The sequence below is a fragment of the Lissotriton vulgaris genome, chromosome 12, assembly GCF_964263255.1.
Source record: "Lissotriton vulgaris chromosome 12, aLisVul1.2, whole genome shotgun sequence".
NCBI lineage: Eukaryota > Metazoa > Chordata > Amphibia > Caudata > Salamandridae > Lissotriton > Lissotriton vulgaris.
Genome location: NC_141700.1, coordinates 65,409,435 through 65,553,613, shown reverse-complemented (window position 1 = coordinate 65,553,613; position 144,179 = coordinate 65,409,435). Strand labels below are relative to the sequence as shown.

Genomic DNA, 144,179 nt, shown 5'->3' with positions numbered 1-144,179 from the left:
CGAGGGTAAAAACTTGGCAGCTATCGCCTTCAACAGGTGCGTGTTGGATGGACAGTTCAATTTCGTTTTTTATATGTTTAGGGCAAAACAAAGTTTATTTGCCTGTGCCTTTCTATACAGTTTGTGATCTTTCAGAGTCCACCTGGCATCGACAACTACTCCCAGATATTTGTACGAGCAGGTCTGCTCTATTTTGTTGCCTGCGATGTGCCATTTGAAAGATTTCCTCCCTGGACGAGAAGCAAAACAGACGATCTTCGTCTTTTTATAATTAATTTGCCAGCCCTGCGCACTGATGTACTCATGGAGCTTCATGATGGAACGTTGTAAGCCCAACGGGGTCTGACTGCAGAGTACAATGTCGTCCGCATACTGAATGCTCCTGATTTTGTGATGGGCTAGCTTTGGCGGATCACTTTGTCTCCGCAATGTGCTTGTCCAGGTCCGCTGTGAAGATGTTGAAAAGAGTTGGCCAATACACAGCCCTGCTTGAGGCCCACATGGGTGTAAATTTTTCGTGTAGTTCGGTCGCCATTGCCTAATTTTATTCGAACCCAAGTGGATGAATAGAAGGTCATGATGGCCCGCAGCAACTTTGATGGTATTCCCCATGTGGACATTTTATTCCATAGAGCCTCCCTCGGGACTGTGTCGAACGCAGCTTTCAGGTCGACAAAGCACGTGTACAGCTTAGTTGACTTTTCCCTGGCTTTGTCCACCAGGAGGTTTAACACCAGCAGGTTACATGAGGTATTGGTTCCGGGCCTAAAGCCAGTCTGCGTGATCAGCAAGATCTTGTTCGCACAAACCCAGTCTTCCAAGGCCATCAAAAGATTCGAGGCGTATATTTTAGCCTCGACATCTATGAGTGCGATGAGGCGGTAATTAGCGGAATCAGTTCTTGAGCCTGCCTTAAAGATTGGATGAATAATACTGCCTCTCCATGACTGGGGAATGCTTCCAGTCTGGAGTGCACTGATAAATAGTGGGGAAAGATGTTCTGCCCAGAATTGTTGGTCTTGTTTGAACAGAAACCGTTTGGACCTGGGGCTCCCTTAGATCTCAAGTTTTTTAATACCTTTTCTACCTGGGATGGCGTTATCCTGTTTTCATCTGAAAGCTGGTCTGCTTCGTAATTGTTTTCTAATTGCAGGGTCTGCAACGCTGGGCTCCCCACTGGATAGTTGATGATTTGAGTTTGCTCTAAGTGCTGTATCCAGTCATCCTCCAGAATATTAGCGCTGAAGACCTGTGCAGGCCCGTTTGCAACTTTATTGATTTCAGCCCAAAATTTCCCGTTGTTATTTGATTGACTGGATGCTAATAGTGATTGCCAGATGTTAGTTTGGTATTTTGATTTTTCTAACCACACTTCTTTTTTTGTAATTTTGCCTTAAACTATAAATTTGAGTGGTTATATCATCACCCTTTGACCTGGCTGTTGCTTGCCGCTTCCTGATTTCTTGATTCAGGGTCCTTTTCTTGCGCACTATATTGCCCAAAGACGCTTGAGGGGTATTACTTGGTTTCTTTATGTTACAGTGGTTGCCGAACCTCTGTTAGAGATGCGGTCAGTCTTTCCCAGTTTTCCCGATGTGCGGATGGGTCTTCTCCGGTCACTTCAGTATCGATGTTTTTCACAAATATCATTATGTCTTTGATGTTATTGCCGTTCCATACCAGTCTCTTAAGGTTGTAGAGGCTTGGGGGTTCTGTCAGGTCTTTGGTCGGTGTGGCCCTTTTATGTTGGATGTTGATTTCAAAAGATTGCTAGCTGTGGTCGCTCTTCAATTTGTGGATGATTTTGTAACTAACGATTGTTTGCAGAACATCTAGATCCACAATGGTATAGTCCAGCACTGATTGGGCCTGTTTAGATATTCTAGTTGAAGATGCTGGTTGGTCTTGTGGAAAGCGGCCATTCAATGCGATCATCCCGACCTCAGCGAACATGAGTGCACACTGTTGACCGATCTGATCCCTTTTTTGATGATTTGTAATAATGCTTGGGATTGGTTCGCCAATCCGTTTATGTTGATTCATAAGTTGGGCGTGGTCTGTTTGAAGCAAGAACCTGTTCAGGTCGCCAGACACGACCAGCCCCGCCTGCAGGTACGTGGATTGTAGTGATTTTATAAAGGGTTTTAAGGTCAAGATTTTCTCCACTTTATTCTTAGGGTTTGGGTGAAGATAGGTGTTACAGATTATTATTGACAAGGTGTTATGGGCCCACTGCCTACCATTGCCGGGAACTGGCGTCAGCTCAATTTTGATACACTGGATCCATTTTTGTCCTGTGTCGATGTTATCATATGACCAAGTGATCCCATGTGTTCAGATAGATCGAAAGGCCTCCGGCAGCCCTTCCTGAAGGGCCTCTTTTGATCGCTTCTAATTGGATTTCCTTAAAGCCGTCAATATGCTGGGAAGCCGTTGACCAGGTTTCTTGAAATAGGATAATGTCAAAAAGATTTAAAAATGACATTAATTCTGCATCATTGGTTTTGCCACCCAGGCCATTGATATTCCACGAGCAGACTTTCAGAGTCGGTTTTCATGCTTCAACCATCCTTGCTGTGGATGTATTTTGAGTTGGTGGTAGAATTTTCCGACATTCTTTGTCTACCCCCCACAGGCCTTGGTGAATGATGGTACGTTGGCCCAACCCCCCTTGTAGATATCCATGCCCCCGACGGCGCCCCGAAGAATTCCGCCTCCTGGTTTTTGTCTTTCTTCCGCCAGCATGGATAGTGGGCCTGGGTATCTTTCTGGCGGCACTGGTCTTATTTTAATTCCCCAGTTGGCGAAATCTTCTCTGTATCGCCAAACTTCTTTGGCTATTTCTGGGTCCTTCCAGAGCAAGATACCTTATGTTATCTGGAGCACTTCAATACATCGCACTCACTAAAAGCTGCAGCACAAGTAACAGATTCCTTTACCACCAAAGTTTTCAAATGGAATCCTCCATGCGTTAAGCTAAGTTGAAGAAATATTGCAGACCCTCTTCCAAAAAGCACAGTGGACCCACCTGTCTAAATTCCACCCCTACTTTCTTGCCCCAGTGAATTATAAAAATTAAGTTTTTATTCTGAAGCTAATGATTATTGGAAATGTTGTTCTTGCAACTACAAAGCTCAGCACTACCCATCCTGGCCACCCAAAAGGTCTTGCTTATCCTTTGATCTAAAAACCTAACATTTGTATTCTTTCAAAAGTTCCATAATTCCTTCTCAAGAACTTAAGCAAAGCAAGCCAATTGATGAGAAGCACACTAGGGAGAACACATGAACTCTTGTGGAGTGCTTACAAGGAAAGAAAAAGGTATGCCTGTAAAATTGAGCAGTAGAATGACACCATTAAATTGGAAATGCTACATGCACAGGATAAGCTCTCGGAAAGAAGTCGGCAAATGAGTGTCAGTAAAGCCAGCTCATTGTAAGCAATTGGTGTGCTGTGAGCAACTCTACGTTCTTGAGAAGCCCACTTCGACTCTGGCAACCAGACAGCTGCAGTCTCATACTCTCAATCTAAAAAAAAAAGGGGGAGGAGGCTGCAGACATGGGTATGGAGGGATATCCACTGCAGCTAAGGGAGATGAGGCAGATGAAGGCTTCAACCCGGAAGCAGAAGTCTGGAGCGGATGACTGCCTGGGTTGGCATCTGCTTAGACTATGCAGGCAAGGCTTTGCATGGATTCTAGAGGTTGTAATGAACATTTTAAGCGCATCATTGGGTTGCAGCGTGATAATGAAAATAATCCTATGTTCTCGCTTCAGCAAGATAGCTTGTCAATGGGTGATAATACCTTAGCAGGAACTTCTGTCAATGGGTGATAATACCTTAGCAGGAACTTTAAATTTTTCCAAAGTGCCCATTACATCAGGGATATTCAGTGGTAATATGGTGTTCTTTACAGACCATCCCTGTGTTTAATCAAAATGTACCCTGAGAACCTCACTAGAACGACTGTGCTCTTAGACGGTTCTGATGCTTGCTTGCTGATGTCCGATTATTGCCAGCGCTTGAGTATCCTTTTTCTAAGCCGTACTTTGTTCATGTACATGAGCTTCATTCATAAACAAAACTACTCGGATGTCTCAGTCAAACAGTTTTTGGAGAGTCTATTTAGGTCTTATGTCTGATTATTTTGGGTGGTTAATTTGGGTGGAGGGATGGTGTAAGGGAGGTTAAACCCATAAAACCCCAACATTTTTGTTTATATGCATAGATATCCGTCATTTTAAGGGACCTCTAAACCTACTTTTTCATCATAGTGTTTATTGTTTAAAAGGCACTTAGAAAGCACTACAGTGATTCTAAATGTTGATTCCTTGAATCTGTGCTAAATTTGTGCCATTATTAGAATGTGGTGCTTGTGTTCATTTTAAGAAGCCCGGTCTTTTTTTTCATTAGACTTTGACCCAAGGCAAGGGTGGAAGGTGCAAAAGGGAGAAAGGATGAAGAGAAAGCAGGGGTGAAAAAGAGCCTGCAAGAGCGAGATACCCAGGAAGTGTTGGGTGATGGAATATAGAGCATTAGGTGTAATCACGACTAAGTCAGCATTGGTATTCGTCAACTGTAGTATTCAGCAGTAAGGCCTCAAAGAAAATTTTGAGACCATGTTTTATTATATTTATTTATTTACTTATATATTATTAAACCGTTTAATCACTACCTAAAATATTGTCGCTTAAACTGTGCTTAGATCGGGGAACCACAGAACATTATTCAGTCAGCCATGACTAAGTCTACAGATGGTGCCAAAATAGCTTCAAATTACTTGAAAAACCTTGTTATTCTTTGAATATAAATCCGCAATATGGATGATGTCTGGTATGGTGTTCAGAGTTAGGTTTACATTATGGTTTCTGAATGAGTAGAAGTCCAGGTAAAGAGCTGTGTAGTGGGGAACATTGTTGTAGCTGAAAAATTGAATTGATGTCCTTTGTTTTTTAGGGCTCCCATAGTAGGAACATGGAGTGCTGTTGGTGCAGTGGGTCTTGTGTGGTCCACAGACTGGAGGCTTATTTTGGATTATGTCCCTTACATCAATGGCAAATTTAAGACAGATGATTAGTTCGTGCTCACCTATTTTGGTAAGTTTACGATAAAATAACATGTATTTCTGTCCTCCATTTGTTCCTCTTGATTTGAGGCTTCAGTTGCTCAAGAACGAATTCAGATAATTTAGTCTTTGCGGAAGCAAGAAAGTTGTTTCAGGTGCCATTGACCACACTAAAGCTGATCAACTTCTCGTTCCAATCAGGCACGTCCTTATTGGGTCTGAGATGAGAGGTGCCTGCTGGTGATGGATAAAATAGTGAATCATTGAACTGTTCCAAACTTTTAACTCCTTTAGCACAAAAAAGAGGACAACCACTTCCCTATTCTTTCACTTATGTAAGTCCTGAAGTAGCAGCTGGGTGTACTTGAGCATCCCTAACTTTGGAATGTGGTCAGATAAAAACTTGTATACAATTTTAAATAAATATTTGGCACAGAAGGTACATTTTTATAGAAATAGTTTTTAAGGTGGTTCATCTGCTCTCCTGGAAGGTCTACTTATGTCGACCAATGATTATTTCATCCTTTTTATTTTTTAATGTTTGCATGTAACATTCTGACTTACTGAATTTATAGATCTGTGAAAGGGGCCCTTACTGAAAGTGGGTTTTGCTAACAAAAGAAGTGATTTCACACCAAAAATGTAAGTGACTGGTTTAGGGAGGATCAAGAACGGCCATAAATGTAAACTCGTTTTTAAATGAGACTTCAGGTTCCTATGTAAATATTTTTCTTGATTATGAAATATTTGGCTAATATTTGCTCAGCATGGCAGCAAACAACGTTTCTAAGAAGCAAGGTCCTTGTTTAAGTTGCTATGAACCAATAATTAAGGTGTACTAAAATTTGCGAATAGCCACAGATAAAGAACTGCATTGACCACTGGGAGCTTAGTAGCGCATGGGCATGCAAATCTGTGTAGAAAGCTGCAAAATAAACTAAAGTATGGTGGTGGACTTCTTTCGTTCTGCTTATCAGTTGACCTGCTTATTTTTTCGTCTTCATTTCAGATGACTCCTTATGCGTCAACTTTGTCATCCAGATTCACTGCACAGCAGAACAAGAAGGGCAGGCTCGACGATGCTAAGACCCGTTTGATTCCTTACTGCTTGGCATAAAACAATTATTTGTTTCCCCGTTAAATATTTTCATGGATAACTGTTGACTAATTTTATTTGAAGCTTTGTTTAAATAAATGCTGCTTTATTTTGTTGATTTTGTGAGCCATTGTGTTCTTTCATATTTCCACTCGCAATTTTTTCCCAGTGTAACATGCATTCTTGTATTTTGTGATGTCCACGTTCTTCAATTTGAGACAACATTTTGACCTAAAAGTGCCCATGTTGGCTTCAAAAATCCAGTGTTAATTTTTTACACACGTACTCATGGCAAATTTCAAATTTTATGTATTTTTTTAAAAACATATTTTTTATTAAACATCATGAATCGACATAGCAGTTCACAGATGAGAGGAATTCATTCAATAGTACAGTGGTAATCACATAAGCAACAGGAACAGGGCAATGGAGTGGTCTGGATTACATAATTTACGGTGAGGGCAAATCCTCTAGAAGGGAATTACATGGACGGCTAGAGATATTCCCCTGGTAGGCGTTCCAGGCACCTCAGATTAAGGACCAATTTTTGGGGGCAGCCCAGCGCTAGATGTAATGTCTCTTCTCGGAGCATACACCAGTCTATGTTTTTCATCCATTTTTCTATGGTGGGTGGACATGTTGCTCCCCACAACTGCACAATTTTTCTCTTTGCTATCATGAGGCCTAGGGTGACCCACATCTGGCCTTACTATTCAGGTCTGTGGGTTCCAATACATTCAAAAGGCATGTCTTCGCCTCAGGGCGGACGACCAATTCTAGCACTTCACTAAGGACATAATGTATTTTGTGCAAGTACACCTGAATGTGATCGCATTCCCACAATATGTGCATGGATGTGCCCTCTCGGCCACATTGACGTCTTTAATTCCCCCCCCCCCCCCCCCCTCCCTTCCACTCTCCCCATGCGGACCAGGCAGGGTCTAGTGATGTACACTCTGTGCAGTATTTTGAGCTGGACGAGCCTTAGTCTGGCTGAGATTGCCACTTCCCTTGGTGAGGCCACTGCCTCCTGCCGCTCTTCATCATCCAACTCTAGGCCATCCCTTTCCCACTTCATTCTTGTGTGCTGGAGAGGGTCCACCATGTTATTTATCAATTTCTTATAGGTCAGGGAGATGGCTTTCTCTGGTAAGTATACGTCAAGCAACCTATCTTCGAGGGGTGAAAATTCTGGAGGGGAGGAACCTTTTGGCAGGTGTGTCTGTAGTGTGTGGCGAACTTGGAGGTATCTAAAGTACTCTGGGTTAGCGATTTCGTCTTCCTGTTGCAGTGAGGCAAACGTCACAACCTCTCCCTTTACCCACATGTCCCTCACTTTTGAGATCCCAATGAGATCCCATTTGTCAAACCCTTTCGATGTCCACAGGTTTCCTAGTTTCTCGGAATCCCAGAAGGGTGTTGCTAGTATCAGTTTTCGTTCCCACCCCAGACCTCTATTTGCTGCGTTCCCGACCTGGAACAAATGTCTAGTTGGCCCAGTTGGGAGGTACCGCTTGGCTTTAGAATACAGGGCCCTGTTATAGTTCCCTCCCTGTAGGAACCACCTGTCCATGGCATATCCCGGGTCATCTGCACGGCGGTAGGTGCCATGATTAATGGCCGCGAGGTGGGCCGCCCAATATTATTTCTTGAGATCGGGAAGACTGATCCCTCCGTCATACCAGTTGAGGGTGAGTTTGGACAGTGCTATACGAGGTTTCCCATTCCACAGCAAATCCCTCTGCAGGCCCACCATTTCCCTGAAATAACGTGCATGTACAGGGTCGTTTTGTAATCCGTAGAGAAAGCGAAGCAGGGACATCATTTTAAAAGTGCCACCCTGCCCAGCAGTGAGAGAGGTAGCACATTTTAGCTTATTATATTCCGCATTAACCTTTGTAATGGTGGGAGCAGGTTACGGTCATATCGGAGTTTCTGGTCCAATGTGACAAATTCCCTCAAATGTTACATTTTGATAGCTATAAAAATATTGAATAGATATTTTCAGTTTAGTATGGAGTTAGAAAAGATGGTCATTGTTTTGTAGACTTTGTAGTCTACTGTTTACCTCACTCTGAATTGTTTCCCAATTTACAAATCAACCTAAAGTGTGCAGGATCGAACACGTGCTTGTTGGTAGAGTGAAGCTTTTGCAGTACAGTAGCCAAGATGGAATATGATTCATTTTGGGGAATTTTTTTCTGTAGTGATTTTTGGATGCATTTAGAATCTTAACTGCAATCTTTCTTTAGTATTTATTGGAGGAGTTGAAGATGTGTTGGTATGGTCCTGATAATCAGCATGAAAAATTCAAGGCATGATATTTTGTAAAACTTGCAACGTCATGGGACCATGGAGGGAGAGTGCAGTTGTCTGCTTGGGTAAAATCAAGCTTCCGAGTATTTCTTCAGGGTTAGGTTAAGAGAGGTTTTAGACTTGGAGTAAACAGTACAACACATTGAAATAATGTATTAATACTGTCCGAATGTAAATTTAGTTATTCTTTCAACCATTGTAAATGCTACAGCTTGACACATTAACAAGTTGCGCACCAACTAGTCCTATCTGTTACAAGGCAAACTGGGTAAACAAATTCAGTAATGAAGTAGGCAAGCTGCCTGCTGTTAGCGTCATGGGTGGGAGGAGGGCTGCACCATTCTTGTGCTTTGGGGCACAGAAAATGGCTCACCACTTGGCTGACGCCCCCCCTTGCCTTTCTTTTGGCTGTATTTTGCAGTTCTGTGTTTAGATCCGGGAACGTGGCCCTCTGCTGCTGCACAAAGGTTGGAATTTAATAAAATATCTTCTTGTCCATGGGGCAGGTTACTTGTCCTGTAACAAAATCCACTTGCCCCTTTTGTGCCATGTAATGGGCGACAAATTATGGCAACAATCTCATTATATAGATCTCTAATATAGCCGCTCTGATTATGCCAGGGCTTATACCATAGTTTGGTTTGAATACTAGCAATTCCCTTATTTTGCCACATTTCTGCAGATCTACATACTGGGGCTGAAGGTAGTGGTAAGAAATAGTTCCAGGATTGGAATCCTCTTTAGAGTCTGCGCAAACCTATTAACTTGCATGTTTTAAGGGTTTTCACCAACTCCTTTTATAATCTTTTCACCATACTGAGAAAGGTTGGAAATTTGCTCCTGACAATGACGATGTAAAACGTCTTCCATGGCTGGGGTAAAAGTGATTGAAGGGAAAGAGAACTTGCAAATACAACTGATTTTCACGAGCAAATCTACACGTGTGTACTTGCGCATGCTAAAAGTTGGTTCAGATATTTTCTAGAAGTACTATTACTTGGCCTACTTCCGTAAGTTCTTGTTAATTCATGAAAGCCGTAAATCTGCACATAATGAAAGGACATATACCATGGGTGCACTTTTGAAGACTTTCTTTAGTAATTGGGCCATAATTAGGTCTGGCATTAACCATGACCTTTGTATTTATTAAGATTCTGTCCCTCCATCTATTGGCTGGCTTCACTGTGAGTCATGGTATTCTGCTCTTTCACAAGGTGTAGCTCGGCACTCAAAGTAGTTTTGTTCAGTGCCAGGAACTGCTGTGGCTATGTGTTTTCTTTTCCTTTGCCAATGTTTGTTATAATGGTGAGGGCCAAGCAGCTTCCACACCAATAAAGTTTCACCAAAACCATGCCAAAACAAGAAACTCCTTGACCAAACCAAAAGGCTGACCACCAGTTTCAGACTTACTGGCTTTGTCAATGCTTGTTTATTTTTGTTTCCCATAATCTTATTGAAACTGGTCACATTGATTTTTCCATTATGAATATTTTTGAGAAATAGTATACATCAACACATTTTGCTAAATTATGCTGTATAGAAAAGCTACTGAAATATTTTAGGTACCATATCTAAATGTTTTCTTTTCCACTTGCCTTTTTTTGTGAACATTTTATTTCGAAAGCAAAGAATCAACAATCTTGTTTTCAAGCGTCTGCAAATATTTGCATCTAATCGGAGAGCGTTCTGGGAGCATTATACACAGCCTATTTCTAAACTTTGAAAACATATGTACACATTTTATACTGGACCCGCTGTCAGTAGTGCCGTCCGAGCTTACAACATTTACTTGGAGCACTCGCCCTAATAATAAAGGCTTTGCATTAATGAACTATAAATCTGAGTTCTAACAGCATAAAAACATGGGTCCAAAATATTACCGTAATCGCAGACAATGCCCTTCCCCAAACCATAATGTGGTACTGTACAATGACAGCCAAATGGTTTGTGCTGCAAGAGGTTTGGCCTACTTGTCCCAAAGACAAAATACATGTGAAAACTTGTTGCCCTTGACACCAAACAATATGTCCTGGGTGCCTGGCTATGTGGATTTCACTTTTCTGGCTTCTTATAGCTGTCTTAACGAGAAGAAACACTTGGAGTGGACCGGGCCATCTAGCCAGTTCTAGGACTTTTGTTGATGAATTTTAATGTGTGGTCAGTGTCTAGATTGCAGGCTTTAACATACTTAGCGGGATTGTAGGTGGGGCATCTTTAACCTGAGAACCTTGTTGCTTGCAGTATCTCTGATCAGAAGACCTGTATTTTCAGGAAAGCTGCAGACACTGGAAGTGTTGAAGACCGAGACAATTTCCTTGGTTGGTTGTAGCTCTCATTGACACTGGGGCTACTGGTAAGATGTCAAGCCATTTCAATCCACTCCTGGATAGTTTTGATATTTTGCCTTTATACGTTCTGCTTTACAGGAGGATTTGCGATGGTAAGCAGAGTGGAATGATGCACATGGAGCGTTTTACAAAGATCTTGCGATATTGATGACACAAAGTGGCTGCCCTTGCCCTCTCCCCATCTTGGGAGAAAATCTCAGATCACTCTTTGCAACAGTAGCAACACCTGTTTTTGCACCACTAAAAATCTCGACCTATGCTATAAAACATACAAACCAGGGTCCATATGTATTGATCAGAACAGGTGGAGGGGGCATATTAACGAATTCTATCAGTAGCTTTATAAAAGGATCAGTCGGGCCACTCTGAAAGTTTTGGCATTTTTACCATTATTGTATGCATACCATGTGAGATCGCATGGGTAATACGACTGGGGATGCACTCATTCCCTGTTGAATTCAGTCTTCTTGTTTGCGCTATGACTGATTAATATGGGGCGGCCAATAGATAATCCAAACCATTTGGCTTATTTCTATCTGTGTGTCTCGCAATATTTGTTTTCTACATTAATCTTTAGACTCTCGCTATAACAGGTTGTTTTACTTATTGATTTGTGTTGGAAGCTGAATTTTTATGTAGTGGACTAAAATGAGGTACACTATGTAGCAAGTCCAGATGACCTTTATTGGTTTACAGGGATTAAATTAATAATCCCAAATGCTCTCTTTGTGGTAGTGAGTAGTTTAGGCTTATCAGAGGGTGGTGTTAAGCATTTGTCGAACACGAGACGCACACTCAAGAAGACATTTGAAATACATTTAGAAAAGTAATATATCTTTTTATATAATTTCAAACACCAAGATTATGGGACTCTGGTAAGAACTTTTGACGTTTTAATTCTACATTAGAAATAGCTGTCAGATTTGAGGCATGAGCCTTGAATACAATGTAATCCTATGCGAGGAACATATACAGCATAGGTAGATTTACAGGACTGTTTTTCTGGACTTAAGGTAAGTAGGGGCCAAGGTCCAAGAAAGCAACCAAGAGATCAAGTTTACCTGCCCTCAGGTGTCCGGGTGCAGATGTGCTTTCAGTGGTGGTAGCCTTGAATACTACATGCTGAAGTCACTGGGAAAGAATTCCTGTAAGAAAAGGCTGCAAGGTGGTACTGGGTAACCTGTCCAGAAGACCCCAAGGAGGGCTATGCTATTGAGGGTCTCTGGACCACAGAGATTCATTTGGTTTATGTGATCTCAGGTGCAGAGATGTTTTGTCCAAAGGGTCAGTGAGTTAGCTTTCACGTTCGGTGTTCCTGTAGAAGAGGGAAAAGAAATACAGCTGGGCCACTCTTGGAGTGGAGCTGGCCTCTCCCAGAGTCCCTTGATGTGCAGGTAAGGTTTGGTGGCAGTGGTTTTCTGACTGAAAACAATTAAGCCTTACAACTGGCTTCGGTACCTAGGGTATTGGTGCAGGGCGGGTCCTGGCATTTCCAAACTTGGCAAGGGGACAGATCTGACCTTCTGCAGCAGAGAGACCTCTTGCTGGGGTGCTTGTTCCTCTGTGGTCCTGGAGGTTGACTGAACGGAGAATCCAGCAGCTGCAGTCTGTGCCTGCTGGTGCAGGGGAATGGCTCCTCCACTCAAAATGAGATGTTAATGGGTTGCGAAAGTGCTGGACAAACTTCCAAGGATTTGAGGAGGCTTTTTCCGCTTCTGTGTTTGTGGTCATTGGGAGAGCAGAAGTCAGGCAGAGTTCTGCGCCAAAGTTGATGCTGGTCCACAGTTCTCACATCTTTGTTGTTCTTTCAGGCAGACAAATCTGAGTTCTTGATGTCAGGGTCCAAATAAATACTACATTAAGGGGAGTGGTGGGTAGTAGCCAATAAGCTACATACCTCTGGGTGTCACTGCCCTCCCTATATAACTACTTACTGTTGGGAGTGGGCATAAGTAACCCTATCCCAGAGTTTCTAGATCCACCAAAAACAAGATGGTGGAACCCTTCTCTTGTCGAGCACATCAGGTAGCACATCTTAGGAGTGCGACTAGCCTGGTGGTACACCACACCTACTTGCGTAGGTAATTTCCTGCTTGTCCTGGTGCCAAATGGGCCTGGGGGCAGCGGGTGGCATCTCCGAGGTCGGGGGGAAAACTGGGTCACATATCAATGGTGGCAGAGGCTTCCAGGGGGCACCTCTAAGGTGCATGCCATAATACATCCAGTACTGGCAACAGTATAGACTCTTTAACACAAGGTGTTTGATACCAAACATATGTTTCAGGAAAACCATCATGTAGCTGGGTAACTCGTAATGACCAGTGCCCAATACATGTACTTAAGATGGCTTCCCTGCTCACTTGTACAATCTAGTAATTGAACTAGACCGCACAGGGGCATAGCTGCTCTTTTTTTTTAATTTAAACTCTTTATTCACAGTTGTGTTATCAAAGCAATGACAGTATAAAATCTTTACGGTACAGCAGCTGGTATTTTCTGTTTTACCCCTCTAACCACAACAACCCACTTCCTCTTATTGGGTCCTAAACGGAGAGCCGTCTACAATACAGGTGAGCCAATCATGGTGAGTAACATATCACATATACTCAGCTGTATTCATAGTCCGTAGTGTCGTGGGACTTCAACAATAGATTAACTCGTCTCCCCTTTCCCTCCCTCCCCTCCCCTCCCTCCCCGTCTCCTGGTGTCTTGTGTAACTCCTCTTCTGAGCTCAGGTTATACTGGCCGTCACGTATCATGATAAGTAGTGTGCCCTGTAACAGTCGTACGGGTTGCGGGGATCCTCAGGCCTCACCTCTGCAGTCCTTGACTCCCACCCTCTAACCTTGAGAACTAAGCCCTGGTGCCGGGGCTAGGTCCATATCTTTGAGCGCTATGAGCATGACCTCCCAATCCTGGGATATGGGATATTTCCTGTGACCCTGCATTTCCTCCTTCCTGAGGGCCACTCCCTCTGCTCTGCCCCATTTCAATACCTCTGATTGCCATGTGTGTATTCCCTGTGCTCTTGGAGATTTCTATCTCCTTGTCAATGCCCGTATTGCTAGTAACCTGGCAAAATCTAATAATTTCAGTCTGGCTTTCTGCGGTTTGGGCCTTCTCCGCAGCCCTAGAAGACAGGGCAGTGCTTCGACCAGAACTGGTAGGTCCGTGATCGTGTGGAGCACCCTGCATACTTCCGACCAGTATTCTCGAAGTCTCGTGCAACGGCAGCTCATATGAAGAAACCCAGCGTCCTCCTCCCCGCAACGCGGGCATCTATGTGGGGCGTCCAGGAACATGAGGTGTAGTCTTTTAGGGGTGAGGTATGCCCTGTGCAATATCATCACTTGTATGAATCTGAATCTAACGTTTTGTGAAACCCTCCTAGGATGTTCCAGTGCTGCCTGCCACTCCTTCTCTGTCAATATCTGATCCGTGTCCTGCTCCCAAGTATGTTTCAGTGTTGTGAGTGGAATTGCGGTGTGTGTCCTGATGCCAGTGTACAGCCAACGTACCAGGTGACCCCCTGTACCCATGTAATACAGTAGGTGTACTAGTTCATGTTGTGGAGGTCGGAGTCGCTGTGGTGCCCATCTGGTGCGTATGAAGTGTGTAACAGTAGCGTGAAGCAGATACAATTGTGGAGGGGCACCGGTAGCCTGCTGTAAGGCGGCATGGTCTATTAAATTGTCGTCTCCGAAAAAATCACCCACCTCAGTTACCCCAGCCTCCTGCCAGGTGCGCATTGTTCTACCAGTGAGTCTGCCTTGTGGCGTCGGGATTCCCAATAAGGGGATATTATCCGCGTACGCAATTGTTGGGGCTGTGTACGCCAGGGCCTTCCGCCAGCATGCCACACCTGTACGGAGGAGCGGGTGACCACCCGCAGGGATGCGGCTCCGCTGGAGTAATAATGTGTGTAGTTCACCTCGGTCCCGCCTGTCAGGTGTGTAGCCTATTTCGTGCAGGTTCCGCCCTGCCGTCCAATATGAGAGACATTGGAGCTGACTGGCCAGGTAATAACTTTTGAAATCCGGTGCCCCTAGCCCTCCGTCCCTAGACCCCAGCTGCAGTTTCCGGAGACCTATCCGGCGCCTCCCATTACCCCATATTAGAGTAACTAGTAGTGTATTAAGAGTGTCAAAAATGGACTGGGGCAGCTGACAATGAGATTGACAAAGAAGTATAGTACTCTGGGAAGCATCACCATTTAGGAAACTGCGATCCGGCCTACCACCGATAATGGCAACGTAGTCCAGAACCCCACCGAGCTGCGGAGCTGTGTGATGGCCTTCTTGATGTTTCCGTCTATCTGGTCTTCAGGTGTCCTGTTCACCTGGATCCCCAGGTATTTGAATGAGGGGCGTAGCTGCTCAATCAGATATTCCCTCACATGTAATATGTATCCTGCCTTACGGATACAAGGCCTGCTGTAGGAGTGATTTACATATATGTCATGCAGTGACTTTGGCATGGCACGTAGTAAGTACTCCATGCCGTGTTTTCATCATGACAATTGAAGAATTGAAAACCCATCTGTTCTCAAAAGCGCATTAATCTTTCCCTGCAGTCGCACACAGAATTCAGTCCCTAGCGCTGCGTGGCCTTCGGGTGGTTATGCGCTATATAAATGGAATTCAATTCAATTCAATTCAATGACACACAGTCTGCAATGGCAGGCTGCATGCAACAATTTGTATGGGGGTCTCTTCGGGTGGCATAATGCATGCTGCAGCCTTTACGGACCCTCTTTAGTACCCATGCCCTAGATACCAGGGTACCATTTACTTGGGACTTACAGGGATGCTTTTAAGGTGTGTGCCAATTGTAACACAATTAGACCATTAAAACCTTGTTTTTTAGGGAAAGAGCACTGGCACTGGGTCCTAATTAGCAGAGGCCCAGTGCACATCCGTGGCAAAAAGTGGAGGTGACCATGACAAAAAGGGGCACTTTCCTACGGTTTGTCGTTCTACTTTCATCCGTTTCAGAGATTTTCAGGTCTTTCCTACAGACAAACCGCTGTCTAAAATAGTCTGCAGAGCCCGCTTTGGGTCAACCCTGGCTCATCACTGGATGGCTTCCTTGTCTATCTCCGTTCCCTGGTCCTTACTTGATGCCTTTCATCCTCTTGGCCTTGATTGACTGACTTGTATCCACCTGTGCTGATTTGAGGGAGCTTTATTTGTTTCAGCACTCCATCGTAATGCTTCACTTTCCTCCCTCCACCCAGTCAGCACACTACCACAGAAAAACTCTGTTGCTCCCTTCTCCTCCATAACTCTTATTACTTTTAATTGTATATTATCTACCATGGAACAGTAAATTAACAAGCATTTACAATGCAATGGTTTCGGCAATATTAAAGGTAGAGCTATTGGCATTGCATTTTTAAATCATAAATAAATGGCACTGTCATTTACATTGCCAATAGCTTAATCACTTGCATATGCGAAACCTATTGCATTAGCACCCACACACAGAGTAAGTAGTAGAGTGAGTAGTTGACAGTGAGTAGGAGAGTTATTAGTAAAGAGTATTAGCGAGCGAGTAGTAAAAAGTGAAAGAGTGAGTATTATATAGTGAGCGAGTGAGTAGTAAAGCGTCCTAGAGCCACACACATTTACATGCACAGCCACACCTTTACATATACAAAGTGTATTTTTATTTTCAGTAGTAAAGAGTGAGTAGTATAGTGACTAATTATGAGTGAGTAATGTTGAGTAGTAGAGTGTAGCAGAGTGTGAAGTACAGTATTACAGTAAGTACTATACATTAGATGCTATTTAGTACAGTGAGTAGTAGTGAGTATTTGATAGAGTATTACAGTGAGTAGAGAGTGTTATGGAGTCGTATAGTAAGTATTCGAGTGACTATTGATAATATTTGATAGTGAGTATTATAGAGTGACTATTTGAGTGAGTATTTGTGAGTAGTAGAGAGTGTAGGAGGGTGTGTAATAGAGTTATAGTGAGTACTGTAGAGTATTTTATTGTGTACTAAAGTGAGTAGGGAGTATTAGAGAGTTGAGTAAGTACTTTAGTAGTGGAGTGAGTAGTTGATATTGAGTAGTACAGTGAGTATAGCGTATTAGATATGTCGTGTAACTAGTACAGTCGTAGTGAGAATGTTAGAGAGTGAGCAGTAAAGAGTGAGTAGTAGTGTGTAGTAGACAGTTTTTGTAGAGTATTAGAGTGAGTACCTTCCAGCGTTTTTTCTCATTAGTAAATCTATTAGGCAGTATTAGAGAGTTGTAGAGTAAGTAGTACAGTATTAGAGTAAGTAGTAGAGAGTGATTAGTAGAGAGTATTAGAGAGCGAGTAGTCTAGAGTGTAATATTTAGTATTAAGGAGTGAAAGAGTAGTTAAGAGTGTTAGTTACACACATTTACATGCACAGCCACACTTACATATACAAAGTGTGTTTTTTCTTTTATTAGTAAAGAGTGAGAGTGAGTAGTAAAGAGTCCTAGAGCCACACACATTTACATGTACAGTCACACCCACACATATACAAAGTGTGTTTTTTAAAGTTTGAATAGTAAAGAGTGAGTAGTATATAGTGAGTAGTATAGAGTGAGTAATGTTGAGTAGTAGAGTGTAGCAGATAGTGTGGAGTACAGTATTACAGAAAGTACTATCCATTAGATGCTATTTAGTAGAGTGAGTAGTAGATATTGAGTATTACAGTTATTAGAGAGTAGTAGAGTAAGTAGTTGAGTGAGTAGTGATATTTGAGAGTGAGTAGTAAAGAGTGAGTATAGAAGTTAGTATTTGTGAGTAGAGAGTGTAGTAAAGGGTGTGTAGTAGTGTGTAGTAGTGTTATAGTGAGAACTTTAGAGTAGTTTTTTGTGTGTACTAAATTGGGTAGGGAGTATTAGAGAGTTGTAGAGTAAGTAGTAGAGGGAGTAGTAGCGAGTAGTTGATATTGAGTAGTGTAGAGAGTATTAGATATTTGTAGAGTAAGTAGTAGAGTAAGTAGTGAGAATATAAAATAAGCGATAAATACATTTAAAAAAATTACTTACCTTTAAGAAACGCTATCACGACGCCTGTGCAGTTACCTATAAAGTAAAATAACACAAAACATGCCAAACATACATCTAATAATATAGTAGGTTAAACTTGTACCTGTGTGCCGAAGTGTTGGAACCGATGGCTTCCTAGTGATCCATTCAAAATGAAGTCACTTCCGACTGAAAAGAAAAAAAAAAGCATTAAAAAATGTTGAACTGTCGAACATAGTGAATAATACATACAACATTAAAATATAGCACATAAACTAAGCGATAAATACGTTAGAAAAAAAATTAGACTTACCTTTAAGTACAATATAACAACGCTTGTGCAGTTACCAATAAAGTAAAAGAAAACAAAACTTGGCAAACGGATACAGCTACTATTATTAGAATTTTACAAACATTAAAAAAATATCAAACTTACCTTCATGTTGCTGCGTCACGTACCGATAATTTTGGAACTCTACCCAACATATCGATAACCGCCTATTAAAAGAAAAACGTGCCCCGCCCTAGTCAAATGAGAGACTTTCCCCAAACTCCGACAAACAGCACTTTCGTCCAAAAAGCATCAATTACGAAAACAATAAAACATTATCAATATATTTGAAAGAAACTACTAGCTATGATAAAAAAGTAGACACAATATAAATGAATATAAAACGAACACATTTTCCAACAAATAATTAAAAAAAATTAAAAACACATTTTTTTTAAAATTACACTTACCTTTAAGAAACGTTATCACAACATCTGTGCAGTTACCTATAAAGTAAAATAACACAAAACTTGCCAAACATACATCTAATAATATAGTAGTTTAAACTTGTACCTGTGTGCCGAAGTGTTCGAACCGATGGCTTCCTAGTGATCCATTCAAAACGAAGTCACTTCCGACTGAAAAAAAAAAGAAGAGCATTAAAAAAAGTAAAACTGTAAAATGAATAGATGTAAACATGAAAAACTGAATAGACTTACCATAAAGTTTCTGCAGCCCTATCCACAGTACAATCCCTCTCCATAGACGCTGCTGCAAGGAGACGACACGAGCCAGAAGGTACACCCGAAAAACAGAGCACAAAACACAAGGTGGCTTACCTGACTCACGAAACTGCAGCTGCTGCACAGGGATGACACGAGCCAGGGTAGACCTGAAAAACAAACAGAAAATGACATTACAAGAGCACAAAACAAAGAGGGCTTACCTGAGACCCATAAACAGCAGCATTAATACCGGGCAGAGCACTCCATGCACGGAGATGAGACGGACCGGGGTAGACCTGCAAAACAAAGAGAAAGAGGCATTAGAAGAGCAGGCAAAGCAAAGGGGGCTTACCTGAAACACGAAAACAGCAGCATTCATACCGGGCAGAGCACTCCGTGCACGGAGACGAGACGGGCCGGGCAGACCTGCAAAACAAAGAGAAAGGGGCATTAGAAGAGCAAGCAAAGCAAAGGGGGCTTACCTGAAACACGAAAACAGCAGCATTCATACCGGGCAGAGCACTCCGTGCACAACGGTGCGTGGAGAGGAGACGGGCCAAGGCAGACCTGCAAAACAAAGAGAAAGAGGCATTAGATGAGCAAGCAACGCAAAGGGGGCTTACCTGAAACACAAAAACAGCAGCATTCATACCGGGCAGAGCACTCCGTGCACGACGGTGCACGGAGACGAGACGGGCCGGGCAGACCTGCAAAACAAAGAGAAAGGGGCATTAGAAGAGCAAGTAAAGCAAAGGGGGCTTACCTGAAACACAAAAACAGCAGCATTCATACCGGGCAGAGCACTCCGTGCACAACGGTGCGTGGAGAGGAGACGGGCCAAGGCAGACCTGCAAAACAAAGAGAAAGAGGCATTAGATGAGCAAGCAACGCAAAGGGGGCTTACCTGAAACACAAAAACAGCAGCATTCATACCGGGCAGAGCACTCCGTGCACAACGGTTGCACGGAGACGAGACAGGGGTAGACCTGCAAAACAAAGAGAAAGAGGCATTAGATGTGCAAGCAAAGCATAGGGGGCTTACCTGAAACACGAAAACAGCAGCATTCATACCGGGCAGAGCACTCCATGCACGATGGTGCACGGAGACTAGACGGGCTGGGGGTAGACCTGCAAAACAAAGAGAAAGAGGCATTAGATGAGCAAGCAAAGCAAAGGGGGCTTACCTGAAACACGAAAACAGCAGCATTCATACCGGGCAGAGCACTCCGTGCACGGAGACGAGGCGGGCAGACCTGCAAAACAAAGAGAAAGAGGCATTAGATGAGCAAGCAAAGCAAAGGGGGCTTACCTGAAACACGAAAACAGCAGCATTCATACCGGGCAGAGCACTCCGTGCACGGAGACGGTACCGGCCGGGGCAGACCTGCAAAAAAAGAGAAAGAGGCATTAGATGAGCCAGCAAAGCAAAGGGGGCTTACCTGAAACACGAAAACAGCAGCATTCAAACCGGGCAGAGCACCCCGTGCACGAAGGTGCACGGAGACGAGACGGGCGGGGGGTAGACCTGCAAAACAAAGAGAAAGAGGCATAAGCTGAGCAAGCAAAGCAAAGGGGGCTTACCTGAAACACGAAAACAGCAGCATTCATACCGGGCAGAGCACCCCGTGCACGAAGGTGCACGGAGACGAGACGGGCGGGGGGTAGACCTGCAAAACAAAGAGAAAGAGGCATAAGCTGAGCAAGCAAAGCAAAGGGGGCTTACCTGAAACACGAAAACAGCAGCATTCATACCGGGCAGAGCACTCCGTGCACGGCGGTGCATGGAGACGAGACGGGCCGGGGCAGACCTACAAAACAAAGAGAAAGAGGCATTAGATGAGCAAGCAAAGCAAAGGTGGCTTACCTGAAACACGAAAGCAGCAGCATTCATACCGGCAGAGCACTCCGTGCACGGAGACGAGACGGGGCAGACCAGCAAAACAAAGAGAAAGAGGCATTAGCTTACCTGAAATACGTTTCACTGTAGCACATTATTTTTTAGCACTGCATTACTAATTAAAGAAGAGGTGGGAAGAGACGGGGAAGGAGGAGGAAACCAGGGGAGGGATCGTGATAGAGCCCCGTCCTTTTCAGACTGGGGGGGCGTGTTTTTTTGGTTTGAGTGACTGAAGACGTCACAGATAGAAAGAACCTAAAAAACACGCCCCCGAATCCAAAAAGATGGGGCTTAAAGAGAGTGACGCCCCTCTCCTCCAATGGCTGGCCAGCATTTACGAGGCCAGCCAGTGGAGAAGAGGGGGGGTTCAAGCCCCCTAACTAAATATCATTAAATCTTCGTACCGAACTGCGCAAGTGCAGCCTGCGGTCCTCGACCTAAAAATGGCCTCCAATGCGGGGTGATGCAAGTGTATGTGTATGCAGTGGCCATCTTAGAATGGACAAAACATGTTTTCACTATTCCAAGATGGCTATTGCGTGGCTGTGTTGTGATGCACTGGCAGCCATTTTTAATTTACCTTTCCTATATGGCCAGCTATTTTAATATTGTAAATTAAACCAGCATTTAGCAAAGCCTGGTTTTACCTGATATTGGCTGTTGACCAATTGGCTGTCAGCCCCTCCCACCAACAAAAGGCCGTTGTGGATGCTGTTATCTGATATCTGAAAAGGAGGGGGAGGGGGGGGGGGGGGAGACAATTGGCAAAACCAAAAGTTGGCACCTGGTAGCAAAGCTGAGACCTATTGGGTTTACCAGTGCTTGTTGAATATAAGCTATCACTCTAGAATAGTCTATCTTGATATTCTTTTGTGGGACATTATAGTGGTAGTAGAAGCAGTCTCGATAGGCCTGATTTTTTGGGTTACTCATGCAAACATTATCGATATTCTAGTCAGACAGACCATAAAAACCCAAATTGTTATTGGATTGTCGGGTAGCATTTAAGAACTTTTCTGCATTCATTCACCTGATAAATGTACACACATTTTGATGAACTATGTGCTTTAGCGCTGCAAGTATCCAATATTTTATTTTAATACTTCCGAATAAAAATGTCTGCAGATGTTTACGACTCATTAGAAAACCCCGCGAAAATCGCATTGCAGAAAATGTGTTTTCTGTTGTAATCTATAGTTCCAAATAACCACAGGTGGGCAAGTGGATGGTTTTCGTCATTTTTTTCTGTATGAATCTGTAAAAGCAGAAAACTGAGAGCTTAAACTTTGTGCATTTACGCCTCTCAAATTGGGCCCGGGTATTATGCCCATGGAGGGAGTCCACATCTGGTTGTCTACACCTTGGACTCACATCTTGCCTGATACTTTCACAAAGTGGTTCGGCTTGTGAAACTTGAAACACCTGTTCACTTTTTCGTTGCATTTGTTGGAATTGTGTCACACAGCTGCAGGCATTGCTCTGGATGTGGCACACTTTGCGGAGTCCTGAGTTTTGCTTTTCCCGTCTGATTTGCTTCCCTGTGCCAGACCTTCTTTCATGATTGATACTGCAGCGAATGCACTCCTGCGGGTAGGCATTAAGCCCATCTAGTGATTACCCCAGCGCTTGGCAGTTCACACAGATGAGAAAAGCCTTACCAATGCAGGAAAGTATTTGCCCCTTTACCAGGGTGGTAAGGGTAGTTTTCGTTTTTGAATGGGTAGTGGTAAAGGTAATTGTAGAATGTATTGGTGGGTAGTGGTAAAGGGGGGTCACTAATTTTAGGGGTTAGCGGTAAGGGTAAGTCTATGGGTGGGTAGTGGTAAAAGGAGAAAAGGGTAATTTTAGGGTTTATGGGTCAGCAGTGCTAAGGGTATTTTGGGGGGTTTAGGGCTAAGTAGTGGTAAAGGCTGATAATGAATACATTAGAAAGGGGAGGTTTGGAGAAGTCCATCCCAACCCCCGGGAGAAGAAAAAAAAAGGGCATTTATAACATATAAGGGTTTCACTTACCATAATGTACTTTTCATGCTTGTAAAGGAATGCCTTGTAACATTATACAACCCACACAGAGTAGGAATATACCATAGTCTGGGCTCACTTGTGCTGCAGAATAAGTGTCAGGCTTCGACTTTCCAGAAAATGTGTGATCCCCGCGTTCATTAGTTCAAGAATGGTTTTAACACCTCTTCACTTACAAAGTGCAGAAGCACTCTACCACCTTTATCTGTTTCCGTAGTGGTGGTTGATGTGTTGTGCAGCGGACCGAAGTCTATAGGTGACCCGTCCAAAAACACAGCAGACACAAAAGGATCACACAATATACTTCTAAATGAACATGCTACTTTGCACTGGCTGCCCATCCGGGAGCGCGCCCTTTTTAAAATGGCCTATATCACCTTTCAGGGACGGCCCCGTCCTTTATCATCTCTGCAATCACGCTCTACTTCCCCAGTAGAGAGCTGCGCTCCTCCTCGCACTCACTCTTGGTTGTCCCCCGCTTCAGGAAAAATAAGTCGGGAGGCGTGAAATTTTCCACTCTGGCTCCTGTCTTTTGGAACACTCTTCCCCTTTCCCTCAGGTCCGCCTCTCATTACCTGGAGTTTCGAAAAGCACTAAAAACGCTTCTCTTTACCCAAGCTTTCCCACACTAACAGCCTACTTTGTCACCTGCCCTCTGATCCGCATCCTCAGCGCCAAGAAACCGCTTGGTAGTCGTGCGCTTAAAAATATTTTAAATTCAAATTCAAATTCTGCTGTAAGGGTGGTCTGTCATTATTTTAGTTGTATGAACTCGTGGGCGAACAATGGCCCATACTTAGGAGAGGGGTCTTTATTTTAACTTATTTACACGTGCAATTCGACATAGGCTTTGGATGGTCTACTTTGACATAAAGTACAAAGAGCGTTACGTGCTAGTACAGAATTTAAGTGCAAATGTTGCATGCATCGGCTATGAGATGGCGTCACATTTGACTGCAGATCATAGTGAGATTTAGACTAACCATGTTGTAATGACTCTGGGCAGGCAGTCTTGGCACTTGTAAAAGCTCAGATCCCTCTATGCAGGGAGTCGGATATGGTTGGATCACTGGTGTAGAATAAGTGTGCGTGTCACAGCTTTATGGACTCAAGGGTCTGACCACAAGTCTCCACTTACTAGGGTTTCTAGTATGTGGCATAGTTTTTTTAAGGAGATTACCTACTTGTGATTTTGTTACATCACTGTTATTTGTCCAAAGTCATCCATTATCCAGTTCAAATGGTAAGCAGAATTTACTGTCATGATGATGGTCTTTCATAAGGACGTTCTTCTACACGCTGATTGGACTGACATCAATGTCATCTCCTCTGGTCCTTTTCTGTGGGCTAAAACTTCAGTGCCATAAATAGATGTGGTCTGACAAGACTGATTAGGAATAATGCTACACACCATCTACCCCATGTTCGTCAAAATGGACACCCTGCTGGTTCTTACATGAGGTGTGTTGTGGTATTCCTTCAAGAATACTTGCCACTCCTGAGAAATTCCAACATCTTTCCTCTATACATGGTTGATGCGCCGCTACACCAGTAGAACTCCATGCAGGACCAGGCCTCGGAAAAGCCAGTTGCTATGTCGAGTGAGATTTTATCAGGTAAACCTATTTTTAGCATTTACTCGTCCGTGCTGGCAAGTTAACTTAAACCAGAACACAGGTGCTCTGTTCATTCAGAAAGTGAATGAGCAATAAAGACTCCTTTAAATCTTGTTTTTGTCTGTATTCATTTGCTGGCTGTTCAAGGTCAGAGGTCTAATGTCAGTTTGTCTTTTTACTAAGTGTTGCGTATTTCGGAAATGTTTTTACTTTTATTTCTCTTATTATAGTTAGTGCTTTTTGTAAAGTGAGTTATCTGAAAATAATTGTGAAACTAAAGGCGGTAAAATTGCCTTTTTTTGTTTCTAACACAATATTGATTGATTTAAACAGCTTGTAAATTAATAGTACAATTATTTTAAGATATTTCAAGAATCATGAAAGAACCTTTTTTTGTAATTCAGAAGTGTGAGGCAAACAAAGATTAGTGTAGGTGTGAAACAAATCAGAACACTTTACTTGGTAATGTGCAAATGATAAATATTTGCAGAAACTCAATTTCCAGACATTGTTCACTATATAGTTTTGTAAGTGGGAAATTGTGTGGGCATTTTAATGTAAACTCTGCTGACTATAAATGACAGTGTGCTGCTACTTTATGCTTTAGTTATGTATTTATTAAAAATGACAGTTTTTACACATGAGTTGAGAATCATTCCTGCCTCCACAATGATGACAATACGGTTAATGGGTCAAGTCAGCGGTCATGTGTATCCTATATGTGGCTAGCTTTGTATTATGTATGGAGCAAAAGTTTAGTCTATTAAACCAAACAAGAGTATTCTATACAGCACACAACCTGAACTCACGTATTCAAAGGTGCTCTCATTTGTGATAAAGAAGAAAATGGCGTCTCAGTGAAATAAAATACGTGCCCAAGATCACATAATTTGAAACCAGTTTATGGGTCAAGGGCATTATAATTAGGTAGAGTTGGTTATTTGAGTCACTAGACCTGCAGATCTATTAATATTTGTATGATTTTTCAAGGCCTGAGGACGTAACCAATCTTGCAGAGACCTTCAGCCCTGGATGGTGTGCCATCTCAAATGGAACCTGCAAAAATCAAAGTTCTCTCTGCTTTCAGTGTACGGCTAGCTGAACACCTAAATTCTGCTTGAATGCAAGCCCTGTATTGCGGAAAGTGACAAATCTTGAGGATTTACTTTGGACAAAACCTAAATCTACTTGCCCACATTTACACTGTTGTGCAGAGAGCTCAACACCAAATTGGTAATCTGATCACTATTCCTCAGGTCTCTAGTATGGCAACTCCCTCTGGCCTAGCATTTTAGGATTCACCTGGATCCACTGGTGGCAGCCCTTTTTTCAATGCCTGACTAGTGTCTTTCTCCACTAGACCAGATCACATCACTCTATTCCTGGACACTCTTCAATGGCTTCCCAGAGGCAGAGAGTGTTTTCAACATGACCTGCATAGTTCACAGTCCGTGGATGGGATGCTACTCATGTGAAACGCAAACTATCCCAGACTAGGAACTCCTTGGTTCAAGAACCCAAAAACTCAGAAAACAGCTTTCTCTGGATATGCTCCCAGAATCTGGAACTCCATGAGAAGTTTGAGAGCTTAAAATCCTTCTCTTTCAGCAACCGGTCCAGTTGTGACTGGAACAAATAAAAACCTTTCATCCAAATGTATTTAAAGAATTTCCAAACTAAGGTTGAAATTTTGAGTATATGTAAATGTAGTAGTATTTGTATAGCGCACCGAATCGACCCCCAAAGGGGTATCTCAGGCGCTTGTACACATACCGGTGTTGTTGGGGCCGTTGTGGAGATTAAGCAAGCTATTGCCCAGAGTTGGACCCATGATTAGAATAGGCACCGAGGCGAGAATTATCAGGTCCTCGGAAATTGAGCCCAAGACCCGCCGAGGCGGGAATTGAACCCTGGTCCCAGGCCAGACCTCTGCATCAGGGTCTGCCGCGCTAACCATTGAGCCACACTTCTCTATATAAACATGATATCACAGGCAACGCAGTATTATATTGATAGTTCTACTATGATTCTATTGTACCGTGCATTTTCGTGTAAAGTCCAGGTGGGCATGTTTTGTGCTACATTAAGCTGCATAATAAGTAATAAACGCTATGCTCATGCTAGTGGTGCATGCAATCCCAATCGTCTGATTCCTGTGAAGGGGTTGCGTGGCGTGGAAGATGGGACATTGTTTGATTAAGTAAGCATCAGATAATACACGTTTGGCACAAACTGAAAGAGTTGTATCCTCGGACAGGCCAAACACAGACTATCTGTACCACTGAACAAAACCCATTCAACTCCATAAGTTCCACTGCACACGGCCTTCAACCGCGTGCGCACTCACCATTCCAACCCGCAGCCATCTCTCGAAGCCACACGCCACAGGCTGTGGATGGTAGCCAGCAGCGGGGGGGAGCTCTTCTTGGGTCTCTATTATGCGCCAGTTGTCCAGTGAGTGGATGGGACTGTCAATGCTGCTTTGAGAGTCAGATGAGGCTGTAGGATTGGGTGTGTATCACGAGGAAGGTGGCCAATGCGATGTGTCACGCGGCTGACACAAGTTGGACAGTTGACCACGCGGGGATGGCGCACAGAAAGGAACACACATGCCACGCTATTCAGGCAGAACATGCTGGACTTCCTCTGGGATGGTCCAGAAACTCTTATTTAATGTTACTAAATCATGGGTGAACCGTGCCAAACGCTCACAAAAGAGACCTTCGTTTTAACTAGTATGTTCACGTGTGACACTACAGTGGCCAGCATTATGCAGTTTGTTATAAGCATTATGCGTTGATAGATGAGTTTGCATGAGGCTTGCATAGGAAGCTTCTGTGCTTTCATCTAGAGCTCTGCCGCCCTCATCAGCACCATGTACCATCTAACTGGATGATCTTGAAAGCCAGGGTGTAGCCGATACGACTATTCCTTTCCCATTACTTAACTCGTGGGCACCTGTTATAAGCACTTAACGTGTTTGACAAGGTTAGGTTATACCACCAGTTGGGGGTTGGGGGGGCGCAAGCACGCTCGGCCTTCACACAAATCCAACTTTTGGCCTATTGAGGTATCTTTCAGAAGACCTGGTCACGGGAAGGGAAACCATTTTAATTCTTTTCAGAAATTGTACCTGACATCCCAGGTGGTTGGTGCATGTAGAGTGGCCCCCAAATCCTGCCAGATGCCAGTACTTCACTAGCCTAGCTGGTATTTTCATGTCAAGTCTCAGCAAAAAATAAAAGTGAAAAAAAGCAAATCTCTGTGTTTTTCTCCTTTGAAACATAGAGAGAAGACAGAAACTACTAGGAGAAATAACTTGAAAATAATTCACATTGATTAAACTCTTAAATGATTAATGAAGAAAACAGACGGAGACTTGCAGTGTTAAACAAGCACTGACAAAGCCAATAGTTCAGGGAATAATGTGCTAAAGCATGCAGCTTCGCCGAGTGAAGTTCAAAGAAGGGAGCAAGCAGGAGCAAACTGAAAGAACCTGCAGTTGTAAAGTAGTCGCTAATGCAATTCAATGCAAGCATTTGAGTGAAGGCAGAAGGATAAGCCCAACCGGTCAATAGCAATGGGAGGCAGATGAATACACCACCTTCATGTAAACATATAATTCACCGTCGAACATTAACAGCTGAAAGAGGGTGGTTGAAAGAAAGCCAATGGCTGCAACAGGCTGACTGAAACAGCACTTTGTGTATATTATTAGCACTAGGCAGCTTTGTTGTCAAAAACCCATCCAAATTGTTAAAAGGGTTAGACCCAAAGCTTGGTCAATGTACATTGTTAGCAATAGGTCTGTATGCAAGCTGCACTGTCAAAAGCCAGACCTAAAATAATAGATGATTTTACTCAAAATCTTATTAAAAAAACAGCTTGGACCCTTCCAGAATCTCAAAACATGAACAAAAGGTTGGTATTTTATGGCAAGACTAGATGTTACGATTGAAAAGGCAGAACATTTCTCAGGGCACAGGAGTGGGACCAGTGATAAATTATTAGAATTGAAATTGATGGCTGGTGTATCGTCACTTGAAAATGAATGACACCTCTGCTGACGAGGATCATTTAACCCAATGACTCCACCTTTGCATGATTTCCTTTTGCCTAGTTATGCAACATTTCAAAAAAGTATGCAAAAGTATGCAAAATGCAGTATTGACATTTGGCTCTACATTTTAGCGTTCAACGCATCCTTATTGTGTGCAAAAAACAAGTGTTGCTAACATTCTGTCCATTCACAATCTTACAATGCACCTGCTAAAGTATATTGCGCTACCCACAGTTACACCAAAGTGACGTTAATTTGAAGACTTTTGCCCCAAAAAAAAAAACAAGAGCACGAAATGCCTGAAAGTATGTGAATCCCACCAGCGTATCTCACCTATGGGTAGATATGACACGAAATGTGGAGTGGAGGTGTTACTCTGACATGTTAGAGCAGGATGCATAATACTGAGATTTCTTGCTATACCTGTGGCGGAAATACGGCGAAGTCTGAACATGAGTGAGAAAAGGCTCACCGGCTGGTGGCTGTAACCTTTCTTTGTTTGAACGCCCAACAGCAATGCTGTGGTGAGCCATCCAGGACCTCCCCTGCGGTAGCACGCTGCCCCGGATATGCACCTTGTACATCCTCTGGCCAAAGGCTAAATAATAAAGGGGTCTTAGACCGCACATGGTTTTTTCTCTGCACCAAGCAACCTGTGTGGCTGTGTATTTGTGTTGGTAGCTGTGGGGCCTAATAACGTGCAGGGTGCCCGAGCAATAAGGCGCCACACTGCAGCACTGGCAATAAAGGTGCCCTCCTACATACCCTGCCTTCATATCCTGATCACGCCTGTGGGTCCGTGCCGCCAAGAGGGAGAGTCGGCTGCATGGTGGACCCACCTCTGCCTCTACACAACCGCTGAGCTCTGCGGTCTGTCGCAGGGCCCGACCTCAGCAAGTGAGCATGTCTTATATTGCTCACTGTGCTCCAGGCTCTCTGCCCCCTACGAGGCTTGTCTGCCTCTGGTGCTCCCTGAGCTGTCGGCTTTGTCTCCTGGTTGTGGCCGGTGTGCTGCACTGCTCCAAGCCCCACGCCGAACTCCACTTGCGCCTGCGGCTTCCAGGCCTCCCCATGGCATGAGGACACGCCTCACCTACTCCGACTACCAACTGAGGTGAGCCTCTTCGCACGCCCGGCTCCCATGTGCACCAGCAGCTCTACTGGCTGCCATCCTCCCAGTGGGAGCGTGTGAGGGCAAGCAGCTAGCAGGCCCAAGTGGGGTATTTGTGCTCCAGGCCCCTAACACCACATGTCCCAGGTGCTGCATACTATGAACTTTGGCTACTGTGCACACCATAGCACCATTTAAATAAGAATAACAACATCAAGTGGAAGAAATATAGATAGAAGACATAACAATAGAAAAGACACGGGGTCCACTATCACCTTGAATCGGGACTGTGGGTTTGAAACCCAACACTATCCCACAGTAGACACAACGCACCACTAGAGTTTAGCCTAATAGTTCCCCACAACCCCGTTGGATAAGGGAGCCTCTCACACTGGGCCATAGCCATGGCTGATGAGCAAAATGCAGCACCAGCTCCGGCTCAGCGGCAAAGACAATTCCCTCCAAACACACGTACTTGTTGGGGTGCTCCACCCATTCTGTGAATTGTCGATCCTGCAACAGCATTGCCACTCTGGAAGACGTGGATTGGAAGGCTAGAGAACTATTTTATTGCCACCCCGGAAATCGATGGATCAGTGAAGTGCTCGCTCCTACTTCATTACGCCAGAGATTAAATCTATAAACTGTTTAAGCACCTCCCCAACACTGGTGCGGCTAATGACCACAACGCAGCTGTAGCAAGGCTCAACACACACTTCGACCCACAATTAAACCAGGACTTTAAGCATTTCAAACTCCACAAAGCCCAGCAACAGGAAGGTGAATCCACAGACTTTCTACGCACACCTCCGAGAACTAGCCAGTATGTGCACCGCAAATGACCAAACTAAAGAAATAAGAGCCCAAATAATTCAGGGGTGCCACAATAAGACATTCAGAGACCTTATCCTGAGACAACCAAGCGTCAGCCTGCATGACATTCTTATCATGGCAAGGCCACAAGGGCCACCGAAACGGACACTGCCATAACCCAACACCCCGAAAAAGCCCCACTCATCAAAACGGAACGAGTTGACGCAGTGCACACAAGGGAAAAGATTAACAGGCCCAAAGAACCCGCCTCCTCACAAACAAGATCTCACTGTGGCCATGAAGAATGCGCACTAAACGACTGCCCGGCACAAGGGTGCGCATGTTCCAACTCCAATAGGATGAACCACTTCACAATTGTGTGCCGAGGGATCCCAGAGACAGAAGGGCCAGGGGTAGACAAATCTTCACCAGAGCCGTAAGACACCTACCCCTGGACGAATCTAAATTGCTAGGAGCCACCAAGTACACTCACAGACACAGTTAGGATGACTTGTCGCCGGATGATGAAGAAGCTGTTCCTATCTCGTTCACCAACGACTTTCAATGGCATAGACTGCTGCAGCCCACATGCCTGGGAGAGATCACTGGGTCAGAGGTCCAGATGCCAGTGCATCTGCATAATTGATGGTCATCCAGCAATACTGACGGCTCCAGCCAAAATCAACACTGGTGTCATCCAACACCAAGATATTCACCGATGGGAATCAACCCCGCTACCTCTGAAAGGGTGCATGACTGTTAGCGTGCGCTTGAATAACCATGAGATTCTCACAACGTTTCACGTAGTAGACAGAGAAGCTGACACTCCTTGGAAGCCATTCTGCAAAAGATCTAGGACTGGTGTGATTTGCAAGAAACATGAAAACGTACCAGATTACTGAACTACTGAGCCAATTCCCAGTGCTATTTAATGGCCTAGGGTGCATGAAGGCCCCTTCAATCAAACTACACATTAACAAATGAGTGAAACCTATTGCTCAATGCCATTGATGTGTGCCCTTCCATCTGCACCCACTGGTGGAACAAGAACTCAACAAGCTTGAAAGCCAAGGAGTGGCAGAAAAGGTATCCGGACCAATGCTCTGGGAGTCACCCATGGTGATCGCCCAGAAGTCAAAACAGCTAGGCAAGATACGACTATGCATCGACATGCGCCTCCCGAATCAAGCGATAAAATGGGAAAGGCACATCATGCCCACAATGGATGATATAATTGCTGATCGAATGGGTTGCAATGGTTCTCCATATTAGACCTAAATGCTGGATACCATCAGCTAGTCTTGGAAGAGACCTGATACATAACAACTTATTCCATGCACCTGGAGCTGCGTTGATACAAAAGACTGAATTTCAAGAATCTCTTCAGCTGCAGAGGTATTCCGGGATGCCATATGGGAGACGCGGTCAGGGCTCCAGGGCATCATGAATGTGAGCTACCACATCCTGATCTACTCAGCAACTGCTGAAGACCACCCCCAACATCTCAAAGCTACCCTCAAACACCTTTAGGAACATGGTGTCACTCTCCACAAGGAAAAGTGTTAATTCTTCCAGACATCAACAGAATTCATCTGATACATTTTTAACCAAGAGGGTGAGTAGGTTGACCCCCCGCAAATCACAGGTAATCAAACAGGCCAGTGCACTGACCACTGAATCTGAGGAATGCAGTTTCCCCGGAATGGCCACGTCTTGTTCATACCTAACCTGGCAACAATTGCTGAGCCTTTGCGGGCTCTCTCCGAAGTCGATGCTCCTTGGTCATGGAGCAAAAAGGAAGAAGCTTCCCAAAAATATAAATACGGCCCTCCTGAGCAAGGCAACGATTGCCTACTTTGACCCGAAAAAAAACAGACAAAATTACTAGTTGATGCAAGGCCGGTAGGCCTTGGAGCTGTACTCACCCAGGGAATAGAACCAGAAAGGTGGGCACCATTGGCCCTTGCCAGCAAAGGACTCACACACACAAAAACGCAGTATGCCCAGATCGAAAGAGAGGCCCTCACCATCAAGTGGGCGTGTGGGCATTTCCACTTATATCTCTGTGGGAGACCCTTCGGCATAGTCACCGATCAACAATCACTCATCTCGCTGTTTCGGGGTCCTGCCCCTCACCCTCCACCACAGATCGAATAATGAGCCATCCAACTCCAACACTACAGCATGGAGGTAATCCATCAGCCAGGTTCCAAGAATCCAGCTGACTTCCTCTCCCGCCATCCGTCCCAATCCCTCAGAGAAGACAGTGACACCTTGTAACACATGGTGACACAAGGAACCTGCCCGAAAGTGCTCAGTTTGCTCAAAATCGTAGACGCCACTTACACTTGCTGTTAAAAGGTATTAGAGGCCCTGCAACAAGGCTCATGGCAAGGCTTTCTACGAAACTTAACGATTGACAAAAGAAGGCTCACAAAACTCTGGAGAGTACGGGACAAACTCAGTACCACACAAGATGGCTTCATATTGCGAGGTCACTGACTGGTAATCCCTGAAAGCCTTCACACGTGAGAAACAACGTTGACCCATGGAGGACACCAAGGCACTGATGAGATGAAGACGTAGATATGGGACAAGGTGTGGTTCTCCCTCCTGGAGGCCAATGTGGACGAAATAGTGCAACAATGCCCGGCATGCCAACTCACTATCTCTCAAGAGGTCCCGTCACCCATCATAATCGAAAAACTTTGCACCATTGCCGGGTCCAAAGTGAGCCTAAACTTCTTGAGTTTCCCAGATGGAAGAGTCACCACTGTCTTGGTAGATGGGTATTCAATATATCCAATCGTATAAGTTATTGATTCCACAGCATTCACCAATGTGGCACCGGTGCCTAAAAAATATCTTTTTACTGTTCGGTCTCCCAGAAGAAATCAAGACAGATAGCAGGCTTAATTTTCAAGGAGCTGAGTTTAAAGAACTCCACAAGTTGACCCTGCACACCAAAAACAATTAATGAACACAATATTAGTGCTTAGTCTCCATTTGTTCATAAGAGAAAAGATATTCAAATGTTCTCCCAAGAAAGTTCCAAGTCAATTTTCTTCTTTCCTTTTTATTCAAAATTTGTAGATAAAAACAATAGCCAACGCGTTTCGTCCGAAACCGGACTTCTTCAGGCCTTGACTCAAATATATCTTTATACACAGCTTCCCGTCCGTCTTGAGAGTTGTATATTCAATAAGGTTTTCAAGTGTGGTAGTGGCGGATTATGCGTTCAAGATATACCCTCAGTTCGTTATTTCCAATCAGAAAAAGAAGAATGAAGTGTATGCCATATATCTGGTATCGGCGTCTTGTAAGAATGCTGTCGTCTGGTCGTCTAGTGTAGACGACCAGACGACCGCATTCTTACGAGACGCTGATACCAGATATATGGCATACACTTCATTCTTCTTTTTCTGATTGAAAATAACGAACTGAGGGTATATCTTGAACGCATAATCCGCCACTACCACCCTTGAAAACCTTATTGAATATACAACTCTCAAGACGGACGGGAAGCTGTGTATAAAGATATACTTGAGTCAAGCCCTGAAGAAGTCCGGTTTCGGACGAAACGCGTTGGCTATTGTTTTTATCTACAAATTTTGAATAAAAAGGAAAGAATAAAGAAGAAAATTGACTTGGAACTTTCTTGGGAGAACATTTGAATATCTTTTCTCTTATGAACAAATGGAGACTAAGCACTATATGTGTTCATTAATTGTTTTTGGTGTGCAGGGTCAACTTGTGGAATTTGATGTATAAAACAAATAGTTTTTTGTTTTATGTTTTTGGGATCTAGGGGACTGTATCCCAGACCACTTGCACCCACACTACATAAACACTAGGAACTTGGCTATCGGTGCGGCCCTAGTAGCCTCAATCCCCGTTTCTGCTTGAATCCTGAGTTTAAAGAACTGCTTGATTATTTGGGAATATGACACCTCTGCATCACACCCCAGTAGCTGTAAGCGAACGGAGAGGCTGAGCACTTCATGCTCTCCTTGAACAAAGCCCTTTGAATGGCCACAATGGATAAGACCAAACCCAAATTCAGTCTCCAGCAACTCCTAATGGGGCACTGATGGACGTCACATTGCACCACACAATGCCCTCCCTGGTCACTAATACTCAAGGGGCACAAAAGAGAAATTATCCCGGTCCATCCAGGATGGTCACCACCACCCTGCGATCCTGTAAGGGCCCATGCCCAATGCACGAAGGACAATGTGCGTGTTAGCCTGAAGCAACAGGTGAAGCACGACACAGCAAACCAGGAGATACACTGATCATCAAGGACCGAAGGCCTGGGGGGAAGTTTTGAACGCCCTTTGAGCAAGGAGCATGGACAGTAACGAACATAACTGGCACCATTATCACTGCACGGAAAGGGAATGAACAAGTGACCAGGAACGTCTTATGGTTCTGCAGTCCGGCCAAGTATCAGGCATCAGGAGTGAGACTAACGCATTTCAGTGTGGTACTCTGCATTACCGCACTGAAATGCATTGTCACGCATATACATCGTCACCCTCTCTGCGCTGTCACAGAAGCTCTGCTGCCTAAAAGTGTGCAGCTGGCAGCGCACAGTCATGGCATGTGCATGCAGGCTTGGGGCGCTCGCCTCAAGGCTCACACTCACTGCTACAATGTATGTAGCATGAATCATAATCCAATTGTGTGCAGGCGCCGCTGGGGGACGTCACATCCTGCTACCAGCGGAGAGTTCTATTTGTTGCAAGGGGCTGGCTATGCAGGGCTGCGCCAAATTCAATCACGGCACTCTCAGACTCGCGCTGCTTGCTACAGGTCGCAGCGGCCCGGGCAACGGCCCATGTTCTGTCAGCCCCCACCCAAGTACTGGCACAAACCTTGTAAGCCTGCGGTGAATTCAATTAATTACCAAGTTCACATCACAGAGCTTGTGACTAGCGGTTGCAGAGGCCGCCCAAGACAGTGTCTGTCACTGGACAACAGCAGACTCTGAGGACAGCCCTGGACTAAGGAGCTGGGTGGTAAACGACTCGAAGTACGTACCAGCCCACCCGAGTTTTGATTAACATCATGGGCTGCAGTGCTAAAACAATCTTTTAAAGCATTTCAGTTGCAGTTGTTCCCGGTATTATATGCACTCTATGGAATACGGAGCAGTTAACAGTTTCCGTGTTTTAAGATCACTTTTCTCTGATATTCTATGTTGTCTATTTTTGAACTTTAATACAGTGCGAGCCTGAACTGAAGAAATGCTTTAAAGTAGCACCAGTTTTAGGCCCGGGCAGATTAGAGTAACTGAATGTTTTGCAGGTCCAATTAACTCGGGGCCGGCCGGGCGTGCATTCTACCACATATTATGTTATGCTAAGGTCTGAAGATTTGGCAAGCATATCAGTTTAAGGTGCTTTGCTCTAGGCTGATTAGTAGAGTCGCTGCGCAGCTACAGGTAAACAAAAAGATGAAATATGTAAATAAGATGGTTTTAGAGGAGCATAAATTAAACTTCTTCAAGGTTGAACTGAAGTGTTTTAACTAATGTGCTTGTTGTCATGTTACACACAACATCTAAAGTCTGTAATTTTCATGCACTGTGAGGCCTCAATCAGCCTAAGTTACTGTTGCATATACCTTATATATACCAACAGACCCTACTCAGGCCAGATACTACCGATTTCGATTTTTTAAGCCAAAAATGACTGCATTGTAGCTGTCCCCACCCTAAAAATCCTCTGCTTCAATATGGAGTGCTGGCTCGCAGGTATGTGTGTACACACTTTGAGAGAATTCTGTGTGTGTGTTTTTGGAAACGGGATGTCAATATGCAGATGCACACTCATAACATACAGAGAAGGTGCAGGGTTCGTGGTAATCTCACATGTGCGGCGATGGCAGGAGTATGAGTGCACATTTGTCGATAATCTCAGGTGTGTGGATGTCGATGTACTGATTTTTGTCTGAGTACATATAAATTTGAGAATGTAAATTAAATTTAGTGAGTTGCAGGTAAATGAGTGCAGATTATGAGTGCAGACTATGAGTGCAGACAGTGAATCTGCCGCTGCGAGTTCCTCTTTGACTGACAGTGGCTCCTCCGCGAGTACACTTTAGTTTTCACCATATAAAACGCTGCCTGTCCTCACGGGGACCAGTGGGAGAGCAGACAAGCTTTTACAGTTATCTCTGCTGAAGCAGGATTTCAAAAGATCTGACTGCAGTGCCTCTGATGCCGTGCTGAAAGACAGCAAACTGTTCAGTGTTTAAAAGTAGTCCCTCATGAATTATAAAGGAGGAGAGATGGGTGTAATTTCTGATATTTATCTGTTTCCCTCATCGTTGTTGCTTGATTTTGCTCACGAGCAAGTGTCACTCATAGTCGTTGAAATGGCACTCATAATTACAATGAAATTATGAAAATGTCACACATAGCAATTTGAAACCTTGGCAGCTCTGGTTCTGGAAAGTCGATGTTCCAAGGTCAAAGGAGGATGATGCGGAGGGAGAAAACACCACGATGGACACATCAAATGACAGCGAGGGACCCAGCGGTGTTCCCCCAGACAACTATAAACTAAAGCGGACTAATGGAGAAGAAAGGAACCACACCAGCCAAGATACCCAAGAAGCAGAATACCACCCATGTCACCAGCGATACAATCTCAGACCAAACTGAGTCAACCACTCAGACTTAATATGTCAGATCGAACAATGAACTTTGATGCTGAGTTGGGAAGGGATGTAGGCTCCTTAACAAATACTTTCCTGACCAACGTCAACTAACCTAGACTTCAATATTGGAGTTGACTCCTCTCTCTCTTGACATTCAAGGATAGTTGGTGACCGGCTGTGTTAACCACCTTTGTTTGTTTTCTCTCCCTCCCCTGCACCGTTTACCTATTTTTCGTGTTGTCGTTTTTAGGTCTCGCCTGTCGATGCGCATGCGCATCGAGCTTGCGAGACTATGGGGGCTTATCCACTCTTGAACCAACTTGCAAGGAATCGTGGCGATTCCTTGCAGTGCCCGTGACTTTTAAGCTCAATGCGCATGCGCATTGAGCTTAAAAGCGCGTGCACATCAGTTCCCTCATCCGCACGTCGCATTTTTCCTCCCCCCTCCCCTTCTCTCTTCCCTCCGTCTTGTTTTTTTTTTTTTACCCGCTCCGCCCCCTCCCCTGCCCGCCGTGTCGCATTTCTCCTCCCCCCTCTCCTTCTCTCTCTTCCCTCCGTCTTGTTTATTTATTTTTTTACCTGCTCCGCCCCCTCCCCTGCCCGCTGTGTCGCATTTCTCCTCAACCCTCCCCTTCTCTCTCTTCCCTCCGTCCATTGGTCACCTCTCTGCTGTCAAGTTAAATTACATCCGTATACCGGTTTATTTTTTCATTGGCGCAATCGTTCTCTTTCTTCCTTAACCCAAGCATAATACGTGTGGCCCAGGGCCCCTTACATCCTTCAAATGTCCCTGCTCAGCAGCCCCGCATGCCTTCCCCAGCAGCACCGCACACACGCCCCTCCCCCGCTGTCCCCAGAGCAGCGCGCAGACACCCGCCCCCTCCCCCGGTGACATGTCTCTCGCTGCCTCTGTTTGTGTTGGTGCAGCGAGAAATGTTCTGTCACAATCCCGGGAAATATCACCACCTCGGGGGATTATTTATTAACAAGCGGGCTCCTGCCCCGCCTCTCTCCTCTCCTCATTCGATCTCTCTCATTCGGCTTCTTCTGCTGCTCTCCCCTCCTCTCCTTTCCCACGCTCGCCTCCTGAAAGTCGTCTTCGTTTTGTCTCACCGCTCTCCGTTTACTTTCCTGCCTCCCCCTCTTTCACCCCTTTCTATTTTACTTCTCCAATTTTCTCCTTTTTAGTTTTATTTATTCCAGTTCGTGTGTCGCCTCTTTCTTCCTTTGCCCATCCAACCTCCGTTTTTGTTCTTCCTTTGTCCCTGCTCAGCAGCCCCGCATGCCTTCCCCAGCAGCACCGCACACACGCCCCTCCCCCGCTGTCCCCGGAGCAGCGCGCAGACACCCGCCCCCTCCCCCGGTGACATGTCTCTTGCTGCCTCTGTTTGTGTTGGTGCAGCGAGAAATGTTCTGTCACAATCCCGGGAAATATCACCACCTCCGGGGATTATTTATTAACAAGCGGGCTCCTGCCCCGCCTCTCTCCTCTCCTCATTCGATCTCTCTCATTCGGCTTCTTCTGCTGCTCTCCCCTCCTCTCCTTTCCCACGCTCTCCTCCTGAAAGTCGTCTTCGTTTTGTCTCACCTCTCTCCGTTTACTTTCCTGCCTCCCCCTCTTTCACCCCTTTCTATTTTATATCTCCAATTTTCTCCTTTTTAGTTTTATTTATTCCAGTTCGTGTGTCGCCTCTTTCTTCCTTTGCCCATCCAACCTCCGTTTTTGTTCTTCCTTTTTCGTTACATCTCCTGCCCCCTTTCCAGCTCGTGTTCTTCCTTCCCCTCCCTTATTCCTCCCCTCCTTCTCGCGTGCACCATGCAGTCCTTCCGCGTCTCACCTCTTTCCCCACTTTTCGACCTGCTAATCTTATAACCATCCTCTCCACTTTGCTGTCTCTTTCTCCACGTGGTCTGTCTCATTTCCCTCGTTCTCTGACTGCCTTTGTCCCAGTGCATCCTGATGCACACCACCACACATGGATGTCACTCTCTTGACACCTCTGCGCAGTCTCTCGTGCTCCTTCTTTCCTTCCGCTACGCCACACCCCCTCACTATACCATGCCATTGCACCTATTCCTCTACCCCCATCTCTGCCTACGTCTCACTTCTTCCACGTCATCACTTCCCCAGCCCTCCCTTTGCCCCTTCTCACCACCTTAAAGCATCTTCAGATCAGATGCACACTCTAAAGTGTGCACACACCCTTTTCATGCCCTGTCCTCCCTCTCCTCGTGTACCCTCTAGAGCGGCACTCTCTTTTAATGCTCTTTCTTTCTTCTCATCACTTCTCTTTGCCCCCCCCCTATTTCTTACAATATCCCACCCTTGCGCCCCCTCCCTCACTTTCTTTTCTTCCCTTCTTACGCATCCACATTTCATTCTTTTCTCTCTTCCCTCTGCGCCTTACGGCCTTCCTCTTCTCCCCTCCACTATTAATTCTCTCGGAAGCCCTTTCTCTCCTTTTTCCTATGCTCGCTCCCCCACCCTTCTCCCGCACTTCACTTCTCCAGCCTCCGTCTCATCCTCTCATCCTTATCTCATTGTTTTCGTCCCCTCCGCCGTCGTCTCATCTGTATCTCGTTCTCTTCTCCGCTCTCGCCTCATTTTCTTCATTTTCTCTCCCTCTGCGTACCCGTCCTCATCGCCTTCTATTCTCCCCACCCCTCTTTCTTATCTTCTGATTTTTTCTCGCCTTGCAGCGCCCTCCTTCACTTTTCCCGCGTAAAACCGTTCTCTTCTCCGCATCTCTTTTATTTTCCGTCCCCACTGCCATATACTTATCTCCTCTCCATCCTCCCTTCCCAACTCTTTCTGGCCTCACCCCGTCCTCGCACCTTATTTCCTTCAGGACAGTCTGGATGCTTCACAGCTCCTCTGGCCTCACTACCCCCCCCCCCCAACCCTCCTCATCTCTTTCTTGCCCCCTCTCCAGCCTCCCTCTCCCCCCACCCCGCCCCTCGTGTCTTTCTTACCCCCTCTCCTCTGTCCTCACCCCTCCTTCTCGTCTCTTTCTTGTCTCTCTCCTCTCCAGCCTCCCTCTCCTCTAGTCTCATTCCACTCCCATCTCTTTTTAGTTTCTTTTTTCCACCTACATCCTCACCCTCATCTCAGCCACTCCCCCTCTTCTCTCCACCTTCCATCCCTTTCTCCTGGTCCTTCTATCCCACCGCATCCACCACCGCATCCACCACCGCATCCACCACCACATCCACCACCACATCCTCCACCACCATCACATCCACCATCACATTCACCACCACATCCACCACCACCATCACATCCACCACCACATCCATCATGAAATCCACCGCCACATCCACCACCACTTCCACCGCATCCACCACCACCACATCCACCACCACATACACCACCAGGTGCAAATGCAATGTTCTTGGATTTTCGTCACAATAAAATACACTGAACATAATCTTCACAAAATTAAATTACAAACGTTTAAGCTATTGCCATTTATAAATTACAATAAATTTTCTTTAAGTATTAATTATTTACAAAATTAAAAGCCATTGTTATTTGCAATATCAATACATCTAAGTCACGTAAAGACAACACACATTGCATTACAAATGCTATAGGTGTCACATTTGCGAAAGTTAAAACTATTGACATTGTAACTGACAAAGCTATTACTTTTGCTATTTTCAAAACCAATACATAAATAACAAAAGTGTCATTTACAATACCAATTGCTCAAACTTTCCTAATGCGAGACCTATTGCATTTCCAATGCTTGTTTATCTCTGTTTTGATTCCTTACTGCCTCCCTACTATGTAATGCAATTTCCTTCTGTTTTTACAGTGTGCATGCTAAGCTCTCAGATACCTACGGGTAAAGCTAGCGCTATATAAAAGTTATAAATAAATAAATAAGTGAGCCACCCTAGACCTCCCACGCGGTAGCACACTGCTGGATATGCACCTTGTGCACCCTTTAGCCTAGGGCTATATAATAAAGGAGTCCTAGACGGCACGTGATCTTTCACCTGCGGTGCCCGAGCAATACGGTGCCACCATGCCACAAACACCAGGCCACAAAGAAAGGACTATGTTTTCATGCCCTGGAGGAGAGATGTACCACGGACCTCGTGGCGGAAGGATCTGTTCTGTTATAGTAGCTTCGTGCGTGCTTTTGTTTGCAGCTGCTCTATTGTGCTCGGCAGGGGGCGTGATGCTTTGTCAGAAACAAAAAGCGGACAAGAAATGGCAAAGGCAGCCAATACAAGGAAGAAACGATCGGCCATGTCATACCAGGCGTAGTTGACATAGAAAGTAACGCTTTATCGCAGTAAAAATATTGTTGTATGTTTTTGTGAAAAATCAGAAACGAAAAGAAGCAAATAAAAAAAGAACACCCTGTTATATGATAAAAAACAATATTCATATTAAAATAATATACACTTTTACAACGTTAAATAGTGAACAGGCATATTTAAAAATACACGTCGTTTATTAGTCACTGTATATAAAGAAAGGCCGATGATTCAGTTTCCAATACTCGTATAGCTTCGATCAAATCGCACTGGAAAAATGCAAGTTTAAAGATGGCGGCCAAGGGCCCTAGATGACCGAAGCCTAGTCCAGCAAAGGTCTGCCGTTAGAGTAGGCGGGAAGTAGAGGTGGTCGCGAGGGCGGAGCAGGAGGCGGCGAGAGGGGCGGTGTGAGGGGAGGGCCGTTGCCGGTGTGTGGAGAGTCAGCACCGTTGAGAGGACAAGCGGGGCGGTGTGAATAGCAGGAGCGCTGCGGGGGCGGGGTGAGGGAGTCACAGGGGGCGGTGTGAGGGCGGAGACGGCGGCTGTGTGGAGAGGTTCACGGGGGCCGTGTGTCAGGGGCCCGGGGACGGTGCGGTCAGGGGCTTGTCGCTGCGTGGACTGCAAAGGCTGGTGCACGGTCGGAGCAGTGATCCCGCCGAAGACGGAGATCCGGCCGGAGACTCTCCCCGGGAGGGAGCCGCGGACGCAGCCCTGGAGGCCGCCGGGATGGAGAGGAAGAGGTGGGAGTGCTCTGCTCTCCCACAGGGCTGGAAAAGGGAAGAAGTGACCAGAAAGACGGGTCTGTCCACCGGCAAGAGCGATGTCTATTACTATAGGTGAATGCGCGGGGGGCGCCACCCACCCACTCTCTCCACAGGCTGATGCCACCCCACCCGGACAGCAAGTCGACCAGACACATCTGAGAGGATGGGGGCTGCAGATCTGGCGTCACATGGGTTATGCAGAATGAATTACTGGCCTGGTCTTTTAGGGGTTGCTAAACCGGGTGGGACGAAGTGATCTGGTTCTACACGAGCGTGCAGGGATTTATTTACCTGTCTTCACGTGTGTGAGAAAAATATTGTATGCAGGGGTTGAGAAATCTGGTACATGCTGATCTGATGTGCCACAGGAGGGAGGAGGAGGTGTGATTGATTGTACTAGGGCGGCAAGCTTGATCTAATCTTACCCCTGAAGGCCTGATCCCCGGGGGGCAAATAAATGCTCTTCTGACTTCACCCGGCGTAGGACAAATACCCTGGACGAACTTGCTTGCATGGCATTCATTGCTCGAGGGAACGAAGGTGTGATTTAATGTAGCCGGGGGTGGTCCGATGTCCTTAGTGGTAACACAGCTATTATTTATTTTTTGGAGGGTGTTTTCATGTCACCCCAGACAAATAAGAGCTAATGAGATCCTGTCTGGCTAAAGAGGACTGGTTTTATCCTACCTGGTGTAAACTCGAGCTGCCGCTAAACTGTTGAACACACCCTGTCCTTACACAGACCACTTTACTTGAGCAAGGATTAATCTAACCAGGGTTGAGTTGGGATGATATTGACTTCTGTCACCACTTCCTAAAGGATGGTTATCCCCGCAACGCCCTCACTCTAATGAGAACTGTTTGGACCCCAGAGACACAGGGTTAGAGGGATTCGGCCTTTGAAGCTCTTAGAACTGTTCCCTGACTACAGTCATGGGTGACACGGTCTGCTGCTTGAGAATTTTACCACCTCTCTGGGCCACCAGGAAAACTCGTTGCTGTCATGATTTCAGGAATTGAACTGGATTTGTTGCTTCAAGCCTACGGTGCTGCTCTTAGTTAAATAAAACTGGATTGCTAACTGTTTTACGAGTGGGATCTCACGCTATTTCATACTTTAACTTATTCACGTTTTTTGGTTATATTAAGCCTTAGCGGCCTTGCAATTTACGCGTAATGATAAAATGGGACTCACCAGTCTGACGGCAGATTGCTGTACACAGACCATAATGTCCAACCAAAGAAAATGATGGGAGAGAAAAAGTGTGATTGATATGATGCGGGGATCAAAAGAATGGGGCTTTGTTGCAAAAAACAGCTGTAAGCACAAATGCTTTTTATATTCGTCTGTGTGTATTTTGATGTGCAGAAATGTCACAAAACTTCTCATTTTATTTTTTTTAAACTTTTCTTTTTCCTTTTGTTTCCTCCATCCTTGTTTGCTTGGTGCACAGAGATGCAGGGTTTACAAGCAGGTAAAGAAAAGGCTCCCATTCATACATTGTTTACATATTGTTCGTTCTTTTTTCTAAGTTTAAGTTGCATTTTTTAATTTATATTTATAGAGCAGCTAAAATTAAACACTTGGTTAAATGTTGTGTGCAAATCTCTATACTTATTACATTAGCTCCCACCAGTGGTTTTAATCTATCACTGGCAAAATGTCAGGTTCACTTGCTACACCAGCGTCTCCTGTGCAGACTTGAGATCCAGATGTATATGTGCTTTTCACATCCAGTCATCTCTTGCACAGTAGCTACACGTGCAGCTGCAGAGACAGACAATAGATACATACAGTTTTGCGGTGTAAGCAAGCATTTAATTTACCAGATGTTTGAAGATGTAAATTCACTGTGATCTACACTTCTGCTCAGTAGACACTAGCTTTTTATTACCTATATACTTGATCTCCAGTGGTAGTGAACAGTGTCGTCTTGGCTCAAGGGTGCTGCTAGCAGTGTCATTTGAAGGCGTATACTTATCTCATCTTGCTGACATCTGCTCATTAGTTCTGAATGTTTTATTATGCGGTTTTCCGGAATATAGAATATGTTTGAGTAGTCCTACTTTACCCCACATAGCTCTATCCAAGTGAAATAAGATAGCATTATGTGATTCTCCAGTAATCAAAACATTTGCACATGACCACTGCCGAACAGCTAAGTTGTAGTTTTCACGGTGACGACCCTGCTCCCAAGGAGACTGTTGTTATGGTTGAATTCATTTGAGTGTATTGAATTGAAGAAAGGGATAGCTCTACCAGGGTGCTTGCATTCTCCGCTTATTTATTTGCACTTTTGAAGATGTCCTTTTCTCCAGCCTGTCTGTCTGCACAGTTTGTATTTTTAATTGTCCTTTATGTTAGAGACATGCTTTCTTGTAAACTGCTCCATCCTATGAGCATATCTATCCTGCCTAATGTGAACCACCGTAGCTGATGTTTTTCAAACTCCTCCAGGTATAGGTTGACGCACTTTATGCAATAAAACTCTTTTTGTGTCTGAGGGTTGCTCGTGAATTTTTAGTGCTCTCTTCTACCCTCAAGGAAGTCTGTAGCACCAAGGTACATCTTCTAGACTGAAATATGTAGTCTTCGGTGTGTTAACGTCTGACTTTCCTTCCGTTGCTTGCTTGCACTTTTTTTTAAACCCTGTATTTTAGTTTTTGTTACGTTGCTTTTTGTCAGCAATTAATCATTTCATATTTTATTTGAAATCTTTGCCAAATGTTTCGTTTACATTTTTTAAACCACATGAATAGCAATATTTCTCTTTGCAACTACTTCTTGCCTCTTCTGAAACTTATTTCTAAATAGAAGTTTTTGTTTCTTTTATAATAAAGTTAGTATATTTTGCTACTTTATTTAATGCACATTTTAGTGTTCTACGGGCAGCAGTGATTACGATTTAAAAAAAAAACTTAATTCCAGAATTTTCAAGGGGCTCCACGAAGTGAGACATCGTATCTGTTTGTTCCCTTGTTTGGGAGGGGGGTGGAGGTGAATAGTGGTGTGGTGCGGGTAATTGGCAACACCAGACCTATGTTCGCTGTCCCCATGTCATATCAGACTTACCCTTTTTCCCAGCTGATTAGTGTAACTGAAAAAATCCTGCCCACTGCAAATATGAGTATATTTAAGAGTATGTTATGTTTATCTGTCTGTAACTTAATGTCACTTTCTCTGTTAGCCCTAGTGGGAAGAAGTTTCGCAGCAAACCCCAGTTAGCACGTTACCTTGGCAACTCCATGGATCTAGGCACTTTTGACTTCCGGACGGGAAAGATGCTGATGAGCAAGGTTAACAAGACTCGTCAGAGGATGCGTTACGATGGCACAAATCAAGTGAAAGTAAGAACCAGCCATGGAATATCAGGGCTCGAAAAATCTGAAAAATTGTACTAGTTCTGCAGGTCTAGTACTTTGGAAAATCCCATCGACCCAACTGCAACCTACTTTACCTCCGTCTCTGAAAATGGAGCAAAAGTGACAAGTTAACAATATTTAAAGGCATCTTTATTGCTCAGTCCCCGAGTGAGCAATAAAAATGCCTTTAAATCTTATCTTGTCACTTTTGCTCCGTTTTCAAAGACAGAGGACAAAAGTTAGTTTGTCTTCCTACTTGCCAGAAAGGGTAAGTAGGACCTAAAAATAGCTCGTCCTCATCCATTCTCCCTCGCAAATGCGAGTGGATTTGACGAGCCCTGACTAAGACTCCTTTGCACTCCTGTATTAGCTAGTCAGCATATGGCAGGTTGTTTCCACTTTTTCTGGCTCGTATAACCTTCTTTTCATAGGTTTATGCTCACTCCTAAAGCTTGTAGTTCGCTTAAACAGTGTTGGATGCTTGAGTGGAATATACATGGACTAACACCCCTGCCAGAAAGGTGACATTTTTGTTAAGCATAATCAAAGCAACCTGAACTTTAAACCTGCTTACACAGCGCAGTTCTGTGTTTGTGATGTGTGACTTTTTGGCACCTGTTAGTGTTTCTGGGTAGTCTACTCCAGGATGACTATTGGTGAATTGTCAGAACACACAAATTCTTGTTTCATTTGTTTTTATGTGTGTGATGTTATTGGGAAATTCTAGACATCTGAATCTTAAAATATGATCCAATGGTTAAAAAGTTAGTTACTTGGGTGGCAGTCAACCTGCAGGTGCCATTTCAGTGGAGGCCATTAAATTTACAGGCGTGATTGGGGTCAGACTGTTTTGCATTCACCGGAAATTGGATGTGTTCCATTAATTGTGTTTTTCAGCCAAGATTGTTAGTTTGAGATGAGGAGAGCAATCCTAAAGCCGTGGTTTCTCTGGCTACTGTGGAACTAAAGTACCTCTGGCTAATGTCTGTTGGAAATTGAAGGAGATAATAAGGCCCAGTAGCGTGTAGAGGTGCTTGATGAAAAGCTGTGGGGTGACCTGATAGTTTGGATCCATGCTAAGGAATCTAACAGGCTTTTATGAGAATATACAGTCGAGAGAATCCTCTATTCCCATATTAAATAGTCTCTACAGCAAAGTGGAGTGACGATCTGTGTCCAAGACCAAAGAGAGCTATTTAAGCTGAAGTTTTGCACTTCCATTTGTCAGCTGTGGTTTTGAAGTTGTACTAGGTGACAATATGGGCAAATCTGTTGACTCAATCCAACAGAATCTACTTTGATGGCTATCAAGTTTTGGATGAAGGCTGACATTTGACATTGGATACATTTGCCCAAAAGTTTTGATATGAGCTAAAAATTAAATTGGGTGTGTTGAATAGAAGTATTGTTTCTTTGGAGTGGATTTGAAATGAGAATCCTTACTGTCTCCCTGACAGGCACCTAAGGAGTGGGAGATGATACCCGTTGATGGGATGGCAGCAGAGTTATGCTGGCTCAAAATGGTTTCCGTTTAGCTTGTCCGGAACTGACTCTGGCTTACATTCTTTTGTAGTACATAGACTGGTACCACAATTTAACTGAATCTACTTTGTTAGCTCGAGAGAAGACCATTTCCTTTCACGGATGCCAGCATTTTATTGAAGGGTGGCCTTCCTATGCATTTACACAAGTTCGAGTGATTAGATGTGGGTCGAAAATTACAAGATGTGTGCTAGATGTATTTAGAGTGCATTTGAAGTCGGAAGTGTTAGGGTAATTTGAAAAGGCACCCTATGCCAAAAAGTGTTGGATGAAACCATTGGGTAGGAATGCAGCTAATGCAGTACTAGATAACACATTGTAAGTTGCACATTTATAGTTTGAGACAAATCGATTTGCCAGGAATAAAAAATGTTGAAGGGTTTTTTCTCTCTCCATTTTTCTAGTGTCTGGATGGAAACGGGAGCTACCCTTTTCCACAGTAAGAGTGCAGAGTATTCCAGTGCTAAGAAAAAGCACTAAAATAGTCTGACACCATTTTCTCAGGCATCTCCGTTGTTGAAGGAACTTCGGATTTGCGTCTTTATACCCTCAGCCAACCACACCTAAAACTGTCCATTATACATTTCAGTGCAATCCGAACGTCACACATCACATTCACTCTTTCTGTTTGTGCATACACTACGCGGAGGAGCTCTTTTTTTTAACCTGCTCTGCATCCTGTAGTCAGCTTGGTACCCGTCCTTCACTCTTATGTTACAAATAATAATCTGGTGTGTTTATCCAGTGCTAGACAACCTAAGCTACTACTGTCAAAATGGAGTGTTAAGTTGTTGATTTGTTTGTGCCCGGACGGTAGCAGATTCAAGTAATGGTTAGATTGATCGACTCATTCTGACCCTGCAAAAATGGGGGCCGTTCAGTTTGGGTCATTGTAACATTTGGTCTTAATGCTTTTTTTCACCAGCTCACAACAGTGCCAATTATTTTGTCTTTTTTGTTGTTTGCTTCATCAATGGAACGCAGGTTGAAAGTGGATATCAGCGCAAGCCTCGCTACTAGTGGTGACTGAGCATCAATTGCTGTTGCTAGCAATGCTCTGTGGTTTATGTCTCAAGCATACAAACTTCTAAACGAAGTTTAAAAAACCAAAATGATTGACATTGTTGCTGAGTGTGTTTACATTGGATTCCAACAATGTTGTAGCCAGGTTCAAGCCCGGACCATGAATTGTTGACTGTTGGTGATTCCAACCATTTGGGTTTGTTCTAAACAATCAAGAAGTTATGTCTACTGAAATTGGATTCCTGCACTGTTTATGAGCTACTAGCTGTTGTGATATTGTGGCTGGATGGTGCTGTGAACAGGTGTTATTATTGCCACTTGAGTGATTTTCATTTTTGACCCCCCCCCCCTTCCTGAAGGGAGAACGTCTTGTCAGCTGCATTAATCCACAGTGCTGCAAATTGCAAATCTGTTTTTTTTTTCTCCACCAGTTTTTGAAAATAGAGGTGGGGATTCTGAATGAATATATTTCGTTTAAATTGTAGAGCATAAATTGTCTCTGTGACTTGTGGCCCACACAATGCTACATTTTATGCTTACCCGTAGCTATGCTTTTTTTATGTAAAGGTTGATGTTTTAATTTCTAGCCATATGGGCAAAAAACACAAAATATCATTGCATGGTTTTAGTACGTGACCTTTGTCAACTAGCCCTGAGGGTCGGAGCGGTAGTAACGCAGTCCAATTAAAAGATATCAAAATCTACCTAAAAAATGCACAGTGATGAAACTGGGCACAAATTGAATGCGATTAAAAGGCATAGCGCTCCAGTTTTAGTTGATTGGTCCTTGTGCTAAAGGACAATGCTCTACATTGATAGTGCTCAAGAACATCAGTCTACTTTAACTATCAGTCTTAGGAAGTGGGTCAGTTGTTGATGTTTGCACTCTACAGAACTATCCTCTGTGTGGGTTATTAGTGTGTAGACTTCTGGTAGAGTAACCGTTTCCCTTGTGTAACAGGGATTTCACTCCTATTTTCTGTGGCCCGTTAAGGTCCCACTGGCAATTCCCATTCTATATATGGTAAAAGCAGTGGTAGTTTTAATTTACAAGGGTGTGTACCTTTCTGGGAAAGCATTTTTGTCGTTCCATTGCCAGGCATATGGACAAACCTTAAGATGAGGTTGGAGTATGCTAGCTTTAGTTAATAAGTGGGCATTTTCACCAATATTGTGTATCGAATGAACGGATCAGGATGTTGATTTTGGCAAGTATTAAGACAAATTCTCTGCAGAAATTCACTCTAAAATATCTTTGGACATTTATCACATCTCATCACTAAATCGCAATGTGAAGTTAGTGCTGGCTGCATCTGTTGGTTTGCCCAAAAGCATAATGATTTAAAAACACATGTATGCAACTGCTGCATTCTGCTAGTATTTATGAAAAGTTCTCTTTTTTTTTAAGGGTAAACCTGATTTGAACACTGCTCTCCCTGTGAGACAGACCGCTTCCATCTTCAAGCAGCCAGTCACTAAGGTCACCAACCACCCCAGCAACAAAGTGAAGAGTGATCCCCAGAAAGCTGTGGACCAGCCGCGCCAGGTAAGAGCTTCTCATACTTGCTTACGGAGAGTTTATAAGTGCAGAAGTATGAGGGCTGCAGTTAGTGGATTCCTGTTCTCTGAAATGCGGCTTCTGCATCATCTTACACATCAGCTGCGCTCCCATTTGTTGGATTCCGTAACCACCTCATCAGCTAAGAGAGTCCAGCCATGAAAACAATTCTTTTGTAAAGGTGCACATACACCGAATAAAAAAAAAACTAAAATTACAAAGAATTTTAAAAGGCACAGAGCTTCATTGCTGGAAAGACCCTTTTTTGTTTTCCCTCTTTTTAAACGGAATGCACTTCATAAAGGATAATAAAAGAAGACTTGTTTTAAGGCAGCCTAAGGTTCTATTGTTCTGCAATGTTCCAGGACAACAGTTGTTTCCTTAGTTCTTGTTAGGTCTCATCTGCGTATGGCTTTAGCTGTTGGTGGTAGAAGACGTGTTTACAGTACAATTATAATTAGGGTGGGTTTTGGGTCAGCTCTCTTTCTCATGATTAGCTGGCTTTGTCTGATCAGATGCACATGGCTTTCTACCTATTCTTTCGCTTTGTTTCGCCCCTGGAGCATACCGCTTCCATACTGTCATTTTGATTGGATAAGTTGTGTCCTTTTGCTGCAGACATTAGAGAACTACTAATTATGTATTTGTCTTTTAGTACTCCATTAGATCACGACTTTCCTTGCTCACTCCGGCCTCGGGCTTAATTGGCTTTTATTGTTTTAATCTGAATTTCTGCAGAGTTGTTTTTTGCAACATCTGCACACTGCTACCAAACTGATCAATGCCCTGCTCAACATTTGCCTCCCCCACTTGAATACCAACGACACAGCTTTTTTTTTTTTTTTAATTAATTCCTCGTTTTTTTTGGTTTCTTCATAACAGCACTCTCTTACCAGGGAACTCACTTTCTTCTTTACCACTCTAAAATGGCTTTGTCAGTATCGAAAACTTAAATTAAGTATTACATAAACATCCTAAATAACTAGTTGTGCATTTCAGGGGAAGCATGGAGAGGCTCGAGTGGCCATCTTGGGATGCTATTCATGTTAGAAAACCATTCCAAGATGGCACATATACTTGTACTTCAGTGTAATGCCATAGCGGCTATTTTGAATTGATTTTTCTGGCAAACAAAACGCATTCCAAGTTGACCACACGTATCGTGATGCACCAGTAGCCTTTTTTTTCCATTTCTCGTCTTTGTTAGTGCAAACAAGAATTGGCTAAATCAATAGCTTAGGATTCTTATTTTAAAGGTGAGACCTATTGGCATTGCTAGTTCATTCTGGGCGCTTCTAAAATGAATGGCAGATAGCAAGGGGGTGGAGAGGTGAGGTAGTGGATGGGCTCGAAGTGAAATTTTGGCCTCTGCTGTGAAATGGGTAGCATTAGAGGACCAGAAAGATTTCTAATATTGTAGTCCACTCAACTGGGAGACTGACAACAGTTTTTGAAATAACACTTTGAGCAACCCCACAGTATCAGCTGCTTACCCCGAAGGCTAATTTAGCTTTTCCCTCTTCAAAACTATTCTTACAGTTAAGGAAATTCTTTGTTTTAAAAAGTATTTGCCCATCGCAGGAAAGAATGTCTAATAAAATAATTGTATATTTCTCTAACAGTTGTTCTGGGAGAAGAAACTGAGTGGCCTCAATGCTTTTGATATTGCAGAAGAGTTGGTGAAAACAATGGACCTTCCTAAGGGCCTTCAAGGTAATTGAGAGGAGTGACTTAACTCTCAACTTATCATCCATTTTATCTAGGCACCAAAATGGCATTAAGCACACAGTGAATTCTGTTTAAAAAGTAAAGTCTTGAGATTAACCGCAATCTCTTTTTCTATCCCTCTGGCAACCCATCTGCACTCCCATATTTATGACATTGCGTCAAAATTGCTGATATTTTCATATAGTTTTTCGTTGCAAGTGCAACAGTCTGTTGACTTTACTAATTTATTTTTAATCGCATTGATATGCATGCATATTCGTTTTTTCCTTCATAAAGACAATCTTCTTTATAATGCAACTCTCTTCCAGTTTTGATTTCGACCTCGAAACTGCGAACACGTGCCACTTCACTTGTGCTATTTAAACACCCAAACCAGTTTAGTTCACGTTTAAATCACCAAGAGAAGTAGTGCATGCAGAGAGAAGAAAAAAGAGAAAACCCGATGCCGTACAGGGCAAAAAGCATATTAATATGTTTATTCTGACTTCCTTTCCCGCACATATTTCAATCAGTAAATCCATTTCATGCCTATGATGTCTCCAAAGACTCTGCTTATTGTTGCAGTGTAAGATATCAACTTAGGGACTGATTTTACCTGTTGGAGTGGATATCAAGACCGAAGGCACTGCTTTTTAGCAAGAGGTGGGGCTCGGCCTTGTATCTAGATAATGTTCCACTACCTCAATTTTATACTTGCACATGGTCCCGCACACTGTGCAAGAAATAAGTACAAGTCCTTCTCTTCCTTATGGGATATGGGGTTATAACTTTACAGGGGGTTTCTAAAATTTGAACATTAGTATTTAATTTGATGGGCCTAATTATCATGAATTAGGGCTTGTTCACTGTAGCTGATAAATCTACTTTCAGTCAACTTGGGCTATTCCACACTATTTATGCTTTAAAAACACTGGCCCATCTCACTGACTTTTTTTGATGCATAGATTGTGGCGATCTGCTACTAGTGAGTTCAAGTTTAATGTATATGTGCTCTAGTAAATAAAGCAATAATTCTTATAGTGACCCTTCAGAAGTGTTGTTATAGCAAAACTTTTTTTGTGTTAGTGGCACTGTAGACATTGTGCTTTCCATGAGGAATTCAAAATGAATCATATTATTTCTGTCTTCCTTCAAAATGATCACCTAAGCTTCAAGCTTTTAAAAATGGTTAGGATTTCATACCATCTTTGAGGCCAATCATGGGCAATCCGTGGTAATTTAACAGAATCCTTTGTGAGTTACTGTTGCTACAATACGCGTGCTCTAATGTTGGATAGCCAATGTATTACCTTTAGGCTTTTGACTTTGTGCAATGAGGATAAGCAGTCAGAACTTATTCCAGTGGTTGAGAGGGTTAAAAAATGTGATTTGGCCCTTCCTGATGTACACAATAGCATGGGGGGCTCTAAGAGTCAGATAGAATTAAGAGCATGGAATAAAATTAAGGGCACAGAGTTAGAAGACTTTCTTGTGGCAACTGCCCATTCATTGCCAACAGAGGTTGAGGAGGCTACCATCTGCTATACAGACCTAGCTTGTAACAAATTGGCCCAGGTGAAAATTCAGTTTCCTGAACGTTCCCAACCAACAACTCCCTGGTACTCTGATGAACAAAGGAAACACAAACTTGCTTATAAGCGTCTAGAACGCAACTTAAAGAGAGAATACAATGAAGCAGAGAAAGAACTTTACAAACAAAGTCTTACTCTCTATAAAAGGCCCTTATTTAATACTAAAAGAGCATTTTTTGTAAACCAAATTAAACTGGCTAAATCTTCAACCAAAGAACTCTTTAGGACGGTAGCCAGATTGGACGCCCTAGGTCACCTACATTTTAGAGCAGTCAAGAGCTATGTGAGGAAATCGCCACCTTAATAAAACGTTTTACTCCTGCCCTTGTTTGGAGTAAATGTTCAACTGTTTTCAATGTTGGAAGAGATTGAATAGGAGTTGCCGTACATCTAAGCATGTAAGTTTGTGGGTGTTGAGAGACTTGCCGAGCATTCCAAGTCTGAAACTGGCACTTCCTGCCTACTGCTAGTTTTATGTTGATTTGTGGGAAAGCAGTAAAATAAGAGCCTCTTTAAACCCAAACCATGATACGATATTGGCCCTGGCACAATCGGAGAGGCCATTTTCAAAGATTTGATATGTTAAGAATACTGCTATAATTTGTCGCCTCACTGCATGGCACCAAAAGGGACAAGTGGATTTGTTTTACAGGACAAGTAGATCCTGGAAGCATCCTGCCCATTGGACAGGTAGATAATACATAAAATGCCCACCATTACTTGTTCTAGTCCCAGACCTTGCTCTTTTCAAGGCTGGGAGTTAGCAGTTTTTAAAGTTATTGGTTAGCAATTTTAAGACCGGCTAGACTAAGTTTGTGTTTTCCTGACATCATTTTTGGACGTCTGTTAACAATAGTGTGCTGTTTGTCTGGCTCTAGGGGTGGGGCCAGGTTGCACAGACGAAACTCTTCTGTCTGCAATTGCAAGTGCCCTTCACACCAGCTCAATGCCAATCACAGGGCAGCTATCTGCAGCAGTGGAGAAGAATCCTGGTGTCTGGCTCAACACTTCACAGCCCCTTTGCAAAGCTTTCATGGTGACAGATGAAGATATCAGGTAAAGGCTGAATACTGTTGGGGTAATGTTCTTTTAAAAAAATATATCCAAATAATTACTTTCTCATTCCACAAAACAAGAATACATTATGGAAATTGCTTCTGTATGTCACAATTATAAAATAAAATGACCAGATGCCCGAACAAGGATGACTTGGTTATAGATATGAAACACTACTAGATACTCTGTATTGAAGCACATGTATGTGCTTTTTTATAACAAAAGGGTATGTTTCAGCATGTGTGTGGCAAAGCAAGACCCACGGCTGCATACAGCTTTTCGAGCTGTGGTGTATTTATGTGGTTACAGAGTAGAAGAAGAGTTGTTCTTCAGAATGCTAAAACGGATGCACAAGCAGTACCATAGTGTCCTTGGTGAGTACCATGAACTTAATGCAACCAGTCCTTTCTGTCAAACCTTTGGTAGTGTCATGAAGCAACACCTATAACTGGGAGAAGATTGTTTCATTGAAGGTGCTTCGACTGGGATAATCTGAAAGAAACAGGTTAGTATTAGATTCCTTACCTTAGAATATCCCCAGGCGCCAGACTGGATCCGGAAATTTTTGCGTAGCAGTACCCCTGCGCGTCGGTAGGCGGCTCCGCGTCCGTCGTCGGCACCGGGATGACGTAGCCAGAGTACTTAGACGCCACCCTCGCACGCTGACGTCGGTTCTTCTTTTTTCCGCGCCAGCTAGCGCAGATCCGGAAAAAGTGGTACCCCTTAGTCAATTCTTGACTGAACTTTTTCGATCCTTTTCGAAGTCTAACGACTCTGACGGTGCTGGTAGGGATGCCCGGGTTTAAACCCTGCGTCGACTGCAACCGACTGATGTCGGTTACCAACCCCCCACCACTGGTGTCTTCATTGCCTGGGCCTCGACCACGACGACAAGGCCTGCTCCGACTGTCGAGCCCTGGCGTCTAAAGCTAGGCGGGAGCAGTCCCGCAAGCGACTCGAGCTCCGGCAGTCGGCCCGCGCCGCTCGAGGTCCCAGTCCAAGAGGAGGTCGAGGGACTGGTCGCGGGGTCGGAGCCACCATAGCTCCGGGAGTCGTCCTCTGTCTTCGGGCTCGAAGTCCTCTGGTAAGCACAAGAAGTCGAAGAGACGTCCTCGCTCTTCCGACTCCCCTCGACGCTCGCGTGATGCGGCCGGGGGTTTGGGCGACACTGCCTCCGCCGGAGCCGCGGGCGCCGCGGCCTGCTTCAAACCGGTCGGTCCCTGGGCAGCACGCGACGCCGGAGAAGATCGAGGCCATGAGGTCGCTCACTCCTCCGTCGGGCTCCGTGGCGCCTTCGGGCCCAGCGGTCCCGACTGGGGGTCCCAGCGGGTCGGGCGCTTCGGCCCAGACGCCGCCGGTGACTTCGGTCCCGGCGCCTCCGGATCCAGGTTGTCTACCTCGCTGGCCCCGACTCCCAGGGTGTCCCCGATCCCTCCCTAGATTCGGGTCTGGCGCCGCTCGACGCCGATGGGAGATTTCTACTTCTGCGACCCGGCCCCATCCTTTGGTCCTGAGTCTCAGGAGATGGGTGGTGAGGGGGATTGAGAGGGGTCTGAGGACCTTCTGGCACAGGTGTCAGTCTTTTCAGGACTGGACAGGTGAGCTGGGGGAGGCCAGTGGTCTGGACACCTCGCCGGACACTGGTTTTGTCTCCCCTCCTACCGTGGCTACGGAGGAGGGGGCTGCCTATAGTGTGGTACTGACGCGGGCGGCCAAGGCCTTGGAGCTCCCCGTCGCGGCCGTGAGGACTAACCTCCTCACTGAGGTCATCCAGGCCTCTAATTACCAGACCGCATTCCCGACGGCTCCCTCCGATCGGGAATCCAAGAGGTACCAGCAATACGGAAAGAAGGTATTCTCCTCCCTAAGCTTAGGGCTGCGGTCAGTCAACACCGCGTGCCTCTTGGGCTGTTATACCCACTCTCTGTAGGACACGGTCGCGGACGTGCTGCCACAATCTCTGGCGGAGGTCCAGACTAAACTCACCCAAGCCCTTGCGGAAAGTCGAGATGCAGCACGGTACTCCATCCGGTGTGGACTGGATACCACAAACTCACTGGGCAGAGAGATGGCAATGACAGTGGCGATTCGACGCCGCGCCTGGTTGAGGTCTGCCAACTTTTCGGCTGATGTCCAGAACACCCTTATGGATATGCCGTTGGATGGGTCGCCTCTTTGGCGACAAGGCAGACCATGCGCTTGAGCGCTTTAAGGACTCCAGGGCTACGGCCAAGTCCTTGGGCCTCTCGGCCCCGCGCCAGCAAACGGCTGCCTTTCGCCCCCTTTCGTGGCCAAGGAAGGGGCCCCCCACACGTCCTGCCAGCCACGGGCCGCAGACTACTGTCCAACGCGGTGGCGGATGTGGAAACCGCTGTGGCGGCAGTCGGGGACAACAGCGAGGCCAGTCCACCCCCACCCCCGCAGCATCCGCCTCAAAACCCTCCTAGTCCGAGCTTTCAGGCCCATGTGACGCCAGTGGGGGGCAGGGTACGCCATCACCACCTCCACTGGCGCACTGTCACATCGGACAGGTGGGTGCTGCAAATCGTCCGAAGGGGCTATTCCCTCCCCTTCGAGGCGATACCTCCACCGCGTGTCGGGGGATCACTTGACACTTCTACCAGAGGAAGTTACGGCCCTCTTGGCCAAGGGGGCCATCGAGCGCGTTCCTGGGCCAGAAGTAGGGTGTGGTTGTTACTCCCACTACTTTCTGGTACTCAAGAAGGGCAAAGGGGGCCTACGCCCTATCTTGGACCTACGGAACGCCAACGGCTTCCTCCGGCAGGAGAAGTTCAAGATGCTGACACTAGCTCAGGTCCTAACTGCCCTGGACCCAGGAGACTGGATGGTAGCGTTGGACTTGCAGGACACTTATTTTCATATCCCCGTCCTGCTGGCCCACCTGCGTTAGCTGCGGTTTACGGTAGGCCACGATCACTTTCAGTTTACCATGCTCTCCTTTGGCCTTACCAGCGCCCCACGGGTGTTCACGAAAGTGATGGCGGTGGTCGCAGCTCATCTGCGCAGGTTAGGGGTTTCAGTCTTCCCCTACCTAGACGACTGGTTGTTGAAGGCGGGCTCGCCCCAGACAGTCGTCAGCCACCTCCAGACTACGGCCTACCTGCTGGGGTTCTCCATCAATGTGCCGAAGTCACACCTGTGTCCCTCTCAGAAGCTCCTCTTCATCGGAGCGGTTTTGGACTCGGTGCAGTTTCAGGTTTATCCTCCCGAACAGCGGGTTCGGGATATTCATGCTCGGATTCCGATCTTTCAGCCACTATCCTGAGTCTCAGTCAGGTTGACGCTGCAGCTTCTGGGGCTGATGGCCTCCTGCATCCTTCTGGTGCATCACGCCTGGTGGCGGATGCGGGCTCTGCAGTGGGACCTGAAGTTTCAGTGGGCCCAGCATCAGGGCAACCTGTCCGACCATGTCTTGATCTCGGAGGGCACTGCAAGACAGTTGCAGTGCTGGCTCACGGACTGCGATTGGGTCAGCGGCAGATCCCACTCCCTACCCCAACTTGAGCATGTAGTTGTGACGGACGCGTCCCTCCAGGGCTGGGGAGGCCACATGGGAGAGGCGGAGATCAGAGGCGTCTGGTCTCCGGCGGAGTCCCGGCTCCATATCAACCTTCTGGAGCTGCGGGCGATCCGGCTTGCATTAAAGGCATTCCTCCCCTCTGTCCGGGGGAGTGTAGTGCAGGTGTTCACGGACAACACCACCGCCATGTGGTACTGCAACAAACAGGGCGGGGTGGGGGGTGGACTCTTTGCCAGGAGGCTCTGCGCCTCTGGCAGTGGCTGGAACATCAGGGCGCGACCCTGGTTGTGCAACACCTGGCAGGTTCTCTGAACACCAGGGCGGACAAACTCAGCCGTCAGTGCATGATGGATCACGAATGGCGTCTGAACTCTGACGTGGCGCAAGGCCTCTTTCAGCAGTGGGGAGAGACTTGGTTAGATCTATTCTCCACAGAAGAGAATGCGCAATGTCGTCAGTTCTGCGCGTTAGCTGTGGTCTGTTGTACGCCTTTCCGCCTATACCACTTCTGCCCAGAGTGCTGAAGAAGATCAGGTGCGACCGGGCCCAAGTTATCCTTGTGGCTCCGGACTGGGCACGAAGATACTAGTATCCTGAGCTACTCAGCATGTCTGCCGATCCCCCGATTCGTCGGCCTCTTAAGGAGGACCTTCTGTCGCAGCATCAGGGGACGGTCCTCCACCTGAACCTGTCCAGTCTCCACCTCCATGCTTGGAGATTAAGCGGCGACAGTTGAGGCCATTTGACTTGCCTCTTGAAGTTTGTGATGTAATTCTGGCAGCCAGGCGTCCCTCCACAAAGTCGGTATACGCCAGCAGGTGGAACAAGTTTGTGGCATGGTGCAGAGCTAAGGCTGTGGATCCCCTTTCTGCCCCTCTTTCTGAGGTTCTCCTCTTCCTTCTTTCTCTTGCCCAGAAGGGCTCTGCTCTGGGCACTATTAAGGGCTACCTTTCTGCCCTTTCCGCCTTCTTAAGGCTACCTGATCAGCCTTCTTTGTTCAAGTCCACGGTTGTTAACCGATTCTGAAAGGGCATCACTCATATGTTCCCCCCTGTTCCTTTCGTGATGCCTCAGTGGGACTTGAACCTTGTACTTACTTTTCTGATGTGCGCTCCCTTCGAGCCACTTCACAACTGTCCTCTCCGTCTTCTTACCCTTACCCTTAGCGCCGAGACACCCACGGGTATTTGCAGCGCTTTAAAAATTGCCAAAAATAAATAAATAAATAAATAAATAAGACTGCTTTCCTGGTTGCCATCACCTCTGCCAGGAGAGTGAGTGAGCTCCAGGATGTTTTATCCAAGCCTCCCTTCCTTTCTGTCCATCCGGACAAGGTTGTGTTGCGGACAAGACCCTCTTTCCTGCCCAAAGTAGTCACAGCCTTCCACATCGGGCAGTCCATCACCCTGCTCACCTTCTTTCTGCCTCCGCATCCCTCTAAAGAGGAAGAGATGCTCCACCGTCTGGACCCAAAACGTGCGCTCATTCTTTTTGGATCGCACACACCAGTTCCGGGTGGATGACCAACTCTTTGTTGGTTACGTGGGTGCTAAGAAAGGTCTGGCGGTGCACAAGCGAACCATCTCTCGGTGGGTCGTGCTGTGCATCAAGGTATGCTACTCTTTGGCTAAAAAGGAGCCTCCTGCTGGGCTGCGAGCCCATTCCACTCGGGCCACGGCGGCTACTTCTGCCCTTGGCCAGGGAGTCTCCATGCAGGACATCTGTCAGGCAGCTACGTGGGCCTCGCGGCACACGTTCGCAAGACACTACTGCCTGGACAGCCAAGTCCGGAGGGATGGCTTCTTTGGCCGTTCCGTCCTCCAGGAATTTCTGTTGTGATTATTGGTTCGCAGACCCACCACCGGGGTTGGTATTGCTGGGGTATCTATTCTAAGGTAAGGAATCTAATACTAACCTGTTTCTTTCAGATGTACAAGTTACTTACCTTCGGTAACAATATATCTGTAAGAAACAGTAGTTAGTATTAGATTCCTTACTGCCCCACCCATCCTCCCCGTTCTGCGAACCGATATCTAGGGTTTCGGTCATCCCCTTTCAGGGCCCTAGTTTCACGGCACCAGTGTTGGTTTTTATCATGGGTCTGCGTTTCTGGCGCGGAAAAGCTGTGTATAAGAACTGACGTCAGCGCGCTAGGGCGGCGTCTTAAGTACTCCGGCTACATCATCCTGACGCTGACGACGGCCGCGGAGCCCGCAGACGACGCCTACCGACGCGCAGGGGTACTGCTGCGCAAAAGTTTCCGGATCCAGTCTGATGCCTGGGGATATTCTAAGGTAAGGAATCTAATACTAACTACTGTTTATACAAATATATTGTTACTGAAGGTAAGTAACTTGTGCCTTTCTCTGTGTTGAAGGGTCATCTTCACCGTGATGTTACACTGAAAGTTGTTTTACCCCATACCTTGAAAATATCTCCACAATAGACATATCCATGTGTTTTACATATGTATTTTTTGTAAAGCACAAGGATGATGATCTCAAGACAGATGGCTCATCAAAACTGAGAGGGGTCTATAATAGGAGACCTGGCAGGTTTACCTCAGCAGTGCAACAACATCTCCAAATTTGATGTCTACATTGGAAGAGGCTTCAACCTAGGCAGTATTCCTTTTGCTGTGGAGACCAGGAGCAGTGAATACCTGTATTTTGGTTAACAGAAAAGCTTGTGGTTCAAAATTGTTTCTCCACAAAAAAATATTTGTGTTTTTATGATGAGCGAATAGACTGCTCTTGGTATGTCTTTATTCCTTTCCACTAAAATTAAAAATGAGAAAAAGATGGTTTCCTCTGTTGCCTTGCTCCCCCAAGAACCGTCTTCTTCGACTTCTTTCCAGCTTTTATTTTCTTCCTCTGAAGTATTTCAGCATCTTTCTCAGAACTATATATACTTGTATGTCACTGGTCCAGAAGAGGTTTGCTTCCTCTCCCTGAAACAGTAAGTTTACACAAGGACTCGTTTGGAAAAAGTCTGTTGTAACTTTTCCATTGCTTTGAGAGCAGTAAGCACCACAGCGTATCAAAGGGTATGACAGATCACTTAGATGCTCTTTACAAGAGGGCTTCAGAGAAAAAAAGTGAGACATGATGGAGATTTTAATTGAAGGCTTTCTGGTATCAGTTCATGTAATCAGCACAAAAGTAAATGTGACTCACATCTCAAGGCATGGATACACTTATAGTATTCTTTGTGTGTCCCTTGTCCAAACTTTGTCTGAAATTTGAGTGCACAGCAGAAGTTTCTGCCCTGTTCCCAATCCAACCTCCAAATGCCAGGTATAGGCACACCAAGCAAATCTATAAACGCATATGTGACAACCCCAAGTAACAGAGCATCTCTTTTCGAGCTGAATATTATCTGTGTGTTTCACTTGGCTGTCCGTTGTGGTGTTCTATTAATTTCCTAACAATAAAAGACTTACATTTTTCTACTTTAAAACTTCTTTGAATTGCTCATTAATTTCTCCTTCGTACTGTGGAATTGCTTGCATACATGCAGTTTACCTTTTCCTGGGTAGAGTTTTGTGCAGCTCTTAGAGGTACACTGGTGTTGGACGTGTTGAGAATACAAGGAATTTTTTTAAACTTTTGATTGCTTTTAAAGGAAGCAAGAGGAACTTGTGCAGCAGGTTCGCAAGAGACTAGAAGAGGCACTTATGGCAGACATGCTTGCACAAGTGGAAGAACTCTCCAAAGACGGGACTCTGTTGGCAGAAAAAGATAGGGATGATGACGACGAGGATGAGGACGAGGAAGAACGTGAACAGGAGATGGAAGAAGCATAATCCAGGTACAAATCCTAGTTTTGAAATGTGCTTCACTTTTATTGTCTACCTACTAATGTTGGCTGTTAGTCACTTCACTTCTCAGTATGTTATTTATGAGTGTAATGTACAGATAACCTCCTGTTGGATCTGGCCCTTTTTGCAGGGTTCTCTCAACCTTTTGCCTTCCTCCTCCTGTCTTTCTGATCTTTTTGTTGACTTTAGGACTCGGGGCACTTTACCACTGTTAACCAGTGTGAAAGTGCATATGCTCTCTCCTCTAAAACATTGTATAATTTGTTTCTCCATAATTGGCCTATTTGATTATAGCCCGCTGTAGCAGGCTATACCGTCTATTAAAGGCCCTCTTGAGCGTTAAAGGCCCGACCCGACGGCGAGGGCCCTTTAACAAGGGAGAGGGCTTTAATAGCCGGTATAGCCCAGCTATGAAGGGCTATAAGGCTATTAGAACATTCTGCCACTAGAGGGTAGAATGTTCTAACAAAGCCTTATGGGAGCGTGAGGGGTTGGAATCCCCTCAGGCTCCCTGAAGCCTTTTGTCACAGCCAGAGCTGTGAACAAAGAAACATTGGAATGTTGGAGCTCCAGGCTTACACTTGCCATTATAAGCCCGGAGCACTCCATTGTTTGCAATGGATCTAACAACATTCCAATGTTCTAATTACTAGTAAGTCCCTAGCACAGTGCACCATGTGTGCCACGGCCTGTAAATCCAATGCTCCTAGCAGTAGTGGCTGGTGAACTTTGAAAGTGATGAGCCGCAAGGACAAAAGGAAAATGCGGTTTGAAGGGGTCCTCCCTTCTAGAATTTTTTTCAAGTGGAAAAGGGTGAATTTTCAAGTACAATTTATTTTCAAAATTGACCAAAAGTCAATAGCTTTTACATGTATTTATAAAGGAACCCTCCTAAGAGATTTTGAGAATTCCGGGTTTACCAATCAAATTGGACCGCCCCAGTTCCTCCTTGCCCCCTTCTGCAAAATAATCCATTGCCTGGTCATGTTTTACTTTGTTGTCCCCTTCTTTTTCTAAATCTTTCACTTTCACTGTGTCTCTTTTCTGTTTCACCACCTTCTTGCCTTTCCTTTATCATTACTGCCTTGCTTCCCTCTTCTCCTTTTACCCTTCTTCCCTCTCACCTTGTTATTTACATAAATATCCCATGTGGTGTAAATAGTTTTTGTTAACTCCAAATGGTGTTGACAATATTTAAGACACTATATTTACGTGAGACAATTTTCTAGCGCTACACTGCTGAGATGATAACATTAAATTGCACATTCTTCCTTTCCTGCTTCAAGGTTGAGTAGAGGCGGCCCACTGATTTAGCCTACTGTGGTTGGCTTAATGTGTATTTCTCCCTTATTTTTGGAGAATAGTGTGCACACACTTTATGACAAAGGCTCACAATTTCTTAACTCTGCTCATCTGAGAGTCCTCATTACATGATGGAGAACCACAAAATCTGACTGTTCAGCTCATCTGCAGCATTTGGCAAAGAGTTTGCTCCCCCAACAGTGTTTGCCCTTCCCCCTACAGTGTCGAACCTCTCAGACCATCTCCAATTTTTTTTGCACAATCTATGCACCTCCATGAATAGGGTCTACAAAGTGTATTTCTCGAGCCGTGGAGAGGTGTGTGTCTGTTCTCTTGAACCCCGATAACACATTGTATGTATCTGCAGGAATGAAGTTACTATCCACTCCTAGTGCTGACTTTCATTTCGACGAGCCCTAATCGTGTCAAAAGGTGTCAGAGGTTGTTTATGGAGATGTCTCTTCGGCTGCAAAATTAAATTTTGAAGTTGTACTCTAGCTTATACCTGCATTTTGATCAGTTTTCTAGATTACTTTTTTGTTTGTTGTTTCAATAGACTTGTTTAAAAGGGGTTATAAAGAAATATGCTTTAGTTTTCTACACTCTTAAAGCATTTAAAAAGATCCCACATATAAGTGACTACTGAATAGTGCTTTACTTTTATGAGGGCTCAATTCATTGGTGGGACTAGGTGATTCTACTATGTAACCAAGCACTTTGACTGCTTGAGCCTACGCCAGAATCAAAGACCACATTTCATGTGAAAACCCCCAAGACTGAAGGAATCTTCATACCATGTTCCCAGCACACATGAATAAGTTGTGTCCCAATGTCATGTCGAGGGAGGATTCAATATCCATGCCAGCTCCAGAGCAGGTCATTTCCCTGATTACTGCCTCCAGAGTCGGTGGGAGCATCAGAGGCCTCAGCTGATGTTGGAAGTGGGCACCTGTCATTCTGCTATAATAGTTACCTCTGTTATATGTCTTGCTGCTTGAACCGTTGAGAATTCTTAGCACTGTAACCAGAAGGTAAAACTAAATAATGGCTTAGTGGTCCTCCATTTATTGACCTTGATAGAACAAATAACAGACTTAACCCAACAGGTAACTGAACTTGTAAGTTGCTTGTATGTGCCTGAGCATTGTCTTTTCAGAAATTTGCTAAATCCTTATTTTTACACATTTACCACTGGAACTGTGACATAATAAAGTTGGTTGTGGCCAAGTAGGCACAGTGCTTCCTGTTGACGTTTGATTTGCCCGACCACAGTACCTTGCATAAAGTGGCCTCTCAATGTGCCATCTGTTTAATAAATGCCATCTACCAACTCTAAGATACCCTGTCAGAAAAGGTCTTGGTCTAAAGTTAGTGTAAGACCTCTTCGTCCCACTCTGTTATAATTTAAGACATGGTCTTTTTAGAGCGTAAGATCTCTCTCACACAGGCAGTCTTCTACTCTCTCCATCACAGACCACCTTACATTCTTTTGGCTTTAGAGACCCATCACTCTTTTCATTTGGGAGAAAACTGTTTTAGAATGCGGTCTCTATTGTGAGCTCCCACCCCATTGGCAATCAAACTCGTCTAGAAATTAAAGCAATAGTCCTGGGTCCGCTCTTACTCCCTGTCAACCCCAAAGTAGCCAAACTCCAGTGGCCCTATCCCACACCCTGAACCACGATTTCGGCACACATGCATATGGTAATAGAACTCCTTTTATAATTTATATAAGTAGACTGTCCTCAATTTCAGGCAGAGTTTCCAATTTTAAACATTTGGGCCTCAATGGTCATGGCAGTCACCCTTAATCTCCCCTTTTCACCTCTAGCAGTTCCCACGAAGTACTGTGCAGGTCACTGAAAATGTGCAGAGTGGTTGTGCTTGCTGGTTTGGATCCATGCCATTTAACTTGGCAAGAAGCTCCTTAAGCCTGAAACTAAAGTAACAAAGCCCGTTGCAGTGCGCTAAGACCTCCTGTGAACCCCACCCCTTTCCCAGCTTATCACAGGGTTTAGTGTAATTGAGGACTGCTGATCACACACCACCCTGCAAAGAGTTGGGGAAAGGGGCATCCTCGCTGATTGACACACACCTTGGGAAGAAAAAGGCTAAAACTGAAAGCACCAAGGCGGTGTTAAATCGGCGAGGATGCTGTACGTCAAAGGTGTGCATGGTCTGACCGCTTTGCAGGTTACAAGTGGCCAGGGTTAACACTAGAGAATCCCGGAAAAATGAGCAACTGGGGCGCATGCACACTAGCGCATTGTCCTGTCAAAAGTGCCACGGCAATACCTGAACCTTGCAGAGAATGAGGGCCATCGTGATAACTTGATAACGACTTGCACTGCTCGCAGTCAAATGTTGAAAATTATCAAGGGCAGCTTATATGGGTAGGGGTGGGGCATCTCCACTCCTAGGAAAGGAGCCGCTACCGGCTACTAGTGGGCCTACAGCACTGATTGTGCCATCCACATAAGGTAGCCTTGCACACATGTCTCAGACCTGTCACTGCAGTATCAGTGTGTGCAGTTTTTAACTGCCACTTCAGCCTGGCAGGTGCACCCACTTGCCAAGCCCAAACCTTCCCTGTTATTACATGTAAGGCACCTCCATGGTAGGTCTACGGTAGCCCCATGGGCAGAGTGCAGTGTATTTAAAAGATGGGACATTTACTTTTTGTGTTTTACATGTCCTTGTAGTGAAATACTGCTAATTTCGTTTTTCACTACAGCAAGGCCTATCTCTCCCATAGGTTAATCTTACAAATGTATCTGCCAGTTGGGAGCTGATGGAAAATTTGAGTTTGGTGTCTCTGGACTCACAATTTAAAAAAACATATTTCTGATAGATACATCTGCCAGTGGATTCCTCACCTTGTGAATATCGCCTTGTGTCACACCATTCGGAAATTCTTTTTGTAGCTTCGCGCCGACGTGGACGACGTCATAGAGGCACAGCTTTGCGCGCGACTCCGCTGACGTCACCGACACCATAATAGGCCCACGCCGGCGTGATGCCATCAATTCCCTTTTTTCCGCGTCGTCAACGCTAACGGTTTTCAAGGGATCGTCTGTAGCTGTTACAGTAACTTTGTTACTCTGTAATTTTTCTCTGTGTCTTATTGTCTTCTGTCGAGATGTCGTCGAAGAAGACCGGATTTAAGGCTTGCTGTGAATTTGGCAAGACCATGTCAATCACTGACCCGCATGAGTGCTGCGTCTGGTGTCTGAGCTCCGACCATGACGACGAGGAGTGCCAATCTTGCAAGAAAATGACACCAAAGGCCCCTCGAGAGAGGGAGACGAAGCGCCTCGTTGCAAAATTAAGAAGGAGAAGAAAACTTCGAAGTCGCGAACTCGGCGTTCGAGGTCTCGTTCGAGGTCGCGATCGGAGTCTTTCTCTGCTCATGCTTCGAGGTCCTCGAGGAAGAAACACAAGAAGAGGAGCCATGAGTCAAGGCATCATTCTGAAAAGGACTCTAGTTCGAGACCGAAGTCGCAGGTTAAGCTGCTTCGGAAGGAGGTGGTGTCTTCGGTTTCGGAAGCACAGGTCTCAGAGGGTGAGGCTTCGCATGAGGATTCGCCTGGATCACCAAGGCAGGTAGTGAATCCATCTCCGGTTCCGTCCCATCCTTCAGGCCAGGAGGATGAGGTGAGGTGGAGGAAGTTGGCGAAGTCGAAGCTCATTTGCCTGCGGGTCAGTCGACTCCGGTGCACCAGCTTGAAGAGGAGGTCGACGTCGTGACGACTCCGCTCCCTCTGGAGCAGCCTGGGGGCTCATATCCTGCCTTTCCGGCTCCAGGTCAGGATCCAACGCAATTCCTCAATGCCATGTTCGGGTCTACTCCAGGGCAATGTACCCGTCTGGTGCACCTGTTGGTCCCACGGGTCCTATGGCGTTTAGTCTGGGTGTTCCCCAGGCTTATGCCCCTGCGCCCTTCATGCCTTTCAAGACGGCTCCAGCACCGCATTGGCATTTTCCGACGCTGGGAAAGCCGCCAACGCCGAATCAATTGACGCCGGTACCCTCGACTCCGATGCCGAATCTGGTTCGACCTCCAAGTCAAACTGCCTCGCCCGACTTCAGGTTCGACTCCGACTCCGGTGGAGTCGATCATGGATCCATCGGCTTCATTTGTGAAGGAGAGGTCGAGGCGTGAGGCACAGGGGCTTCTGGAGGAACAGAGGTATCGGGATGAAGATGTGGAGCTTCAGGAGTCTGAGGATCCTTGTGATGACCTGAGGGAGGCTAGTGGCCTGGAACTGTCTCCTGAGTGGGATTTGGCCTCTACATCTGATGCACCTTCTAGAGATGTGACTCCTTACCATGTGTTAATAAAGAAGGCGGCAGACTTGTTAAACATCACTCTGCCTACTGCTGAGTAGAAGTCAAATATTCTGACGGAGGTCCTCCATTCACCTTCCTCTGTAATACAACCAATGCTGCCATTCAATGATGCTTTGGCTGAGCCAATCTATGAGGTGTGGAAGAATCCTCTGTCCGCCCCTGCCGTTTCAAGGGCAGTTGCGAGGAGATATAGGGTGGCTCCTAATGACCCTGACTTTTTATCTACATACCCCCTGCCTGAAAGTTTAGTTGTGCAGGCTGCCTGCTCTAAGAAGTCTGCAGGGGCTTTTCCGCAGGTTCCTGGAGAGAAAGAGTCGCGAAAGCAGGATTAGGTAGCTAAGAAAGTCTTCTCCTCAGCCAGCATGGAGTTAAAATCTACTAATGCGACTTGCCTGATGGGACGTTACATCCATGCCTTGATGGATTCTGTAAAACAGTTAGTGCCCAAGATTTCTGAAGGGGATAGAAAGGACTTTCAGGAAGTTATATCGGACACTCAGGCTGCAGCAAGGCAGGTAATCCAGAGTGGGCTGAACACAGCAGATTCGGTGGCGAGAGTTATGGGCTCTTCGGTGGCCACTAGGAGAGCTGCGTGGTTAAAGTCGTCAGAGTTCTCAGCAGATGTACAGTCTGCCTTGATGGATTTGCCATTTGATGGGTCTGGACTGTTTGGGAAGAAGGCTGACGCTGCTTTAGAGCGTTTTAAAGACAGCAGAGCGAAGGTCGAAGTCGTTGGGCCTTCAGACAAGAGGCACATTTGGGAAGCGCTTCAGAGGATTTGGCAGGTCTTCCTTTCGAGCCTATGAACAATCTCAACAACAGCCAAAGCAGCAGCAAAATACGCTGTACAAGTTTTATAGGGGCAGACAAAGAGCTCGTCACAGAGGTCGTCAAGCCTCCTCCTCCTCTTCTCATTCCCAGCCCCCTGCCAACGCAGCACAGCTGCCCAAGATCCGCTATTCCGTATCATGTGGCCCAGTGGGGGGGTCGGCTTACCCATTTCCTACGAGATTGGGAATTGATTACATCAGATCTTTGGGTTCTCAATCTCGTGGAAAATGGGTATGCTCTTCCTTTTCAGGAGTTTCCCCAAAATTACCCTCCTTGCCAGGGTTTTTGTTCGGAGGACCACCTGCTTCTCCTGCAGGAGGAAGTCCTGGCACTGTTCAGAAAGGGTGCGATAGAGGTGGTTCCGGAGCAGGAGAGGGGTCAGGGATGCTACTCCCGGTATTTCCTGTTCCCCAAGAAGGATGGCAGACTTCGTCCAATCCTGGACCTCAGGGTTTTGAACCTCTATCTCAAACAGGAGAGGTTCAAGATGCTCACCCTTGCGCAGGTTCTTCAGGCACTGGTGGAAGAAGACTGAATGGTGTCGATCGATTTACAGGATGCGTATTTTCATATTCCTATCCTGAAGTCGCACAGGAAGTATCTCCGTTTCACGGTTGGGTCGCAACATTAACAGTTTGCTGTCCTTCCGTTTGGTCTTACAACTGCGCCTCGAGTCTTCACCAAGGTGATGGCAGTGGTGGCTGCACATCTCAGAAGGTCGGGGATACCTGTATTTCCGTATCTGGACGATTGGCTGATCAAGGCAGAATGTCCAGAGATAGTGCTCCATCATCTGCAAGAGACAACTCAGTTGTTGCACAGGTTGGGTTTTTCGATAAATGTACCCAAGTCTCACCTGGTGCCCTCCCAGCGCAACCTGTTCATAGGTGCGGTACTGGACACTACTGTGTGTCGTGCATTCCCTCCTCCTCAAAGAATTCATGACATACAGGAAATGATTCCTTTATTTCACAGTGGAGTGGTTGTTCCGGTCCTGAAGGTCCTTCGTCTGCTCGGTCTGATGGCTTCTTGCATTCTGTTGGTCAACCATGCACGCTGGCACATGAGGGCGCTCCGGTGGTGCCTCCGCGGGCAGTGGTATCAGCACAACGGAGATCTCGGGGAGTCGGTGAGAATCTCCAGAGAAACTCAGGTGGATCTGTCTTGGTGGGGCGTGGAAGGCAATCTGTCTCAGGGAAAGCCTTTTCAACTGCCTCCATCGGTGGCCACAGTGATAACGGATGCATCCACTCTAGGGTGCGGTGCTCATCTGAGGGATCTGGAGGTCAAAGGTCTTTGGTCTCCAGAGGAAATGTTGCTTCACATCAACCTTCTAGAGTTGCGGGCCATACGTTTAGCGCTCCAGGTCTTCCTCCCGTCCCTTTGCGGTCGGTCAGTTCAAGTCCTGACGGACAACACCACCGCGATGTTGTATGTCTACAAGCAGGGAGGAGTAGGGTCGCAGTGTCTCTGCAGAGAGGCTCTGCGACTCTGGTCCTGGGTTCAGGACCATCAGATTTGTCTGGCAAATCATCTGGCCGGGGTTCTGAACGTACGTGCAGACAGTCTGTCGGCAGTTCTCTCGGCCGACCACGAGTGGAGGCTTCACCCGGAGGTGGTTCGTTCCGTCTTCCGGATGTGGGAAACTCCTCAGGTGCACCTGTTTGCCACTCACGAGAATGCTCACTGCCCGTCATTCTGCAGTCTCCAGTTTCCGATGCAAGGAGCACGCTGTAGTGACCGTATTTTTGGCTCTATTTCTGAGTGATGGTGACTTTAAGCTTGCTACCATCCTGGATCTCTATTCTTGCCTTGTGTTGGTCCTTTTCAGGCCTTTTTCCAGACCTAGAAGCATAAACTAGAGGATAGCTGCTTTATATGATGATAGATCCCTTATTCTTGACTCTAATCTATCTATTGCCTATTGGCTTTGACATAATTATGTGTCCTTTTATCATCCTACCTATAGTTGAGGGCGGATCCTGTAGTCCTGACTTTATATTACATATTGGTATGGTTTGTGTATGTACTCTGATAGAGCTAAGTGTTATTTCATATTTTTCACGCCTACAAGGCCCAGAACTAGAGAGACTCCATTTTGCTTTCTGTCCCTGCAGACTGAGATGCTTGCAGGGCAAAGGTGATGTTTTAGTTATGAGGTGTTGTTCGCTAGGGGAAAACCAGCCGAGACTGGTTCTTATCGGAAGAATGTGTTTGTCTCTTGGGCCCAGACGTAACATGCAGATGGCCACTGCGTATGCGCGGAGAGCCCTGGAGCTGGCACAGGAATTCGGTGGGAGGCAGCCCTCTGTTGGAAATTTCCATGAGGGGAGAGCATTCTATATTAGCGAAGTGCAGGAGAGGAGGAGGGTCAGTCGGTTCTTGGCGAGAGAGAAGTAAGATGGTTTTTGGAGCTGAAGAGAACAGTTCAGTTCAATTGGTTTTCTGGAATGGAGAGAGAAGGCAGATAATTGCTGAAGCTGGAGAAAGCTGTCAGATGAACGAAGTTGGAACTGTCAGCTGGAGCTGCCAGTTTATCAGGATGCATTAAAGCAGTTACCAGTCAGATGAAGGAGCTGAAGCTGCCAGCTGGAGCAGTTGAGCCAGAGGAGTGAAGCTGTGGTGACGGAGGGAGAGAGAGAGAGAGCCCTGATTCCACCAGAGAGAGAGAGAGAAACATTCCTCCTAATAGTGTGAGGTATTCTAAACTAGTTTGCTTTACACTTACACCTTAATCTTGTCTTTTATTTCCTAGGCTAGATCCCCTTACTGTATTTATTTATTTTGAAAGTTTTATATAGCGCGAACAAGATCTTCGCAGATATCAGAGCGCTTTACAGAGGAGGGGAGCGTGTATACGCAGATACATCAATCATGTTAAAGGTACATTGAGGTGATAACATAAAACAATCAATAAGTCAATTTCAGAATCGAAATAACAATACAAAGGGTTCGACAAGTAGTACAGATGAGTATCAAGTCTTTGTAGTTTATCTCCAGTAGTGGTTCAAGTGTATTTAGCCATGAGGATCGCTTTTACTTCTTTCTTGAAAAGTATGGTAGAGGTGATGAGCCTGGTTTCAGGGGGGAGCGAGTTCCAAATCCTGGGAGCCATTCCTGAGAAGGAGCGTTTATAGGTTTTTTCCTTGCGGAATCTTTTAGGCTTTAGCAAAAGATTATTTGTACCTCTAGTGTTTCTGGAGCCTCCAGAAATCGTCAGCTTCTGAGCGAGGTATGTAGGTGAGCTCAGGTGGACAGCCTTGTGCGTCAGACAAGCGATTTTCAGGTGTATTCTGGCTTCAAACGGCAGCCAATTCAGGGATTTGAAGTCAGTGGAAATGTGTGAGTGTTTTTTTGATCCAGTGATAAGTCTCGCTGCGGCGTTTAGAGAGGCTCTGATGGGTGCCGTAGTGGCTAGGGGGAGACCGCAGAGGGCGGTGCTGCCGTATTCTATTCGAGGTATGACTAGCGATTGTACCGCAGTTTGGAAGTCTTTGGTTGGAAGGAAGGTTTAAGTTTCCTAAGGGTGTTGATTTGGTAGTTCGCTCCCTTAGTTGCTTTGTTGATGTGTTCCTGCATGCTGAGATTGGTGTCAAGTGTTATGCCCAAAGATTTCGCTGAGTCCACGATGGTGGGTTGGACATTGAGTGCCGTTAGGTCTTTAAGCCACATTTGTGCGGTAGTGCTCTTCGCGGGTGGTGAGATCAGAAGGAACTCTGTTTTAAGGGCATTGAGTTTCAGATGATTGGCGGCCAACCACGATTGGGTGCTTCTGATCGTTGAGTTCAAGAGCGTGATGTCTTTGGGTGATTGTAGTTTGAGATAGAGTTGAGTGTCGTCAGCATACATGTGGAAGTGTACATTGGATTCTTGCAGCAAGGTGGTGAGAGGTTCCATAACTAGGTTGAACAAAGTTGGGGATAGGGAGGATCCTTGTGGTACGCCTAGCGATACAGGTCTTGGTGCAGACATCAAGTTGTTGCTCTTGAATTTCTGCGACCTGTTATGCAAAAAGGACGTGAACCATTTGAGCACAGTTCCAGATAGGCCCATTCTTGTGTTTAGTAGTTCGAGTAAGCTCTCATGTTTGACAGTGTCAAATGCAGAGGAGAGATCAAGGAGGATGAGGAGGCAAGTATCGTTATGATCTAGGATTTGGAGGGCGTCGTCGATTATGTGAGTCATAGCAGTTTCAGTACTGTGATTTGCTCGGAAGCCTGATTGATGAGAGTTGAGGAGATCAAACTGAGTAATGTGTTTAGTTAATTGTGTTTGTGCGCATTTTTCCAGCAGTTTGGCAAGAGTCGGAATGTTGGTAATGGGACGGTAGTTGTTTAGGTCCGAGGGGTCAGCTGTAGGTTTCTTTAGCAAAGGTGTGACTTGACCAACTTTGAGGGAGTCGGGAATGATCCCTTGTTGAAGTGAGCTGTTAATGATTTTGGTCCAGAGTGGAAGGAGCGACGGGGTAAGGACTTTGGCAGCGTTAGCAGGAAGGGGGTCCGTGAGGTGATTGGATGGTTTCAGAGTGCTGAGCAGTTTGCCAATTTCTTCCTCCGTGTAGGTGAGAAAGGTTGACCAGGTGGCATTGTTTTTTGGTGTAGTGGGTGCTATGCGGTGTGGTTTGGGATAGAGGCTTGCGTCTATGAGGAGGTCATTCTTTATGTTGTCAGTTTTTTGGTTAAAGAAGGAGGCGAAGTCCTCGCAGGAGGGAGCTTCGCACATAGTGTTGAGATGTTGGGGTTGTTCTTTGGATTGTGTTCGGATAAGCTCAAACAGCTTTCTCGGACGATTTTTGGCTTGGTCAAGCTGACGGCTGAAGAAGTCTGATTTTGATCGTTTTATTTTCCTTTTCTTCAGGTTTTTTAGGTTCAGTGCGGAGGGAGCTGATCTCCAGGTGCGCTCTGCCATTCGCATGGCGCGTCTATCGTCATTGAGACTCCCGTCGTACCAGGGATTGGACATTTTTGTGGTGGCTTTTTTTAGTTGCAAGGGTGCGACTTCATTAATTATTGAGGTCATAGTGTTAAGATAGTGATCAGTCAAGGATTGGACATCTTTAACGCCAGCAGGAGGAAGTAGTAAGTTGCAGCTGTTGGGGGGCAGAGAGTTTGAGATTTAGTTTTTTCATGTCTCTTTTCCAGACTTTGGGCCTGGCGGGTTGAACGGGGTTAAATTTAACTTTTTCATTGATGAAGAATGTGATGGTATGATGGTCCGACCAATCACAGGGTTGGATCGATTAGAGTTTGATAGTGGCCTCTTTGGAGATGATGAGGTGGAGGATAGAGCCTTTCTTGTGTGTTGGACTGTTGCAAATTTGAGTGAGGTCAAGGGCGTTAAGGAAATTCTTCAGACCTTTTACCACCGCATCATTATGATCGTTCCAGTGGAGGTTGAAGTCACCAAGGTATATTTGTGTGAGTTGTCGCCCGGAGTTGGCTGAGATCATGTCCATGATTTGTTGGGAGAAGGTAAGGTTGTCACCGGGTGGGTGGTAAATGCCGTGCAGAGTGCAGATCGGTTTGTCCTCACTGTGAATATCGAGGCAGATATATTCACAGGAAGTTGGGGAGGGTAGGGAAGGGGAAGTTACTTTCAAGACAGGGAGGTTGCTCCTGTATATACATGCGATTCCGCCACCTTTTTTATTGCCAGACCTGTCAAGTCTGGTGATGTGGTAGTTGGGGGGGAACAAAATGTCCATTATAGGTGTAGAAGATTCTGTTAGCCATGTTTCAGTCATGATGATTAAGTCAAGATCCAATTTTAGGATGAGATCGGCGATAGCGGCGGAGTGTCTAACGGCTGATCTGCAGTTGAGGAGAGTGCATTTGAGACGGGGTGTGTCGAGGGTGGAAGGGTGTTCTAGAGCGAGGGGGACTTTACTCAGGTTACTATGGATAGCGATTCTGTTGTTCAGCGTGGGGGGTCTAAGGGGATTAGATTGAATCGTGGGAATGGCAGTGAGAGTGTCGGGTGTGTTGCTATGGGGAGCTGAGTCATAGGAGCGGAGGAGGGTGATTGTGTCTAGGTCCGAGAGAGGGTTGCAGGAGCGATGGGGGCGGTTTTCACGATTGTGAACAGGGATTGAGGTCCAGTGCGGTGGTGGTCGAGTGCGAGAGTTCGCCGCCCGGATGGAGGACCAGTTTGGAGCGGAGATGATGGAGGAGGCGCGTGAGTGGTGTCTGGGATGTGTGCTGAGTATTTGTTTGATGATGTGGATGTCCTGTTTGATCTGGTGGAGGGTGTTGGGTGAAGGGTGACTGGAGCGTGATAGACAGAGTAGTTGTTGTTTGATGATGTCCATGTCTTCTTTGAGCTGGAGGAGAGAGGCCGTAATGTGGTCCCCTGTGGGAAATGTGTTGGAGGTGGGGATGGGAGGCTCGGTCGTGGGTGACATAGGGGAGAGGTTGGTAGTGTGGATGAGAGTATTGGTGGTAGGCGTGGAGTGTAGGGTGGAGGATGGGCGTTTATTAGTGGTGAAGGGGGTGGAGGTTGGGTAGTGGGGGGTGAGACTGGGGGGCGTAGTGGGATTATAGATGGTACTTTTTTGAAAGGGTGGAGTTGAGTTGATGGAGGTGGTGTGTTCTGTGTGATTGGTTAATGGGTGGAAGTGGGGGCTGAGAATGGGGGGGATAAAGGGTGGGGTTTGCATTTGTGTGTGTCAGTCTGATGTTGATCGAGGTTAGACGGGTTGCGGGTGGGAGCTGTGGTATCAGGGGTGTGAGGAATGAGGATGAGAGGAACGGGGATGAGGGCTGGTGTGTGGGGGGAAGGGGTGGGGTAGTTGTTGTAAGCGGGGGAGAGATCTATGTCTGTGCTTGAGGGATGTGAGGTAGCTACGGTAGGTGGGTGAATGACTAAGGTACCGTGAGTAAATGGGTGGTGCATGTCGTTTTGGGTGGGAGCTGTGGTGTCAAGGGTGGGAAAGGGGATGAGGGCTGGTGTGTGAGGGGAAGGGGTGGGGAGGTTGGTGTAAGAGGGGGAGTGAACTATGTCTGTGCTCGACGGGAGTGAGGTAGTTACGGTAGGTGGATGAGTGACTAGGGTGTCGGGAGTAAAGGAGAGGTGCAAGTCGTTTTGGGGCTGGGCTAGGTTAGAATGAATGTGGTTTGAGGCTGTGGTGTCAGGGGTGAGAGGAATGGGTGTGGTATGAGAGGCTGACCAGGTGAGGTTATAGGGGGGGGGAGGGGGTGCCGCTGGAATGTGTGAGTGAGGGATCTATGTCTGTAAATGTGGAGTGAGAGGTAGCTACATTAGGTGGGTGAATGTCTAAAGTGCCGGGGGTGGAGGTGAGTTTTAGGCCATGCGCGAAATTCCTGGAGGTGGAGACGGTGAGTAAGGTGCGGAACGCGTTTCTCCATTGGGCTCTGCGTGTGGTGTGGAAGATAATATCAATGTTCAGTGAACCATTGACTGGTGAGAAGTAGGTGTCTGCACAAGGAGTTTCAGGGTGGGACCTCAGGAAGTTGTGTTTAAAGCGTTTAGCGGCTTTTTTAGTGAGTGAGGGTGGGTAGTTGATTCTATATGTGTGTTTGCCGACGGGTTCCATGATGGGAGGACAGACTAGGATGGTGTAGTGTAGGAGGGAAGGGTGCACTGTCCTAAACAGTTGCGTGGGCCTAAAGTGACACTAGTGAGTGCACAGTAATGCTATACGCAGTATACAAAGTATACAAAGGCAGACAATAGTAGTGATATAGTGGGAAGTGACACTAGTGAGCTGGCACAGTATTTGAGGTAGTAATCGGTGCATACAAGATTAACTGACATTAGTGAGCTGCCAAGGTATTTGAGGTAGTAATCGGTGACAAGTCTGTGTGGGGTATTCGACAGTACATTTTTAAACAAGTGCAGAACAAGTATCAATATAATACTGACAAAATACTAGCAGTTAACACTGTGCAAACCATAAAAGTATCTAATCTAGGTGACAATAGTGAGTAGTCAAAAATATGTAAGGTACAAAATACTAGAATATAACACTGTGCAAACCATAACATATATAATCGAGGTGACAGTAGTTAGTAGTCTAAATCTAAAATATGTAAGGTACAGGAGTCCGTGACAGAATACCATTGCACACATAATTATATGAACCAACAAGTGACATTAGTGCGCAGCAACGAGAAATGTATGAGGCATAAAATATGAAAATATGAAAAATAGAACTGAGAAAAATACACACACAGATAAAATGACAGAGATTAAATGACACAGCATATGAAAATATGAAAAATAGAACTGAGAAAAATACACACACAGATAAAATGACAGAGATTAAATGACACAGCAAGTGGCATTAGCGAGCAGCAAAGGAAAGAAAGAATATATGAGGTAGCAAACGGTGCATTACCGGTGAAAATAAAGTGGGATGTGCAAGATACAGTTAGGGTTATAGAATATAGAATATAGTGCTACTGTACGAGGCAATAATATATGGGTAGCAATCGGTGCAGAAAAGTGAGGTGTGCTGGATACAATCAGGAATATAATAATAAATATCACTGTGAAAAAGCAGACTATCTAAATCCGGCGTAAGAAACGTCCAGCTGTGTAATTGTGCAGAAGTAGTCTGAGAGTCTAAGAGGCCTTAGGTCTTTAGGTCGATGGTAGGAATGACTAGTCCATGATGGTCTCCCCAGGATAGACAAACTAAGATGGCCGAACTGATAGGGGGGGTAGAAATAGAAATAGTGGTCCTTTGTCTGTTGTTGTTGCTCTGGGCTCAGAGCAGGACCATTTCACTTTCTATTCAAGGCAGGCACTACTCATAGCTTGCTGGGAGTGAAAGTGGGGGAGTTAGAGGTTAGAGCTGTGGAGCCTCGTGGACATCAAAGGTACCAGCGAGGATTTATTTCTACAGTTTTATGGCCCCATGTTGCTGCTCAAGGAGGTAGTTTAGGAATGTAAGCAGTTTTATGGCCCCCGCCATTTTGTACAAGGAGGTAGTCTAAAAATGTGGGCAGGCGGGTGGGGTGAGATAAATACCTTATGTCTCCCAAGCGTGTTGATCTTGCCAGCAGAATTTTTGATGTTGTAATGCTTAGATCGCCGATAGATCTGATTGTAGTTATGTGTCTGCCCAGTACTTCCCGGTACTTCCGGGAGCCGAACTCCACTAACCGGCGTCCTTCCTGGATCCGCATCCAACCTCCTGTGCTGTGGTGCGGGCGGGAGGGGGTGTCTCAACAGTTTGCCTTGCCTTGTAGCTTATGCCTTGTAACTTGGCGCCTCTTCACTTATCCATCCGTTTCCCGGTGCTTCCGGGAGCCGACTCCACTAACCGGCGTCCTTCATGGTTCCGCCTCCAACCTCCTGTACTGTGATGCGGGCGGGAGGGGGTGATCGCCGACGTTCCCCTGCCAGTCCCGGCACAGCAGCTAGCGGCCTGCGCCTTGGAGCGGGTGGGAGGAGGGCCACTCTCCGGTGCAGCCGGGCGCCTTATCACTTTACAGGGTTTCTGCGGAGTGTGATTTACCTCAGCTGAACTCTCAGAAATGAGCCACCCGCAGGCTTATCTATGCTGTACATGACAAAAATGTAGACGCCATTTGTAGCTGAGGTTAGCCGAGGAATGCAGAGTCGAAATGGATAACATTGTATGGCGCAGCAATATTGAAACACAACGGAGGTCTTGATACACAGACAGCCGGGCGTGCACGGCGATCGCCAGGACTCGCGGGGTCATCAGAGAAGGTGGTTTCCCGTCTTCAGGGTTGTGCGTTCCACTGCGGCGGCCATTTTTTGAAGTTGCGCGATTCGGTGGAACGCACGCCGGGAATGATGTTGTTCTTCTTTGTTTGTTTGCCAAGTAGCCGGCGCTGGTCACCAAGCTACACTCCACAACTCCAGAGTGGTGATCTTCCAGGGCTCGAAGCTCGACCAGCGCTGGAGCCCATTAGTCCACTGCTCCGATGCAGGGGTGGGGGGTGGATTATTGCTAATCCTTTTTCTTTCAGCAGTGGGCAGTATAATCCATTCCCTCTTTAGCTATTTACAGTCAATTACATGTGGATGTGTTATAGTAATAAAGCTTTACAGAGACCCTTCAGATCTGTGTATGTGTCTATTCCCATTTTCCTTTTCAGGCTATGTGTTATAGTGCAGTATTATATTGTTATTGTTATTGTAATAATAAAGGAACCCCAGTTCTTAGTGAACTAGTGTGTAACTGTTGTTTTCTTATGATAAAGCTAACCTTTCTTCTAGCCAGATGCTGTAATGGTAACTGATGGATCAAAAGGGAGGAGGAGCGCCTAAATCAGGGAATAACTTTTGCATATAGTGTGTGACTGCTATTGTTTTATGATAAGGTTAACCTTTCTTCTAGTCAGGTGCTATTATGTGGACGGAGGCGACTCCCGGACAGGTAAATGGTAACTGAATAATGAGGGGGAGAGGAGAACTTGTATTAGATGACAATAAGTTGTACACCGTGTAATTTGGCCATTCTTGTACCACATAAAATATATGAGACATTCCCAGTAGGTAGAGAAACTTCCCAACAGAGAGAGAGAGGGCTGAAGGTATTCATAGGAAAGTGATCGCCGTTGTAAGGCGGCGTTAATGAGAGCACCAGGGGGGAAACTGGTGTGTAATGAGATTGCTGCTAGAGAGAGAGTGGCATTAGTGAGAGCACTGATTGTGGTCAGTGTGTATACCCACAGGATTGTGGCTTGAGAGAGCACTGAGTGTGTCAGTGTGTAATGGTAAGTTATTGGAACTGCCCCCTTCACTATGAGTAGGAGGGTAGCATAGTCTGGGTCTGAGTTGCCGCGAGACTATATTGTATGAGTGTGGTGTAGGGCATGGACGTCCTTAGTAATCAGTGAGTATTCCTAGTAATTCCCATAGATTTAGTGGTGTTTTTGATGATATGAGCTTGTATATTGCGAGTTCCCCATCCTCCGGTAGGTACCCAGGTGCCTGGATAGATGGGTCCTGAGGAGGGAGGTGGTTAAGTTTCGGCTGGGTTGGTGGTGTCTTGGTGAGCTGTTCCTATCTGGTCTGAAAATCCGGTCGTTACACACGCGTTTCAGTTGAGTTGGGACTCTCAACTCCTTTATGCGTTTCCTCCCATACCCTTGATTCCTCGGGTTCTGAGGAAGATTCGCCAAGACCGGGCCCAAGTTATATTGATCACCCCGGATTGGCCAAGAAGGGTGTGGTACACAGATCTTCTCCACATCTCCTTGTGCTCGCCGCTCCGTCTCCCTCACAGGGCAGAGCTCCTCTCCCAGATGGAGGGGCAGGTTCTACACCCCCACCTCCAGACCTTACACCTTCATGCCTGGAGATTGAACGGGGCAATCTGAGTTCCTTTTCTCTTACACACGATGTGGTAGATGTCATTTTGTCGGCCAGGCGGGACTCCACTAAGTCTATCTATTCTTATAGATGGTCTAAATTTGTTGCTTGGTGTGGGGAGAAGTCCATTGACCCTTTAAGGGCTCGTTTGTCCAATATACTTCAATTTGCACTTTCTTTGGCCTAGCAGGGTTTTGCGGTGGCAACTATCAAAGGTTATTTATCAGCCTTATCGGCTTTCCTTTGTTTGCAGGACCAGCCCTCTTTATTTAAATCTCCTATTGTATTACGATTCATCAAGGGCCTTACAAATAAATTTCCTCCAACACCTTTTATTGTTCCTCAATGGGATTTGAACCTTGTGCTTACGTTTTTGATGGGTTCGCCTTTCGAACCATTGCACAAGTGTCCCATGAGACTTTTGTCTTTCAAGTCTGTTTTTCTGGTGGTAATTACCTCGGCAAGGAGGGTAAGTGAGCTTCAAGCTCTTAGTTCAAAGCCCCCGTTTTTGTCCATTCATGCTGATCGAATGGTTCTCAGGACCAGGGCTGCTTTTCTGCCGAAGGTGGTAACTCAGTTTCCCTCCCTACCTTCTATCCTCCCCCTCAGCCTTCCAAGGGGGAGGAAAGGCTTCACCGCTTGGACCGTAAGAGGGCGATGAGTTTCTACCTGGACAGGACGAGAGAGTTCAGGTCGGATGACCAGCTGTTCGTTGGTTTTGCTGGCTGCAAGAAGGTGAAGGCAGTGCACAAGCGCCCGCTCTCGAGATGGATTGTTTTATGCATCAAGATCTGCTACTCCCTGGCGGTTAAGGATCCTCCAGAGGGTATAAGGGCTCATTCTACTAGAGCTAAGTCTTCAACATCTGCTCTTTCCAGAGGTGTACCTGTTGAGGATATTTGTAGAGCCGCGACTTGGGCCTCCCTCCACGCTTTCGCGAAGCATTACTGCTTGGATGCTGAGGTGAGGAGGGACGGCCACTTTGCGCGCTCTGTCCTCCAAGATTTCCTGGTATAGGAGAGTGGACACCCTCCTTCGGGAGTGGGGACTGCTGTGGGACTCTATTCACAAGGTGAGGAATCCACTGGCAGATGTATCTATCAGAAGAACAAGTTACTTACCTTTGGTAACGCTTTTTCTGGTAGATACAGTATCTGCCTGTGGATTCCTCACTGACCCACCCACCTCCCTGTTGTCCACTCTTCTATACCCGAGTTTGTCAATGACATGTTTTATTTTAATTGCATTCCTGCATTTGCTTCACTCTGTGTGTGTTAGCTTGACATTTGTGTACTGTGTATATATCTACTGTCATTGGTCCGTCCGTGTGCCTCGAAGGCACGGAAAAAAGGGCGGAACTGATGTCATCACGCCGGCATGGGCCTATTATGGTGTCGGTGACGTCAGCAGAGTCTCGCGCTATGCCGTGCCTCTATGACGTCGTCGGCGCGAAGCTACAAAAAGAATTTCCGAATGTTGCTGACGCAAGGGGATATTCACAAGGTGAGGAATCCACAGGCAGATACTGTATCTACCAGAAAAAGCGTTACCAAAGGTAAGTAACTTGTTATTTAGTAAAGGTGGTTTTTAAATTGCAAGTCTGAAAATGCCACGTGTAGAAAGTTTTTTCTTCAAAAATAATTACCTGGCCACCAGTTTTGGAACTGCTAGTTACTCATGCAGATTTGGAAATACTACGCATCACGTCATTGCATTTTACTTTCACAGTTTTATTAATTCAACTTAATTCCAAACATCCTTTCATTTTTTTGAAGCATGAAAAGAATACACATTTCATTCATTTATACATTCCTCATGAATAAATGTTAATAAACACATTAAAAAACTGGACAATTCAAAAACTTAAACATGACGACAATAAATTCAAATCTAACGATTAATTCAAACAATTAAACCAGTCGGTGATTCAAACAATGCCTGTATGCGCTATGACATTGAGTATTGTTCAGTTCATTGAGCGCCTCAAACCGGTATACTGCGGGGACAACTTTCTCTGGAAGTGATTTGGTCTCGGGGTATATTTCATGTATTGGCACCCTCTCCAGAGCTGCAATTAATGTGAATCCCTCACAGGCAAAATATTAGCGTGCAGACGCGTTTCTAATCCCCCTCTGCCTCAGGGGATTATCATCAGGGCTTAGACCACAGTGTAATCTAAATTAACAAATCATGAGATGTATAAATAACACACTACATCACCCTTTCTTTCTCAACAATTAATAGGTAAAAAATGGCCACTAAGTTTATCTGGTACCTTATCTTCTTTGCTGAAATCAATCTCCTAATAGTATTTTCTTGGACACCTAAACATGGGTAAATAAATTGTGTAAGTATGAGGTTTTGAGTCTGATCATTTTCAGCAGGTATGGTTCATTTTTGTCTAAATATATGAGACTTACTGGAGTCTTTGTGTTTACTTGCGATGACTCCCACGTTGTATCCTTATTTGCGATTTAATTTGAGCCAAAATATTTCGTTGAGGGCTTTACATTCCACCCTAAAATACAATTAAATTGTGGTTGTGTAGAAAGTTGGCATTTTATTACTTTAACCATTCTGTGCCTATGCCTGTCTCTAAATACACGTCTTGGTCAGGATGATAGTGGGCCTGTTTGTGCAGTCACTCCAGACATTCCTACAAAGGTGTGCCTTGCATATCCTGATGGCCCATTACCAGGATGATCGGCCTTCCTGAGCTAGAATGGTGGGAGGACTTGACACTGACACCTGAATAGGGCTGTGCCTGTCCTCTCACAAATATGTCTCCACCCCCTATAGTGTGTCTGGAACCGGGGAAGGCAGGATCTTGTGCACTACAAAGACCTTTCTTGAAAGTTTGCCTACTTCAAAGGCTGAAACGGGTATAAGTATTGCATCTCTGACACCATATACTCAGAACACTTCTGGCCTGAAGACATTCTGCTACGAAGAAGAGTTGGAGGGACTGCCACTTTGCTGTTTGCTTTGCTGTTTGCTTTGCTGTGTTGGCCTGCTGTGTCTGTCCTGAGTGCAAAGACTGGAGTTAGCTTTCTACATCCTGCTTCCAAGGTTCTCCAAGTCCTTGATTTGAGCTTGCATCCTGTTAAGAAGTCTCTGAGCCATCAAACCTTTCACCTGGACTCTGTTGCTGTGAGTCCTTCTCTGTAAAATTGTGCCAAATCCAGTCCCTGGGCCCTTGGAAGTGAGTTCTGGTGATACAAAGAAGAAAATTCATGCATCAACTGTCATTCGGAATCTGCGCAGTACCTCCAAAACTCGACTCTTCGTCGCTATCTGCTCCGAGGTTCGACCGCTCAAGCCATTAGACCTATCCTCTCCCAAAGTTTACATACATTTATTAATACACTTGATAATTTAATTTATTACGCATTATTACATTCATTTTTTACCTTCATTGTGATTTACATAATTACCATATCAAAATGTCATTTTGTTAATTACATTATTCCCTATTTGTATAAAGTTAGTGGGTTTTTATTGTGTTTTCAATTTCTTAGCTATGTTGGTACTTCTAAATGCTTTACATGTTTTCTCAAGTTAAGCTTGTCTGTTCTGTTCCATAGTTACCAGAGGTTGATCAGGTTAACATTTTTTAAACTTATGCTGGACCCAAAAAGAAAGTGATGTGACATTATCACTCGTGGTGGACTCCCATACTCCCCAAATAATCCACTTTATCACACTAACTACGCAGAATTAGATCTCATTAGCCCTCTAATCTCCCCCCCCACCCCACACTGGCTTCCTTTGGTTAAATTTAGCACAATGTATAGCTCTGTGCGTTGCTCATAATGATATCCTTCATTATGAACCTTTCATGCAAGGTTGCTCCATTCTAGGTTGGCCTTGCTATCCTTCACTTGAAAAAGTCTGGTGCTAACTCTTCTTCCATCCAGACAGCAGAAAACTATATTCCTGTGAGAATAAAAATTACCATCCATATTGATTTTTGAGTGCTAAAACCTGGATATCAAACACAACACTCACAAGACAATGGTAGAACGGAAAATACATTCTTGCACAACTGTGCCTATTTTTACAAATTTGTGCTCCAACACCTGCTTTAACTCGGCTAAAAAAAATTCACAACATGATTGGAGCGCACCCAGTGCCTCCCACAAAGAATCCACTACAAACCGTTCTCCACCCTGGCATATTTAAAGGTTTCTTAGTTCCCTGAACTCCAACAGATTGCTTCACCGCCTTGACAAAGGGTAAAGCACTGTATTTTTTCAATGCTACAACACTGAACAGGAAGGAAATGGGGCCAGTCTTTTGGGGTTGCAGCAGAGCTTGGGAGTATTTAAACTCATTCAGGTCGGGTCTAGCCTTAGTCCTCCTGGTAATTAATGTGCTTCCCATCCGAGTGATCGGAAGGCTAAGTTGACTGCATTCGTTATCTCTACAACCTTTTATTTGAAAACCTTTTTTAAGCGCCTCTGGTGATGGAGCTTGTCCTAAAGCACTAAAATATAATGGTTGATCAACTTTGACTATTCGTTATCTCTGTGTTTCTTTTTAATCTTGCTGTACAAAGAGTTAATTTTCATTTGTTTCTTCCTTTTTACAGGTTCCTTTATTCATCCAAGTGTTTAAATTTTGAGCTTGCCAAACTGGTAAAACACACCCAGTGCATCTGTGGGAATTGATTCATTGGTCAAACAGCCTCATTTGTGAGAGTGCTTGTTGTCAAGCATAGAGTAAGATATCTGCCAAAGACCTCTTTTGAGGTTAAAATGTACGAAGGAACTGGCCGAGATGTATTTATCTACTTCAAGATAATTCGTACTTTGGTGAACTTGTAAAATGTGCAAGGGAGATGCCAGTGAGGAGACCGCCATTTTTTTCCTATCCATTTATTTTGAACCCCTCCCAGTCTTCTTTGCAGTCTCTATTCCAACTGTATAGTTTAACAATCATTTCCTTTTACCACCATATGGATAGCTAATGGGACATGTTTCCCAGATTTCTTCAGAATTTCTGTTGGCAGAAAATTGATGCGAAGATGTACGGAAAAGATTTTACAATGTAAAACTGTGATACCTCAATTTGTCCCTTTTTTCGACTGATTTTTGGTCTTTTCTACATTTTCCAGCTTTTCAGATTGTGTGTAACAACCCTGCAAAGTGATGCTGGACAGCTGGAATGTGATTCATTGGCTCATACAATATGCTTAAGTCTGAAAGAAGCCAAAAGAATCTGATGAAAGCCACTGTGTCTTACAAATGGTATATGATGAGTATTGTTACCATACAGTACAAATTGAGTTATTATGCTGGCAATTTTTTAATTGGTCCTAGGAAAACCATTGTTGGTAATTTTGTCCCTAATATTTATCGGTTTGAATAATGCATACATCCCTGCTCCTCTACCCCCCCCCCCCCCCCAATAAAATACTACTGTGAATGAATGAAGTGCATACGACTAAAGACTAATGAAGTAAAGTGCTGCACCTGAAGACGTTTTTGGACCACCATACAATATTTTTCAGTTCTGCTTATAAGAAATTGGGTCTCATTACTTGCCCATGATAGTGCTTCGTATTTAATGCACTGAAGTCCATCTATTTAACTAGACCTGCTGATCTTTCCCTGTTGTTTTGACATATTCCACCTTGGTTTCCTGCCTGTTGATTTTGCTAATATGTTTAGTGTTTTTCATTTTTAAAGTTTTATCCACCCCCTACTTGTGCAGTATATCAAAATATACTAGCCTAAATGTAGCTTTTAAATCCAAACCTACAGCCAAAACTACACAAGGTATTTGCTCAACAAGCATGTAGACAGTAAAACTTTAGGTATGTAGGATACGTACTTGCTTTTAGCCTGTTTTCTGCCCACTGACCCAAGGAAATTGAGATTTCCTCCTTGCATAAGGTGAGGACCCATTTGGGAAATGGGTAGAACAGAATCTGCTGATTAATATTATGGTGTTAAAAATGAATGTCCAAGAAATGAAATTATTTCTATGTGTAATTTGCCTTTATTCTAGATAATACTTCTTATCTTGTGTATTTGGCTGAGACTAAACTTAGACTAAAGAGAACTTTGGCTTTTAGTATAGAACTTTCTGAAGGATACTTGTGCCTGCAGGTTCTTCACCTCTTGAATGCTCACTCAGTTGCTATACTGGTCCGGGCAAAATCTCTTCATAGCTCTTCTGCACGGGTAGGAGACACATGGCTCCATTTGATGCCAGAAGTGGCTTTCCTGTGATGTTGCCAACCTCCTAAAGTGCCCATTTAATGCGGTTCTGGAGCTCATTTTCTCCTCAAAATGTTTCACAGAAAGTACCGCAACGAAGTCGTCCCCCCCTCCCTAATTGTTTGGGGTTTAAACTCTGTCAGGACTATAAGGGACAAGGGCAAATCACCCCCCCCCCCCCCCCCCCCCCCCCCCCCATCACACACATTTGACAAGGCTGTGCTGGTTAAGTTCTAATCTTGACTCCATATCCTGTAAGTCATGTCAGAGCATGCAACCCTAGGCCATAAACGAAAGGAGTCCAAGCTCATCATGGTCAGAGCAAAGGACAGTAGATGTAGGTATTGAGCTAGGTCCTGCTCCTGAATTCCACCAGAATTGAGATTCTGGCAGAAGAAATATAAAAAGGAGAGGAGGTACGGAAGCATGCAGAAGCAACGTAAGTCATAGAGGCTGCTTTCTGACTCTGTTTTGCAGCGGTATTTGTTCCAAATTAACCACCCCCTGGTACACCACTGGTGGCTCCAGTGCCGCTATACCCACAGCAGTACCGGGAATTCCCATGGGTGCCCGCAGCGGATCTGGCATCGTATCTGAATGCCAAATCGAAGTGTTTCAGTGTCCAGTGGTCCCCTTGTAAGCAAGCGCCTTTCGCCCCCATGGGGACTGTATGTGACCGTCGACGTGGCCCCTGGCACCAATGCATCTTTCTTCAAGACCTTCCTTGTTGGTGCAACCAGTTCCTGATGTAGCCCTGGCTCCAGCTCCTGTTTTAACTCCTGCGCCGCCATCTTCAGGCTCCCAGCCTTCAATTTATATGTCCGGGAGGGAGACAAAACATTTATTGGAAGAACGGAATCCGATGTATGACCTGCTTGGTACGGCCTCTGACCAGGATGATAATCAAGAGCCTATGCAGAAATTCCAGGGCCTTGTGGAGGTTAGCAATTCTCACAATTCGATATGAGTAGAATTTACAGACCCATCAGGATCGCAACAGACATTTTAGAGCTTCCCTTGCGCTCTGTGGAGACTTAGGCTGACATCCTCAAATGCTACCAGTATCCTCAAATGCTACCACTACCCACACTTCATAATGCCCTGTGGATCTTGTCAAGGACCAAACCATCTTTCGCTCCTGCGGTCAACCACCCTAATGTCTGGAGATATTGTTTGTCCCTCTTTAACCTCAAGATGGTATCCTATTTGAGGAAACCCTTCTATTGAAAATCTCATCACCCATGGTTCATCTTCATCCAGTCTAACGCCTAGGAATTTTCCAACAGCTCCTGGTGGTAAGGGTTAAAAAAAGATAGAATCTTGGGACAAAACCTTTGTGACTGGAAGCCTAGCCCTCAAGTCCTTAAACACCATCAACTTAATGGGACGTAATGTTCACATCTTCTATGCATCAGCCATATCCCGGATCTCTAATCTTCAACAGGAACTTCAGGCCCACTTGCATGACCTTATCCGATATAGGTAGGCAGCATCAGACGAGGTCATCAAGTCAGGCCTGGACATGGCAGAATTGGTAGCCATATCTATGGGGGATGTCTGTCGCCGTTAGACAACGTATCTGGCTAAGAACTGCAGGATTATCATCAGGCGTCCAATCCACACTCTTAGTATTCCCTTTCAAAGGCTCTAAATTATCTGGGGAAGGATAATTCAGCTTTGCAACGTTTTAAGACCAATTTGGCTTTTCCCTTGGTCTGCTGCCCAAAGAGACCAGGGTACTACTAACTTGTCCTCCCCTATCACCACAGACAAGCAGCTCTAGTTCTCATTGGCGACCCCTTTGAGACTGGTAGGAGGACTTGTTTCACTTTTTCCACAGGCCTGGAAGGCCATCACTTCGCACCAGTGGTTTTTGTTTTATAAATCATGGAATAAGGGTATACCGTACCCCTCCTAAAACCACCAGCCCCAGTCAGAAATTCCATGTGTATCAAGTAGATCTCTTCACCACTTGTTCCAATTTGCATTGCTCGAAGTTGTGTGCTTCCCAGTATCCGAGGTAAGGAGCATTAGGGACGGTGTTTTGGTAGGAACAGAACTTTCCTCGCCACTTCATGTTCCTTCCAAGGCGTGGTATGCAAATGTATTCACCCCCCACCTGCACTTCCAAAGCCTCCACCTTCATGCTTGGAGATTGAGCTGGTACATTTAAATGCCTTACACGTACCGGATGATGTGATGAATGTGATCTTATCCACCCTTTTTTCTTCCACCAAGTCTTGTTTATTCTGGAAGGTGACACAGGTTTATGGTTTGGCATCAGACACCAAGTTGACCCATTGAAAGCTTGTGTGTCTGATAACCTCATTTTCTATTTCGCTGTGCCTGGAGTAAAATGAAAGGGTACCTGGCAGCCTTGTGGCCTTTCCGCTGCCTCACAGGCCAGAAGTTTATGTTCAAATCTCCCACTGTTATATGGTTCTTGAAAGGTTTGACTAATATGTTTACTTCCACTCCATTTGTTATGCCACAGTGCAATCTTAACCTGTTTTTTTAACGTTCCTTAATGGGGGTAAGAATACAAACCCCCTTTACGGTTGTCCTATTAGTCTTTTCACTATTGAGAAGCTTTTTCTTGTTGTATTCACTATCGCAAGGGGTTCTCAGCGAGTTGCATGCACTGAGCGTCAGGCTTTCATACACATCCTTTTATCCTGACAAGTTAGCCTCTGAATAGGAGCTGTCTTTCTCCAATGGGTGGTAACCTCCCGTTTCAACTGGGTCAGTCGGCAACTCTGGCATCCTTCACCCAACCGAGGAGAAAAAGGTGGGACATGCTGATCGGAAAACAGTACAATGTGTGCAGCAGGAAAGGGAAAGCAGTACAGAAAGCAACCTTTTCCCAGTGAATTATCTTGTGCTATAAGATCTGATATGCCATGTCCCAAACATAACCTCCAGAGGGCATTAGAGCACACTCCTTGAGAGCCCAGCCTTACACTTCTGCTCTAGTTGGAGGAGTCCTAATTGGTGAAAAATGCAGAGCGGCGACTTAACCCTACCTTCGCAAAGCACTGTGGCTTGGATTTGGAGTTGAGAAGAGATGATCATTTTGACCCTTCTGTTCTCCAGTACTTTCTTGTTGAACCATCCATCAAGGCACTCCTTCCTGGATATGAGTTGCTTGGGAAGCTATTCAAGAGATGAGGAACGTGCAGGTGGAAATATCCAACAGAAGGAAAAGTTACTTACCTTCCCTAATGATTATTCTGATGGATAATCTTATTTACCAGTAAATTCCTCAACTATCCCGCCGACCTACCCATTTAGCGAGATGACTTTGAACCCATATAATAATGTTCCAAACCGTTTTTCTGCTGCACTACAAACTTATCCGAAGTCATTCAACCTGCTGTATCGGCGTCGCTGAAAAAATTGATGAAAAATTGATGTCAGCACGACGATGATGACTTATAGAATCAGTAACATCACTGGAATGTCACCCCCAGTGCCGAATTGAGCTGGGCTCCCACTGTCGTTTGGAACGAGCTATGGAGAAAATTTTTACAGATCAATCTGGCTCCCAGGTGAGAGTTCATGAGGTGAGAAATCTGAAGGTAGGTAGAGTATCCACTAGAAATATTGTTACCGAAGATAAGTAACTTTTCCTTTGAAGCCCTGTTGTCAAATTGCTGACCTGACTTCCATGTTTTTCTATGGCACGCTTAACCCTTTTTTTTTATTTTTTATCATGCTATGGCAAAATGTGACCTAGAGGCAAATGAGCAGGTCTTTGCAATGTCAGCACAGTGGCCTCAACTTCTGTTAAGAATTTGCCCCATGGGATGTTGGACTCTGTACTTGATGCTCTGGAAATAATTTGTGAACATCTACAGCAAAATTTATATCGTGTTTCTTCACAAGCTGTCATTTTATCAATTGGAATTTGTTTGGCGAGAAGGGATGGGCTCTATAAAAATAGATTTTGTGTTCTAGTTTTATTCTATATGTGTGTAATTAAGTTTTTAACATGAGTATTCTATAGTCATTTGCTGTGCACTACTCCACCACCGAGGGTTTGAGTGTGGGAAAAATGGGGGGGTATTTTCATTTGTGCATCTATCCTCTGTGCTTTATTATGTCTAATGATGTCCAGCATAGGTACACAATAACCCTAATGCATGACCATCATCTTAACATTCTACTCTCAGCGGTCATCTTTGGAAATATAGTGTTTCTTATTTGTGTTGGAATTTTTGGCTGTAAATATTTTTTGTGGAGATGTCTTGCCTCTTCTCACTCAGCATATACATCATTTTAGTATGTGTAATATTTTTTCTTAATGTCCATTTGTGAAGGCAGTTACACCAACCATAGTTTTTTAATCTACTCCTATATCAAGTGTTCTGTCACCAATGGGTCTTGTCCGCCCTATGCAAAGCACCCTAATAAACAAATGAATAAGCAAGGATTTGCATGGACTTTGAACATTTTTTTTCTTAGAGCTAGAGATTCTTCAGCATTGGAAGGAGGAAGCCTCCTCTTCGACCGAGCCTGAGCTGTTACTGAAACCTTTCAAGTATCCAATTGTTTAACATTCTGCTATTTGTGTCATCAGAGGTACCCGTTGGTCAATATACATACAGCCTGTAAATTGTCTTCCAACGTGCCAAGATAAAATATGGTGTCAACATGGAGAATGCTTATTTATTTATAGACATAGTAATATATCAATTACAACCATTAGCTCAAATGAGTATAACATTTTAAAATCCGAAGATATAAAATTATATACATAAATTAAAACCACTCCGACAAATCAAAGGCCAAGATATACGCAGTCCAAGAATTTAGTCAACTTTCATGTGAATTTGGGGTCATTAAAGGAGAAACGGTATCTAATTGCACCATAAACTGTTGCACAGTTAGCTTTAATAAAACCACACTTCAGGTACTTTTCCCTTTACATACAGTAGTTTACAGCATTTTTAGACAATATGTTCTATTGAGTCAGTCTTATAACCACAAAGCTAACATGACTTTGTTGGAAGGTATTTACTGTTTCACGAGCCTTCAAACTGGGCAATGGGAATGTGCATAAGGCAGAATATCAAATATTGAGTTTTACAGCCTGGATTTAGTGTACAAAATAGTTAGCACTAATGTGCATTCTTATAGGTATCAAAGATATAATCAGAGTACCTATATGATAATAAATTAGTCAAATCAAGTTCCCTCGAGGACTGCCTTATAAAAGTCTTCCTGATCAAGCGTGACAGACTGGATATATGCAACAACATAGGTGAATTATTGTCGATTAATAACATTGTTGATTGCCACCGGGCTCAAGAATGATATAAAGTCGCCTAACAGTTGCGTCTCCTTATGTATGTAATATATCAAAGGACCTTATGCCTCCTGGTTAAAGAAAATAAAGTAAAATCCAGTCGAATTTTACAATTCAGAGTAGAAGGGCGGAGGCCCAACAAGAGCTTAATTTCATAATCTAAAGAACTCCTATAGAACAGTTGGAATAAGTTTACTGTTAAATAACTCAATAGCTTGGAGGATGGCCTGTCCCTCGTGTTCTGACGTATTTTTTAAGCAACCGAATGATCTGTGCTTCGCTAGTCTATTTGTTGTGTTCTGCCTAAGATAGATTTTTAAAATTATTTATTACACCCAGTTAGTTCAAATGATCAACTTCTTCGAAGCAATTGTTATCAAGTATCAGTCTTGTGCAAAATCTAGCACTAACAGAAAAAATAACTTTGGTTTTGTCGCAACTGTAGTCATTCTTCTTGTTGGAGTTGGTATTAGAGACTCTTTGGGGTTAATGAAGAGACCCAAGTTAGCCAGTTGCCTGGGAACTGAATTTGGGTGCTAAACCATTCGGATGGTCCAATGCTAAAGATAAATCAGTAATTTATAGGGAAAATAGTAAACGCATCCCTGTTTTAGGCCATCCTCAGCAAGGACAGGTCAGCATCGGTTTAATCATAAACTAAAAACGCCATGGAATAGAAACAAAAAGCAGTTCTCTCTCCAGGCCCTGCAATCAAGATCAAACTTCCGAGTGCAGCAGCTTTCGAAGCATTGACATAGGGGTTTGAGTTTGAGCTGTAATAAGGACTGAGATATCGAAGTAACATAACCGATGGGGCTGGGTAATTCTCGGAATCCGTCAGAATTAAAAACCTGTTCCCATTTACCCCACTACCCTTAATCCTGAAAAAGGCTCTGATGGGTAATTCAACAGCTGATTTGTCACATTTTCAATATCCCCCCGCAGCACACAATCTAGATTTTTCTACAGTATTTGCTTCTTTATGACAGCAGGTGGTGTCGCTTGACTCCCCAGTGGCCTTGCACTGTCCCTTAAGTGACCGTGCAGAGACACTTATTGGTGCTACCCTTGAATGCTGACATATGTTCCTTTCTTTATCCACCATTCAAAGCCAATCCAGATCTCAACTCCCACCTTTGTGGGTTGCACAAACTAAAAAAATGTGCAAAATCAACAGTATGTCTAGGGCTGCATCTCTTCGAAGACCACAGGCATAAACCAGGGGTCTCCAACCTTTTCTGTAAAACGAGCTACTTATGTTCTATGAAAATATTCCTGAGTTACTAATATTATCATCACTGTTTGGTTTTTGTTATGCGAATATCAGCTTTAAATATATTTGAGAAATTCAGCCATTTGTCACCAAACAGCAACTTACGAGTTCTGAAAATACACTCCTTTTCGTCTCGAATGTATGCTTTTCAATTTTGGTATACATATACTAATTAAACCAAGCAAAGGCTTCTAATTTATTTCAGTGGGTTGCATGCGGGAGAGTAGATTACATGTAGCTGGAGAGCTACCAATAGCTCTTAAGCTGCTTGTTGGAAAAACTTTTATTTAAAGTAAGGAAAACAGGGAAAAGGGAGACAAAGGAAAGTAGCAATGCTCCATAATCACCTCCAAGAATCATTTCACGTAGAATATTATGGTATCTTTTCATTTACAAATTAATGTAGTCAGCGCACTCCTGTTGTGTCAAAAGAAATGTGAACTGTAAGAGTGTTTACTCAAGTTGCGTACTACCAGGTTGAAGGCATCCAGCCTCAAATACACAAATCTCTGCAGGTGAATGTTCACCTGTATACTGGGTGCACAGCATAATATATAGAATCAACTATTTACGAAATTTAGTACCAGAAAGCAAAAACTTCACACAAATTCTTAGACCAAGAAACTTGTATTGCAACCAGCAAAAATTGGAGCCAATATATGGCTGTATCTAATTTACTATAAAATTTACAACCCAAAAAGAATTTTGAAAACAGTAAATCAAACATAAATTTTTGTGCATGGTAATTTGCTTCATGCGATAACAAGATAATCTAATGTTCTTTGGCAACTATGCCCAGCCCAATGCATTTCGGGATTTAACTCATCCCGTCTTCAAAGGCCACTGTAAAGATATGAACAACCCATCATATAACACATTGCTGATGCTTTAAAGAATTTATTTTTACAAGCACAAAAACGGTCAGAAAAGGCCGAAGAACCAGTGCCACCTGAATAAATGTACATGTACATGTATTTATATAGCGCAAATCACCGACCGAGGTTGGTATCTAAGCGCTTGCTTAGGGAACCCGTCCTGGTATTCCCCTGTGAGATAACCCCGGCAGGGTATCCACAAGGTGAAAGCCAGGCATCCCACCGCGAGGGGCCGTTGTGGAGATTAAGCAAGCTATTGCCCAGAGTTGTGAACCCGTGAGTCGAGTAGGCACCGGAGTGAGAATTATCGAGTCCGTGGAATTTTGAGCCCAAGACCCGCTGAGGCGGGGAATTGAACCCTGGTCCAGGGCCGATCTCTGCTTCCGGGTCTGCCGCCTCTAACCCCTGAGCCACACTTCTCCAAATATATATGCTTACATGATTATACTTCACATGCTGCGCTTGCTATGTCAGTGATTCTCTGGCTGGCAGCAGTCTCACTAAGTCTGTTTCTTCAGTTGAGGAAACAATGTTATGAGAAACTGTAATGAGGAGAAAAGCAGGAGACGTCGCGGACATGGTAGTATTCATGTCCTTTCCACAACCACAGCCCATCGGCATTATTCAGGATATGATCCCAATATCTGATAGAGACATCTAGCCGCAGATTCCTTAACTTAAATTATCCCCCAGGCGCCAGTCTGGATCCGGAGATTCTTCAGCAGTACCTCTTCACACTGGGAAACGGCGTCGCATGGCTCCACTCTGACATCAGTGGAGCCATATAAGCCCTTTCCGGCACACTGACGTTGGTTTCCTCCTTTTCCATGCATATGACGCGCATCCATGAGAAGCAGTTCCTCTGACCTGTTTAGTTTTGATGCCTTTTCGTATCCGGGAACAGTATGCAAATGCCTTCGGGCTTCAAGTCGTGTGAGACCTGTACGTGGCAGATGTTGGCGATGGATCCGCACACGATCTGTATGTGGTGCTTGGGTGAGTACCACGAATCCGTGGAGTGCGGCGCCTGTTGGAAGCTGAAGCCGAAATCCCTGCGGGAACGTCAGATGAAATTGTTGTCCGCCTGGATGTCCCGTTAGGAGTCCGTGCGTCACCGGTCTCCATCTCGAGCTGGGGATCTGGTCCGGGTCAGGCCTTGGAGTCGTTCCTGAGGACGTTGCTCGCCTTAGGTAATTTACAAAATAAACAATACCTTGTGATAGATAAGTGTACTAAACAGTAGGACGAAGAGAAACCCAAATTAACTCTTCCTGTAGATATAAATCATTTTTCAAGCAACTTCCATATATTTCAAATATCCATAGTCCATGAACAAACAATATATGTACAAGATTCCAGTCTCTTTACTGTATTTATTTCCTACGTTCTATGCAAAAAATCTTTTTTTATGTTTTCAAAATATGTACACACAAATACATTATAACAACATATATATACACATATTTACATTTATACATACAATAACAAATATATTTCTGCTTTCTTGCTCTCTTGGCCCTTATTATCATTGGGGATGCACCTCGCATGTGCATTCCCTTCCAAGTTAGATCACCATCTTGGAGCTACCTTGAGGTTTTTTAAATTCAAACCACTATATTTTTTTGGTGATCCCAAATTATTCTGTATTGTTTCGATTTTCTATGGTGTCTCAAATTATCTGTCCTTAGGTAAGCATAAGAAGAAGTCACGACGGCTGTCGTTCTCACATGGTTGTGACGTCGGTGCCCGCCTCTCCCTGTCTTTACCAGACATGGGCCCGCAGACATCGACCCCTGCCAACCCCCCATTTCCTGGCGTTGGGGTGACGAGGACCCAGGTGGAAGCCTATTTCCAGGCTTTACAGGCCATCTTTCAGTCGGCCAATCTCCCTGGCGTGCCTTCCGGGCCCTAAAGAGGTGGTAGGGACTCAGATTGGGAGCTCACCGGTGGGTTCGCCCTTGGTGCCACTTCAGTACCTTGACTCTGGTTCCAGAGTCGCTGCTACGTTGGGAGTCAGCCCGGTGGGGCTTCCAGTTTAAACGTCAGTCCACGTTCCCCCTACAGCGTCAGGGCACAGTCCTGTGGGGGTCCTTGTGTTGGCGTCTGCTGCGGCCGCAGAGGAGGACTTGTCCCTGAATCAAAACCAGTCTACCTTTGCGGTGGATGTCTCCTTGGGTGTTCATCGACGTCGATGCGGCACCGTCTGGACACCGGAGCTGGTTTTTCCTCCTCCTTTGCTGATGGGGGATGAGGCCCCCCCTCCCCCACTGTTGCGTACGTGTTCCCCGGAACATGCTGATGTGGAGCATCTGTAGGCCCTTGAGCATCCCCAGGCTTTGGAGCCTTTGGCTCTTGGCGGATGTGTTAGCCTGCAGCCGTCCCCTAATTATGACCTGCTGTCTCTACCTAGGATGGCCACGGGGGCTGGGACAGCCTTTGCATGAGTTGTTCGCAAAGCTGTGGACATTTTCCAGTTCCAGCGTCCCTCTGTCTCTCTGGTCCACCAGGGCAACGCGGATGTTGAGTCCTTGCTGCCTTTTGGCGCATTGTTTTGACATTCTTCTGGGGACCTGGGCGATGCCCTCCTCTGGGGACCCTGTGGAATGTGCTATCGCACACCATCATCTGCCGGCTCCACATGACCCCGTCTGTCTGTTCCTACCCCCTAGGGCTCAAGGGCTGGTTGTCCAGGCAGCCTCAGCTTCGCTGCCGTCGGCCTCTCCTCTGCTACTCCCCCCTACTAGGGAGTCTCATTGGTTGGAGACATACGGTAGACAACTGTTTCCGTTCGCGAGTTCAGGCCTTCAGTCCTTGAACACTTCAACTATTGGCCTAATGATGCACATGAAAGCCCCTGCTCTTCTTAATTCACAGAACTTTTAGTGGGAATGAATTGCACCCAACATATAAAGGTTGCCACCCATGTCAAAGGGCATACCTTAGACCAGGTTTAGACTGCCAACTTGGAAATTTCCCATCTACAAGTGGCCCTGTGTACATGGTCGGATCACCATCTTGTTACTTTTCTCATTCCTTCTGTTCGTCTTAACACTACTCCAATAGGCAATTTTTTAGCTAGAACTGGAGCCGAGTGGATATGGAGGACATCTGCTCCTTGCTAACCACCTCGGCCCCCACTGCCTCGGAGGAGTCTCTCCATATTCAAGCGAAAAATATTAATTCCTGGTTGGACTCTGCCAGAGATTGTATAGCACCCTTGAGGAAAGTTAAAACAAAGAGGCCCAATGATGCCCAACGCTGGTTTTCAAAAAAGCAGAAGGCAAAGAAGCTAGCCTTGAGGCAAGCGGAACGCAAATGGCGACGCAACTACTGTCCCATTCTTAAGGCCATCTTCATGTCTATTCAGAGACTACGAAACAACCTTTCTTCTTACCAAGGCAGAATACTTCTCTTCTAAAATACTAAACTCAACTAATAAAGCCAAGGACATCTTTTCTATAGTGGATGAACTCTCTAAATTAGATCGAGTCATTGGAAAACCCATCCCCTCTCAATCTTTATGCGATTCGCGTAACCACTTTTTTATTGAGAACATTTTCTCTATCAAGGCCGGTAATCCTAAATCTACAAATTCTCTGTCTTCTTCACACTGTTGCACAAATGCTGTTCTTTTAGATCCCTTCCCCCCATCACTAAAGATGCTTTTTTTGTCCTACTCAACAAAGTCGGAACTGGCTCCCTATGAATAGCTGTTCCCCCCCCACATCCTTCGGGAAGTCTTCCTACTCTGTCCGGATCCCCCTTTATTGCTTATTAATAATTCCCTTGCTCAAGGGACTTTTCCAGATTTATTCAAGATGGCAGATATTGTCCCTATTATTAAAAACCCAGCCTAGACCCGCAAGAACCTGGAAATTACCGCCCAATTTCTCTGCTGCCCTATCTGAACAAAGTTCTAGAAGCTTATGTTGCCAACTGCCTTAGCTCTTTTGTAGAACAGACCCACTACTTGGACTCTCATCAAGCAGGTTTAAGACCTGAACATTCCAGAGAGTCTGTAGTTCTAGCAGTCTTGGACGAATTAAGTAGGGGGGCGGACCAGGGCACTACCCTGGTGCTCCACGACCTGTCGGCTGCCTTCGACACGGTCGATCACCAGCTTTTGATCGACCGTGTTGGCTGTGCTGGGCTCCAGGGCTTGCCACTGAAATGGGTGACCTCCTTCCTCAGTAAACGCTCTCAATCTGTTTGCCTTGCTAGTTTCAGGGCAGACCAAAAAAAACTGACCTGTGGTGTTCCACAGGGCTCTTCTCTTTCACCCCTACTTTTTAATGTTTATATTCTCCGCCTGATCTTGGCTTTGCTTAAGAGAAAGGCAGTCATTTTCAATTATGCCGAAGACCTTCAGCTGATCTTTAACATCGATTCATCAGCTTCATCTATCGCAAACTTTCAATCTATAATGAATTTCATAAGTGATTGGATGAATGCTAATCAATTTAAATTAAACCCAGACAAAACAGAGTTGATCCTCACTGGTGGTCCGGTCAACCCTTGGAATTCCAACTTCTGGCCTTCATCCCTAGGGAGCCCCCAACCCCAGCCTCTTCGGTAAAAAGTCTAGGAATTGTGATCAGCAATGATCTAACCATGAAGGCCCAGATCAGCTCAGTGGTCTCTGCATGCTTTTTCCATCTCGGAAAATTAGCAGATTCCTTTCCATCGATGCCCTGACCCAAGTTGCTCTCGCCCTGGTTATCATGCATATTAACTACGCAAACTCTCTGTACGCTGGCATACCTGCGTACCAACTACACTGGCTGCAACGGGTTCAGAACCAGGCAGCCAGGCTTATCCTTGGGCAGCCGAAGCATCTCCATGTGAAACCACTTCTGAAAAGCCTCCACTGGCTTCCTCTCCCCCAATGCTGCCTGTTTAAGTTGGGCTTTACCATCCACAAAGCCTTGTCAGGACGTGGTCCTGCCTTCATTGCAATAAATATACAGCGGTACATTCCCTCCCGCGACCTACGCTCCTCCAATAAGAACTTGCTGGTCCCCCACACCTTCAAACCGAAGAAGCATGGTGACCTCAGATACATGACCTTGGCCCCTCAATTCTGGAACGCCCTCCCTCTCAACTTGCGCATGTCTGATTCCTATCCCCAATTTAGGAAACTACTCAAAACCTGGCTTTTCTCCCACGCATACAACTGGAACTCACTCACTATCTGTTACTGCAACCGTCCTGTCTCCAGCGCCAAGAAACCGCTCGGTGAACGTGCGCATTATAAGTCAATTATAACATAACAACACGTCCTGCGTGTTTGCACAGGAAAATTTCGCCCTCTGAGACTCAGTTGAGCGCCTCCTTCCCTCTCTTCCAGAAGGCCCTCGGACTGATCAGACTCCAGTACTCCAAGATGGTCGTGAGTAGGCAAAATTTTCTATTCGATCAGCCATGAACACACTGATTCGTGGATGATACTATGCCCAGGTCAGTCGCTCTCTGTCGCCATGCTTGGATGCGTGATGGCGGTTTTCCTGAAAATGTTTAGGAGTGTATCCAAAATGTGCCCTTTGATGGGGCCCATCTTTTTGACAGTCACGCGGATTCAGCGATCCAGCGTCTCATGTCTGGCTTTCCGTAATTGAACTTGTTGTACGACCATTGTTGCGGTCTTGTTTGCATTGGTTGCAGTATTGTCACTGCTTTTCATCTCTGGATTCTTGTTAACTACCAGACAGACAGTACAGCTGATTTTGCTGCCATTATTTTCGTCTCTGCCTACGAGCTAGTCTCAAGAGGTGCTCTTTTCCATTTTTTAGGGAAGTGACATACCCTATGTGGGGTATTTGTTGGTTATTATATAGCCATTCTGTCTTCCCTCGGGTAGTACTCTCCCTGGGTGGTGTGTGTATACGGTCCAGGCATGGTTCTTCCTGGATGGTGTGGATTCTTCCTAAGGTTCCTGCGGGGCCCTTATGGGACTGTGTCTTATTTCCTGCTCCGGTATTTTTCTCAACTTCATGCTGTGCACTCTCTTCCCTGTTGTGGAACATCACTCATGGGTAACATAGTCTCTTTGGAGCTACATGGTGTCGTAGCTCTCTCAGGATGTTTCCATCCCTCCTGCCTCTGCTTTTGCCAAGCAGGGCTCAAGTTCTCTCTGGTTCGAGATGCTCATGGTGAATTATACAGGATCTGTCTATATATACATGTTTCTGACTGTATATGTATGTTCTTTACTATGCTTGGCATATGTTATATCCTGCTGTGGTTCACATCAGTGCCGTAGGTGGCTATTGTGCGGGTTTGCCCTTCAAGTTTCCCTTGTTTAAAAAAAAAAAGGAACACCGTGAGAGAGATATATATATATATATATATATATATATATATATATTTTTTTTAAGCAATTCAAAAAATACACCGCACTCTTCTCGGATGATTAAAGCAGTTTAATCCAGCTCAGTAAATCTTCCTCACCTACGCGTTTCGAACAATAAATGTTCTTGATCAAGAACATTTATTGTTCGAAGCGCGTAGGTGAGGAAGATTTACTGAGCTGGATTAACCTGCTTTAATCATCCGAGAAGAGTGCGGTGTATTTTTTGAATTGCTTGAAATAATTTACGAGTCCTGTCCTTGACTCGTCACCTGCACCAGCTGGTTGGCCGCTCCTTCTCCAACAAGGGACATTTGCTTTTGAAATATATATATATATATATATATATATATATATATATATATATAATGTATGTATGTATTTGGTTGTGTTTCGGTTGATATATATGTATATGAGCGTATGTATTTGTGTATGTATGTTTGTATCTGTAGGTATACATATCATATATGTATCTTACGTGCGAGAGAGTCCATGTGGCTGAGATACCCGCCACCCCCTCTCAACACAATCCCCAAGGATGGGACACCGGAAACGGTTCTGAACTTTTGGAAGACGGGAGGGAGTGACCCTCCCGGCCGTATTTATTAAAATATGAAACAAAATTAAAACATTAAAATAACAGTTTCATATTAATGTACAATTTCATTTCCACATTGCGATGTTTGGCTAACCTTAACATATTCTCTAATACAAAGGTTCTCCTAGCCGAACTAACATCCTAAAAAACATTTTACTTGAAATTGTACATCCTAACGTTTAAGGGCCAACGGCAAGGTCGTAACCGGTGTCAAGATCCCTAAACCAGACATATCCCCCTCACTTGTGAGGGGCGACCGCACAGAGGTGTACCTCAAGTGCATTTACCAATTTCCCTTGACTTGACGGGGGCCCCAATAAACTCGACGCCATTTAAAGGTCGTCCGAGGACTCGTGTGAGGTATCTAGAAGGTAGCGTAGACCCCCTCCCAAACCCCACACAACTTACCACATCTGCCGTCGCAGATGTCCTGGCCCCGGGAAATTCCCCAGGAGGGGGCTGTAGCCCCTCCTACCCAGGAAGGGGCCTTGACCGCCTTTCCTTTTCTTTCGGCGGCCCATCCTTAGAAGGGACCGCCTCCCCGTTGAGGGGCCAATGGCCACCTCCCTTGAGCGCTCCCATCCGTAATGGGTGACGCCCACCCATAGGGATCTTCCAATTACTGCTCACCGATCATGACCTTACCGCCACAGGCCGGATAGTTGACCGGCTATCCGGACCCCCCACAACACTCCTGCCTAAAGGTCCTGTAATAAAGTTTTTAACCAAGCTATCAGGTCTCCTATGAGTAACTCGTTCCCCATCCGAGACAAATGAACACCATCCCCCAAATACATACTGTCCCCTTTAATACAACCATGCGAAATAGAATGCAGTGTACTTGAACGGAACAGTCTACTCACTTTATTATTAATTTTCCTTACTGAATGATTCAGAGCAGAGACCGAAAGAGCCCCCCGCCACACTTTCCGTGGGATCATATGGGACCATGCAATTGTGCACCCTGGAACTCTTCTCGCTAACCAACTTACCGTGGAAAGCATCGCCTCAAGAAGAAGTCGTCTACCAGTGGTCACCAAATCATTGCCCCCAAGATGTACTATGACTACAGACGGCGGTGACCTTGTCCGCCCTAACAAACCCTCGAAAAATGATCGAAACTGGTCAATACAGAGCCCGCCCTTTCCTTAGAAGGACACACTGTACCCGTATTCCCCAGCCACGTGAATCATGTCACCTGCTTTGAATACGTCCGCGGCACGCCTCACGTATGAGTGGCCCACGACCCACACCTCCTTTTTCGCAGCCGGTGATGTCTGACTGCTGGCCCGGTGTTGGGTCGACTGCACAGTCCGCCCCGCCTCGTAGGCTTGCGCAACTGAAACCAAACAAAAACAAGAAGCGTGAGTACATCATTACAGCTTCACAACATGTGCAACCGCACATACCTTTTATAACAATTCGAGGACCAACGCCCCACACGTTTTACTTGATCGACATTCAGACCCCTGGCTGTAGCCTCGGTAGCAGCCCCTATCCGAAAGGAATGGGTCCCAAACTCGCCGGGGTTCATGCCCGCGGCAGAAATCGACATCACAAGCACCCGCTGAAACTGAAACCTCGTCAGTGGGGTGGCGTCAGCGTGTCTCAACAAGGTCCCCCCCCATGATGCCACCCTTTGCGCTAAATATTCCTCAACGCAACCCACCGGGCACATGGACGACCCGGGAATCCTTTGTATCATTATGCAGTCCCCCATCGAACCCTGATCGGTCTTGGACTTGACAAATGAGACAGTCATTGTCTCCCCCCTGACCTGAACGTGCTCTCGGCACAGTCCCCCCATGGTATCCTGCTTGTTCCTTGCCACTAGTTCGCTTACCCGCATAGCCCCATGGAATGCTAGCACAAAAGCGGCTCGGAATAACACTGCTTCATACTGAGATGAACACGTTGCAGGAAGTACAGATAACAACAAAGCCAACCTATCCAGACCTATCGGGCACCTTTCATCTACTCTGCGACCCTCAAGGCGTTGCCACCCACGTAGCGCTTTTTGCACAACGAAAGACTCAGTCGGGTCCTGGATCCCATGAGCCCTTGCCATAAAGGAAATGGCGGCCCGATGCCTCTGGGCCGTAGCCACTGATTTGCCTGCCTGATGTAAGGACAGCAGAAAATCCACTACTAGTTCTTCCTGGCCCCAAAGCTCCCTCCTAGCATCCCCCACAAAGGCCCAGTAGGATCGGAACGCCCCTTGGTATGCCTTCCTCGTCCTGGGTGCTAAACTCTCTCCCACGAGGTTCTGTAATTCGGGGCACCGAGAGACCAGAGAGCTTCGGGGAAGGGTGCCGCCACCGGGTCCGCTGTGGGCAGAAAACCCCAGAAGGCCTGCATACGAAAACGAGAAAGCGCATCAGCCGCTTTATTCATTACCCCTGGCACATGTCTTGCTTTGAATAGTACGTTCAACTGCATACACAATAACACAATTTCTTTGAGCAATCTCAGAATCCATTTGCATCGTGCTGCCTGGCTGTTGATACACTCAACCACGGTCATGTTATCAGACCAAAACACCACAGAGTGATCTCTGAACCCTTCGGGCCAAGTTTTCAGGGCCACAAGAATGGGAAAAAGTTCCAAAAAGGCAATGTTACTTGTCAGTCCACACTCATGCCACCATAACGGCCATTTTTGAGCCGACCATCGTGTGCCGAATATGGCACCAAAACCAGTGCTCCCTGCCGAATCTGTCCACAGCCCCAGCTCCTCGGAGGACACCGCCGGTTTGTTCCAGACAATTCGACCATTGAAATCCGCCAGAAATGCCAACCAAATGCGCATGTCCTGACGAACCTCTGCCGATAACCGTGTGCGATGATGACCCTCCTTCAGGCCGACCATGGCTTGAGCGATCGAGCGGGAAAAGGGGCGGGCCATCGGCATGACTCTCAGGGCAAAATTCAGCTGTCCCACCAATTGTTGCAACTGATGCAGCCTGACCTTGGACTCGCTAATACAAGCTTCCAGGGCAGCCCTGAATCTTATCACCTTCTCTTTAGGTAATCTAAAACAACCTTCCACAGAGTCGAGTTCGATCCCCAGGAACTCGAGGCAAGTCGAGGGACCCACAGTCTTACCTGGTGCCAATGGCACACCGAAATGCTTCATTAAAGTACAAAATTCATTCAAAGCCTGTCCACATTCCGGACCCCCGGCCGCCCCCAGAAACAAAAAATCATCGAGATAATGCATGACATGCTGTAAACCCGTCTTCTTTGTGAAGACCCATTGCAGAAAACAACTGAACTGTTCAAAATATGCACAAGAAATAGAGCAACCCATTGGCATACATCTATCCATGTAATACTGACCCTGAAACATGAAACCAAGGAGACGCTGATCGTCTGGGTGTACCGGGAGCAACCGGAATGCTGACTCAATATCTGACTTTGCCATCAGCGCCCCGGGCCCCAGGCGATTCAACATGGCCACGGCCTCATCGAAAGATGCGTACCGCACCGAACACACATCCGGGTCTATTGCATCATTTACAGACAGACCACGTGGGGCTGATAAATTATGTATCAGTCGGAACTCACCCGGGTCCTTCTTAGGGACCACCCCCAAAGGAGAACAAACAAAGTTAGCACACGGTGGCTCATCAAATGGACCGGCGACTCGACCTCGAGTAACCTCTTTCCCAATCTTTTCCTGTACCACGGTCGTATGTTGCAAGACCGATATTTGATTTTTACATTTTCTTACCCCCCGAAACTCCCCCACTGGGATGCGGAAACCATATGAAAACCCGTTCCTCAACACCCCAGCGGAAGCGTGATCCGGGTATTCGCTGAGCCAAGGAATCATTGCCATGGTATCAACCGGAGTAGGTAAAGGCGCCCCTCGGACTATTTTAGACCTGTTTGGCGCCTCCTCTCCCCCCGTTATCACCCGTTTTGGCTCTGCACATGGACTCCGGATGGGATGGCTGCCCACACCCTCCACATTCGTGACGGAATTTACATGACCCCTGGGGCCTCGTACATTTACCTCTGTTGAAGTTCCAACAAATCCCCCTTTTACCTGTGTTGCCGTTCGGCCTCGAGTTGTATTCGTTACCTGTACCTGATCGAAAGGGGGTCCCGGCATATTGGCGGGAGGATTCACCCCCGCTACTCCCTACTAATGGTACTTTTAACATACCAGTACTCTCCATTTTTGACCATGAAACAGAATCGTAACAATCCCAAGTTAAGTTTTTATCGTGTTCCTTTGCTTTTCTAAAAATATTATCGTAACAGAACCACTGATTGCCCCCATATGATACGGAATATTCCATGATCCGTGTCTGGTATATCGGCAATTCGGACAGCAACTCGGGTCTACGTTCGCCCATGATGGAGGTAAAAATTCCCCACGCCTTCCCCCAAGTGCCAATGTTTTCATCAACTTTAAAGGCGGCCATCTTTGCGCGCCAAACACTCGGATGCATGAGCTCCTTTTGGCTCTTAACATGCTCCATCTCATAATGATCGGTAAGCAACGAGAAGATGTTTATATACTCATTTGCCCATATCTTCTCCTTAATAGCCAGAGGGACATGTTGACCCAACTTTTCCCTTCGTGAAGGTGCAGACTCATCCCTCGCAATCGGCAATGGCCGCTTACCTGAACCGGAAGCTGTATCTGCGGCTGGACCTGTTCCTGGTGGTTTTTCTACTGCCGCAGCCGGCGTGATAACTGGCGATGATGCCTTCGCCGCCTCCCTCGTTTCACGCAGTTGCTTCATCAACACCTGTGCGTCGTCAGCCGTGGCGCCCTCGCTTTCTTTCCCCAACCACGCCGCTAATTGTGCTGCCAGCTCGGGCGGCATATCCCCCCCGGAAACGGGGGTGATCACCACGGGAATCGGATTCCCCTCTGCCGGCACCGGAGTTGGCTCTTCGAGTGGGGCACAGGGAACCGGGATGTCCCCCCCCCCCCAGCTGCTCCCCTTCTGGGCCTCTTGCCTTTTCCTCCCGGAGCTGCTCCTGCCAAAGGTCGTTTCGGTCCCCCTTCCCCGTCTCTATCCGCCATCCGTTTCTTCAGATCGGTCACTTCTTTCATGAGTATACGCAGCATCTGGTCGGTAGTCATTCGCTTTCCGACTTTCTTAGGCATTCTCCGACAGAGTATCTGTAAGACAAAAAGAAAGATTACCACGCTCAAAATTGGCTCTTCGTTCCGTCTCGAGCTCACGTGCAGCGAGGAGGTGCAGCTTTAGAGCACAGGAACAAGAGGATGCTTTCTTGGCTTGTTGCTCCTTTTATCCGTCTTCAGGGCGGGCGTAAACCCGCCCCTGCCTGCCCCAAAGGGCGTGGCCGGCCGCGTCAGTGTCTAGGCCAGCCCACTCCAGGGCGGGAAAAGAGCGCGCCCCGGCTACGCCGCTTCGGGCATACCAGCCGAGACTCGCCTCCCGCCCAAGATGGCTTCCCGGGGGGATCGTGGTACTCCGCCATACGTTCGGGGGACCGAATGGTCGCCCCTTTCCATGTATGGGGTTTTTACCTGTCGCAGTCTTTTGGGTTCCTTGCCCCAGATTCTCTCTCTCTCGCTCTTCCTTTCTCCCTTTCTTGAGAGCGAGCACTCTGTTTGTGTCCAGCTTCTACCGGTATCCTTTGACCAGTGTACCCTGGTGTATGGCTGGTCAGTATGACTACCTGGTGATATGTTCGGTGTCTTTCTGCTGCCGCACGTGTGTTGTCGCTGCTCCATTTCAAGGGCTTTTGCAGGTGTGTGGTGTGACTTCCACTGTCTGCATATGTGTATCTCTATTGGCCACATCCATGTATCTCCTGGTTTTGTATGCCTCTACATGAGTGATCTCTGTCTCTATATTTGTCACTCTTGGCATCCACTTTTGTGCATTCTCGTTTGTTACGCTCTGACTCTGTCAGACGCATTTGTCCTTACCCTGGGACTACTACTTTTTGCAGGTCCAGGGGATTCTGCACACAGCTCTGTTTCTAATACCTCTTTCAAATCTATGGCTTTATTCCACTATGCACTCGCCGTTCTGGTTTCTCAGATTTCCCTTCATCCCTCCCAACACGGTGAAAGTCTTGTGCTGTCCTACGACAGACTTTGGTGCCAATGCCTTTCCTTGTTCATGCCCTCTTTTCTGAGATTAGAGGTCTAGTGTCAGCCATGCTTGTGCTTGCTGTCTCCACTTGTTTTGTCAACCTTTGACAGCTTAGTTACTTTCGGAACTTTGTGGGGGTCAGTCGCAGGCCCTCCTCCGATGGGGTATAGCTTTGGTATCTATTCTAATTTAAGGTATCTGTGGCTAGATGTTTCTATCAGATGAACGAGTTACTTACCTTACCTTAACGATGTATCTGGTAGACACAGTATATCTGCAGATTCCTTAAAGCCCACCCATCCTCCCCGCTCTGCGAGGACCTTTTCAGGATGGGGTATTACCCATTGGCCTTTCTACCAGTGGTTTCTGTCTTCATGAGTGTTAGTCTACTTCACATCCTTTTCAGATCAGGATGTCTTGTTCTGTTTTAGTTGTTGCTCCTCCTCCCATTCTCTCTTTGGGTGGTGTGCCCATTTATCCTTCCACGCTCTTGCCACCTGGTTCCTCCAGTATGGAGATTGGTCATGTCCTTTTCCCTCCCTCCCTCCCCCGGATACTTTTCGCCATTGGGTTGGGATCTATTTGACTGGGCTTTGAGTCAATTGATCATGTCTCTCTGTAGTATGTATGGTTGCACATTCTCTGTTGTCCCTGAAAATGGTGTCAATTGCCATGACAGTCATGTTGTTAAACGTTTCTTGTCCATTACCATGCCATTCATGCGGCTACAGACTGCTTTTCATTTACCTTTAAATCCATTTCCATTTCTGTTTTGCCTCATGAGAGGGTATGGTTCTTCGCTTGTGCGAGGACTGTTTTAGGGGCGAGTATTCCACTCTCTCCCCTTAGTCCCTTTCAGTAAGAAGAGATTTCTTTGACATCCACCATGATATTTTCTTATCACTTTATTTTTATTGTCAGGGTTGCTGCAAGGATTTTAAATATGTTTTGGCACTGTTCTCACAGTTTTAGTAGTGGCTCCACGTTCTGGTGCAGTAAAGTTTCACAGTAGAAAAATGACATCAGCGTGCCGGGAGGGTCTTATATGGCTCCACTGAAGTCATATCCGTGGACGATGTCAGGGCGGAGCCATGCAATACCGTCCCCCGGCATACAGAGGTACTGCTGAAGAATCTCCGGATCCAGGCTGGTGCCTGGGGGATATTCTAAGTTAAGGAATCTGCGGCTAGACTGTGTCTCTACCAGATATATTGTTACCAAAGGTAAGTAACTCTTTCGTTTCATGCTCAATCCTGGGTCTCGGTGATAATGGTTCTGGTGCTTCCTGGATTCATAGCCTTGTGCTTTCTCCTCTTCCCATCATACCTGTTGGCAAATTTGGTCCTTGTAACAGAACTTAAATTTTCAGTGGCTGCAGCACCAGGGCTGCCTGTCAGAGAACATCTGCACATCAAAGGAAAAGCTCAGGACCTTCATTGGTTGTAGGTGGACACCAACTTGTCATACGGCTGGCCCTTCTCCCTTCCCCAGCCAAAGCTCACTGTAGTGATAGAATCATTATTTCTGGGTTGGATTGATCATCTTGGAGACGTGGTGCTTAGGGGGTGCCGACTACTACTGTTGAAAGAAAGCTCCAAAACATGTCTCCCATGTGGTACTGCAGCTAGCAGGGTGGGAAGGGGGCCAGGGGAGGATGGGAAGGGGGTGGGGTCTTGGAACTTGTGCTGTCAGGAAATTTCTCTGGTGACCAATCATCTGTTGGGGTTGCTCAAGGCAAGGGCCGTCCACAAATGGTATTTTTATCCAGGGATGGCTGAAGGCTTCTTCACCTTGTGGGGGTGTTCCTTGGTTGGATCTTTTCACCGCAGCCGAGAATATGCATTTTCTGCAATTACTGTTCACTGGAATTGCCGACAAGAGGATCCATAGGGGACTTATTCTGTCTTTGTGGGGCTCAGGGCTCCTGTCTGCTTTTCCACCGCTATCTTTTGTGTGTTGACTTCCAAGAGAGCTCGGGTCAAATCAGGCTCAGACAATCTTGCTTGTTCCGAATTGCACCAGGATAGTGTGGTACTCCCGCCGTGGTATCCCAGCCTGTTGAGGTTGGACTTTTTCCCTTGCTTCAATCTTCCTCTTCAGGAGGACCTACTTTCCTAGTGAAACTGTAGAGAGCTAAACCTGAAATTCCTTAATCTACACCTCAATGTGTGAAGCTGAATAGCAACACCTGAGCAGTTTTGACCTACCTCCTGTAGTAGTGGATGTGATTCTTGAGACTAGATGCCCTTCAACTAAATCTATTTAGACTGTTGGCTAAAATGTGTGGCCTGGTGGGGAGCACCATCCGCTTTATCCTCTGTAGGCTAAGTTATCTGATGCCTTGTTGATTGTTTTATGTTTAGCCGGGGAAAAGGTTATATGTTGTCTCTCTGCCTTTTTACACTTACCTGATGACCTTTCTCTGTGCAAGTCACCCATTGTGATGACATTCCCTAATGGACAGACACGTTTCCATCAACACCTTTTATTATGCCTCAGTTGGACCCCAACTTGGTCCTCACATTTCTGATATGCATGCTGTTCAAACCCATGCTTAGCGCGTTGGTACGGTTCCGCTCCCTCAAGGCAATGTTCCTTATCATAAGTACGTCTCTGTGCAATTTCAGTGAGGTGTGGGTGCTATCTGTGTACACCACTTCTCTACCTAATACATTAATGCAGAGGATTTGTGATTTTCCTATTACCATGACCAGGGAATCTGGATTTCATTAAAGACATGGAGGCTAACATTATGCATTATTCTTTTAATGCAATTTCAAGCAGCCATTTTAAAGTTACATCACAAAGCAAAGCTCTAGAATGTACATATGTGACAATGGTAACAGGAACACACAGATCTGCCTCGTTTGAATGCAATGAGAAAAAGGTAAAGTTCTTCTAAAGGTAACGAAATCCAAGAGACAGAATCGTGATGGCAAAGGTTTCTCCTTAAAGCAATGAAGAATTCAAAGTAGAAAGAAGACGTGATGTCGAGACTTGCTTGAACTGTAGCTTGATGGGGAGCCAACCAAGTTCAATTATCTGAAAAAGGAAAAAATATTAGGAGTTGAACTTAATGCCCTAAGTGAAGGTGGAAAGGAATTGGTGATAAAAAATAGTGCATAATAAAGGCAAAATACAATGAAAACTGAGTTAAGTTCTTAACAAAACATTAGTATAATATGAAACTCTAAGAACAAGACAAATGCAATAAATAGAAAGATGTGAAAATCCCCTCCCGGGAGGGAGGGTTGGGATAATGTTAGCCTCCATGTCTTTAATGAAATCCAGATTCTCTAATCATGCTAATAGGAGAATCGCAATTTCATTACAAGACCTGAGGCTACCATTATGCATGTTGGTAGTCTAGTAAAACGCCCTCAGACATGTATTCAACAGGTTTTCTGTAATGTTTTGCAAAGGTATAGGAACTGGACCAGTCTGCTGCCTTAAGAATGTCATCTCACCTCCTTTCCAAAAGGACTGGCTAGCCATAGTGCCTCTTAACCCCTTCCATGCTCATGACGAGCTCAGCTCGTCATGAGGCACACTGGAGCTGTGCTTATGACAAGGTGAGCTCGTCATGAAATAATGCCTTTCGAGCTTTTCCAGCACAGGAGGTGAAAAGCCATAGCAGCTAAGGTGTTAAAGAATGTGCCTGAAATCTTTGGAGATCAATGCCTGCCGATTGCAAAGCCAGTTTAACCCATTTAGCTATGAAAGAAGAAGAGACAGGTTTGAAGGGTTTAACAAAGGAAATAAGAAGTTGGTTTACACCAGCGGTGCAATGTTGGTTCATCCATGAATCATATTCCTTCATACAATCCGCCACACAATTTTTTACAAGCATCGAACCTTGTGTAAAAAAATCATATTGATTTCAATTTCAAATTTGACACCGAAGGCGTCATAAGATCTGTTAGATATTTCCAGTGCTTTAACATCCAAAACTTTATGGCAGGATATTAGACATAGGAGAGAAGCTAGCTTAATAGAGAGTCTTTTATTAACTAGCAAGTTATTATTGGGCCAGTTAGAAAATAGGTCAAGTAATAATTTAACGTCCCATAGGGTTTCGTATTTAGATATAGGTTGTGTTTTAAGCATGATGCTTTTCTTAATTCTGCATATTATTGAATTCTTGCTGATGGTTCTACCATTGAAACTGGAGTGACCTGCAGAAATGGCTGATTTATAATAGTTAATTGACCTATAGGAAAGACCTCTTTCAAATTGTTCCACAAAAAAATTTGCTACGTGCAAAATAGGAGCCTCCACGGAATCCAGGTTGCTTTCCAAGTACCAACAAAACCATCTTTTCCAGATGCTGTTGTATCTATAGGGTGTACCATGGGCCCACAATTCTTGGAGGAGAGAAGAAGCCTGCGCCGAAAGCTCAGAGATTTCATTGGCTCGCCTGTCCATTTCCAGGCAAGAAGGTTCAATGTCCCATTCCGAAGAATGGGATGTTCCAAACCGTCCATCTCTCTTAGGAGGCCTGGTGAAGCTGGAAGTAGAAAGGGTATTTCGTAATCTAATTCCAAGTTCGTTGGAAACCAGGTTTGGAATGACCAAAAGGGTGTTATTAGGACTAGTGAAGATTGTTCCATATTAACTTCTGAAGGACGCGCTGGATCATTGCAAAAGGGGCGAAAAGCATATCCCTGAATTCCTTTCCAAGGTTAAAGAAAGGCATTCACTGCCAGAGCACACAGGTCTAACATTCAACTGAAGTATCTGGGACGTTTTAATGTGAGTCTGGTTGCGAAGAGATCTGCTTCTAAGGGACCCCAAAGTAGTATAGACTCTTGAACACGTTTGTGTTCAGTTTCCAATCGGTGTGATCTACGAGGAACCTTGAATTCCAATTCCCACAAACATTGTTTTGACCAGGAAGGTATTCTGCTCTTAACGAAATTTTGTGTTCCATAGTTTTTTGACTAGGTTGAAAAGGTCTGGTGACCGGGTGCCCCTAGACGATTTATGTAGGCGACTGCCGACATATTGTTCATTTTGAGAATGACTGACAGCCCCTGAAATGATTGTTTGAAACTCATTAGGGCATAAAGCCCGGCGGTTAACTCAAGAAAGTTTATGTGGTGCAAACTCTCCGATTAGGATCATAAGCCTCCTGTGCTCTGATTCTGAAAGCAAGCACCCCAGCCATGAAGGCTGGCGTCTGATTCCAGCACAAATTCCGGGGAAATCCCAAATATGGCTTTGCCATTCCATGCATTCAGATTTTCTAACCACCAAGTCAGTTCTGTTTTAGCTTCTCTGTCTAGGTGAATTTTGTCTCCATACCAAAGGCCAGATCGGAGGGCTCTGCCCTTCAACCTTTGATGATGATAGGAGGCCCAGGAGTCTTGCTAGTTCCTTTAAGGTTACAAGATTTAGTTTCAGAACATGACTTATTTCTTTATGAATCTTGGAAATCTTTTTCGGGGGAAGTAACAGCATAGACTTCACGGTGTCTACTGTGAAGCCCAAAAACTCTAGAGACCTCGAGGGAATTGTGATGGATTTTTCCCTGTTTATAATAAAGCCTGTACTGTCTCATAATTCTATGGTAGTATTCAAGTCTTTCAGAATTTGAGAGTGGTCGTGAGCCATGATGAGGATGTTGTCTAAATAGATTTTAAGGCGGACACCCCTTTCTCTGAGAACTGTGGTAATGGCCTTTATAACTTTGGTGAAGCACAAAGGGGCAGATGATAGACCGAAGGGGAGAGCTTGGAACTGATAAAGGTGGTTGTTCCACACAAATTGTAGGAAGGACTGGGATTCTTCTGCCATTGGAATTGAAAAGTAGGCGTCCTTTAAGTCTAGTTTCACTAATCAGTTTTTTTCTAAAAGCATGTCCCTGAGGCAAAGGATACCTTGCATCTTGAAATGATTGTAGGTGAGAAATGTGTTCAGTTCTCTTAGGTTTATTACTGGTCTCCACTCTTTGTCCTTCTTTTCTACCAGAATAATATTGCTCAGGAAATTCTTGCATTCCCAAGGGACTTCTACAATTGCTCCCTTCGTCAACATAGAATTTACTTCCTGTGCTGTAAACTGTTACTCTAAAGTCAGATTTAAAACTTTAGGTGTTATAACTTGATTGGGTTTTTCCGTTAAATCTATTTGAAACCCTGAACAGTTTCTAGTATCCAAGGATCATATGTAATTTGTTTCCAGATGTGTAGGAAATGTTTTAGGCGACTCCCTACCTTCCCCGTTGAAGAGGAAGGATGAGGGAAAAAGGTGCTCACTTGAAGTGTTGGAGGAGTTAACGTCTCTGGCTCTGAAGCCTCTTGAGCAGGAGGATCGTCCTTGTTAAGGGTAGAAGGAAGGGTTGGTCTGGTAGGGGCGACCGGCAAAGCGACGCCTTCTGCCGGTCCTAGCAAAAACACTTGAATTAAAGACTGTGCGCATGTTAGCTTGCGACTTCTCCAAAGCTGTGATGGTTGTCACATATTTACCCAATCCCTTGATCATATCCTCCCCAAAGAGGAGCTCATTGGGATTGGTCGATGACTCCTCCTCTGCCATGTCACAGAGCTTTGGGTTGATTTCTGATAAAAACAACTTTTCTTCTCTCTGTATTAATTGTAGCATTTGCATTACCATAGAGGATTATTGTTCTCTGGCTCCATCCTCTTATTAGATCGATGTTGGGTGAACATGGGTCTTGGACATTCTGCCTTCAGGATATTCCTGGTCTCTTTTTCAAGGGGGTTCCTTATCCACCTTTTGATACACTTGGCCATGTGTTTTTGGGGCCACCATTGGGAACTCTTAGGGTGTTGAATATTATCAGGGGAGAACATTTCCCTGCCTAGTGGATCTTTTGAGGAGGAGGGAAGTTCCTCTTCGGAGAGGTCAAAATCGTCATCGTTATTGACTTGGTTCTAAGTCAAAAATATACTCGTCCAAGGATTAATTTGTAACATGTTCGTCATAAGTTAAGAGGGAATCAGTTAGAGCATTTGAGGGCATATCATCAAGGCACTGCAATAAAATTATTGCAGCTTTAGCGTCCTTTTTTGGGCGAAAAGCGGCGATCATTTTAGCGCATGATCCCACAAGGTCACGCTATCGCGTGAATCCATGCCTCCGCGCCTGTTTCCTTAACGTCCAGCATCTCAACGCTAATGAGATGCATAGTAGGCGTTCCTCACTAAAATAACGTGCGACATGTCGTCAACACAACTTACTCCTATCAGCAATCTGGTCGCAAACCCGCGTAGAGACGATAATAATAGCGCTAATCGAGCTTATCGCTGCTTGGTTTACGCCTGCTTTCAATCTGACTTGCCCATTATATCCATTGGTTGGTGGATTGTAGGGATGAGTCTGCCCTGCTCTATCAACAAGCATTTGACTATCGCTGCGATAATCGCACACTTTCGCCGCTGTCACTGGATTTCCTATCGCATTGGAGATAAGGGTTGCTGATAGCCTTCTATCTCTGCGATAAAATCCAGCGATAACCGGTGTTAAATTAAAATGCACTATGCGCGCTTAGCGATGATTATCGCTTCTTGTTGCTGATATGCCTCTTGGATAGTGTGAGCCGCTTAGGGCATCTGAATGAGTTGTGCCGTTATGGACACATGGTCTTTTTGGGGCGCGTAGGCCTCCCTTTGTAATTGAGGCGCTAAGTCCTCCTTCAGTTTGTAAGGTGCGTAAACCTCCCAATAGATTTGAGGTGCTTGGACCTCCCAGTGCGCGCTCTCGTTCCAAATTGTTGCATTTTACCCCCACATTTATTAAGCTCGTCAATGTGCCCTCCATGGAGAGCAGTGGGGTTATTAGGATCGGGAAGGGATCCCTTACCAGCAACAATTTTACTTATAGTCTCCCTCATACAAGATTGCATCTCCTTTTGGATTTTTTTCTTAATGAGCTGCTCATTAGTATTAGGAGTGGGGCCTTAGCCTGAGAGTTGTCAGATTCAGCGTCGGACATATTAGGATAGAGAAAAAAAACACTATTTTGGTTAATTCAAGGAAAAAGGTCACAATCCCAAAATGTATATATGGGTTAAAAGGTGATAGTAAGGGTAGTTCTACACTAAATGTATATTTTAAAAAAAAGAACATTTTAGGTCAAAGGAATTAGATGAATTGGGAATGGGGCCAGGAATCAGATCAATTGGGAATGGAGCCAGAAATCAGAGCCAAAAAGAAAGGTAATCGATAGTCGTGTCAAATGCCAGGAAGGTGAACAGCTGTTGGGGAGAAAACGTTGCTAAGCAACAATACGAAACCGAGAAGCGGCCAAGGGTCCCTCCTCTAATGTGGGAGAGCCCTCGGTAGTAATGACCTAACACGCTCTTTTTTTCTTTAAATGTTTGGCTGACGAGCAAGGAAGACTTACGGCGAATAGGCGAAATGCGAGGAACCGGAGGATGCCGGAAAGGATGGGTACTCGACGCAACCCGCACTCCGTAAATTGGAGATGCGAGGGAGGGTCAAGTCGTGCCGAGCTCTCAATCCTCAAGCCGTCGGCGGAGAAGATGGCGTACGCGGAGAGTGCATAGAGAGTTGTAGTCTGCACCGAGATGCTGCATGCATTGGAATTAGAGTCTGCTGTGAGAAGGCGCACATAGAGAGGCCGCAGAGAGTTGGAGCCTGAGGCTGTTGAAGGAGTGTGGCGTGCTGAGTTAGACGTAACCGAAAGCGGGATATGTTTAATCAAAGGCAATAGCAGATGAAAGCGGGTATGTTTAATCAAAGGCAATAGCAGATGAAAGCTTGTATGCTACACTAGTAGTTGAATGTTAAGGCATACGAAAAGCCTGTATTTTCTGGAAGGTACGCTTGGGTATTTGAGGATCTGTACAAAAGGTGAGTAATCTGCTGTTAGAATTATCCATCAGAAGAATAAGTTATCTACCTTTTGTAACACTTTTTTGGGTGCATGCTGTATTTAACTGCGGATTCCTCACTGTCCTCGTTCTGTGAAGTGGACTTTTGTGACTATTAAAAAGGTCTGAAGTTAGTCTGCACATTTTCCTTCAAATTGACATGGTTGAGCCATATTTGGGGGTATGGAAACACTGCTGAATTTGAGCAGGGGTATGCCTTTAAGTTTCTCTGCTCTGCCACTTCTGGGGTGCTATGATGTGGTCACAGAGTTCGACTGTGACACCTACCAGCCCACTGGAGCATTGCTGCTGCAAAATCCGGATCCAATCTAGCACTTGGAGATACTCAAATGCTGAGGAATCTAAGCTCATAGGGACACACAGTGACCTGACCTCAAACCTGAAAGTTATGGTTGCCCATTGATCATTAAAACAGTCTTTGACCTACTAAGCCGTACACTGAAAACAAGGTGTATACTTTCAAGAAGGTTGCTCCTTAGACTAAGGTCAGTCCCTGGCCAGATAGATAATAAACAAAACGTCTCAAGTTAGAAACATGACGATCAAGTTAAAATGACTCCGTTCAAATTACTATATTGAATAGTATTCCATGGTCGATGTCCAATGCGGAATCAGCAACAAAAATTGAAACAAATGGTCAAAGAGAAGAAGTCTTCTAAAGGAGCCTGGATCTGATGTCATCTCCGAAAAGGCTGGCTATAAAAGGCAAAGAGAATAACCAGAAAAAAATTGCTTAAAAGTAGTAATCTTGGTAAAACTTTCTTAAGTTCTGATCAATTGGTGATTACTTAATTTATGCTGTTGTGCTTTTTGATGTTAATTTCCCCACAGTTATGTACAGTGAATATTGTTTTGTATTTGCATCACAAATAAAAGCAGTTTCTTAAATCAATAAAACAAAATGGTGGCTATCAGTGGTCCACTTCCATATTGGGCGAGCAAGAGGCAGGGAAAAAGGTGGAGAGGGCAGCACCATTTCCTATTGAACTGCATTTTATGCTGTTACGGTATTATGAGTGGGAGAAAATAAAGACGATGTAGTACTTACACTGCGTATGCCATTGTTCTAGAAGCAAGACGTTTGAACACCCATCAGCTGCTTCTTAAAAATGAAATGTCTGTCATTCAACATGCCTTATTCCCTTTGGATGAGAACGAAGGAGAGTCCTGAGCACACTCCTTCCTATTCCATCTCTATACTGGTGGCCAGAAACACTCCACAGAGGAGTTTTTTGGTTTGCCTAAGGTTTGGGGGCCTACCTGGACCAAATAAATACTTCGCTTTTCCATTCAGTAGCCAAAAGGTGTTGCCACTGAAGATCCTCACTAACAACAGTCCTCCTTTTCAATTAACGCCTTCAAATAAAGTTCAGCTATCTCAAAAAACACTTTAGGTGTGAGAGACAGTACTCCCATTTTTGCCCACTTCTTGCTCCATATATCTGCAGGACACATTGCACCACATGTTAATTGGCATATCCCATCCCTTGCAATCACTATACACAACACAGATCTGCTCAGATTTTTTTTAAATTGCAGGTAGGAACACTATTGGATACTTTTCAGTCAGCATGGAGATTTCATAATTGCAAGGAAATGTCTGAGAAAGGTAAGAGTCAGGAAGCATGAATAAGCACACAGGACAGCGATGGCTAACATCAAGCTTAGGTATCTCCTTCCTCACTCTTTACAAGATTTACTTAAGATCATTGATGGTTTTTTGACCCACTCTGGTTACAAAGTGAACTGGGATAAAGGTGAGCCTCTTCCGATTTCTTCTGGTACTACAAAAGTGTCAATTAATGGCTATCCCTTTTGTTGGAAATCATCCTAATTTAAATATTTGGGAGTTTTGGTTAATAAGGGTCTGTCAAATATGATCTCAGACAATATCTCACCCCTTATAATGCAAATGGAAACTAATTTTGCAAAGTGGTCTCTCTTGGGCTTTTCCACGTGGGGAAAGGTGCAAGCCGTTAGGATGGTTACCTTACCTCCCTTTAGTTATATACTTGGTATGCTCCCAATTCTTGTTCCTTTGTCTACACTTTGTAGATCAGATGCCCAAATTTGATCTTTCATCTGGGGTTCCACACGCATAGGAGTGCTAAGGGAAGAGATTAAACCCTGTGATGCAAGCTACTTACCAAACGTGGCAAAAAGTACATCGTCTTCTCCGAGTCGCCCACCGCTTGCACTTTAAAGCTCTACTTTGAGGGCAATGAGAGTATCCGAATAAATGGTCAAGCGCTCCAATGGTCTAGTTGGAAATCAAGAGGCATCCAAGCACTTGATTAAATTAGTCTAAATGGAGAGCTAAAATCCTTTGATTCACTTAGTGAAGAGTTTGGTCTCCTGCCAGACCAGGTCATGCGCCATTCACAGTTACAGTATCTTCTTACTTGGGGTCGCCATAAAGGGGTGTTGTCAGGTCTAATTCATCACCTATATTCACAACCACTTCTTAAAGCTCTCCAAGAGAAATGACAAGAGCGTTTGCACATTACGATTGAAGAAGATGACCGGTCAAAATTTTCAGAAGTCCTTGACAAAGGTACCCGAGAGGCTCATTTGAAGTTCTGTCTTTTCAAAACTTTGCACGATTGGCATTGGACACCTCTAACATTGCAAAGAGCAGGACTACTACCACACTCTAAATGTTGGAGATGTCCTGGATTTAATTACAACCTTCACATATACTTTGTGAATGTTCCTCCATGCAGACTTTTTGGACATATGTAGGGGTCACTCTGCAGGGTTTAATCTCTTCCCTTAGCACTCCTCCCATCATTTTATTACATGATTTTAGATGTCTTCCTACTATTACACGTTCGCAACATCGTCTTTTATACACCGCACTTTCTACATCTAAAATCTACATTCAAAGCATTGGAAATCGTCTAGGCCTCCCTCGCAGGAAGAATGGATGGTAGCAATGATTCAAGTGTCTTACCATGAAGGTATTATATATAAACTGCAGGATCAAAAGAAAAACTTCCAGCAGGTATGGGTTCCTTTTCTCTGTGATCCGTGAATTCCTTCCACTTTCCCCATACCTCTTTAATCCTATGTCTTTGCTTTCCTCTTTTCTCCAATATTCCTATTCTATCCGGGCAAGGAGTGTACTCTTTTTTTTCTCCTCCTTATACCCTTTCTCGTTTACCCATATATATTTATATACATATGCATATTCTTTAACTGTTGTTTATTCATTTAGGAATTTTATATCATAGCCCCCTCCCTCTTTTAATCTTAAATTTGTGTTATTTATTTTCTCCTCCATGTACTAAATTTATTTCCCCCTTTACAATTCTCTTTCCCTTTAAAATTGAAGCGTTTCCTTATATTACTACGTTATATGAATTCATGTTATTCTATGATATTATGATATTCTGTATGTATCCATGGTTTCTATGCATATTAAATTTACTCTCAATAAAAATTATGAAACTAAGCTTAGGTATCTCTCCACACTTTAGTCTACCTTGAATTTTCAAAGAGGCTTAGATTATTTCTACTGTTGGGCAACACATCCATCTCCCATCCCCTGTCAGTTTCAAGTGCCTACTCCCAGGCCCCCCAGATTCTAGAGTGTTTATGAGGGGCAGCCCATTCCTTGTAGTCCTCCCTCTTCAGAGCAGAACAATGATCACAAACCCTCATGTGGGTTTGTTCCTCTTCCCGCCACCACTGTGCTGTGATGTAATTTTCATTGAGCACCCCAGTCCAATCAGTTTATGAACACTCCTGTGTCCACCGAGCTCATGCTTGACTCCTAGGTAGGTTATCTTGGGTGTGAGGATTACAGAGATGCCACTTGAATCTGACAGGCCATGCACATGGTGCCAAAACCACAGAATACAAGGGCACTCCCATGTGATGTGTAGGAGAGAACCAGTGGACGTACAAGACATGCAAGGAGAGTCTTTCAGTCCCATCTTCCACAGTCATGCAGGGATGACGTATGTCTTGTGTAGGTATTTAAATTGGCTCAGACCAAGCTGGTATGACCAAACATCTTGGTGCCGTTTTGGCTTCCAGCCATTTGTAATCATCTAAGGGGTCTATGTCCTCCACTGCTTACGCAAGCGTAGGGTAGGGTGCAGTCTGTTCACTGTCGGTAAACAATACATTTTGGAGATGCTCCCTCAACCCAAGGACTCCAGCATCAACTTCTCTTCAATATGCTCCATTCTAGCAAGTCTGCTAGAGCCGACTTGTGCATGTCTAGTGTGTGACGCAGTTGGAGGTAGCGAAAGAAGTAAGAGTGATTGGTGTAGGAAGTATTTAGTCTTTGAAAGAACACTTATAGGAGCCCCTCCACGCGTCCCGTAGGACAGACACCCCTATGGTGTCCCATTTCTCTTACCCCTTTAACTTTGCACACCAGGAAGGCTTATGCAAAGCCACTGTAGGCGTCACTGCAAGTTTCCCTTGGGAGCCTATGTATTTCAGGGCTATGAGCCAGAAATGTATTGCATTTCTGGTGGCCTCTAGTAAGGAGCTTGTACTTTTAACACTGTAAGTACTCATGTGATTCTCTCCCCTCCGCCCCTCCCCCTAAAAGAGGTCTAGCACAATAAGATAGCTGGGCTCTGTTGCTTGCCGTATATCCAGTTGTACAGGGTGACTGGTTGTGCAGCCCAATTATAATAGGCCAATTGTAGAGCTCATGGCTACTACAATCGCGGTGTGCCTGTGCTAGGAATTAATACTCTAATAAGCAAATTAAAAAACACCTAGTTATGATAGTTGACAGTCCTAGATTTGCCTACAAAGCCATGTCTTAAGTTTCATCAGAAAGACTAATTCGGAGCGTTCCTGTGTCAGATCCAGAGGCATGGTGTTCCACATTTTGGAGGGTAAAAAAACTAAAGGAGTATCCTCCCATATATGCTCTCTTCGTGGTGGGAATCACAGTGAGTACAGCCCCTGCGGACCTAAGGTTTTTGTTAGGCTGATAAGGTTTCACCAGGTGGTGGATTAGCCATCAGACACAAAAACTATCTTTGCCTAAATCCCTTCTACTCTACCAAATACCCTACATTTGAATATGTTCATCTCTCCTCCAAAGGCCCCAACCCTATGGAATTTCACAAATATCTATCACCCTCCACGCAAAAGCCTACAATTCCTCAAAGACCTAACAGACCTTATATCACAAAGCTCCCTAAAGGCAGCACAGACAATATACTAGGAGTCATAAACCTGCACCTGCAAAATACCAAAGATCCAATAATACAAACCCTATCTACCTTCCTGGAAGCAAACGATCCCACCCAATACTGCAACAAAGAAGCTCACAATAAGGGGTGTACTCTTGATGCAATCATCTCTAAACATAACACCTTATCACTCCACTCTATATTATCTCTCTAACGGGACTGACCACCACCTAATCCTTTTCAATCTCAATGCCTTCCATCCTAAGGCCCACCCCCAAACTATCCTTTCCAAGCACTGGCCGAGGAACACATATTGAATCCCCCATGCTGAGTTAGAACCATTAATCAGTTCCTGAATTCTTCCTCCACCCGACATCTCCTCCTCCGATAACCTCACCGCCCTCTACAACACAAAAATGAAAGAACTCCTTGACACAGCTGCTCCGCTAAAAACTTTAGAATTCAAGGAGAATCACTCCCAGATCCTGGTTTAATAAAGACCTTAAAAAAGAGAGGTGACAACTACGAATGGCTGAAAGAAACTTGAAGCAACAACGCTCGCTAACCAATCTCTCGATTGCCTTAAATAAAAAAAAACACATCTTCAGAGAAAAATCGTCCTTTTTCCGAGCTCACCTTCACTGGTCCAGGAACAGACCCACAGACCTTTTCAACATCATCAACCAACAAACCTCCTTGCTCCCTCAACACTCACTTAATAGCTCTACTAAGCAACATTTTTCTCCGTAAAAATATCCAACATCGAACTCGCTCTTGCCCCACCCAACTCCCCACCCTACGCCCAGGAAGTCTCCCTTGCAAAGAGGGCCTACCTCCATCTAATGGCTGTCACCCCAAACTCCCCCACTCAGCATTCCTGAACACAAACCTCATTCCCTTGCAATTGAAAAACGATGCAATGTGGACTGAATTCAACCATGTCCCTCAAGAAGTCGTCAAATTAGTCACTTGCATGAAGCTGACGTCGCACATCTCCGACCCCCTCCCTGCTGCACTTGTCAAAAATCTCTGTCACATCATCTCTTCTATATGGACTAAAATCATTAACTCATCCTTATCGAGCGGCTCCATGCTGGCCTCCCTCAAACGTGGCCAAGTCATCTCCCTCAGCCAAAAAGCAGATGCCACCCAAATGGACCTTAACAATTTTAGACCTATAAGTAACCTCCCTCTCCTTGCCAAAACCATCGGAAAATGTATGCCTGCTCAACTCACCAACCACATTGAAAAATACAACTTGCTCAACACCTTCCAATCTGGTTTCAGGAAAGGTTGCAGTACAGAGACAGCAATACTGAACATCACAGTCAACCTACACAGATCTCTGGATGATAGGCAGGCCTGTCTCCTAGTTCTCCTTGACCTCTCGGCTGCCTTTGATGCTGTTAACCATGACATATTACTGGGGGCGTGGCTAGCCGGACTGCGACATGGCCGCCATCTGAGCGAGCTCCGTCGGCCATGGCAATAAATCCTTCTATAATCCTGTAACGAGGAATCCCCGGGGGCTGAAAATCGGCGCCTACTGATCCTGTTAACCAGATGTCCGCAGCGGGCGATTTTCGGCTCCCCAGCGGTTCGAATTGATGGAGTTCGAGGACTGAGCGGACCGCCCCGGAGCGAAACCCCCGCTGGGAGCCGCAGCGGCGCGCTCCTCTCCCCCGAGCAGCCGTGAATATAGCCCGCGGCTTCTTGGGCCTCGCGCCGCCTCGGAGGTAACTCTAGGGGAGGCCAGCCATCCTACGAGCCCGAGGTGGATGGGGAAGAGAGAGGCCCACATCGAGGTGGAGCTGGTGCAACACCCTAAAACCTGACAGCAGAGGTGGCAAGGGACGACGGCCATCCGAGTTGGGGAGAGATGCCATTTTGGGGCGTGGGACCTGCACCTCGGATGAGACACCTGGCTTACTAGGGGCAGAGCTCCGCTGGCCGAGACCCACAGGCGCCATTCGGGGTAAGAACATGGGCTGCTAAATTATCGTAATTGGGGCGCGGCATAACCCCATCCTGGATTGTGCTGTCTGCAGGCGCTAGCTGACGTCGGGGTGTTCGCCTCCCTGGACAGCACTGCGAACACTGGGGGAGTGGGAGCGCCATACCGCCAGCGCGCTCAACGGACCCCATGTCTATCTGGGGGTCTCCCTGCGGGGAAGTGCGATGCTCAGGGGCACACTCGGACATTGACTATCGCCCCCCGCCTCGAGATGCCATGTTGATCGTGGCGCAACCGCCCTGCTGACTGGACCACGTGGAGGCGCTACAAGCATCACCCTGTTAGCTGCTATCCTGCACTGAGAGCTGCGTGGTGCAGGGGGACAGAGATAACTATGCTTGGGGGAGGTGAGCCAACGATACCTGGAGTCCCCCCCCTGCTGCCTGCCCATTCGGAGACGTGCTGTCCGCACTATAGCACCCGATACAGACAGGGGGTGGCGGAAAAGTCGTGGGACGTGTACCACTTCCCTCTCCAACAGAACCGTGTTAACTGAGGCCGAACGCTGGGCTCAGTTGCTGCCGGGCATAGTACTAGGAGGTGACTGCTGGAGCTGACGCGGTGAGCAAATACATGGGGCTCGGCTGGTGGCACGATCGGCGGTGCCTTACCCTGTGGCCAACATGGGGAGAAACGACGCGAGACAGGCGAAGATATCTTTTGATAACGCCCGACCTACAAAGCCTAAAGAAACACCGTCGGCGGAGTCTGGAGCAGCTGGGGGCGAGGACGGCGGGAATGATCGGGAGGCAGACCTGTGTACATTGATGATGGACGTGCGCTCAAGCCTACGAAATATTGATGCAAAACTGGACACATTGACCGCCCAGATGGACCAGGTTAAAACGCAAGTATCTGCTCATGAAACCAGACTTGACGGGCTGGAAAATAGACACACGGAGTGCGTAGAGTTTCAACGCGAAACAAAGGAACACCTACTGCACATGGACAAGCTGCTAATGGTTATTAAAGCAAAGAACGATGATTTGGAGGCGCGTTCCCGGAGGAACAACCTCCGCGTCATGGGCATTCCGGAAACGACCAACATAGGAAAGATGGAGGTGTTTGTCACTGACCTGCTCCATGAACTCTTCGACCCGAATTTGTCCCCAGTGTTTGCAGTGGAACGGGCACACTGAGTGCTGGGCTCGAAACCGCCAGTGGGCGGTACGCCGAGGCCCATTCTCGCAAAGATCCTCAATTACCAGGACAGAGACATGATCGTAAAGCTGGCACGCGAAAAAGGCCAAATATCCCACTAGGGCAATAACATCTCCTTCTACCCGGATTTTACACCTACGGTACAAGCAGCGAGAAGGGAGTTCCTACCGGCAAAACGGCTGTTACTGCAAGCACAAGTGCCATATGCGCTCCTATACCCAGCTAAACTGAAGGTACCACATGAAGGGTCGGCACATATTTTTTTACGGACGCCAAATCTGCCCTGAAGTTCGCTGAACACATCTGCGGCACAAATAAGAAAACCCCGAGCAAGCGGCAGGGCCCAGAAGTGGATCAGCTAAGTGATAATGATTGACACTATTTGATGTGATGAAACTGCACCATGTGGGGGTTGACTCCGGGGTTGGTCGGAAGAGATTGGATGACTGGATTTAACTTGGAGAGTAATTTTGCGATTTGTTGCTACTTAGTTATTGTACATTGAAATGGGGTCGTACTGTCTAAAGGTCTTCGCTGGGGAAAATGATATAGCTCATTGTGATAATGTAAGGCGCCGATGGGAGCCACTGGGGATTCCAACATGGGTTCCATGGCCACCCTGTGCAAACAGGGTAGTATGTCTGGGGAGCCTCGCCCACCGGGGGTGCATCCCAATGTTCAGTTACTCACACGCATCGCGTGTATGACGTGGGGATTATCACACAACCTAATTGGGGGGTTGGAGTGGGAGGGGGGAGGGAAGGGATAGTTGAGGGTCTGTTTTATCTGTTTTGGCAAAGGTTGCTGCCTTGTCGATCTTTATCCGCACTACATATTTACGTGTCTGACAATCCCAGGAAGCATGTACTAGAAATGCTGTCACAAGAACCGTTGGCGCGACTAAAGAGGTGATTAACATTATAACGTGGAACATAAGGGGAGTAAATGATGGCAGGAAGGCACGGTTGATGCATGCCTATCTGCAGAGACACAAGATAGACATCTGTCTATTGCAGGAAACACATCTAAACTCAAAACCGTCGGTAAGGCTGAAACACAGCAGGTGGGGTGAGATATACTCCCGAAAATTAGAAATTTTAAGAGGGTCAAAAGGAATATATTTAACGACCTGTCATTTCACTTCCCTACATCATAATCTCATCATACAAAATAGAAATGACCGGTCCTCTGTGTGTTGCTGTACTAGTAACTTAGAAAACAACAGGACTCATGCAAAAAGTGAATGAGTTACAACTGGCTGAGATATTCCCATCAGCCCACCCTTCTGGCGGAATCTCATCATGTGGGATTTGTCAATCCATCCAACAAGCCGCCCAAACCATCAAATGACGGTGCGGATATGGATGTGAAGTAGAAACTCTAGCCAGAGTGTTACTCAGAGGGTAGTGCTAAAGGTGTGTAGTGCAGTGCTGTAGTGAAGTGAAAATTAAAATTAACGACTTAGACAAAAAATATGTTTAATGAGGATTGTCTAAGTGTCAAAGTTAAAACCACGCCAGGTGGCCTAAATATAGAACTACACTACGGCGCTGTGCAGGACGGTCAACATGTTTCAGCCTAATTGGAAATCTATCCGGCTTTCGTCAGGACCTAGATGATAATAAGCTACTGCAACATGAAAAAACGTGAAATGTGCAAAATTGTAACAAAAATAGTGTTATACTATATGTAAAGTACTTATATCTACCAGGCACTTGGAGCCCCAATGTGTACTGGAAGAAGTACATTTTGTCTTAATGCCCGCATTGCGTGGGAGACGACCTCACCGCACCCGGCAACCGCTCGGGAATATGAGGCCCGCTCTGTCCGTCGGTACCTCTCTCTGTCGTCCGAGAGGAAGTGGAGTGAGATATACTCCGCCATATATTCCAACTAGGCAAGGGGGGTTGCCATTATGATACGCAGGAGATTGGACTGGAGGGAACTATGCATGCATATTGACCCGGAGGGAAGGTACATCGTAGCTCAAGGACAGCTATGTGGTAGTTCAGTGGTGCTAGTTAATGTGTATGGCCCGAATACAGACACGCCAGATTTTTTTCAGAGAGGTTTGGGCTCGAGTTGAGGCTGCAGGGTGTTCCACATATCATCTGGGGGAGACTTCAATGTGGTGCTGAACGACTCGCTTGATCGCAGGGGTACATCCAGACAGCTACATCCCCATGCAAGTCTCGCGCTCCGAGACATAATGGTCGAAGGAAATTTGATAGATGTGTGGAGAATGCGCCACCCAGACACTCGAGAAGGCACATGCATTTCCAGCCAATATGCGGCATGGTCTAGACTAGATTTTTGGCTAACATCTCCAGATGTTGCAGCGTGGACCACAAAGGTGAGCCACCTGGCCAGGTCCCTATCGGATCACTCCCCATGTCTCCTAGAATTTTCACCTCCGAACACAGCCCAACGGGCATTTAGCTGGCGGCTCCCCCCGCATGACTAAAAATTTGATAAGGATTTGCACAGCTGGGTAGATCCAAATTTAACCCCTTTTACCGGTCTGTGGCGTGCTTCCAGAGATAACGCTGTCTGTGCCTGCCAGCGTAAATAACAGAAGACTACTACAAAGCTTCCTCAGCTTGGAGGAAGGCTCCCCGGGGCACAGCACTCAAATGACTACGAAGTCTAAATGTTTATGCACAGTTCATCATGAAGTGAAATTCACAAGTTTTGAAAGATTCCTCATGTTTTAATCCGCACTCATTAGCTTCATGAGTAGGTTATCAATGCTTGAAAATGGGTTTTATACACATAATCCAACAATGTATCATCCAACTTTAACAGTCCCAATGCATTTCGGGCTGATGACTAGCCCTTCTTCAGGGGAATGCTCTACGACAAAAAAGAAAGCCTCATACTATCACTAAGCAGTTCATAAAGACGCCATAATATGCAATTACATCAACTGATGTTGGTGAAAATATACCATCATGTTCAAAAGTAACCATGTGAAAGAAACCATGTGAAAGAACCTAGAAAGGTGCCATCCGTTCACAAACTAAGGGAGTGTGAGTGTGTTAGTAGCGCAGGGGAATTAACTGTGCAAGAAATGGACAATGCGCGATATCACAATCAAAACAAGATAGCGGTCACTTAAACCCATGTGCTCAATAATATGCAAAACAGTGTTCTATGTGCCCAACAAACGATACACATATGCTCGCACTACTCACGAGGATGATCACATCCGTGTAACAACCAGGTCACCACAACCTATGAGAACGTAAAAGCGCATTTAAAACACAAACGATAAACGTGCCTAAACGCTACTCTATTTCAGTAGTCCTCGGTAGAGGTACTTACAATTATTCAAATCCGTGGACTCCCTCATTCAGCGACCAGCTTGAAACGTGTAGCACCAGTGTATCGGTGTGGTTAGTAAACGCGCTGCGAGTTAACTAATCATAGGCAAAGGACTAAGGAATGATGGAAAAACCAGCGCCATGTTGAAAGGGTGAAAGAATACTGATGTGACTAAACCAGCAAACAATCGGTAAAGCTAAACATTTATGCTAAAACATAATACTAAACGATAATACACAGAACCCTGATGTTGGTCCACAAATAATAAACTCAGAAAGTTAATGAAATGACATCAAACATTCACAATGGTAACTCGAAATCTATACATGATGCATATGTCATAGTTGTCACATAAAAATTGCAGTTGATACACAGTCTATAGGTAGCACAGGAATTCCATCCTGTCATTTAATCCGTGCAGCTGCATCGTCGCCAGGAAGCGGATCCTAAAGTTCTCTCTTTTCAATAACGTGTTTTTGTTGTTGTGAGTGGGTGTTACTTGCTCCAATATTAGATATTTCAATTGGGCTACTGTATGCTTTAGTTCAAGAAAGTGTGCAGCTACTTTCGATTTGATATTTCCAGTTCTTATATTGCTTTTATGTTCCAATAGCCAAACTCGTATTCTTCTTTCAGTGAGACCAACATAGCACTTCCCACAGGGACACTTCAACATGTAAATTACGTTGGAAGAATTGCAAGTTGCGTTGACTCGCAGTCTAATAGGGTGACCCTTCATGGGGTGATTGGTGACATTTCCTTGTATGCAGTTCTTACAATTGCTACAATTGTAGCATGGTCTGAGACCCTTAAACACTTCAGGTTTGAGCTGCTCTCTGGGTTTGGACAAAATCTCTTTTAAATTGCGTCCCCTAGTGTAAGCAAACAACGGTGGCTGTGCAAAGGCTCCCTGAAAATCAGGCTCCATACTGAGTAGAGACCAATGTTTGGAGATGATGTTTCTGAATCGATTGCTAATAACAGTGTATTTGGAAACAACCACCATCCTGGAGTTTTCAATTTTGGGTTTAACTTGCAGAAGATCATCTCTCTTCATGTTCCCACAACGGGCGACTGCCTTATCCAATGTCTGTTGAGGATAACCACGTGCTTTGAACCTCTCCACCATGTTGGACATTTCTTGTTTACACACGTTGTCAGATGATACAATGCGTTTGACACGCAACAACTGAGAAAGAGGTAAGTTTTGTTTCAACCCAGGTCGATGAAAACTCTGGTAATGTAGAATCGAATTGCGATCAGTGGGCTTTCGAAATATGGTTGTGGTCACTTTTCCAGCTTGTCGTTCAATCTTCACATCTAAGAAGTGTATACACTCTCTGTCCAGGGTCCAGGTGAACTGTACTCGATCATTAACCCCATTCCATGATTTCAAAAAGTCAATGAGAGCATTCTCTGTTCCTGCCCATAGGATTAAAATGTCATCAATGAATCTCAAATAAAGCGTACCGAAAGCTTGCCATGCTGGTTGAGTCAATACGTGTGATTCTTCAAAGGATTTAATGAATATATTTGGGTACGACGGCGCCGCCCAATTTCCCATGGCCGTTCCGCATAACTGATGAAACCATTTATCAAACACCGTGAAATAACTGTGGTATAAAGTAAATACCATCAATTCCATGAGTAGTAGTTGCATGTCTGCATCCAGATTCGAGTTAGATAATTCTTTCTCCACAGCTATTATCCCTAGATCGTGAGGTATAGACGTGTACAGCGAACAAACGTCCACTGTACACAATACCAACTCTTGGTCATCCAGCAAATCTGTGGCTTGTTTCAATTTGCCCAAAAAATCTGTGGTGTCTCGAACTTGTGATCTGGTATTCAAAACAAATGGTTGAAAATATCTGTCCAAAAACTTGCCAGTTGTTTCATGAATGCTCCCTTTGGTAGAGACAATTGGTCGTAATGGTGGTCTCGTGGGGTGCTTGTGCACCATCGGCAACATTTATAGAACAGGTGGTTTAGGATTGTTAGGTGCCAGGTAACGTCTTACTCGATCAGTGATTGTTCCATTGTCAAACGCCTGGTTGATGATTTTAATCAGGATAGAAACAAATTCATTAGTGGGATCAGTTTGTAGCGGTGCGTAAGTACTGGGATCCAGCGTGCGGGCATGAACTTGTTCTTCATAATAAGAGGCGTCCATGATAACAAGGGCGCCCCCTTTTCAGCAGTTTGAAACACTATGGATGGATTGTTCGCAATTTTTTGCAGAATGTCCTTCTCCTTTTTTGTCAGGTTGTCTTGCTTGCTCCTAGATTGAAAGGGCAGTGTAGCAATGTCTCTTTTGACCAGGTTTTCAAACATGTCAATGATCTTATGGCTCACAGGAGCCATGAAAGTACTGTGGGGACGAAGTCCTCGTAACATATTTTCATCCTGCATGGGTGTAGTGACTACATTTTGAAAATAGTGGCGTAACCGAATGTTACGAACAAGCTTGAAAGCACTGACCTCTAATTCCAAGGTGTTAGTTCTGGTAGTTGGTACAAAGGACTGACCTTTCTGCAAAATGCGTGTTTCCTCATCATTCAACTGTGTTGCAGAGATGTTAATCACCAAATTATCCTGACCAATTATTTCCGGTGGTTGCCCTTTTTGGCTTTGGGTAGCTCCTTTTCTACCTCTGCGGGTTTTTCAAATTTTTAGTCAGTTCACTATTTTCTATCCCTAGGCCTTGGTAGCTACTTTGAAGAAAATGAATTATGATTTGGTATCCAACATGACTGAACTCAAGGCTGACACTTTCGCCTTTACGGCGGGTGACGCAGATAAAATCTATGGAATGATCCAGGAGGAAATAGTCTCCGCGGCCAACACCCGCAGTGTAGAGAGTAACATCAAACAACTGATCTACCTACTAAAGAAGAAATCTAATCAGAAACTTCATGCCTGCACACTCATGCGGTATCACCGAGCCCAGCGGATCCCCAGGGGCCTACGGGTACCCCTCAAACCGTTATTGTGTAAAAATAATGTGAGGTTCGTTGAGAGATGGTTCGCCATCTTCAACAAATGCTCGCTTGACTTGATTTTTCTCATTATAGAGGAACTATCTAAAACGCTTGAAGATTTAGCTCAGGAAATAAAAAGCGTACGTACGGAGCTGGACAACGCCATGGAAGCTGCAGATCTGGCTAAAATGTTGGAGGATGTTAATGTCCAACTGGAAAAATATACTTGTGATACACAGGAACGCAAATTCCGGAAATTCAAAAGGGATACCATCGATTACAAGCTCGGCGAGGTGTTGTTATCCTCGCCGTCCTCAGAATCAGCTTGTGGTATTAATAGGCCACCTCCAGATCTATCCAAGCCCCGATTGCTGTTATAGCCGTGGGCTAGGGAAGGATCAGGTGAGGGCAAAACAGGAAGGAAAGGGAGGGGACTGCGGGGAGGGAGAGCTGTGGAGACAGAATACACAATGATTGGTATCAATTCTAATGAATGATCTCCTAGCACTATGGTCATGAATATCAACAGGACATCACAGTTTTTATACCTGTAACTTGAAAGCAGACTGCGAAAACTCAGAAGATACTTCTCTTCTACTGAGAACATATAAGTTCAGCTCGTGTCTGTCTTTCCCTGTAAACACAAACCTTACTATTGTAACAACCCATAAAACCCAGGTAATAACAGATCTATGCTATTAACGAAAAAGATACTACATACCTTAATCTCTTTCCCAAAGAGCCTTGAAGGGGCGTAGGAGAGCTTTAAACCACTAAGGCAAGTACACAGTTTCTCCATGAAATGATACAAGGGTTACGTCACCCAAAGATAAGGAAAACCAAGGATTACCTGGATAGTTGTTCGGTAAGGGTAATGAAACAAAACAATTCGTCCCAACCTGGGAACTACGTCTGCAATCCTCCGCAATAGCCGGTGCAAAAAGGCTCGCCAACGGAGGATCACCAGGGATCACAAACTCAAACAAAAGATGTTTCCTCCGCAATAGCCGTTGCAAGAAGGCTCGCCAACGGAGGAAACGGAATCGGAATGAACTCCAAACAGGTGTTTAGCAAGCGTGTCCTCCGCAAGAGCCTATGCAAGGAGGCTCGCCAACGGAGACACGCGAAAGGTAATCAGAGCACCAGAACGTCTGTCCTCCGCAATAGCCGTTAGCAAGGCTTGCCAACAGAGGACCAGGAAGAACTACAAAGCCGGAACACGAGTCGATAAACTTGCTCCATAAACGAAGAGTCGATACGAACACTGACGGTCACCATCCAAAATATCCGACAGCGGATGGCGGAAGTGGCGTTCAATTTATACCCCGCCTCCTATATCGCTGAGCTTTCTGGGACTTGTAGTTTGTTCCCCGTCTGTATCCTTTGTCCCCAGCGAGGCGCGACAGGAACCTGACAGTACATCCCCCCTCACCTAGAGCGCCGAGACGGGCCAGGACGCCCAGGATATTGGCGATGATACGCAGCCACCAGGCGAGGAGCATGGACACCAGCCGCCGGCTCCCACGAGTTCTCTTCGGGACCGTAACCCTTCCAAGCCACCAGATAACTAAGGCCACACCCCCTCCACCTAGAATCCAGAATGCCCTCCACCTCGTACTCCAGACCATCAGTCACCAACAAAGGGGGGGGAAGGCGGCGCACCACCGCTGCCGCAGGCTTGAGCAGGGACACGTGGAAGACAGGATGAACACGCAGATGCATCGGCAACTGCAGCTTCACCGCTACCTGGTTGATGCGTTTCACCACACGGAAAGGACCGATGAAGCGAGGGTTAAACACACTGTAGCGCCTGAATCTGAAGTTCCGAGTGGACAACCATACCCAATCCCCAACATGATACATAGACCTGGACGTCGTCTCTTATCCGCCGTACTCTTATATGCTGCCTTGGAAGTCTTTAGTGAGTCCTGAACTTGTTCCAATACCCTTTTGAGGTGTGAAACCCTCCTGGCAGCTTCAGGCACTGTCTCCTCTATGCAGGGCTGTACAAAAGGATGAAACCTGGGATGATGTCCGTAAGTACTATAGAAAGGCGAGACTCTTGTGGCAGAATGTGTCGCATTGTTGTACTCCACTTCCGCCAGCCATAGATGCTCCACCCAGTTGTTCCTACCCTGGGACACATAGCACCGCAGAAATTGTTTCAATGTCTGGTTGAGACGCTCTGTCTGGCCATCAGTTTGAGGATGGAAGCTCGTGGACAAGGCCGTCTTTATATGAAGAGAGGAGCACCATGCCTTCCAAAACCTTGCGGTGAATTGAGAGCCCCTATCTGACACGATAACAGTCGGTAAGCCATGCAGGCGCACAATATGGATCATGAGAAGTTGCGCCAATTGACCTGCCGTGGGTACGTGCGGACAAGCAATGAAATGCCCCATCTTAGTCAGATAGTCAATGACTACCAACACGGCCGTACAACCTTGATCTTTGGGCAGACCCACCACGAAATCCAATGAGATACGCTCCCACGGAGTAGAAGGGGTAGGCAGAGGCTGCAGAAGCCCCGCAGGACGATGATGATCTGACTTGGCTCGGGCACACACGTCACACTCAGTCACCCACCTCCTTACATTGCCTCTTATCGTTGGCCACCAACATCTACGCTGGATTAGGTCCATAGTCTTATCCCCTCCAACGTGTCCCGCACTGGGAGAATTGTGACACCATATGAACATCTGTTTCCGCAAGGATTCCGTAGGAATCAACAATCGCCCCTGGTTTATCGGAAAGCCATGTCGCAATTGCCATTCCGGATGTAACTGCAACCATCTCTTCCAAGGATCCATTTTCATCCCCTGCCGTATGCCCTGCAAAAAGGCATCAGGTTGGATAACACAGATCACCTTAACAGGGTCCACTATAGGTGTTACTAACCCTTTCTCAGGTGTTTTCGTGGATGATTGCCGGGTTAAGGCATCCGCCTTTCTATTGTCCGCTCCGGGCCTGAAAGTAATGATGAAGTGGAACTCCGAAAAGAAAAGCATCCACCTAAGCTGTCTAGGGGTGAGATGTCTAGCAGCCGACATAAACTGGAGGTTTCGGTGATCGGTATAAACCGTCACTACGTGCTTGGCCCCCATGAGAAAATGCCTCCATTCCGTGAATGCGTTCTTAATCGCCAAGAGTTCTTTTTCTGCGATACAGTAGTTGAGTTCCGCCCCTGTGAGTTTCCGTGACATAAAAGCCACTGGATGTAATTGCCCTGTGTTCTTATTCCGTTGTGATAGTATGGCTCCTATAGCAACCTCTGAAGCGTCGGCCTCAACTATAAACGGGATGTCTGGATTAGGATGAGTCAATACTGGAGCAGTGACAAACGCTTCTTTTAGAGACACAAACGCCTCCTGTGCCTTCTCATCCCACCCAAACCTTTGGTCTTTTTTCAGCAGTCTTGTTATGGGAGCCACCACCTTCGAGAATTGGTTGATAAAGCGCCTATAAAAATTGGCGAATCCTAGGAAACATTGAACATCCTTGATATTTTGAGGAATAGGCCAGTCACGAACAGCTTGGATCTTTCGTTCAGCCATTTCCTGCCCCTGAGGGGTGAGCATAACCCCTAAGAACTCGACTATGGTGACATGGAAGTCACATTTGGACAGTTTGCAGTATAAACTGTGTTGTTGTAGGATTCTCAGTACCGATTTGACATGTTGTACGTGCATCTCCTCAGACTCAGAATAAATGAGAATATCGTCAATATACACTATGACATGCCGATCCAGTATTTCTCTTAGTACGTCCCATTTAAGAAAAACTGGAACGCAGCAGGGGCATTACAAAGCCCGAAAGGCATGACCAGGTATTCGAATAACCCATACCTGGTCTGGAACGCGGTCTTCCATTCGTCCCCTGATCTCATTCGTACGAGATGATATGCTCCCTTCAAGTCTAATTTGGTGAATATAGTGGCTTTTTTCACCTGTTCCAAGAGTACGTTAATTAATGGCAAGGGGTATCTATTTTTCACCGTTACCGCGTTGAGGGCTCGAAAGTCTACACAGGCTCTTAATTCCCCGTTGGCCTTCGGAATAAAAAATAATGGGGATGCCGCCGGTGATCTGGATGGGCGGATAAACCCTAATTCCAACAGCTTGTCTAAGTATGTTCTCAGGTAAGCGTTTTCTGGTTCCGTCAACGCATACAGTCTACCCTTGGGAATCACAGCCCCAGGAATTAATTCAATCTGGCAATCGTATGACCTGTGTGGGGGCAACTGTTCGGCCTATACTTCATCAAATACCCCTTTGTAGTCCTGATATACCTCTGGAAGAGTGACGGCCTTCTCAGCTGCCGTGGCTATTCTATCCCCACATGCCAAAGCAAACGAAGGACTCTGTGTATATCGAAAACAATGCTCCTCGCAATGTCTGGAATTCATCACAATAGTGTCTGTTTTCCAATTAATGTCGGGGTTGTGTTTTTTCAGCCACGGAATGCCCAGAATCACCCCATACTGTGGCGCCTTAATTATGCTGAAAGACACTCGTTCTCTGTGATACCCAAACCTCATCTCTGTCATGGCCGTTTGATAACTGATGGGCCCTGTATTCAATTTCCTGCCATCTACTGCAAACACATCGGTACAGTCTTCTCTAGGGACCAGAGGAATGCCTAATCTATCGGCTTCCTTCATATCCATGAAGAAGCCAGTAGCCCCTGAATCCACCATGGCTTGTGTATGCACCTCCATCATGCCAATCATCAATACTATATTGATGAATAAATGTTGCGCTCCCACTACAGTGCTTAACATAGAAGGGATACTAACACGACTCCAGGGAACCCCTTCATCACCCCCAGAGCCCCTCAGTTTTCCGCCGGCTTCTCCGTGGCTGCTGAAACCCCCCGGTTTAATCGAAATTTAGAAGATTTGGGTTTGACAGGGCATTCTCTAACAAAATGGCCTTTTTTGCCGCAATACAAACAAAGACCATATTTGCGCCTCTGTTCCTTTTCAGTAGCGGTTAAGGCCGCTCGGACAGCTCCTATTTCCATGGGTTCTGGGTTGTGAGATACGGAACTGTCAGTGGTCTTCACCGGTACTGAAGAGGGAATAGTTTTGTTCTTAGATCTGCTATCGCCTTTGCGATTCTTCAACCTATGATCTAAACGTAATACCAAATTGATCAAATCTTCACATGATACTGGCTGGGGGTCTATTTGAGCTATGATGTCTTTCATTTCCTCAGTTAAACCCTGATGGAATAGTGATGCTTGCTTAGCTTCTGGCCACTTTGTTTCCGTAACTAGCCTTCTGAAGTTGTTCAAATAGGTCACAATGTCTTGATTCCCTTGACGCAATTCTAACAGCTCTTTATCAGCCGTGTACGTGTCTGCCCTCCTGTCGAACACTTTCGTGAACTCTGCCTGAAACGCATCCCAGTCATGTAACAATGGGTCTTTTCTTTTAACAATCGGAACTGCCCATTGAGCCGCGTCCCCCACTAAATAAGAAATGATGAAGGCAACCTTTGACTGATTGGTGGGAAACGATCGGGGTTTGCAAGAAAAATGCATCATTGCTTGCGTCAAGAATACTTGTACTGACCCAGCCTCCCCGTTAAATCGTTCTGGATTAGCTAGCGGAATGCTAGGGGGTATTTCTACCACTACCGGACCGGCCGTGCCTGACCCTGAAGCCCCAGCACTAAAGGGGTTTTTCTGGATGTTATCTAACCGGTTCCTTAATTCAGTGCTTTCCTGCCTGGATGCAATCAATTCAGATTGCACTACTACTAAAGCAGCCATCACCTCGTCCAGAGTAGCCATAACCTTTCCGCTGATCAGGAGGACTATAACTCGTGGGTCGGATATTCTGTTATCCTCGCCGTCCTCAGAATCAGCTTGTGGTATTAATAGGTCACCTCCAGATCTATCCAAGCCCCGATTGCTGTTATAGCCGTGGGCTAGGGAAGGATCAGGTGAGGGCAAAACAGGAAGGAAAGGGAGGGGACTGCGGGGAGGGAGAGCTGTGGAGACAGAATACACAATGGTTGGTATCAATTCTAATGAATGATCTCCTAGCACTATGGTCATGAATATCAACAGGACGTCACAGTTTTTATACCTGTAACTTGAAAGCAGACTGCGAAAACTCAGAAGATACTTCTCTTCTACTGAGAACATATAAGTTCAGCTCGTGTCTGTCTTCCCCTGTAAACACAAACCTTACTATTGTAACAACCCATAAAACCCAGGTAATAACAGATCTATGCTATTAACGAAAAAGATACTACATACCCTAATCTCTTTCCCAAAGAGCCTTGAAGGGGCGTAGGAGAGCTTTAAACCACTAAGGCAAGTACACAGTTTCTCCCTGAAACGATACAAGGGTTACGTCACCCAAAGATAAGGAAAACCAAGGATTACCTGGATAGTTGTTCGGTAAGGGTAATGAAACAAAACAATTCGTCCCAACCTGGGAACTACGTCTGGAAACCTCCGCAATAGCCGGTGCAAAAAGGCTCGCCAACGGAGGATCACCAGGGATCACAAACTCAAACAAAAGATGTTTCCTCCGCAATAGCCGTTGCAAGAAGGCTCGCCAACGGAGGAAACGGAATAGGAATGAACTCCAAACAGGTGTTTAGCAAGTGTGTCCTCCGCAAGAGCCTATGCAAGGAGGCTCGCCAACGGAGACACGCGAAAGGTAATCAGAGCACCAGAACGTCTGTCCTCCACAATAGCCGTTAGCAAGGCTTGCCAACAGAGGACCAGGAAGAACTACAAAGCCGTAACACGAGTCGATAAACTTGCTCCATAAACGAAGAGTCGATACGAACACTGACGGTCACCATCCAAAATATCCGACACCGGATGGCGGAAGTGGCGTTCAATTTATACCCCGCCTCCTATATCGCTGAGCTTTCTGGGACTTGTAGTTTGTTCCCCGTCTGTATCCTTTGTCCCCAGCGAGGCGCAACAGGAACCTGACAGGTGTACACTTGGGCAGAAGTGTACGCCCGCCGACGCCCTAATCGCCCTTACAATCCTTACTCGGAAAATGAAACTTCCTCGTCCGATGGTGACACCAGAGCACAAACATCCGCTAGACCATCCTCTTGTGTTGAACAACAACAACCAAGCACTTCCAACACTGCGGTTCATTTTTTAGAGCAGGGCCAGGATCAACCCACCGACCCAGGCGGGGAAAAACACGCAGAGGTAGAAAAGGAGCTACCCAAAGCCAAAAAGGGCAACCGCCGGAAATAATTGGTCAGGATAATTTGGTGATTAACATCTCTGCAACACAGTTGAATGATGAGGAAACACGCATTTTGCAGAAAGGTCATTCCTTTGTACCAACTACCAGAACTAACACCTTGGAATTAGAGGTCAGTGCTTTCAAGCTTGTTCGTAACATTCGGTTACGCCACTATTTTCAAAATGTAGTGACTACACCCATGCAGGATGAAAATATGTTACGAGGACTTCGTCCCCACAGTACTTTCATGGCTCCTGTGAGCCATAAGATCATTGACATGTTTGAAATCCTGGTCAAAAGAGACATTGCTACACTGCCCTTTCAATCTAGGAGCAAGCAAGACAACCTGACAAAAAAGGAGAAGAACATTCTGCAAAAAATTGCGAACAATCCATCCATAGTGTGTCAAACTGCTGACAAGGGGGGCGCCCTTGTAATCATGGACGCCTCTTATTATGAAGAACAAGTTCATGCCCACACGCTAGATCCCAATACTTACGCACCACTGCAAACTGATCCCACTAATGAATTTGTTTCTATCCTGATTAAAATCATCAACCAGGCTTTTGACAATGGAACAATCACTGATCGAGTAAGACGTTACCTGACACCTAACAATCCTAAACCACCTGTTCTATAAATGTTGCCGAAGGTGCACAAGCACCCCACGCGACCACCATTACGACCAATTGTCTCTACCAAAGGGAGCATTCATGAAACAACCGGCAAGTTTTTGGACAGATATTTTAAACCATTTGTTTTGAATACCAGATCACATGTTCGAGACACCACTGATTTTTTGGTCAAATTGAAACAAGCCACAGATTTGCTGGATGACCAAGAGTTGGTATTGTGTACAGTGGACGTTTGTTCGCTGTACACGTCTATACCTCACGATCTAGGGATAATAGCTGTGGAGAAAGAACTATCTAACTCGAATCTGGATGCAGACATGCAAGTACTACTCATGGAATTGATGGTATTTACTTTATACCACAGTTATTTCACGGTGTTTGATAAATGGTTTCATCAGTTATGCGTAACGGCCATGGGAAATTGCGCGGCGCCGCCGTATGCAAATATATTCATGAAATCCTTTGAAGAATCACACGTATTGACTCAACCAGCATGGCAAGCTTCCGGTAAGCTTTATTTGAGATTCATTGATGACATTTTTATCCTATGGGCAGGAATAGAGAATGCTCTCATTGACTTTTTGAAATCATGGAATGGGGTTAATGATCGAGTACAGTTCACTTGGACCCTGGACAGAGAGTGTATACACTTCTTAGATGTGAAGATTGAACGACAAGCTGGAAAAGTGACCACAACCATATTTCGAAAGCCCACCGATCGCAATTCGATTCCACATTACCAGAGTTTTCATCGACCTGGGTTGAAACAAAACTTACCTCTTTCTCAGTTGTTGCGTGTCAAACGCATTGTATCATCTGACAACGTGTGTAAACAAGAAATGTACAACATGGTGGAGAGGTTCAAAGCACGTGGTTATCCTCAACAGACATTGGATAAGGCAGTCGCCCGTTGTGGGAACATGAAGAGAGATGATCTTCTGCAAGTTAAACCCAAAATTGAAAACTCCAGGATGGTGGTTGTTTCCAAATACACTGTTATTAGCAATCAATTCAGAAACATCATCTCCAAACATTGGTCTCTACTCAGTCTGGAGCCTGATTTTCAGGGAGCCTTTGCACAGCCACCGTTGTTTGCTTACACTAGGGGACGCAATTTAAAAGAGATTTTGTCCAAACCCAGAGAGCAGCTCAAACCTGAAGTGTTTAAGGGTCTCAGACCATGCTACAATTGTAGCAATTGTAACAACTGCATACAAGGAAATGTCACCAATCACCCCATGAAGGGTCACCCTATTAGACTGCGAGTCAACGCAACTTGCAATTCTTCCAACGTAATTTACATGTTGAAGTGTCCCTGTGGGAAGTGCTATGTTGGTCTCACTGGAAGAAGAATACGAGTTTGGCTATTGGAACATAAAAGCAATATAAGAACTGGAAATATCAAATCGAAAGTAGCTGCACACTTTCTTGAACTAAAGCATACAGTAGCCCAATTGAAATATCTAGTATTGGAGCAAGTAACACCCACTCACGACAACAAAAGCACGTTATTGAAAAGAGATAACTTTTGGATCCACTTCCTGGCGACGATGCAGCCGCACGGATTAAATGACAGGATGGAATTCCTGTGCTACCTATAGACTGTGTATCAACTGCAATTTTTATGTGACAACAATGACATATGCATCATGTATAGATTTCGAGTTACCACTGTGAATGTTTGATGTCATTTCATGAACTTTCTGAGTTTATTATTTGTGGACCAACATCAGGGTTCTGTGTATTATCGTTTAGTATTATGGTTTAGCATGAATGTTTAGCTTTACCGATTGTTTGCTGGTTTAGTCACATCAGTATTCTTTCACACTTTCAACATGGCGCTGGTTTTTCCATCATTCCTTAGTCCTTTGTCTATGATTAGTTACCTCGCAGCACGTTTACTAACCACACCGATACACTGGTGGCTACACGTTTCAAGCTGGTCGCTGAATGAGGGAGTCCACGGATTTGAATAATTGTAAGCACCTCTACGGAGGACTACTGAAATAGAGTAGCATTTAGGCACGTTTATCGTTTGTGTTTTAAATGCACTTTTACGTTCTCATAGGTTGTGGTGACCTGGTTGTTACACGGATGTGATCATCCTCGTGAGTAGTGCGAGCATATGTGTATCGTTTGTTGGGCACATAGAACACTGTTTTGCATATTATTGAGCACATGGGTTTAAGTGACCGTTATCTTGTTTTGATTGCGATATCGCGCATTGTCCATTTCTTGAACAGTTAATTCCCCCGTGCTACTAACACACTCACACTCCCTTAGTTTGTGAACGGATGGCACCTTTCTAGGTTCTTTCACATGGTTTCTTTCACATGGTTACTTTTGAGCATGATGGTATATTTTCACCAACATCCGTTCATGTAATTGCATATTATGGCGTCTTTATGAACTGCTTAGTGATAGTATGATGCTTTCTTTTTTGTCGTAGAGCATTCCCCTGAAGAAGGGCTAGTCATCAGCCCGAAATGCATTGGGACTGTTAAAGTTGGATGATACATTGTTGGATTATGTGTATAAAACCCATTTTCAAGCATTGATGAACTACTCATGAAGCTAATGAGTGTGGATTAAAACATGAGGAATCTTTCAAAACTTGTGAATTTCACTTCATGATGAACTGTGCATAAACATTTAGACTTTGAGGTCATTTGAGTGCTGTGCACCGGGGAGCCTTCCTCCAAGCTGAGGAAGCTTTGTAGTAGGCTCCCTCCGCATGCCTTGCTGGATACTGCCTTTAAAGAGGAGATTAGAGGCGATATCTCCGACTATTTCACCTTAAACACGGGGTCGGTGTCTACGGATTTGGCCCTATGGGAGGCATTTAAGGTGGTAATTCGAGGTCAGTGTATTGCACGACAGGCCGGTGTGCTAAAGGCCATCAGGAACACTTTGAGTAAATTAGAGGGACAGATTAAGGACCTTGAAAGCGAATTCTGCATCACCCCTAACCCGGAAACGGCATCCGCAATTAAAGAGAAATTATTGGAGTTTGCGGAGGAGGCGCAACGCAAACTTAAATTTTTAGGTAAACATGCGGAAGCTAGGAGGTACGGGGAAGGAGATAGACCGAGCCGCACACTAGCGGGACTCATTAACAAAACGAGAACTACCCCCTTTATTCACATGATTCGCCCTCCGGACGGGGAAGTCGTGACTGGGCAAGAAAGGGTACTGCGGGAGTTTAAAACCTTCTATTCCGAGCTATACTCTACCACACAACCTGAGGTCCCCGCACATCTAGAGGACTTCCTAGAATCCATAGCGCTAGTTTGGTTCAACGACAACCACCGCAAATATATGGATCTTCCAGTGACAGTGGAGGATATTAAAAAGGTGATACAGGGTATGCCACTAAACAAAGCCCCCGGTCCGCATGGCCTGACGACGGCCTTGTATAAGGCCTACTCGGAGGAGCTGGCACCAAGGTTACATGCGGTTTATGCTGAGTCCCTGGAGACCGGGATCCTACCTGCATCTATGCGGGAGGCCTTAATAATGGCGCTACTTATGCCGGACAAGGACGAACATTTGCTTGATTCTTACAGGCCGCTCTTCTTAATTAATGTTGCTGTCAAAATATACGCTAAAATTGCGGCAGAGCGCCTCCAACCTCTCCTCCCGATGGTGGCCCTTCCGGACCAATCAGGTTTTATACCTAGTCGCTCGACGTCCCACAACCTAAGGACACTGGTCTCAGTGATACATTATCTTCACCCGTCGGTGCATGCTGCAGCCGTATTTTTAGACGCCACAAAGGCGTTCGATTCACTTGAATGGCCCTATATGTTCAGGATAATGGAACCCATGGGTTTTAGTCCGTTATTCATGCCCAGATCTGACTCCTCTACACAGGCCCGACGGCGAGAGTGAGCGTGAATGGCATGATCTCGGAACCGTTCGCAGTGACTAGAGGCCCCAGACAGGGCTGTCCGCTTTCGCCTCTCCTATTTGCTGTCGCAATGGAGCCTCTTGCGGCGAGGGTCAGGCAACATCACACTGCTAGGGGGATTGGGTTCAGTTCCCGTAGCCTGCTGATCTCTATTTACGCTGATGATGTCACCCTATATGTTCTAGACCCCTCAACTAATTTGGACCCCTTACTGAGAGAGTTTGTGAAATTTAGCGGATTATCGGGCATATCGATTAACTGGACCAAATCCGTGATCTTCCCACTGACGGATAACACCCCTGAGGTGCGGTCGGAGTTCCCTTTATGTTGGACTGCGGACGAGGTCAAATACCTGGGGATCTGGTTAAGCCGCAATCTCCAAGACATCTGGACTCTGAACTTTGGGCGTGCGATTGACTGGCTTGAAACTAAAGTAGTGATATGGTCTAAACTGCCCTTGTCTATCGCTGGTAGGGTGGCCCTGTCCAAAATGGTAGTCCTGCCAAAATTTCTTTATTTGTTCACAAATATCCCTATACCGCTCACTGCGCAATTTTTCCGTTGCCTTAGATCCCACTTGCTCTCTTTGGTGTGGGCGGGCAGACAGGTTCGAGTATCTTGGGCCTTGCTAACCTTGCCGCTGCGGCAGGGCGGTCTGGCAGCTCCAGATATGCACTTGTACGCTTTGTGCACACAGGCCCAATTTCTGCACTTCTGGTCATACCCCACTCCGTACCAACCACATGTAGCGGTCGAGATGGACTCACTGGCACCACTGACCATAGCGGTCACCCTTTATCAGAAGAGCCCTCGTTATACGACTGACGTCGACTCGCCAATACGCTACGCTGGGCGTGGCGCGAACTGCAAAAGCGAGCGCGTCTTCCGGTGTTGTTTGCACCTGCTATACCCCTGAAAAACAATCCTATGCTGGCTTGCCTGGAACACTGCGGAGGACAATTGGTTCTGGGTGGCACTCAGATTCATACCTTTGCAGATCTATACCCAGATGGGAAATTTAGGGACCCACAGTTGGCAGAGGAGGGGGTGACGATCCCATTTGGTGAGCTATTCGCATATCACAGGCTGAAAACGGCGTGCCGCTCCCTTTGTGAAGGATTTCCCGAGGCCCCTCCCCACACTAAATGCCCTACAAAACGTGCTAGCTCGCGCCTCCCCAAAGAAATTGGTGACTAGATTATATAATGAAATGCAGGAGCAAGCCCCAATAGTGAAACCTAAATCCATGGTACTCTGGAATGAGGAACTGGACCCTCCATTGTCCGATGACCAATGGTCCTTTTGCTACAAACAGCTTTTGGAGTTGTCCCCAAATTACAAGCTACGGCTAGTGCATTTTAAATTCCTACATCGCTATTATCGCACCCCGGTGAGTCTTCACCGAATGAACCTGTGGGAGGACGCTAGATGTTGGAGATGTGGGAGTGATAATGCTACCTTTATACATATGGCCTGGAGCTGTACTAAACTCGCTGTCTACTAGCTGGACATATTTGAGGCAGTGAACCAAATAGTTGGAAGGACAGATGACCCCTCTCCACAGTTGGGTCTGTTGGGTGTGGTAGTGGACACTGCGCCCGGTAGTAGGAAATTGCATGCTTTGTTATTATTATATGCGAAAAGACAGATTGCTCTTAGATGGGGGCGGAAGAGATTGCCAATGTTCAATTCTTGGTTGGTGGATGTCACGTATGGCCACACACAATTGGGTACCTATTGGGAGCTGATGCTGACTGCTTCTCGACCCTGGGACATCTGGAAACCCTTTCTCCAGTGGGCTAGTGCCAGAGCGACGACCCCTGCTTCAGAGGGGGTGGGGACTTCTATAAACGAACAGGGAGGGACGACCGGCCTATGACTACACTACACTGATGACCCGGGCTACCGAGTGAGAGTGATGGTTCCTCGCCCCCCCACACCCCTCCCCATCCTCCCTTCTCCTCCCCCTCCCCATCCTCCCTTCTCCTCCCCTCCCCCCTCCTTCACCTAGGTTCTCCTGACACATTAGTAGAGAGCGATTTTAGGCACCCGTAAACCTGCTGCCATCAATTAGACTGCTCCCCCCCGAGAGCGCGCACCACGGACAGCTTGATGTATGATATGCAATAATCCAGGGCGTCTGCCAGACCATACATGTCAGGTATATAGTCGCCCTTGTGAAGGGCTACACACTAATGAATCCGTTTAAGCTGACACTTGATGTAGCAACCTATGTTGTTCTTGGTTTGAGTTAAGTAACGTTACTGCTGTTCTTTCCTAAATAAATCTGACACTCCTATGATGTACCTTCTCCATCATGCTTACAGGGACTTGTACTTATGTAATGTGGAGTGCCTTGAAACGCGGCTGGCCCAAAGAGGTTGTAGGCGACATGCTGTGGTCATGTAGATACTGATAAGATTAATTGACAAGTTGAATGACACTGCATTAATGGGGCTGCCAGCCAAATTGTTTATTGGTTGTAGGCGAAGAGCTGTGTAACTATGTTAAATGCTAATAAAGGTTTTGAAAAACAAAACAAAAAAAAATGACATATTACTAAACACCCTCTCACAACGTGCAGGTATAAATGGAACTGTTCTTCAGTGGTTTGCTTCTTTCCTGCACCAACATGCAAAGCTAGTCAAACTAAACAACTCCTTCACAAAACCATCACCGGTCTCACAAGGAGTTCCTCAAGGGTCAATCCTATATCCTGCCCTATTCAACCTCTATATGGACCACCTTGCAATGATCTTGAAACAAGCCAGAATTGCCTATTATCTCTATGCTGATGACACACAACTATACATTAAAATATCATCAGCCAAAGACATCCAGCACCTAAACAGCACTCTCCATGGTTCAATCCTGGCTCACCAACAACCATCTTAAGCTCAACCTCAGAAAATCTGAATTCCTGTTCATCCAACCTTAAGATAAGTCAATTCCCGTAGATACTTGGCTCGACGACCTCACTGCAAAAAACGGCAAGCTTTCCATCTCCAATTCTGTCAAATCCCTGGGGATTCCACTTGGCAAAAGCTTGAACATAAAAGAGCATATAAATGCCTCAGCTAAAAGATCCCTCTGCACGTTGAAACACCTTAAAAAAATCAAACCCT

At 45.5% G+C, this 144,179-nt stretch overlaps 2 protein-coding genes across 5 annotated transcripts in view; both read left to right on the top strand.

Moving 5' to 3' along the window:
* Positions 1-6,279, top strand: part of UQCR11 (ubiquinol-cytochrome c reductase, complex III subunit XI) — a 10,246-nt gene extending 3,967 nt beyond the window's left edge. The window contains exons 2-3 of the mRNA XM_086947151.1: positions 4,957-5,096; positions 6,075-6,279. Coding sequence (XP_086803277.1) covers positions 4,957-5,077 — 121 coding nt within the window. The 3' untranslated portion in view covers positions 5,078-5,096; positions 6,075-6,279. The remainder of the gene's footprint in view (positions 1-4,956; positions 5,097-6,074) is intronic.
* A 35,450-nt stretch (positions 6,280-41,729) lies between these two features.
* On the top strand, positions 41,730-89,699 carry MBD3 (methyl-CpG binding domain protein 3). Of its 4 annotated transcripts, none has more exons than XM_086947150.1 (8): positions 41,797-42,120; positions 43,503-43,523; positions 45,237-45,396; positions 49,385-49,522; positions 51,157-51,247; positions 53,712-53,889; positions 61,055-61,240; positions 83,635-89,699. In XM_086947150.1, the coding sequence occupies exons 1-7, from the start codon at positions 42,011-42,013 to the stop codon at positions 61,233-61,235; spliced, it is 879 nt and encodes a 292-aa protein (XP_086803276.1). In that variant the 5' UTR covers positions 41,797-42,010; the 3' UTR covers positions 61,236-61,240; positions 83,635-89,699. The 4 variants fall into 4 exon arrangements, with proteins under 4 accessions (XP_086803273.1, XP_086803276.1, XP_086803275.1 ...); XM_086947148.1 differs by having other exon boundaries at positions 41,871-42,024; positions 83,635-84,474; XM_086947147.1 differs by lacking the exon at positions 43,503-43,523 and having other exon boundaries at positions 41,730-42,120.
* The last annotated feature ends 54,480 nt before the right edge of the window (positions 89,700-144,179 follow it).

Bases quoted from the DNA above. Each gene is read 5' to 3' on its own strand.
- MBD3 (XM_086947150.1), top strand. From the start codon at position 42,011: ATGGAGAGGAAGAGGTGGGAGTGCTCTGCTCTCCCACAGGGCTGGAAA. The intron at 42,121-43,502 runs GTGAATGCGCGG...CTTGGTGCACAG, and splicing joins AGCGATGTCTATTACTATAG to AGATGCAGGGTTTACAAGCA. The intron at 53,890-61,054 runs GTAAAGGCTGAA...TTGCTTTTAAAG, and splicing joins GTGACAGATGAAGATATCAG to GAAGCAAGAGGAACTTGTGC.